Source organism: Bufo gargarizans, chromosome 4 (genome assembly GCF_014858855.1).
Source record: "Bufo gargarizans isolate SCDJY-AF-19 chromosome 4, ASM1485885v1, whole genome shotgun sequence".
Lineage (NCBI taxonomy): Eukaryota > Metazoa > Chordata > Amphibia > Anura > Bufonidae > Bufo > Bufo gargarizans.
In genome coordinates, this window is record NC_058083.1 from 479,440,762 (window position 1) to 479,561,781 (window position 121,020).

Genomic DNA, 121,020 nt, shown 5'->3' on the forward strand with positions numbered 1-121,020 from the left:
GTCCTTCATAATATTCAACATATAGTACAATACATATACCCCATTGATTATCTTATACTAAAAACTAAAGTTCACTATACGTGTATATATCACAGTTTTTCTGCTTCATCAATAGACATTAAACCATAGGGATAATTAGTACCAGATGCATCTAGAGAATATCCTTATCTTAGTCATACATTTATAAGGAGACAAGAATGACTCTTCTCAGACTTGTACATCTATGGAGAAGAAATTATATGAACTGTGTCCTCTCATAAACCTCTTTCAGCCTTCTTTAACCTCTTACGGACACAGGGCATACAGGTACGCCCTAATGTCCCGGGAATTAAGGACACAGGGCGTACCTGTACGCCCTGTGTATTTTTGATCAACGGCGGGCGGTGATCAGAATTTGGTGCCTGCTGAAATCAATCAGCAGACACCCTGGATCAATGCCGAGGGGGGTCGCTGCGGATTAAGGGGTTTGTGTTTGAGGGAGCCCATTGAGTCCCCGCGCTGCTGTGGCGGGGACTCGATGTCTCAGAAGGCAGCCCGATGCCGGGCAGAGGAGATCCAGCCTCAGGCTGGGTCTCCTAGGCAACCTGTTAGTGTATTACTCTGTGTAATACACTAACAGGCAATGCATTACAATACAGATGTATTGTAATGCATTGCAGAGAGGATCAGACCCCCAAAAGTGAACATGAGAAATAAAGTAAAGAAAAAAAAAAGTAAAAAAATTAATGTTTTTATTAAAATTAATAAAGTAATAAAATTAATAAAGTAAAATAAAAAACTGAAAAATAACCAAAACCACACATATTAGATATCGCCGTGTCCGTAATGACCGGCTCTATAATTATATCACATGATCCACCCTGTACGATAAATACCATAAAAAAATAAAATAAAAAAGGTGTAAAAAAAGCCATTTTTTGTCACCTTACATCACAAAAGTGTAATAGCAAGCGATCAAAAAGTCATACACACCCCAAAATAGTGCCAATCAAAGCGTCATCTCATCCTGCAAAAATCATACCCTACCCAAGATAATCGCCCAAAAACTGAAAAAACTATGGCTATCAGACTATGGAGACACTAAAACATGATTTTTATTTTTTTTCAAAAATGAAATCATTTTACCATGCTTGACAGGCTTGTTGTTGCTTCTTACCATGTTAGACCTTTTCCATCCAGGGAAGTACTCCTCAAAGCTGTTGCGAACATATTTAGAATCTGTGATTATAACAAACTCTTTAATACCAGATTCGATAGCCATTTGTACGGCTTTATACACAGCGGTAAGGTTTGCGATCTTTTAGGACAATTTTGTACCCCACGGACACATCTGGGAATATATTATTCCACACGACTACGATACCCGCAACCAATGTACATTCAGTTACTATATTGGTATGGAAAGAACAGCTGTCTACATATACACATAGTAAGGATTTGCAATACTCTTCTTTATAAGACTTGTATGGAGATAAAGATTGTTCTTCCAGGAAATCATTTCCTTGTGATTCACCTTTATGTCCTGCATTGGTACAATCATGAAGTTTAGCTAATCTTTGAGCAACTGAGTTCTTATTATTTTCTTTGTATCTGATTTCCAATGGCCATCCCATTAACCCCTTAGGGACCAGGCTCATTTTCACCTTAAGGACCAGGCCATTTTTTGCAAATCTGACCAGTGTCACTTTATGTGGTGATAACTTTAAAACGCTTTGACTTATCCAGGCCATTCTGAGACAGTTTTTTTGTCACACATTGTACTTCATGACGCTGGTAAAATGGGGTAAGAAAAAAAAATCATTAATTCAAAAATTTTGAAAAATTAGCAAATTTCCTAGTTTCAATTTCTCTACTTCCATAATACATAGTAATACCTCCAAAAATAGTTATTAATTTACATTCCCCATATGTCTACTTCATGTTTGGATCATTTTGGGAATGCCATTTTTGGGGACATTACAAGGCTTAGAAGTTTAGAAGCAAATCTTGAAATTTTTCAGAAATTTTCAAAAACCCACTTTTTAAGGACCAGTTCAGGTCTGAAGTCACTTTGTGAGGCTTACATAATAGAAACCACCCAAAAATTACCCCATTCTAGAAACGACACCCCTCAAGGTATTAAAAACTGATTTTACAAACTTTGTTAACCCTTTAGGTGTTCCACAAGAATTAATGGAAAATAGAAATACAATTTCAAAACTTCACTTTTTTGGCAGATTTTCCATTTTAATAATTTTTTTCCAGTTACAAAGCAAGGGTTAACAGCCAAACAAAATTCAATATTAATGGCTCTGATTCTGTAGTTTACAGAAACACCCCATATGTGGTCGTAAACTGCTGTACGGGCACACGGCAGGGCTCAGAAGGAAAGGAATGCCATACGGTTTTTAGAAGGCAGATTTTGCTGGACTGGTTTTGTGACACCATGTCCCATTTGAAGCCCCCTTGATGCACCCCTAGAGTAGAAACTCTTAAAAAGTGACCCCATTTTAGAAAATACGGGATAGGGTGGCAGTTTTGTTGGTACTAGTTTAGGGTACATATGATTTTTGGTTGCTCTATATTACATTTTTTGTGAGGCAAGGTAACAAGAAATAGCTGTTTTGGCACCGTTTTTATTTTTTATTTACAACATTAATCTGACAGGTTAGATCATATGGTATTTTTATAGACCAGGTTGTCACGGACGCGGCAATACCTAATATGTATACAATTTTTTTATTTATGTAAGTTTTACACAATGATTTCATTTAAAAAATAAAATAAAAATCATGTTTTAGTGTTTCCACAGTCTGAGAGCCATAGTTTTTTCAGTTTTTACGTGACTATCTTGGGTAGGGTGTGATTTTTGCGGGATGAGATGACGGTTTGATTGGCAGTATTTTGGGGTGCATAAGACCTTTTTGATCGCTTGCTATTACACTTTTTGGGATGTAAGGTGACAAAAAATAGCTTTTTTTACTCCGTGTTTTTTTTTTTACGGTATTCACTGTGTAATATGTATAATTTTTTTTATTTACTTAAAGGGAACCTGTCACTGGGATTTTGTGTATAGAGCTGAGGACATGGGTTGCTAGATGGCCGCTAGCACATCCTCAATACCCAGTCCCCATAGCTCTGTGTGCTTTTATTGTGTAAAAAAAACTATTTGATACATATGCAAATTAACCTGAGATGAGTCCTGTCCCTAACTCATCTCACATACAGGACTCATCTCAGGTTAATTTGCATATGTATCAAATCGTTTTTTTTACACAATGGAAGCAAACAGAGCTATGGGGACTGGGTATTGCGGATGTGCTAGTGGCCATCTAGCAACCCATGTCCTCAGCTCTATACCCAAAATACCGGTGACAGGTTCCCTTTAAGTTTTACACAATAACAGCTTTTTTTTTAAACAAAAAATTAATGTTTTAGTGTCTCCATATTCTGAGCCATAGTTTTTTTTATTTTTTGGGCGATTGTCTCAGGTAGGGGCTCATTTTTTGTGAGATGAGGTGATGGTTAGATTGATACTATTTTGGTGGGCATACGCCTTTTTAATCGCTTGCTGTTTTTGTGATGTAAGGTGACAAAAAATGGTTTATTTAGCTCAGTTTTTATTATTTATTTACGGTGTTCATCTGAGGGTTTAGGTCATGTGATATGTTTATAGAGCCGGTCGATACGGACGCGTCGATACCTTTATATGTCTACTTTCCTTTTTCCACAATTTTTTACTAATTTTTTTAAAACTTTATTTGGGGAAAATCACATTTTGGTTTATTTTTACCTGAAACTTTAAAAAACTATTTTTTTGGGGGGGGAAACTTTATTCTTTCAACTTTTTTTTCACAAAATTTTTTGTCTCACTTTGGGACTTCAACTTTTGGGGGTCTAATCCCATTTACAATGCATTCCAATACTTCTGTATTGGAATGCATTGGCTGTATGAGTAATACTGTGTGTATTACTCATACAGCTTCCTGCCTGTGAGATCCAGGGGGCTGGATCTCACAGGCTCGTCACCGGAAGGCAGCGCCGATGCCTAAGGAAGGCATCGAGCTGCCTTCCATGCCATCGGGTCCCCCTTACAGCCTCACGGGGACCCGATGGCACCTCCGACCGCCCGCCGCAACTCCAGTAAAATCTGCAAACCGCAGGTCTGAATTGACCCCCCCACGCATTGTCCCGGGGTGCCTGCTCAATGATTTGAGCAGGCACCTTGTTCCGATCACCGACCGCCGGTGATCGGAACTACACATGACGTACCGGTACGTCATGTGTCCTTAAGTACCAGGACATCATGACGTACCGGTACGTCAAGTGTCCCCAACAGGTTAAGGACATCGTCCAGGCAGTTATCCTGCTGTTTGACAAATTTCCATCCTTGATTCTATCACTTTGCAAATATTGCAGTGGTTGGTGTGTAGTTTCCACAATGATCTTTTCGCCTTGGATAAAACTCCTTAAATATTGCAAAGCCCACACTATTGACAGTAATGCTTTTTCACAGTCATTGAAATTTACCTAAACAGCTGATAAAGACTTGCTGGCATAGGCGATGATCTTATTCGGGTTGTCCTGTTTCTGGAAGAGGACTGCACTCACGCTTTTGTCGGTGAAGCCTGTTTCAATGAAGAAAGGGTTTCCACCTTCTGGGTAAGCAAGGCAGGGGGCTTGGGTGAGTCTGGCTTTGAGCTCATTCACAGCTTGCTTGTGACGTTTACTCCATTCCCATTTCACTCCTTCCTTCAGCAACTGCAAAAGTAATCTTGGCATAGTTGTCTATGAACTTACGTGAATAGTTCATCATACCCAGGAAGGATCTCAACTTCGTATTGATCACTGCTTACACCTTCTTATTCTGCGGGTTCATTCCATCAGCAGTGATTTCGTGACCTAGGAAATTGACTTTTGGTATGACACCACTGAGCCCTCTGCAAAGAAAGTTTCACACCAGCTTTCCTCAGTTGGGTTAGTACATGCCTCAGTTCCGCAATGTGTTCCTCAAAAGTCGTGCTTTTGATCAGAATGTCATCCACATAAGATAAGGTACCTCATTTAGTGGCATCAGGCATCACCTTATGCATGAACACAGCAAACTCATTGCCCGCATTAATGTACCAGAAAGGCAATCGGGTCCAGAAATATTGCTGTTTCCCAAATGTAAAGGCAAATTTGTATTGATCATTCTCGTCCACCTTAATCATCCAATATCCCTGCGCACAGTCAAGAGCTGTGTAAATTTTGCGCCAAACACTGGTCAATATACGGCATGGGCCATCCGGACATACACTCACTTAAAGAATTATTAGGAACACCATACTAATACCGTGTTGGACCGCCTTTTGCCTTCAGTACTGCCTTATTTCTACGTGGCATTGATTCAACATGGTGCTGATAGCATTGTTTAGAAATGTTGGCCCATCCTGATAGGATAGCATCTTGCAATTGATGGAGATTTGAGGGATGCACATCCAGTGCACGAATCTCCCATTCCACCGCATCCCAAAGAAGCTCTATTGGGTTGAGATCTGGTGACTGTGGGGGCCATTTTAGTACAGTGAACTCATTGTCATGTTCAAGAAACCAATTTGAAATGATTTGAGCTTTGTGACATGGTGCATTATCCTGCTGGAAGTAGCCATCAGAGGATGGGTACATGGTGGTCATGAAGGGATGGACATGGTTAGAAACAATGCTCAGGTAGCCCGTGGCATTTACACGATGGCCAATTGGCACTAAGGGGCCTAAAGTGTGCCCAGAAAACATCCCCCACACCATTACACCACCACCACCAGCCTGCACAGTGGTAACAAGGCATGATGGATGACATTTTTCCAGTCTTCAACAGTCCAATTTTGGTGAGCTTGTGCAAATTGTAGCCTCTTTTTCCTATTTGTAGTAGAGATGAGTGGTACCCGGTGGGGTATTCTGCTGTTGTAGCCCACCTTTCTTTCCCATTCTGACATTCAGCTTGGAGTTCAGGAGATTGTCTTGACCAGGACCACAACCCTACATGCATTGAAGCAACTGCCATGTGATTGGTTGACTAGATAATCGCATTAATGAGAAATAGAACAGGTGTTCCTAATAATTCTTTAGGTGAGTGTATATACCCATTTATTTAACTGGCTCAGGTAGGAACATAAGTGAAATTGACCATTTGGTTTGAGAATCCCAAGTATAGTTGAACGAGCTGCGCACCGGACGCATGATTCCCCGCCTCACCAAGTTCTTGATGATTTCCGATAGCGACTCATAAGCTGCCAGCGGAAGTCAGTACTGTTTGACAAATACAGGGGGTGCATTGGGATCTGTCTGGATTCTTGCAACGTGCAGGTCAGTTTCCCCACAGTCATAAGAATCCTTAGAAAACATGTCCTGGAATTCTGCGAAGAGCCCCTTTAGCTGTTGACACTCTGACTCATCGTAGCATACGTCAGCTATAGAGATTTGCTCTTCCACCCGTTCCTGAAATTCTGGAAAGATTTCAGGTTGATTTAACTATAAGCATCTTCAAGCTCACTAGTTAAATCAATTTGAGATTCGCGTACCTTCTCATTTCCCTGTTGGCATGACTCGTACTCCTTCTCATCGATCTCATGGTTGAAAACCAAAGATGATTCTTCAATGTGGCATGTACCTTCTTCAGAGCTGAAAGGATAAACAGATTGTATATTAAATAACCCCTCAGGTGTTGAGGAAAAACGTTGTTCCACTACTTGTTCTTTTGTCAAGTATTCATCCGGAATAAGTCCAATGACGTCATTCTGGAATCCAAAGGTGTAATACTCCGAATCCAAACCTAGACCAATTATGGTGCCCTTTTGTAAGGATATGCTACGTGGAACCATATTATGAATCACCATATGCAATGGATTCTGATAGATGTTTATCATAGGAGTGGGCCTTACCTTTATCCCGAGTTGCTGTATCCGGTTAGACAAACAGATCAAAGCATCTGCATTCTTCAGTTTCTGCCCCTTCTTTACTTGAATGGGAAGAAGAACTGGCTTGCACCCTTCAGGGATTTTAACCTCATCAGCAACCATGATACTTACGGCATAGTGCATCTGTTGTCCCCATCTCAAGGCTTGCTCTTCACCCTGGAACCCCTCCGAGTCTCCATGTAATCTGGACCATAGAGTGTTGTTGACCAGATTAATCTGCACAGCAAATCGGTCTAGCAGGTCATTACCTATGTACATCTGGTACCGTGGTTCATTCAATATGATGAATAAATGTTCCATAGTCTTATCTCCTATGGAAATAGACATCTTGCAATCACATTATGACTCTGAGAATCTACATCCAGATCATGAATCCATTGGTCCTGTGGAGAGGAACCTTTAATCACTTTAGGGTTGGCGACCTGTTTTAAGAGACCTAGGCTTATATAACTGGCTTCAGATTTTAGATCCAACTTGGCATATTTCACCCGGGCTATATTGTTCACCTGTATGGGAATCAATAAGTTATCACTGACCTTCTCAATCCGTACCATGGATTGAGTATGCTTGGTCAGGTCCGCAACTTCGTAATTTCCCCCTTCAAGAGAAATAGTTAATACATCCCCATCCAAGGTTACCTTTTCAATTCTGTCCTTCTGGATGGTTATGGTATGAGCAGTACCATTAACATCTTCCCCAGGCTTACCATTTTTCAGGATCGTGACATCCATCGTTCGGTTGTTCCTAAAATGAACTTTAACAGAGTTAAGCCTTTCTTCAATCACATGACAACTACGTTGGGGTTGTACATTGCAAGAATATTCATAGGCAATAGGTGCCTTTACCGGAGTCCAAATTGCTTCATTGATGAAGTCTACTATGGAACTCAATCTTTTTAGAAGGTTGATTCCTATGATCAGCCGATCATAGGGAAGGTCCACAATAAGTGTGGGATGTCTAATTACTTTCTTGCCTATTTAAAATTTTAACCATGCTGTACCTCTTACCTGAAAAATGTCTCCGCCTATACTTATCAAAGAGCCATCAAACGATTTCAATTTCGGCTTCTTTGCTGTCAAATCCACAACCTGTTGGAAATAACTATATGACAATATAGTGGCTTGTGATCCCGTGTCAAGTAAACCCCTAATTGGCCTGATAAGTTCATCTTGGAGATAAAAATTAACAAAATATCGGCCTTCGACCTGAAACAAATTACATAAGAAATTAGGATGTTCACTCATCTGACGCTTTTTGAGGATTTTATCCTTTTGCAGTGATGCGACTTCTGGAGAAACCTTGACATTCTTACTGCACGCGACAGCAGCCCCCACTTTTGGGGAAAACTGGATTATATCACAGATTACAGACGGCAGCACACAGATTGACGCTGAGATGATGGGATCACTCATTGGAGAAGACACATTAGTGTATGAATCTACATGGTTAGACTGCAAGATAGACACCTCCTCTTTGGTCTCAATTTTAGGGTAAAAAACGCTGCAAGGCAATATAGGATTAGGAATCACATTAGATTCTTCTACAACCAGCTCAGTAGCCTTGCGTTGGCCTGGGCTCTGACCCCGCACTGCTTGCTTTATAGGGCTCAGCTGGGACCTGCAGACGCCCCTAAAAAAGGTTCAGGTTGTTTTTCGATGGACACCTGGGACATCTTATTAACTATTTCAGTTAATTTAGCCACTTGATCTGCCATTTTATCAAACCGATCATTTAATCTGTGCACAGTTTGGTTTTGAAGTGTACCCTTACTAGAGGTGGGTGACCAACTTCTAGGAGAAGTTGAGGGTTTAGGCCTACCTTCCTACTGTTGTTTGGGCATGTTATTCCAGCACCTGTATCCCGGGGGACCCCTATTGTAATATTGGGGATGGTAGTTAGACCTCTTGTCACCATTATTATCCCTCTCTGACCTGTTAGGGCTATGAGGCTTTGTTTGTTTGGGTCCTACCTGTTGTTGCTGGGTTCATTGGAAAGGTCCTGTAGACGGAAGGTACATGCGTGACTATGTTTCAAATCCCAGGTTAGGGTTTATTTTAGCTTCTGCTACATTTTGTTCTGGGGACCTTTGTATCTCCTCTTACCTGTAGCATGGCACTCATTGATGTTATACAGTGAAGTGGTAGCCGTCACCAATCTTTCCAAGGGAGTTTTAAGATCAAGATTTCTAGCTAGGCTAAATTTAAATTGCATAGGCATTGCGTCATAAAACAGTTGTTTGAATTCCCCAGATTCCCAATTCGTGGACCTACACGCTAACCCATAGGCATTTTTAAGGATAGAAAGGAATTACCGGGGACTTTGAGTCTACATGTGAGTTTATAAATATCACGTTTTGCAGCAGTAATAGTCCGATGAGGGCCGAATTCAAATTTCACCTCGTGCAAAACATCCCGGATCCCCTTGTCTCTAAAGGAAATAAAGTAGTGGTGATACTTATTTTCAAATGCCCATGGTAGGAATATGATCCTGTCCGCATCAGAATACAATTTTAAAGAATCCATGGTGGACTAGTACAGTTCTAAGTGATCAGCAATTTCAGGATAACCTCTCTTAGAGAATTTAGGTACAGTGGCATTTAGAAATGTTATGATACTCGAGGAACTCTGATCCCCTTCTGAACACTGAAAATTTTTCTTTCTAGAGACCACCTCAGCATATGACGGTCGCCTGGAACTTTCATTCCCCTTGTTGGCAAACTCATGCCTGCGCGGTAGGGAATAAGCCACACGCTTTTCCACATCGCTGTCATAATCACTCATACTTCGATCACTTCCATCGTACTCACTTGGCACAGATGACTTAACCCTAACAGTCCTCTCTAGTGGAAGGTATGGGGGAAACTTCTATGGCCTTTAGTGTCGCTAGCGCCTAGTAAGGCGGTTACAGATTGAAACACCTAATTTAATTGGGTTAATGCCTCCTGTGTAATTATGCCATCACCCTCGGGTGGCTTAGGGTCTCGGATGGATTCCACTTTAAGAGCACGTGATGTTGACATGTCTGTATTTTGAGGTGTGAGAGCTGGAGGACCCAAAAATCTCTCATTATCATAGAGATAACTTTCAACATTGACTATATAGTATGGCTTGGTCTGTCTGTTTGCTGAAGTCTGCAATAACGGAGGTTCAGCTCATCTGCCTCCCTTTTTAGTTGATAGGCAACATGGCTGAGATCGAGCTCACGCTCTAAGTCCTCGATCAATGCTTTTGCAGATTCTAACTCTGTTTCTTTACATGATATATAGGCCTGCATGTCTGTTATATGCATATTTCTACTCTTTCAGAGGGTACTGACTTCTAATATTGCATACAGGACTGGTGGCAACATCTTTAAGAGGTGTTGATCTTTACTGGCGTTACTTTTAAGCACACCAAAATGATGTCTCCTGACTGTACCAAATGATGTCCATACATCCACACATGTCCATACATCCACACATTCTCTCTTGGCTTCTGCCTGCAGCTCACTTAACCATGCAGTTACATCCTGATCCAAACCCAACCGTGAATTTACATATTCAACAATGTTATAGATTAACTGTTCCGGGCTAGATGGACTACCTCCTGAAGCTTCACCAGAACCCGCTTCACTACTGGCTGCGCTCATTTTACCTACCAATAATTAGTACACAGATAGATGAACAATCTGGTTATCCAAGAAAATTATGGAATGTTTTACTATTTGCACAAATAATTAATAAATTAACACATCTCAGAAGTGCCTCCAATTTATGTCAGTGATATAAAGCAAATGCTTTAAAGAAAAGATAGGATCAAAGTAAAATTTTTAAGGGGAATTGATCCTAAAGGTGGACATATAAAACACCTCAAAAAGAGTTTGTAGTTAATTTAATTATGTTGCACAATCAGTAAAACATGGTGCAACAATAACTAAAAAATACAATCAAAGCTTAATTAATTAATTTGTGTTGCAGGAGATTAACCCTTTAGGGCTCTGGTTATTGACACTTTTGGGGGGCTATTGTTACTGGCTAGTGAGGGCAGGCGGGATTAGCCTTAGGGTGAGGGCAGTGGCGGCCATCTTAACTTAGTAGTGAAATTGCAGTTTTATGCAGACTGGTTGCTAAGGGCTGAATCTTATTAAATATGGGGTAAGTCAGTCTAATAGTAACTGATTCTGGATTATCATGTTATCAGTAACTACATATATGAAAATTGAAATTAGGGTCTAAATGTGACAGTTATCCTTTAAGGTAGATACGAACCTTTGCTCTGCTCAAACTATGACCAATCTCGGATATTGGGTAGTATTGCTACTCAAATTATAAATTATTAGGCCCGATAATGCTATGGAATGTGAATATTCCAGTCAGAGAGTTTCTCCGAAATCAATATCAGATCTTTTATTCAGTAATATGCATCTTTACTGAATAGTGATAATATTGATGTAGTACTTCTAAAATTATACATCCTCACTAAAGTGGGGAGTTACTAAATATCAGGCCAATTAATTAAATCAATACTACACATAATAAAGTTATACATTACCCGAGAATGCAGATGATATGCAAAGTCTAAGGGAAGTCAGCTCTAAAGTACGTCCTGGTCATTGGGATTTTTTCTCCTGGGATCTCTCCTTTTATTTCTTTGTTTCTCTCAGTTTTTTCTCTTTCCATGTGTGTGTGGTTTATGACCACAAACTTATCAGTTAGACACACCTTCCTAACTTGGAGTTTTCCAATCATTGTCAGTTAGGCGTGTACATATGATAATGACTGTGATGTCACAATATCACCCAGAATGCATTTTGGCTGTTAGTGTAATGTTACTCATTCGTATCTAGGTGGCACTATTGCATAAGCTATTAGCATCATACTAGTAAGGGTTAAATATCCAGGTCTGATTTCGTCTTACATTCCATACACATAACATTAGGAATCCTAAATCAGAGCTAAGTCTTTGACACATATACCAATTAAAACACAGACGTTTGGGTACCATTTGAGACATTTCCCAAGCTACTAAACTTATGGTACCGATATGAATATAATGGACCTTGTGCTATCACAGACATGTGTGTCTCCTCTGTTACTCTAGTTGATTGATTGTTAGTGAAAATAACACTATCTTACTAACAAAGTTTACACTTAAAATTCTTCTCATCATGCTTTAGGAGTGCATGCGTTCCTAGTGAGAAATATGTAAGATAATAGATGCATTGACGTCCTTCATAATATTCAACATATAGTACAATACATATACCCTATTAATTATCTTATACTAAAAACTAAAGTTCACTATACGTGTATACATATATCACAGTTTTTTTGCTTCATCAATAGACATTTGAATACGACTGAGCTGTGACCGATTAACATGTCGCTGGCCTAGGAAGAGCACACAGCGCTCCAGTGAACGTACACGAGTATCGTGGTCCCTTCGCATTGCTGATCGGCAGGGATTCCAGCAGTCGGACCTTTGCAAATCTTATATTGATCTCCTATGCTGAGGATGGGCCATCAATATGAAAATTTTGGACAACCCCTTTAAGGGCTCATTTACACGACCGTGTGTGCCCCATGCCCATGCTGTGGACTGCAAATTGCGGTTGGCAATGCACGGGCACTGGCCGTTTGAATCCCATATTGTGGCGCGGACCCATTCAAGTCAAAATACAGGAAAAGATAGGACATGTCCCATCTTTTACAGTGAGAAGGCATGGACAGCCCATGGAAGCGCTTCATAGTGCTTCCGATCCATGCCTCGGTTCCACACCGCAACATATTTTGTGGTACCGGATTCACACAGCCAGTGCCCGTATATTGAAGACCCGTTGTTTGCGGTCCACTATACGGGCACGGGTGGCCTACAGTCGTGTGAATGAGCCTTTAGAAACACTAACCCGATACACAATTTGTGAAAATTCAAGAGTATGTAAATGCAGTTTTTGACCAGCAGGTGGTGCCTATGTGCCTTATATATCGAGTTTCTCTCACTACAAGGCTGACAGGTGAGCTCCTGCTTTAGTTATCTGTGGCCACAAAAGAGTAGAGCATAAAATAAAAAAACCTGATTTAGGCTGTTCCAGCAATAATAACCATTAATGCTCATGAAAAGCAATGACTCTGGAGCTACAGTCAGGTCCATGAATATTGGGACATCGTCACAATGCTAAGATTTTTGGCTCTATACATCACCACAATGGATTTAAAATGAAACGAACAAGATATGCTTTAACTGCAGACTGTCAGCTTTAATTTAAGGGGATTTAAATCCAAATCAGGTGAACGGTGTAGGAATTACAACCGCTTGCATATGTGCCTCCCACTTGTTAAGGGAGCAAAAGTAATGGGACAGAATAATAATCATAAGTCAAACTTTCACTTTTTAATACTTGGTTGCAAATCCTTTGCAGTCAATTACAACCTGAAGTCTGGAACACATAGACATCACCAGACGCTGGGTTTCATCCCTGGTGATACACTGCCAGGCCTCTACTGCAACTGTCTTCAGTTCCTGCTTGTTCTTGGGGCATTTTCCCTTCAGTTTTGTCTTCAGCAAGTGAAATGCATGCTCAATCGGATTCAGGTCAGGTGATTGACTTGGCCATTGCATAACATTCCACTTCTTTCCCTTAAACTCTTTGGTTGCTTTTGCAGTATGCTTTGGGTCATTGTCCATCTGCACTGTGAAGCGCCGTCCAATGAGTTCTGAAGCATTTGGCTGAATATGAGCAGATAATATTGCCCGAAACACTTCAGAATTCATCCTGCTGCTTTTGTCAGCAGTCACATCATCAATAAATACAAGAGAAGCAGTTCCATTGGCAGCCATACATGCCCACGCCATGACACTACCACCACCATGCTTCACTGATGAGGTGGTATGCTTAGGATCATGAGCAGTTCCTTCCCTTCTCCATACTCTTCTCTTCCCATCACTCTGGTACAAGTTGCTCTTGGTCTCATCTGTCCATAGGATGTTGTTCCAGAACTGTGAAGGCTTTTTTAGATGTCGTTTGGCAAACTCTAATCTGGCCTTCCTGTTTTTGAGGCTCACCAATGGTTTACATCTTGTGGTGATCCCTCTGTATTCACTCTGGTGAAGTCTTCTCTTGATTGTTGACTTTGACACACATACACCTACCTCCTGGAGAGTGTTCTTGATCTGGCCAACTGTTGTGAAGGGTGTTTTCTTCACCAGGGAAAGAATTCTTTGGTCACCCACCACAGTTGTTTTCCGTGGTCTTCCGGGTCTTTTGGTGTTGCTGAGCTCACTGGTGCGTTCCTTCTTTTTAAGAATGTTCCAAACAGTTGTTTTGGCCACGCCTACTGTTTTTGCTATCTCTGATGGGTTTGTTGTGCTTTTTCAGCCTAATGATGGCTTACTTAACTGATAGTGACAGCTCTTTGGATTTCATCTTGAGGGTTGACAGCAACAGATTCCAAATGCAAATAGCACACTTGAAATGAACTCTGGACCTTTTATCTGCTCATTGTAATTGGGATAATGAGTGAATAACACACACCTGGCCATGGAACAGCTAAGAAGCCAATTGTCCCATTACTTTTGGTTCCTTAACAAGTGGGAGGCACATATGCAAACTGTTGTAATTCCTACACCGTTCACCTGATTTGGATGTAAATACCCTCAAATTAAAGCTGACAGTCTACAGTTAAAGCCCATCTTGTTTGTTTCATTGAAAATCCATTGTGGTGGTGTATAGAGCCAAAAATCTTATAATTGTGTTGATTTTCCAATACTAATGGACCTGACTGTATATGTATACACGTAAATCTTTTGTTCTTTATTTGACCTACATTGAGCCTCGTTCTACAAGAGTTGATTACAGGATCTGTGATTGCCTAGTAAATGATACATAGGAGGAGATTACTAAAGATGTCATCAACATATGTACGCGGTAACGAGGGAAAATACATTTACAGAACCGTGTGGTAAACATGAAAAAAAGGACCATAATGGTGATTAATCACTGAGGAAGGGGACCTGTGAAGCACATGTTGGGACTCTGAGATCCAGAAATACTTATGATATAAGGGAAAACTGTCACATAGAACATGCTATCTGATCCAGCGGGAGGAACTGAGCAGACTGATATATAGTTTCATGGGGGAAGATTCATTCACAGTCATACAACGAAGGATGTCACTCATGAGTAGGACCACCTACTGGACTCCTATCATAGAAATAAAAGACTTGCACCATACATTGTCGGCGGAAGTCTGGACTTTAAAGGTGGCACCCACTCAGAAGTTGAGTGGGCACCATAGCAGCAGAGTCCATGATCGGTGATAATGCCAATGACGGACATTAAACCCCTCAGATGCTGTAGTCACTTGCGACCACAGCATCTGACCAGTCTTTTCCTGGGAGCGCTGAACTCCCAGAGATTAAATGGCTTCCCCGTGCCGAGATCGAGGGAGTCGTTCAGTTGCTATGGATTTCTGAAGGCCTGCCATAATGAAGATGCTATCAGCTTGATAGGAACGGACTGACTCTCCCATTGACTGCAATGCTAAATCATTGTAGTCTATTGTAAAAGTGATCAGACGATCGCATGTTAAAGTCCCTTAGGGGGACATAAAATAAGTGTACATATATATCAAAAGAAGTTTTTAAACATATGAAAAAAGCGAAGAATATAATAAATAAATAAATTTAAATCAATCCCTTTTCCCCATTTTAAAAATAAACATAAAAAATGAAGTTAATTGGTATAATTGCATCCCAAAACGCTGACACCATCAAAATCTAAAAATATTTATCCCATACCTTTAATGGCATAATGGGAAAAAAATCAAAATGGCGAAATTCACCGCTTAAAGAAAGAATTTTAAGAAAAAGTGATCAAAAAGTCATACACACCCAAAAAAAAAAAAAAAAAGAGCCTTACCTTACCATTTACTCCAGATAGGCTTCTCGTTCACAAAACTTTGGCTCAAATCCCTTTGGTGTAAAGTAGAACTGGCTTATTTGCCCAGAACAACCAATCAGATTCCACCTTTCATTTTCTAAAGGAGTTGACCAAAATGAAAGGAGGAATGGGCAACTAAGCCACTTCTACATTACATCAGTTTGACAAATGACCCCATTAGCGACTAAACAATGTATTCTGAGTAGGGTGAGCGAACCTGAACTGCAAAGTTCGGGTTCCTACTAAACTTTGTGAGTTCGGGTAGCCAGACCCAAACCCGGCTTTTTTTCACTGAAGTTCAGGATCTGTGTTCGGGTGATTTTATTATTATCCGTTATAACATGGTTATAAAGGAAAATAATAGCATTCTTAAGACATAATGCTAAATAAAATGGACATTAAGGGGTTAAAAATAATTTAAAAAAACCTCACTTCATTCACTTGATCGCGCAGCCTTGATCGCGCACGTCTTCTTTCTTCAGGACCTGCCAAAGGACCTGCGATGACGTCACCGCAGGTCCTGCTGAATGAAGATAGAAGGATCTGCGGTGATCTTTTTAAAGTATTAAAACACAAGAAAAACTATAAAAATGTGGTATCGCTGTAATCGTACTGAACTTAAGGTGTTGGTTTTACTGCATAGGATACGCTGTAAAAACAATACCCATAAAACTATGTCATAATTGTGTGTTTTTTTCCCAATTCCGCCTTATCTGGAATTTTTTTTCCAGCTTCCCACTATATTGAATGTAGTATAATATGGTGCTATTCTAAAGTACAACTTGCCCCGGAAAAAATAACTATATAGCTATGTGAACGGAAAAATAAAACAGATTATGGCTCCTGGAAGGCAGGGAGTGAAAAACAAAAATTAGCCTGGGCATTAAAGGGTTAAGTTAATAAAATAAAAGTTATAATAAATATTCTTCCATAAAACTATCACTCTCCTTGACTTTAAAACTTGAAAGCAAACTAGGCTTCAGTTCCGAGGTACTACTTGGTACCTACGCCAAGTTCGTTTTCAAGTTTTCAAGTGGTTTTCCACTTTAAAAATCAACTACCGAAGTTATTCAACGAAGTCAAGCGCGAATAACTTACTTCGGCTCATCTGAGCCCATACATTCTAATACTGTACGGAAACGGATCTCCATACAGTATTATTCCTTAGTTTTGAACGAAGCATCTTTGGATGAAGCATCCAAAGCTCGCTTCGATCAACACTAGATGTCACTGTCATGTGATCAGTGCAGGAGGGGCTGGAGCTCAGCAGTGGAGAGAAGTGGTAAGGACCTGTGATGATATGAATATCATGTGATCAGTGCAAGTGAATTGTCACCTGACGAAGACTTGTACCACCAGTGTGAACAGCAGGAAGTGTTATTCAGAAAAGCAATGTTTAAAGGGTTTCTCTGGGAATTAAGAAAATGAAAATAATTAAATATTACTTTATCATAAATATATTCCCAAATACCTTTCATTAATTATAATGGCTCATTTTGTTTAGGGAGTAATTATTAGGAGAAACAAAATGGCCACCGTCCTATTAGTCCACACATAACCTGTCCTAATCACACAACACTGAGGTAAAGAGCTGCCTCATCCTCCTGTCTGCTTGTCAGGGATTATGATTCCGAATACAGATGATATGATCTTTAGTTAAACCTCTGGAGGAATGGAGTTAATGAGGAGAAATAGAGTACAGAGAGGAGTTGGGGGTGTGGTAATGGAGACTGCATACAAGAGCTGCTGCTTAATAGTCACATCCCTCTCACCTTCCTCTCTGTACTTCATGTCTCCTCATGAACTCCATTCCTACAGAGATTCAGCTGAAGATCATATTAAACTGTATTTAGGATGAGGAAAGAAGATGAGGCAGCTCTTTAGCTTAATGTATTGAAGTAATTTGTCTTGCTGTTTAATTAGGACAGGTCTTCTGTGTACTAATAGGATGGCAGAAAAAGCGAAGAAGGTCACGGCACTCCAAAGGCTATTCAGTGTTTTTTATTTACACCACAAAATCAGCAGCAACGTTTCGACAATAGTCTTTTTCAAGCTAATGGTAGCTTGAAAAAGACTATTGTCGAAACGTTGCTGCTGATTTTGTGGTGTAAATAAAAAACACTGAATAGCCTTTGGAGTGCCGTGACCTTCTTCGCTTTTTCTGGTATTTGTGGGGTCCATGAGGCCGGGACCTGACGTCACGAGCACCGCCGCAAAGCCTCTTGAATGAATTCAAGTAAGTGGTGCTGTCCTACCACTCTTTTTTGTTTGATCCTAATAGGATGGCAGCCATTTCATTTCCCATGAGGATTGCTCCGTAGACAAAACAAACCATTACAACTAATAAAAGGTATCTGGGAATATATTTATAATAAAGTCATATTTAAGTATTTTCATTTTCTTAATTTCTGGAGAACCCCTTTAAATATGGAAGCTATCACAGCATGCTCTGCCTCTATCCCATAAGTCAATATTTGACATTTTAAACAGGCCTCGAAACATGACTTAAAGGGAACCCGTCAACTCCAACAAAAATCCCAAGCCGGCAGCAATACCTTAGAGTAGACATCAGCAAGTTTGTAACAATCATTTTCTTCCTGCAGGCAGAGAAGCAGAAGCTGTAAAAACATTCTTTAATCCCCTGCCCGGCGCGCTTCTCCACACATGCTTGAAGTCAAGGAGGCAGCGGCCACCTTGCTTCAAGTCACGGTAACCACGCCCCCTTCCCTGCCCCTTCGCTGTGATTGGCGCTTATGAACGACAGTTTGGCTGGCTTTGCCAAACTTCCGGCTGTCAGTCACAGCGAAGGAGCAGGGAAGGGGGCGTGGTTACCGTGACTTGAAGCAAGCAGGCCGCTGCCTCCGTGACTACAAGCCTGACTAGAGAAGCGCACCGGGCAGGGGATTAAAGAACGTTTTTACAGCTTCTGCTTAACTGCCTGCAGGAAGAAAAGGAACGTTGGCTTGGGATGTTTGTTGGAGGTGACAGGTTCCCTTAAAGACAGCTGCTTTGAGGTGATTGACCCTCATCAGTGCAGAGCAGAGAGCACTGGCTTAACTGGGTGAGAGTCTTAAGTCAGGATTTAGGGGGTACCATCTCTCCTTGGGAAAGAGCGCCTTAATCGGCGTGAGGAGACTTATAGGCCATACATGCTCCTTTGGAATTTTGGGAAGAAAGGGATGCAAATGAGCTCTAAACAAGCTCTGCCTCTGATGCCACCAGATGGAAAACCACTTTAAAACTTGAAACCAAACTCGGCTTCAGTTCCAACTAGTACCTCGGATCCGAAGCCGAGTTCAGTTCCAAGTTTTAAAGTAGTTTTCCACTTTAAAAATCAACTACCGAAGTTAATCTCCGTACAGTATTATTCCGAAGTTTTGAACAAAGCGCCTTCAGGTGAAGCATCCGAAGCTCGCTTTGCTCGACACTGATAGCAACCAATTACAGCACAGCTTTCATTTTTTAACAGCACTAAGAGAAATAAAAGCTGTGCTGTGATTGGTTGCCATAGGCAACAAAGACGGCCTTTCTTTTAGATCCTTTTCAAGAATCTCCCTAACTCTATAATGCATTATAAATATGATATTGTGTATGTTTTTATTACCTGGCTTTGATTCATGACAACACATTTGTGTATTTTAGGTATTACAGAAAACTCTGCCATCCAAACATGTCATGGTTACGCTCCCGGTACTATTATATGCTATGACAGGAGCATTGTTATCAGCCGCTTCAGGCCTCTTCCTTCCCCGTCTCCTTTATATTCCTCCTCCTCTTCTCACATTGATGCACCTCTGACTCCTTCCTGAGTCTTGGGGAATGTCAGGCTTGATGCAGGGCTATACAGACAAATGGGACTTTTATTGTGACACAGGCGCCTCCTCTCTCGTTTTCTCTATGTCTCTCTCTCTGCTTCTCTAGAACAACTGATCAGGCTGGCGACAAAAATCATAGCAGGGGGAAGCGAGAAAACAAGGAAGCGGAAGGCGGAATGATAGACAAGAAATAACATGGACATACGCTAATGAAGGATGCTTAGCAATGCAATGTGGATGTCCAGTGCGGATGAGACATTCTGTAGGCAGCCGCTATAGGTGCAGCAATATCAGACAATATTTCAGTTTTGAAGCAAAAAATGTAAACACAATCACAGTAACTCAAGGCGATTTTAAGAAATATCACATATGCTACATAAATATTAGGCAATGACCTAAACAGCAGTTCCCTATGTGTACAAAGCATTCGGAAAATCATCAGACCCTTTCATTTTTTTCCCATTTTGTTATTTCGCAGAATTTTACAAATTTTTGCTAATTTATTAAAAAAGGAAAATCTAAAATCTGGCTAATGGACATAAGTATTCAGACCCTTTGCAATGACACATGAAATTTAGCTCTGGGTGGCTTCTCATTTCTCTTGATCATCTTTGAGATGTTTCTACACTTTCTCTGGAGTCCACCTGTGGTAAATTCCGTAGATTGGACATCATTTGGAAAGACACAGCCCTGCCTATATAAGATCTCACAGCTGACAATGCATATCAGAGCAAAAGAACAAGCTATGAGGAGGAAAGAACTGCCTGTAGAGTTCAGAGACAGGATTGTGAGGAGGCACAGATCTGGAGAAGGGTACAAAAACATTCTGCTGCACTTAAAAAGTTCTCTAGAGCACACTGGATTCTTAGAGCTGGCTGCTCCACCAAATAAAGTAATCGGCGGGAGGGGGGTCCTAGGCATTGGTAAGAGAGGTGACCAAGAACATAATGGTTACTCTGGCTGAGCTCCAAAGATCCTGTGTGCAGATGGGATAAACTTTCAGAAGGTCTACCATCACTGCAGCACTCCGCCAATATGGGCTTTATGGCAGAGAGGTCAGAAAGAAGCCTCTCCTCAGTAAATCACACATGAAAGCTACCAGGATTTTGCAGAACAGCATCCAAAGGGCTCTCAGACTGTGAGAAATAAGATTCCCTGATCTGATGAAATCAAGATTGAACTTTTTGACCTCAAGTCTAAGTGTTATGTCTGGAGAATACCAGACACTGCTCATCACCTGTCCAATATCATCCCTACAGTCAGTGGCGTCACCGGGGGGGGGGGGGCCAGAGGGGGCCACGGCCCCCCCTAAATCACACTGTGCCCCCCCATCTAAAATGCCCCCCCAAGTAGTGATGTCCGGTTCATGAACCAATCGTTCTTTTGAATTGATTCAGTTCACTGAACCGGAAGAGTCGATTCCTCTGACTGAGCGGATCCCAGTGAAGCAGCTCAGTCAGATAGCAGAGCAGAGAGACGCTGGCAGCAGGGAGGAGTGTAATCTGATCCTAGAGCCCACCCCGGCCTGCAACCAATCAGAGCTCAGGCAAGCAGCTCTGAGTCACACACTGTACAGGAGGGAGTCTAAGAATCGAATGAGTCACAAGTTAAAAGAATCTAAAGATCCAACTTAGGGCTCATTCAGACGGCCGTATGCTATCCGCAAAAATGCGGATCCGTTTTTTTGCGGATTAGATGCTGACCTATTCACTTCTATGGGGCCCTTTTCTATTCCAAGGTTCCGCAAAATAAATGAAACATGTCCTATACTTGTCCGTGAAAATCAGGACATGGCCCTATTGAAGTCTATGGGTCAGCAAAAATACTGAATGCTATCCGTTTTTTTGCGGATCAGTTTTTTTGCGGATCCGCAAAAAAAACGGATAGCATTCAGTATTTTTGCGGACAGCATACGGCCGTCTGAATGAGCCCTTAGTTAGTGACTCAGTCACTAGAACAGTTTGCTGCAGCCTGGTCATTAGCCTCAGTGTAGTGATAAGGTTAAGGGACAGACAGCAGTCAGCAGAGAGATAAGAGAAGTGACATGACAGAGTTTAGATTACAGGTTGAATTAACCCTTTAGGATTCGATTCAGTAGCTATAACTAAGGCTGGGTTCACACTAGTTATTTTCCTGTGTGGTGGACTGTGGACTATATTATCAGCCAGTGTTACTGTTAACTTAGCACATACAGTTTTCCCTGTGGATTCACTTCACTTGGTTGTACTGTCAGACTGCTGTCACTGTGGGTGACAATGCATTCTGTCCGGAGTCCTGTCCCCTTCCCTTCCTCACTCAGTCAGAGCTCACACCAAGTGCCAAGAGCCGACTCAGCGAGTAAGCAAGTGAATCGAAGCATCCGCGCATGCGCACCACCTAAGCTCTTCGGTCCACTTGCGTCTCAGCTCAGCAGTCAGTAGACTCAGCGAGTGAACCGAAGATTCGATTCATGAATCGGTCTGTGAAGGTTCTCATTTATCCAGGTCATGGTATATCTATAAAGAATAAATCAAGGCAACTGGACGTACTGTAGATTTCTTGAAAACGTTTCACTCGTTCTTCCAACGAGCTTTCTCAATTCTGAGTGATTGTACAAAAATTCTGGGAATAAATATGTAACTGAATCCACATCTGGTAAATATACCCAGCATGGGGTCAAAAGTCATTATACCCAGCATTGGGTCAAAGGTGTTGATTCCATTATCCTAATTGGAGTCAGTAGGTGATAAAGACTTCCCAGAAAAAGGTGTCAAGACAGCATTGTATGTGGCAGACAATAGATGTCTAACCCCCCCCCCCCCACCTCTATTCAAGCTTGGCTTCTCCATTTTTACGTAGATGGACTCCTTCACGCCTCGTTTGTACCAATCGGCCTCCTTATCCAAAACACGTCCTTGACTGTCTTCATGTCACGGCTGAGGATGGGGCGATGTCCAAAGATGTTAACCTCTGCTCGGCAAGGACAGAAAGAATAGGGAGCAGGTCACCTCCTAACTCATCCCTAATCCGTCCCTAACTCCTAGCTGCATGGGTCGACCTTGAAGGTAGGAGGGCCCATGGTCAGGAACCTCGGATCCCTACTCACCCTCCGACCGGTCCCTGAACTAGGAGTGAGGGTAAGACGACCTGTTCCTTCTGGACGCGGAGGAACAGGAGTCTCACTGGCCAAGCTGCAAGGAATGGGGAACAAATACAACATACAGATATGACAGGCGAACTACAGTAGTTCCAAACGTACCTGTCACAGCCACGCTGACTGGAACCCATGCATGACTACTGATGTCCACAAAACATTAAGGGACACAGCACACATATCACACAGAAGGGAATTAACCCTTCCAACACCAGGAAGTGTAGTGAGACCACATAAAGGGAAATACACACAAATACTCACTGCAGCTGTTACCGTTGACAACGACATGTGTGGCAAACGTGTCCTGGGAGCCGGCCAAAAGGCTGAGACACTGCCATCACATGTACATCAAACCAAACGTTGCCACGGGCAGCCACAGATAAAAGGAAAATGTCAGAGTGCACACCAAACATAAAGAGAGTGCACACCAGACATTCAGAGTGCATAACATACACACACACAACTCAGGTGTAACCGCATGCACTTGACAGTAAGCTGCCTAGCACCAACTCCGGCTGCTATACTGCCAAGTACAATCACATGTTGCCAGCGGCAACCACAAGTGAGGCAACAAACTAGCGGCCCTCACCTGTGGCTGAACAACAAGACCCAAACCGCAGGCAACAGCATGCGGACACAGGAGTCACGACCATGACCATGGCCGTGACACTTCAAAGGTGTGACCTGTTCCTTTTAGATGTAAGTACACGGCTGAATCTTGACCAGAGGTTTTGGCTCTTCTATGCTGAGCCATACGCTGATGTAGTTGTTGTTTTGTTTCGCCGATATACAGTTCTGAGCATTCCTCATTGCACTGGACTGCGTACACAATGTTGTCCATCTTGTGTTTAGGCGTTGGGTCTTTGGGGTGAACCAGTTGTTGCCTCAGTGTGTCTAGAGGTCTATCGAAAACCAACACACACAGACCAGTACCTGCTATTTGATTCCCACCATCCTCTAGACCACAAACTGGGAGTCATCCAGACTCTACACCACTGGGCAGAGAAAATCCCCACCAGCACAGAGGCCAAGGCGAAGGAACTCAAACACCTCAGAGGGGCACTTAAAACTTGTGGGTATCCAGTTTGGGCCTTTGTCAAAACAGAAGGAAGGAGAAGAAAGACTACCAGTGAGGGCGAGAAGCATGACAGACGCAAGAATATGGTTATCCCATATGTAGCTGGGGTGTCTGAGAAACTCAAAAGGATTTTTAATAAACATCACATTCCTGTTTGCTTTAAACCCAGCAACACACTGAGGCAACAACTGGTTCACCCCAAAGACCCAACGCCTAAACACAAGATGGACAACATTGTGTACGCAGTCCAGTGCAATGAGGAATGCTCAGAACTGTATATCGGCGAAACAAAACAACAACTACATCAGCGTATGGCTCAGCATAGAAGAGCCAAAACCTCTGGTCAAGATTCAGCCGAGTACTTACATCTAAAAGAAACAGGTCACACCTTTGAAGACAGTCAAGTACGTGTTTTGGATAAGGAGGCCGATTGGTACAAACGAGGCGTGAAGGAGGCCATCTACGTAAAAATGGAGAAGCCAAGCTTGAATAGAGGCGGGGGGGGGGGTTAGACATCTATTGTCTGCCACATACAATGCTGTCTTGACACCTTTTTCTGGGAGGTCATTAACACCTACTGACTCCAATTAGGATAATGGCATCAACACCTTTGACCCCATGCTGGGTATAATGACCTCTGACCCCATGTTGGGTATAATTACCAGATGTGGATTCAGTTACATATTTATTCCCAGAGAATTTTTGTACAATCACTCAGAATTGAGAAAGCTCGTTGGAAGAACGAGTGAAACGTTTTAAAAAAAATCTACAGTAAGTCCAGTTGCCTTGATTTTTTCTTTACAGATATAGATTCATGAATCGGTTCATTTGAATGAACTGATTCAAATGAACCGATTCATGTGAAAGATCCGAACTTTCTATCTCTACCCCCAAGTGAGACGCCGCAGTCGGGCACTTGATGTCATCACGCCGCCTGAGCCATACAGCGCGGGACACAGGCCGGAAGAAGCTGCATCGCATCGCTGACATTGAGGTAAGTATAAGGGCTGTTTCACACTAGTGAGTCCATTGCGAGAATCACGCTCCGTGTGTGAGTGTGATCCTCCGCTCTGGACTTGCAGGAGCGCATTGTCATGATTTATAATGCTATGTGTCTCTGCATGGCCTTTTTTCCACAGAATCGTAGTGACATAAAGCCGTCAGTATGATTCTGTAGAAATAAGGTCAAGCAGAGACACATAGCATTATAAATCATGACAATGCGCTCCTGCAAGTCCAGAGCGGAGGATCACACTCACACACGGAGCGCGATTCCCGCAATGGACTCGCTAGTGTGAAACAGCCCTAAGGGTTTTTATTATTTTTTTACAATAGTTTTACAGGCACATTAGGGGGGCTCTTGTTACTGGCACATTGGGGGGGGGGGCTTATTACTGGCACATGATGGGGGGCTTATTACTGGCATATGATGGGGGCATATATTACTGGCACGTTATTGGGGGCACTTATTACTGGCACGTTATTGGGGGCACTTATTACTGGCACATTATTGGTGGGCACTATAGGGGCATCTACTGAGGCCACAAAGAAGGGGTATTTTATATGGGGGGCTCTGTGCAGTAGCATTTTATACTAGGACACATGGTGGGTACTATGGGGAAGGGGGGAGAGGAGTACTATGGAGTCATCTACGGGGGGCACTAAGAAGGAGTATCTTATACTTGCAAATTATGGGGGACACTGAGGGCATCTACTGGGGCACGATATATGGGGCATTTTATACTGGTACATTATGGGGGGCACTAGGAGGAAGGGGGGAGAGGAGCACTATGGGGGCATTTACTGGGGGCACGATATAGGGGTATTTTATACTGGCACATTATGGGGGACATTAGCTCAACTGGAGGCATTACAAGGGGGTATTTTTTGCATTGTCACATTATAAGGAGAATTATTTCTACTGGGGGGCATTATGGTGGGTTTTATTACTCCCCCATGGTATGACCCCCTAGTAGCAGCACCAGCCTCTCCCTGCTCTGCTATCCCTCTGCCCCTTCTCCAAATGCTTATTATGAAATCTTTCTCATTAGGATAAAACACATCAGCTCCGCCGAGCCTCCCAGCCAAGTGTTGAAGTGGCGTCCGAGATCCCCAAGGGCCAAGCCAAGTAATTGTAAGTGTTCATGTGAAATATGTTTGTTATACACATATAGCCTACACTGTGCCCCACAATATACAGTATACCGGGACACTGTGCCCCACAATATACAGTATACCTCTACACTGTGCCACACAATATACAGTATACCACTACACTGTGCACACAATATACAGTATACCGCTACACTGTGCCCCACAATATACAGTATACCTCTACACCGTGCCACACAATATACAGTATACCTCTACACTGTGCCACACAATATACAGTATACCTCTACACTGTGCCACACAATGTACAGTATACCTCTACACTGTGCCACACAATATACAGTATACCTCTACACTGTGCCACACAATATACAGTATACCTCTACACTGTGCCACACAATATACAGTATACCGCTACACTGTGCACACAATATACAGTATACCGCTACACTGTGCCCCACAATATACAGTATACCGCTACACTGTGCACACAATATACAGTATACCTCTACACTGTGCCACACAATATACAGTATACCTCTACACTGTGCCACACAATATACAGTATACCGCTACACTGTGCCACACAATATACAGTATACCTCTACACTGTGCCACACAATATACAGTATACCTCTACACTGTGCCACACAATATACAGTATACCTCTACACTGTGCCACACAATATACAGTATACCGCTACACTGTGCCACACAATATACAGTATACCGCTACACCGTGCCACACAATATACAGTATACCTCTACACTGTGCCACACAATATACAGTATACCTCTACACTGTGCCACACAATATACAGTATACCTCTACACCGTGCCACACAATATACAGTATACCTCTACACCGTGCCACACAATATACAGTATACCTCTACACTGTGCCACACAATATACAGTATACCTCTACACCGTGCCACACAATATACAGTATACCGCTACACTGTGCCACACAATATACAGTATACCTCTACACTGTGCCCCACAATATACAGTATACCTCTACACTGTGCCCCACAATATACAGTATACCTCTACACTGTGCCCCACAATATACAGTATACCTCTACACTGTGCCACACAATATACAGTATACTGCTACACTGTGCCACACAATATACAGTATACCGTTACACTGTGCCACACAATATACAGTATACCTCTACACTGTGCCACACAATATACTGTATACCTCTACACTGTGCCACACAATATACAGTATACCGCTACACTGTGCCACACAATATACAGTATACTGCTACACTGTGCCACACAATATTCAGTATACCTCTACACTGTGCCACACAATATACAGTATACCTCTACACTGTGCCACACAATATACAGTATACCGCTACACTGTGCCACACAATATACAGTATACTGCTACACTGTGCCACACAATATTCAGTATACCTCTACACTGTGCCACACAATATACAGTATACCTCTACACTGTGCCACACAATATACAGTATACCTCTACACTGTGCCACACAATATACAGTATACCTCTACACTGTGCCACACAATATACAGTATACTGCTACTGTGGCGGCAGACAGAAAATAATCTGGAAGTGCCCCTCCCGAGACCAGGCTCTGGATCCGCCACTGGACCGCTCACAGGAGTGTACATTTCTTCTAAACTGTAATCCGTATCCTCTGACCTGCAGAAATCATTGCTCGCTCGGTAACAACTAACTGGCAGTGCCTGTAGGCTGTAGCCTGGCCCTGTTACCGAAGCTAGCCGAGTGGTGTAAGGTTAAGGTACTAGTAGAGATGAGCAGCCGCTTAATCCTGATTTAAAGTTAAAGTTACTGCAGGATATGGATTACAGTTTAGAAATGTCAAATGTACACTCCTGTGAGAGGCGGGGAGGGAGATCTGTGGATGACACTGTTATGGAGGGGGAAATGGGGATGACACTGTCATGGGGTGGATCTGTGGATGACACATAAGATGCTATATACGGTATGTGTCATCCACAGATCCCCCCCATAGCAGTGTCATCCACAGATCCCCCTCCCTATAAAAGTGTCATCCACAGGCAGCTAGGACATGTTGAAATCTGAGCGATTTTTTTTAAAACCACAGACAGCAGGACTTTTCTTCCCTCTTGCGGTTTTAGGTATTGGTAAAGTATTGCAGCATTTCTAAGCGTACTTGTGTAAATGTATCGTTGTTATAGCTGCCCCCCCCCCCTACTTTTGTCCTGGCCCCCAGTGTGCCCCCCCAAAATTTGAAAGCTAGAGATGCCACTGCCTACAGTGAAGCATGGTGGTGGCAGCATCATGCTGTGGGGGTGTTTTTCGGTGGCTGGGACAGGGAGAGTGGTCAAAGTTGGGGGGAAGCTGAGTGGAGCAAAGTACAGAGATATTCCTAAGGGGGTTCTCCAAGAGTATAAAATTTCCCCAATGTCCCGGGCACCCCACATGGAATATACTTACCCCGGTCCCCACTCCCGGCGCCGCTCCTGGTCCTTGCACAGCTAGGGTGGCCACTGGCTTCACCTCAGAAAGCCGGACCTCATCGGCCACGCCCCCAAACTGATAAACCACGCCCATCTCCGTGAAGCCACACCCCCACCTCAGTGAAGCCACAACCCCACCCCCCCACCACCCCCATCGCTGGCCGGGGGGGGGAAGGACAGGAAATAAGTTTCTGAATTGAAGGCGAGTTGGGGCAGCCGGGGTTCTCTCCCCCTCAGTCATCCACAGGGAGCCATGTCTGCTGCTCTAGTGACTGACTGGGGGTAAGAGAAGCCTCAGTCAGTTGCTGCAGCTCACGCTCAGACAGCGCAGTGCTGCTGTCTGAGCGTGAGCTACTGTAAGGGTGGACATCCCTGTGTTTGTCCAGGCCCTGCGCCTGGACGGAGGACAGGGAGCCAGAAAACTGGACGTCTGGCCAACCTACGGACTGCCGCTGCTGCTTCTCCCTGCACACCGATGAAAACATCCGGTGTCAGGGACGAGCCTCCGTAGAATCACCAGTGTACTCTTGAAGAACCCCTTTAAAGGGCATCTGTCACCACTTACCAGTGTGCAAACTGTCGGCAGCTGTCCATCCTCGCTTGTAGGCAGAGTCCTATGTCACCTTTGGCATCTCCATGTGTCGATTACAAAAAGTAAGGGGAATGCTAAAAACACAGAACAAAAAATCTTTCATTAATGATCAAAATAAAGATAGGTGAATAAAATCCCAGTGTTAGCTCATATTTTGATTCAAGATGGGGATCATTTAGTCACGGCCCAGAGGTGACAGGGATTAATTCCACCTCCAAGCTCCTGTCCCTCAGATTGAAAAAACAAAAAATGTTGCAATAATATTGAAAAAGGACGTGAGATACTTTGGAGGGTGTAATTGCCACCCTAACGTCTAAGAGCAATATTCAACAAAACGAAACAAACCTATTTCAGTGTGGACTGCTGTTGTGATGCTCAGTTTACTCTCATTAACAAAAAGAGCAACAAGCTAATAAGCCACTCGCGCTGCAGTTTCACAGCTGGCAATTAGCTACAGCAGCCATCAATGAAAAGTTGCCCTCACATACTCTAACTCGCTAAACATCTACTATTTCCTATAGCTCGACGCGTTTCTACATCTGACTGTCTCCTCAGGAGCCTAAGATGTCGCCTATTGAATTGAGCACGTTCTGAATATAAATGGGCAATAGTAATGAGCAACCACACTCACATAGATTTTTTGTTTTATGTTTTTAGAATTCCCCTCACTTTTTGTAATCAATAAGGGTACTTTCACATTAGCAGCAGGGGACTCCGGCAGGCTGTTCCGGCGGGTGAACAGAATGTCGGATCCGTCCCCATTGACTATAATGGGAACGGGGGTCGGAGTTCCGGCAACAGCACGGCAGCGCACGGTGAGAGGCAGGCGGACTAAAAGTAGCCTAATTTAAGTAGTAAGGGATTGCAAACCTGTCCTGTTCATAAACTAATCTCCATGTGTCTCCTCAATCCTAGGTAAAAAGACTTTTTATCATATGTAAATTAACCCCTAGTTGCAACGAGGGCAGTGCCATTGCAGCCAGAGTCTTCTATGTACTTCTGTGAGTCCCTAAAGTCATTGAGGGATCATGCTCTGCACATGTGCAGTAAAGGATACCGCTCTGCCCGGCGGTATCCTTCCTTTTTAAAAGCCAGAGGAAGCGCATGTGCGTGCACTCCATGGGCAGTTTGAGGCACTGAAGGCAAAAGACAGACCTCAGCCTGCATGGAGTGGATTGTGCAGCACTGCCCTATTGGCTAGGACCACTGGGAGGAAGCAGCAAGTTTCCAGTGACCCAAGACTGCTAGAGAGGGCAGGTGATCTCTCCAGAGGCCGTACCGACCAGGAGGAGTGGGCAGTGGGGGTACGGACCGTCAGTATGACATGAGACCAATATAAAATGCTAGTATAAGCATAAAATAAGCACTACTAGTACTGTCTAGCACCTCTAGGTCTAATGAAGCCCCTGACCATGAGTTGTCCATCACTAGTCTAATGAAGTGCCTGATGGCTAGCACCTAAGGGTCTAATAGAGGTCTAACGAAGCCCATAATTTCTAGCACCTGTGGGCCTAATGAGGCTCCTGACCATCAGTTGTCTATCATTGGTCTATCTACAGACACATACGATACATAGCTGGAGAAACCCAATCCAACTATGGATGATTAGGACCTTATAATTGTACCTTTTTACCTAATCTTAACAAATCAATCTCCCATGGTCCTTTCACTAATGGTGCATTCACATGACCGTATTTTGATGATCTGCATTTTTTGTGGATTACACACAGACCCATTCGTTTCTATGTGGCAGCAAAAAATGTGGAAAGCTCATCAGTTTTTCTGATGCAGTTTTGGAAGCCAAAATCAGGAGTGAATGATAAAAGTAGAGAAAGTATAAAGGACAGCAGGGGCGTCACTAGGCACCTAGATCTGGGGCCTAGAATTACAAGCATTTGGCCCCAAACCTCCGGGCAGCACTTTCTCTATCGCTCCTCGCTGAGCCACCAGTGTGGAGCTGCTGGGCAGCTCCGTATGAGTTTAGCAAGAGGCACACTTAAAATATAATTAGCAGCTCCATCTAATGCCAGTCTAAAGTGTAGGGAAAGGAGCCAGCAGCCCCGCACTGGTGACTCAGTATGAATCTATGAAGAACGTCCTGTAGTTGTCCCGGGCCCATAATCAGGCCTAGCAGCTGAGCACCGAATCCAAGACAGGACAAGCAGATTACAGAGCTGCTGTGTCCTGTGCTTCTAACCAGCATACCTCCCAACCATCCTGGATCCGGTGGGACAGTCCCAGATTTCAATGGTAGTCCCAGTATGGAGGAGGTATGTCCCGCTTTCTGGCAGCTGTCCCTGCTTCCATAGGAAGCAGAGACAGCTGCCTCTAATGATGAAGCAGAGAGCTATCCATTGGCTCTCTGCTTTTATCATTCCTATCCCCTGCCGGTGCTCCACACTGCAGGTCTGGGTAGGGGCCATGTATCCCGGTGCTGCTGGTGGCGGCCACCTCTCCCTGTCTGGCTCCCGGGCTTTAGTGCTCCGTGTCCCCACAGATTCCCCGCTGCAGTGATGCCGCCCATACACGCTGGATGGATGTGTGTACACGGCTCTCCGGACCGGCAGCAGAGATGTATTCTGTGGTCAGGACTCCGCAGATGACAGAAGATGGGCTCGGGCTGGTTGCAGCAGAGGGGGTGCCGGTACAATGGGGCAGAGTATGGCTCCTGCCCCCTAAAAGTATGTACCACGCTTTAGTGACCCCCTGAAATATTCTGGGGTGTAAGAAATGTATAGAAAGTATACCTGTAAATTATAGTCACTGATTAAATACTACAACTGTTCAAGGACCTGAGTAATCCCCCCGCGCTGCACCCCCATAATCCACCGCACTGCACCCCATAATGCCCCGCATTGCACCCCCATAATGCACTGCACTCCCATGATACACCCGCACTGCACCCCCATAATCTACTGCACTGCACCCCCATAATCCTGCTTGTGAAGGGGGCACTTTACTGGGTATATTACTGTGAGGGGGCATAAAGGGGGAATAATTACTATGTGGGGGCATTTAGGGGACTGGTTGGGAATAGGTATTTAGTAATATTTTGGGTGGAGTTAGAGGCGCAGCCTAGTGTGGACATTTTTTTTCCCACTTTCTTCTTTTCTAAAGTTGGGAGGTATGCACCAGTCATGGTACCAGTAAAAGGGATGTGTGCCCAGCAGCAAACAGTGCCTGTGTGAAAGAGCACAGAGAAGTGCAATGTCACGGAAGGTGTACAGGAAACAAGACAATGCAAAATGGATATATGACTCACTGGATCCAAAACTAAGGAACAAAAGGGAGACCCCTGCATAAGACCTGGCACTCTCCCTGACTGCTCAGCCTATGCGAACACCCCAATGGTGGATGATCGCATATCCTCGTACCTCGACTATATAACACCTGAACACCCTACAATAGTGAGGGGACACGACCACCGGCTCCCTACACTAGACACGGAGGGAGTCAGGGTCACCTGGGATCCAGCAAACAGAAAATCACAAATGAATGTACAACACTTATCTTGTAGATGACTGGGAAATAGGATCAGCATGCACACACACTCCAGGAAGTTGTATAAACCGCACACTAATGCATTATGGGGAGGAATTTAAAGGGATGCAATCAGTCCAAATACAAGACAGCTGAAAGAGGCTAACGAGATGAGGAACTGAAAACCAAAACAAAGAAAGCTCAAGGAGGAGGTTCTGAAAGGCATCTGTCAGAGCTTCTCAGATGTCTGGTTGTGACATGCAAGCAATGCAGGGAAGCTACATGTAAATCCACTTTTATCCATGTCTGTTGGGCCCATCAGTGTGTTACACTGTAAACTGCTTCTAGGAGCTGTGCATATATACTGTATACTGTGGGTGGAGGAGCTGTGCATATATACTGTATACTGTGGGTGGAGGAGCTGTGCATATATACTGTGGGTGGAGGAGCTGTGCATATAGACTGGGTGGAGGAGCTGTGCATATATACTGTATACTGTGGGAGCTGTGCATATAGACTGGGGGAAGGAGCTGTGCATATAGACTGGGTGGAGGAGCTGTGTATATAGACTAGATGGAGGAGCTGTGTATATAGACTAGATGGAGGAGCTGTGCATATAGTCTGGGTGGAGGAGCTGTGCATATAGACTGGGTGGAGGAGCTGTGTATATAGACTGGATGGAGGAGCTGTGCATATAGACTGGATGGAGGAGCTGTGCATATAGACTGGATGGAGGAGCTGTGCATATAGACTGGATGGAGGAGCTGTGCATATAGACTGGGTGGAGGAGCTGTGCATATAGACTGGGTGGAGGAGCTGTGCATATAGACTGGGTGGAGGAGCTGTGTATATAGACTGGGTGGAGGAGCTGTGCATATAGACTGGATGGAGGAGCTGTGCATATAGACTGGGTGGAGGAGCTGTGCATATAGACTGGATGGAGGAGCTGTGCATATAGACTGGGTGGAGGAGCTGTGCATATAGACTGGGTGGAGGAGCTGTGCATATAGACTGGGTGGAGGAGCTGTGCATATAGACTGGGTGGAGGAGCTGTGCATATAGTCTGGGTGGAGGAGCTGTGCATATAGACTGGGTGGAGGAGCTGTGCTTATAGACTGGGTGGAGGAGCTGTGCATATAGACTGGGTGGAGGAGCTGTGCATATAGACTGGGTGGAGGAGCTGTGCATATAGACTGGGTGGAGGAGCTGTGCTTATAGACTGGGTGGAGGAGCTGTGCATATAGACTGGATGGAGGAGCTGTGCATATAGACTGGATGGAGGAGCTGTGCATATAGACTGGGTGGAGGAGCTGTGCATATAGACTGGGTGGAGGAGCTGTGCATATAGACTGGGTGGAGGAGCTGTGCATATAGACTGGGTGGAGGAGCTGTGCATATAGACTGGGTGGAGGAGCTGTGCATATAGACTGGGTGGAGGAGCTGTGCATATAGACTGGGTGGAGGAGCTGTGCATATAGACTGGATGGAGGAGCTGTGCATATAGACTGGATGGAGGAGCTGTGCATATAGACTGGGTGGCGGAGCTGTGCATATAGACTGGGTGGAGGAGCTGTGCATATAGACTGGGTGGAGGAGCTGTGCATATAGTCTGGGTGGAGGAGCTGTGCATATAGTCTGGGTGGAGGAGCTGTGCATATAGACTGGGTGGAGGAGCTGTGCTTATAGACTGGGTGGAGGAGCTGTGCATATAGACTGGGTGGAGGAGCTGTGCATATAGACTGGGTGGAGGAGCTGTGCATATAGACTGGGTGGAGGAGCTGTGCATATAGACTGGGTGGAGGAGCTGTGCATATAGACTGGGTGGAGGAGCTGTGCATATAGACTGGGTGGAGGAGCTGTGCATATAGACTGGATGGAGGAGCTGTGCATATAGACTGTGAGTGGAGGAGCTGTGCATATAGACTGGATGGAGGAGCTGTGCATATAGACTGGATGGAGGAGCTGTACATATAGACTGGATGGAGGAGCTGTGCATATAGACTGGATGGAGGAGCTGTGCATATAGACTGTGAGTGGAGGAGCTTGGTTTTAAGGGGAGGGGGTTTTGGGTAGACATAAGCCTTTGCCTCGTGCCCCTGATGTTTTAGGACCCTAGCAAAACCCCTGAAGCCAGATACGACTTCTCCTCTTTTGCAACTATGATAAATCACCCCTTTTTAACCCTGACAGCAACGAGGGATATGTGTGCAGAAAGCCTATCTCACACCTTATTATACCCACCAAGACAGCTCACCGCTAGTGATTTCCATCATGAGTTACGTGCTGCCGTTGAAAGTAAGAAGTGGTCATAATAATGGAACTCTCCTATGTGCCTATACCTATCCAAGTTCTCAAACAGCCCCCCATGTGCCGGGCCCCTCACAGGTAATATACTTACCCCACTCCCGGTGCCGCTCCTGGTCTCTGCACTGCCGCTGCTGCTTCTCCCTGTACATGGATGAAAACTTCTGGTGTTGGGGGAGGGGGGAAAGCCAATGGCAGACAGGGACGAGCCTCCCTAGCGTCACCCGCTTCATTTGGTGGCTGGATTAATCTTTCCATCACATTATACACTGCTTGTTTCCATGGTTAAAACTAGGGATGAGCGAATCGGCTTCGGATGAAACATCCGAAGTCAATTTGCATAAAACTTAGTTTGAATACTGTCTGGAGCAAGTACTCTGTACAGTATTAGAATGTACTGGCTCAGATGAGCCAAAGGTATTACTTTGCAAAGTCTTGCAAGACTTCGGGTAATAACTTAAAAAAAAAAAATTTACTATTAAAAACCTTTTCCCGAACTCGGGTTTGGTTCCAAATGGTACCTTGGAACCGAACCCGAGTTCATACAGATCCTTATACCTATACCTAATTTCATACTTGCCCAATTTTATATCTGTACCTCACCCAGGAACTCTGAAAATCAGCTGTTATAAGAGGCCAGCACTCTGTGAGCACCACAGCCACATCCTTGGCCATGTGACGTCATTGTCACATAGCCTAGTTGTAGCTCAGCCCCATTCAAGACCCCCGCCAATGTAATAATGATGGCCTATCCTGAGAATAGGTCATCATTATCAATTCTTAGATAACCCCTTTAAGGTGGCCATACAAATTAGACATGAGTAGGTTAATGATTGAACAACTATTGATCGAAAGATCATCTGGTGAATGGTCGTTTTGCTACTGCAGCCATACATGTTTTAGTCCATCTGGTCATTACAGTTAACGGCCATAGATGATCTTCTTTATGGTTGATAACTTGGCATTGTATGTTTTTATCATCTTTAATTAAATGTATTTGAGCACCTTTATTCCTCTCTCCAAATGTGTGACAATGTTTGAGTAAATGGTAGTATACTCCTACTGTGCTTTCTCTAGAATTAAACACTATCGACAATAGAGGGGCAGTTCTGGTAAAATAAAATACAGTAAAACTTAACTTTTAATAAATCGTATCACAGAAGGAGTATACTACCATTTACTCTTACTTTGTTACACATTTGGAGATTGGTTTGATTTGTTGCAGGACATGGCAGGATTCCTCTCTGTGGGACTAGATAAGGATCAATGGTTATCAGAAGTGGAAGAGGTGTTCTCTGAAGGCACATTTGTACAAAAGCTCTATAGCCCCACTTTTGGGGCAGCCTTCAAGGAACTAACCAGAATATATAAGGAACACATATCTTCATGGTGGGAGGTATAGAGTCTGACTAATTACATCAAACAAGGAATAGTACCAAGGGGCTTACGCATAACTCTGGCCCCAGTCAAACGCTGTAGAACCCCCATCTTAATTATTAAATGAGAATAAGAAGCAACCAATAATTTGCAACCAATCAGGTTTAAGCAACTATTATTAGAGGAGGAAAAAAAACACTTTAGAACAACTTGATATTAAATTACAGGAACAGATTGCAATAACTTAAAAATTCAATCAGGAGTCTGACTTTTGCAATAAGGAGGATCAACTACAGAATTCAGTTCCACCTTGAAGAGAGAAAACACCATCAATGTGTGAGAGATTTACAGGATTTCAGGGATAATAAGGGTCCTGAATAGGGATGAGCGAACCCGAACTGTATAGTTCGGGTTCGTACCGAATTTTGGGGTGTCCGTGAAACGGACCCGAACCCGGACATTTTCGTAAAAGTCTGGGTTCGGTGTTCGTCGCTTTCTTGGCGCTTTTTGAAAGGCTGCAAAGCAGCCAATCAACAAGCGTCATACTACTTGCCCCAAGAGGCCATCACAGCCATGCCTACTATTGGCATGGCTGTGATTGGCCAGTGCAGCATGTGACCCAGCCTCTATTTAAGCTGGAGTCACATAGCGCCGCCCGTCACTCTGCTCTGATCAGCATAGGGAGAGGTTGCGGCTGCGACAGTAGGGCGAGATTAGGCAGATTAACTCCTCCAAAGGACTTGATTAATTGATTGATCTGCAGCTGTGGATAATTGAGCTGCTGATACTCAATTGCTCACTGTTTTTAGGCTGCCCAGACCGTTTGTCAGTCACTTTTTTCTGGGGTGATCGGCGGCCATTTTGTGTCTTGTGGTGCGCCAGCACAAGCTGCGACCAAGTGCATTTAACCCTCAATGGTGTGGTTGTTTTTTGGCTAAAGCCTACATCAGGGTGAAGCTGTCACACCAAGTGCATTTAACCAGCAATAGTCTGTTTATTTTTTGGCCATATACTACATCAGGGGCAAGCTGCGCCTGTCACCAAGTGCATTTAACCCTCAATGGTGTGGTTGGTCAAGCTGTCACACCAAGTGCATTTAACCATCAATAGTGTGGTTATTTTTTGGCCATATCCCAGTCTAATTCTGTCAGTAAACGTATACCTGTCACCCAGCGCCTAAATACTAGGCCTCAAGTTTATATCCAGCTAAATCTGTCGTTACTGGTGTGGCTGGTCAAGTTATTTAGTGTCTGTCAAAGCACATTTTTTGTTCTGGGTTGATATACAATTCCCAATTTAGCAATTTCATAATTTAGTGGTTTCTGCTGTATCAGAGCTATTTGAAATCTATCCCTAAAAGGGCATATCATATTCAAGGTGCACATAGGGTCATTCAGAATAACTTCACACACCCGCTACTGTGTATTTTCAAGTCTAATTCTGTCAGTAAACCTATACCTGTCACCCAGCGCCTAAATACTAGGCCTCAAATTTATATCCTGCTAAATCTGTCGTTACCGCTGTACTGTTCTGGCTGGGCAAGTTATTCAGTGTCCGTCAAAGCACAGTTTTTGTTCTGGGTTGAAATACAATTCCCAATTTAGCAATTTCATAATTTAGTGGTTTCTGCTGTATCAGGCCTACTTTAAATACATCCCTAAAAGGGTATATCAGAATCAAGGTGCTGATAGGGTCATTCTGAATAACTTCACACACACGCTACTGTGCATATCCCAGTCTAATTCTGTCAGTAAACCTATACCTGTCACCCAGCGCCTAAATACTAGGCCTCAAGTTTATATCCAGCTAAATCTGTCGTTACTGGTGTGGCTGGTCAAGTTATTTAGTGTCTGTCAAAGCACATTTTTTGTTCTGGGTTGATATACAATTCCCAATTTAGCAATTTCATAATTTAGTGGTTTCTGCTATATCAGAGCTATTTGAAATCTATCCCTAAAAGGGTATATCATATTCAAGGTGCACATAGGGTCATTCTGAATAACTTCACACACACCCGCTACTGTGCGTTTCCAAGTCTAATTCCGTCAGTAAACCTATACCTGTCACCCAGCGCCTAAATACTAGGCCTCAAATTTATATTCAGCTGAATTTGAATTCAATACATTGGGCCAAATAATATTTTTGTTGTTGTGGTGAACGATAACAATGAGGAAAACATCTAGTAAGGGACGCGGACGTGGACATGGTCGTGGTGGTGTTAGTGGACCCTCTGGTGCTGGGAGAGGACGTGGCCAGTTCTGCCACATCCACACGTCCTAGTGTACCAACTACCTCAGGTCCCAGTAGCCGCCAGAATTTACAGCGATATATGGTGGGGCCCAATGCCGTTCTAAGGATGGTAAGGCCTGAGCAGGTACAGGCATTAGTCAATTGGGTGGCCGACAGTGGATCCAGCACGTTCACATTATCTCCCACCCAGTCTTCTGCAGAAAGCGCACAGATGGCGCCTGAAAACCAACCCCATCAGTCTGTCACATCACCCCCATGCATATCAGGGAAACTGTCTGAGCCTCAAGTTATGCAGCAGTCTCTTATGCTGTTTGAAGACTCCGCTGGCAGGGTTTCCCAAGGGCATCCACCTAGCCCTTCCCCAGCGGTGAAAGACATAGAATGCACTGACGCACAACCACTTATGTTTCCTGATGATGAGGACATGGGAATACCACCTCAGCAAGTCTCTGATGATGACGAAACACAGGTGCCAACTGCTGCGTCTTTCTGCAGTGTGCAGACTGAACAGGAGGTCAGGGATCCAGACTGGGTGGAAGACGATGCAGGGGACGATGAGGTCCTAGACCCCACATGGAATGAAGGTCGTGCCACTGACTTTCACAGTTCGGAGGAAGAGGCAGTGGTGAGACCGAGCCAACAGCGTAGCAAAAGAGGGAGCAGTGGGCAAAAGCAGAACACCCGCCGCCAAGAGACTCCGCCTGCTACTGACCGCCGCCATCTGGGACCGAGCACCCCAAAGGCAGCTTCAAGGAGTTCCCTGGCATGGCACTTCTTCAAACAATGTGCTGACGACAAGACCCGAGTGGTTTGCACGCTGTGCCATCAGAGCCTGAAGCGAGGCATTAACGTTCTGAACCTTAGCACAACCTGCATGACCAGGCACCTGCATGCAAAGCATGAACTGCAGTGGAGTAAACACCTTAAAACCAAGGAAGTCACTCAGGCTCCCCCTGCTACCTCTTCTGCTGCTGCCGCCTCGGCCTCTTCTGCTGCTGCCGCCTCGGCCTCTTCCTCCGCCTCTGGAGGAACGTTGGCACCTGCCGCCCAGCAAACAGGGGATGTACCACCAACACCACCACCTCCGTCACCAAGCATCTCAACCATGTCACACGGCAGCGTTCAGCTCTCCATCTCACAAACATTTGAGAGAAAGCGTAAATTCCCACCTAGCCACCCTCGATCCCTGGCCCTGAATGCCAGCATTTCTAAACTACTGGCCTATGAAATGCTGTCATTTAGGCTGGTGGACACAGACAGCTTCAAACAGCTCATGTCGCTTGCTGTCCCACAGTATGTTGTTCCCAGCCGCCACTACTTCTCCAAGAGAGCCGTGCCTTCCCTGCACAACCAAGTATCCGATAAAATCAAGTGTGCACTGCGCAACGCCATCTGTAGCAAGGTCCACCTAACCACAGATACGTGGACCAGTAAGCATGGCCAGGGACGCTATATCTCCCTAACTGCACACTGGGTAAATGTAGTGGCAGCTGGGCCCCAGGCGGAGAGCTGTTTGACGCACGTCCTTCCGCCGCCAAGGATCGCAGGGCAACATTCTTTGCCTCCTGTTGCCACCTCCTCCTTCTCGGCTTCCTCCTCCTATTCTTCCACCTGCTCATCCAGTCAGCCACACACCTTCACCACCAACTTCAGCACAGCCCGGGGTAAACGTCAGCAGGCCATTCTGAAACTCATATGTTTGGGGGACAGGCCCCACACCGCACAGGAGTTGTGGCGTGGTATAGAACAACAGACCGACGAGTGGTTGCTGCCGGTGAGCCTCAAGCCCGGCCTGGTGGTGTGCGATAATGGGCGAAATCTCGTTGCAGCTCTGGGATTAGCCGGTTTGACACACATCCCTTGCCTGGCGCATGTGCTGAATTTGGTGGTGCAGAAGTTCATTCACAACTACCCCGACATGTCAGAGCTGCTGCATAAAGTGCGGGCCGTCTGTTCGCGCTTCCGGCGTTCACATCCTGCCGCTGCTCGCCTGTCTTTGCTACAGCATAACTTCGGCCTTCCCGCTCACCGCCTCATATGCGACGTGCCCACCAGGTGGAACTCCACCTTGCACATGCTGGACAGACTGTGCGAGCAGCAGCAGGCCATAGTGGAGTTTCAGCTGCAGCACGCACGGGTCAGTCGCACTGCGGAACAGCACCACTTCACCACCAATGACTGGGCCTCCATGCGAGACCTGTGTGCCCTGTTGCGCTGTTTCGAGTACTCCACCAACATGGCCAGTGGCGATGACGCCGTTATCAGCGTTACAATACCACTTCTATGTCTCCTTGAGAAAACACTTAGGGCGATGATGGAAGAGGAGGTGGCCCAGGAGGAGGAGGAGGAGGAAGAGGGGTCATTTTTAGCACTTTCAGGCCAGTCTCTTCGAAGTGACTCAGAGGGAGGTTTTTTGCAACAGCAGAGGCCAGGTACAAATGTGGCCAGCCAGGGCCCACTACTGGAGGACGATGAGGAGGAGGTGGAGGAGGATGAAGCATGGTCACAGCGGGGTGGCACCCAACGCAGCTCGGGCCCATCACTGGTGCGTGGCTGGGGGGAAAGGCAGGATGATGACGATACGCCTCCCACAGAGGACAGCTTGTCCTTACCCCTGGGCAGCCTGGCACACATGAGCGACTACATGCTGCAGTGCCTGCACAACGACAGCAGAGTTGCCCACATTTTAACGTGTGCGGACTACTGGGTTGCCACCCTGCTGGATCCACGGTACAAAGACAATGTGCCCACCTTACTTCCTGCACTGGAGCGTGATAGGAAGATGCGCGAGTACAAGCGCACGTTGGTAGACGCGCTACTGAGAGCATTCCCAAATGTCACAGGGGAACAAGTGGAAGCCCAAGGCCAAGGCAGAGGAGGAGCAAGAGGTCGCCAAGGCAGCTGTGTCACGGCCAGCTCCTCTGAGGGCAGGGTTAGCATGGCAGAGATGTGGAAAACTTTTGTCAACACGCCACAGCTAACTGCACCACCACCTGATACGCAACGTGTTAGCAGGAGGCAACATTTCACTAACATGGTGGAACAGTACGTGTGCACACCCCTCCACGTACTGACTGATGGTTCGGCCCCATTCAACTTCTGGGTCTCTAAATTGTCCACGTGGCCAGAGCTAGCCTTTTATGCCTTGGAGGTGCTGGCCTGCCCGGCGGCCAGCGTTTTGTCTGAACGTGTATTCAGCACGGCAGGGGGCGTCATTACAGACAAACGCAGCCGCCTGTCTACAGCCAATGTGGACAAGCTGACGTTCATAAAAATGAACCAGGCATGGATCCCACAGGACCTGTCCATCCCTTGTCCAGATTAGACATTAACTACCTCCCCTTAACTATATACAGGTCCTTCTCAAAAAATTTGCATATTGTGATAAAGTTCATTATTTTCTGTAATGTACTGATAAACATTAGACTTTCATATATTTTAGATTCATTACACACCAACTGAAGTAGTTCAAGCCTTTTATTGTTTTAATATTGATGATTTTGGCATACAGCTCATGAAAACCCAAATTCCTATCTAAAAAAATTAGCATATCATGAAAAGGTTCTCTAAACGAGCTATTAACCTAATCATCTGAATCAACTAATTAACTCTAAACACCTGCAAAAGATTCCTGAGGCTTTTAAAAACTCCCAGCCTGGTTCATTACTCAAAACCGCAATCATGGGTAAGACTGCCGACCTGACTGCTGTCCAGAAGGCCATCATTGACCCACTCAAGCAAGAGGGTAAGAAACAGAAAGAAATTTCTGAAGGAATAGGCTGTTCCCAGAGTGCTGTATCAAGGCACCTCAGTGGGAAGTCTGTGGGAAGGAAAAAGTGTGGCAGAAAACGCTGCACAACGAGAAGAGGTGACCGGACCCTGAGGAAGATTGTGGAGAAGGACCGATTCCAGAGCTTGGGGGACCTGCAGAAGCAGTGGACTGAGTCTGGAGTAGAAACATCCAGAGCCACCGTGTACAGGCGTGTGCAGGAAATGGGCTACAGGTGCCGCATTCCCCAGGTCAAGCCACTTTTGAACCAGAAACAGCGGCAGAAGCGCCTGACCTGGGCTACAGAGAAGCAGCACTGGACTGTTGCATGTCATTCGGAAATCAAGGTGCCAGAGTCTGGAGGAAGACTGGGGAGAGGGAAATGCCAAAATGCCTGAAGTCCAGTGTCAAGTACCCACAGTCAGTGATGGCCTGGGGTGCCATGTCAGCTGCTGGTGTTGGTCCACTGTGTTTTATCAAGGGCAGGGTCAATGCAGCTAGCTATCAGGAGATTTTGGAGCACTTCATGCTTCCATCTGCTGAAAAGCTTTATGGAGATGAAGATTTCATTTTTCAGCACGACCTGGCACCTGCTCACAGTGCTAAAACCACTGGTAAATGGTTTACTGACCATGGTATTACTGGGCTCAATTGGTCTGCCAATTCTCCTGACCTGAACCCCATAGAGAATCTGTGGGATATTGGGAAGAGAAAGTTGAGAGACGCAAGACCCAACACTCTGGATGAGCTTAAGGCCGCTATCGAAGCCTCCTGGGCCTCCATAACACCTCAGCAGTGCCACAGGCTGATTGCCTCCATGCCACGCCGCATTGAAGCAGTCATTTCTGCAAAAGGATTCCTGACCAAGTATTGAGTGCATAACTGAACATAATTATTTGAAGGTTGACTTTTTTTGTATTAAAAACACTTTTCTTTTATTGGTCGGATGAAATATGCTAATTTTTTTAGATAGGAAATTTGGGTTTTCATGAGCTGTATGCCAAAATCATCAATATTAAAACAATAAAAGGCTTGAACTACTTCAGTTGGTGTGTAATGAATCTAAAATATATGAAAGTCTAATGTTTATCAGTACATTACAGAAAATAATGAACTTTATCACAATATGCTAATTTTTTGAGAAGGACCTGTATTATTGTACTCCAGGGCACTTCCTCATTCAATCCTATTTTTATTTTCATTTTACCATTATATTGCGAGGCTACCCAAAGTTGAATGAACCTCTCCTCTGTCTGGGTGCCGGGGCCTAAATATATGCCAATGGACTGTTCCAATGTTGGGTGACGTGAAGCCTGATTCTCTGCTATGACATGCAGACTGATTCTCTGCTGACATGAAGCCAGATCCTCTGTTACGGGACCTCTCTCCTCTGCCTGGGTGCTGGGCCTAAATATCTGACAATGGACTGTTGCAGTGGCGGCTGACGTGAAGCCTGATTCTCTGCTATGACATGCAGACTAATTCTCTGCTGACATGAAGACAGATTCTCTGTTACGGGACCTCTCTCCTCTGCCTGTGTGCTGGGCCTAAATATATGCCAATGGACTGTTGCAGTGGTGGCTGACGTGAAGCCTGATTCTCTGCTATGACATGCAGACTGATTCTCTGCTGACATGAAGCCAGATCCTCTGTTACGAGACCTCTCTCCTCTGCCTGGGTGCTGGGCCTAAATATCTGACAATGGACTTTTGCAGTGGTGGCTGACGTGAAGCCTGATTCTCTGCTATGACATGCAGACTGATTCTCTGCTGACATGAAGCCAGATCCTCTGTTACGGGACCTCTCTCCTCTGCCTGGGTGCTGGGCCTAAATATATGACAATGGACTGTTGCCCTGGTGGCTGACGTGAAGCCTGATTCTCTGCTATGACATGCAGACTAATTCTCTGCTGACATGAAGCCAGATTGTCTGTTACGGGACCTCTCTCCTCTGCCTGGGTGCTGGGCCTAAATATCTGACAATGGACTGTTGCAGTGGTGGCTGACGTGAAGCCAGATTCTCTGCTATGGGACCTCTCTCCAATTGATATTGGTTAATTTTTATTTATTTTATTTTTATTTTTATTCATTTCCTGGGCTGTTTTACAGCCTTTTTAGTGCCGAAAAGTTCGGGTCCCCATTGACTTCAATGGGGTTCGGGACGAAGTTCGGATCGGGTTTGGATCCCGAACCCGAACATTTCCGGGAAGTTCGGCTGAACTTCTCGAACCCGAACATCCAGGTGTCCGCTCAACTCTAGTCCTGAACCAAACCGGGACCACGAACAAGAGAGTTCCTCGACAGAGGCAGAAATATCGGACTCAGAAAGGGATAGACAAAATAATGGTAGAAACAGAGGCCGGGGAGGGAGGTCCAGAGGCAGAGGTGGACGCCAATCAGGAATAGGGAACCCCTACCCTTTACGTAACAGGAACACAACACTTCAGCCGACACAGGGTTAGCAGATTCTGGTACCCAGATAATCAATTTGTCCTCTCGGGCTCTCACCAACTCCAAAATCTCAATCCTAAAATGGGGATTATCATTTGTACCCACAACCAATTTTAATTAATTTAATTGGGTCAAGGATCTTAACTTGTTTGCTAGGAAGCTAAGCTGGTATAAACACTTTCAGATACAAAGTAAAAAAGAGAGCTGTGACCTGGGCATTCCAGTTGAGATCCTAGAGGATGTCAAGTTGTTATATGGACTAGACAGTGAACCAGTTAATCTAAGGGGCAAGGGTCCATTTACCAACTTGAAGAACAAGTGCTATAAAATGCCCCCTCAAGGTGACATTTCGTGCATTGATGTATTCTTAAAAAACATTGTGAGGGACCTTACAGTACTAAATCCCTCTCCCTTATATCACAAAGTCAGCCTTAAAGAAGGATCGGTCCATTACCATCAAGCCCTCTGATAAAGGGGGCAACATTGTGATAATGGACACAAAACAATATGCCAACATGTGTAAAACGATCCTTAAGGATGGGAACGGCTATGAATCTTTTCAAGCTGATCCCACCCCTCAATACTGACGAGAATTAAAAGAGATATTACTGAGAGCAAAACTGAACAAACTAATCAGTGAGGAGGAATTTGATTATCTCTACCCGGTCCATCCTGTAATTCCAACTTTTTACTGCCTCCCCAAGATCTACAAAGGGGCATCTCCCCTGAAAGGTTGCCCTATAGTCTCAGGGTGTTGGTGGTCTGTCGCAGAATTGTGGCCTTCCATATTATATATGGGACACAGGGGATCTCCTCCTACGACTTGAAAGGAAAACCATGGAGAAGAACTGGTGGCTTGCACCTATTGATGTGAAAGCTCTCATACCACACCAGTTTGGACTTAAGGTGGTCGAACATTTTTTAAAGGCTAGAGGACAATACCTGATAGCCCATAATATTTTCTAGTAGAGATACGTGAATTTGTCCTGACTAGGAATTTTTTTCTGTTTGACCGTCATTTTTACCACCAGCTCAGGGGCACCGCGATGAGCAGTTCTTGTGCGCCATCTTATGTAAATCTGCTCCTGGGCTGGTGGGAAGAAACTATGGTCTTTGGAAATGTCCCATTGCAGGCTACAAGTGATATTGTTCTCTGGACCCGCTTCATTGACAACATTTTCGTCATCTGGAGTGGGTCCAGAGAAACAGTTTGTGAGTTTGCTCAACAACTGAATGTAAACTCCATCAATCTAAAATTCACATTTGAAATTGCAAACGATCAGCTCCCTTTCCTGGATATATGTATAAAAAGATCAGATCTAGGCAACCTTACAACTACCATTTATCGGAAACCTACGGCCACAAACTCCCTACTAAGATGGGAGAGCAATCACCCTATTCCATTAAAACGAGGCATACCGACAGGGCAGTATCTTAGACTCCAACGAAACTGTTCGGAAGAACAGGATTTTGTGGGCCAAGCTAAGTGCCCAAGCTAAGTGCCGGGAGTCACATAGCATTATATTGATTTACGATGCTATGTAACCCTTACAGTTCTGGAATGTATTGGATAACACTGGCATAATGCTGCCAGCGTTATCCAATACATTCCAGAACTGTAAGGGTTACATAGCATGATAAATCAATATAATGCTATGTGAATCCCCCGTCAGCGCTGGGAGGTCAGGCCGGGAGCTGCGATGCGGACTCGCTGCGGGAGGAATGCTCGTCTTCAAGGGGCCTTAGAGGTAGTAGGGCATTCACTGGCCCTCCCTCAGTGTTACAGTGACACGGGACTGCAACTGTGGTGGTCACTGATTGTTTTCTTTACTTTTTCATTTTTTGCCCCATTCATCTGTCCCCTGATGAGTCTGGGGGAATCAAACTAGATGAAACGAGTTGAGACTTTTTTTGAAGAACATCTTTGACACTTTTTTATTTTGTCAAGTTTGAGGTTTAGAATAGGTAGAACATTGATGGGTAATCCTTCCATTCCCCTCCTCTAAACAGGGTTTTTCCAGGGACCTATAACAGGGTAAGGTTCCGGGCGGGGCCGCTCTTGTCAGGCCGATGACTCCGTATTAGGAGGTCATTAGGGCGAAATAGACCTGAAAGGGCAAGTTAGGGATAGGATACGTGCACTGTATCATCCCAAATCCCCCTTCTCCCCGTCAGCGGCATCCACCCAACAAGCCCGGTATCCATGCGCGAATTAAGTCATCAGCATACCGGTAAGATTGTTCAATTTTTTGTGTTTATTGTTACCTTTTTTTTAGAAACGATTTATTAAAAGTTACGTTTTATTTTATTTTTACTAGAACTGCCCCTCTGTTGTGGATAGTGTCACCTTTATTCCTATACCTAATCTTGCTGAACATGATGATCGTGAAGAACAAGTTTTTGTGGGCCGAGAACACTGAGAATACCTGAGTCTGTTTATCTTCTCTCTTGTCTTCATATTTAAAAGCCGTCAGAGTTGCAAACAAGGTGGAATAGTCAGTCAGTAAGAAGACCTCTATTGTACATTGTTCCTCAGCATGGTACTTGCACCAGGACAACATTTGAGCATTTCGAATTAATTAATTAAACACTTATCTTCAAAAAGAAGCAGTGGCTTGCAAAGTGCTAGCCTAAAGGAGTTTTCAGGCATTTAATACTGATGACCTATCCTCAGGATAGGTCATCAATATCAGATTGGCAGAGGTCCGATCTGTCTCTCTTCCTGCTCGTTGTCGACATAGCACAGCGCGTGCCTTCTCTTCATACAGCTGATTGGCGGAGAGCCAGGAAACCCCCTTTGACCTTAGTCCCCAATGGAACAGCAAAAAAAAATAAAAAATTGTAAAAGTTACTGTAAAGCCTGCTGTAAAGTAGGTTATATGCGTTCAGGTTTCCTGATGTAGTTTTGGAGACCAAAGCTAGGAGTGGATTCACAAAAGAGGACAAGTCGTATCTGTCCTTTATACTTTCTCTTCTTTTATGATCCTCTCCTGATATAGGCTTCCAAAACCGCATCAGGAAACCTGACTGTGTGGCATGGGAGATTGATGTGCTAAGATGCAGTTAAAAAGTACTATATACAGTCCTAATTGGACAACTGATGAGCCTCAGGTGCTAGACATCAGGGGCATCATTAGGGTATGACCTCACCGTCAGGTTTCCTGATGCAGTTTTGAAAGCTAAAACCAGGAGTAAATAAAAAAAGAGACGTCATATCTGTTCTTAATACTTTCTCTTCTTTTATGAGCCACTCCTGATTTTGGCTTCCAAAACGACATCAGGAAACCTGACCGTGTGGTCGTACCTTTAGTGTTGAAAGGACCATGGGAGATTGATTAGATCTTAATTGGACCCTCAGATCCTAGACATCAGGGCCTTCTTTAGGGTACGGCCACAGAGTCCGGTTTCCTGATGCAGTTTTGGAAGCCAAAACCAGGGGTGAATTCAAAAAAGAGAAGTCATATCTGTCCTTTATACTTTTCTCTCCTTTCATGATCCAATTCCTTTTATGATCCACTTTTGGCTTCCAAAACTGCATGCAGAAACCTAACCATGTGGCTGTACCCTTAGGGTACTGGCACAAAACACAGTTTTTGAATGTAGCCAGCTTGCAATAAATTATATCATTTAGATTAGGGATCGACCGATATTGATTTGTTAGAGCCGATATCGATACCGATAACCTGTGAACTTTCAGGCCAATAGCCGATAACTTATACCGATATTCTGTGCATTTTCATTTTTGAAAAAAAAAAATTAAATTTCTGTTACGGCGTTCACCACATAGGAGATTTTTTTTAGATTTTAATAGTTTAGACTTTTCGGACTTGGAAATATGTGATATGTTTATGTTTATATATTTTATATGTAAAATTGGGAAAGGGGGTGATTTATGCTTAATATTTTGGTGGGTTTTTTTACTTTTTATTTAATAACCTTAGGGTCCATTCACACGTCCGCAATTTCGTTCTGCATCTTGCCGCTGTCCGTGTGAATGGACCCTTAGGGGCTAGAACCTGGATATTTTAATCCCTTGTCCTATTCACCCTAATAGAGCTCTATCAGGGTGAATAGGACTTCACACTGTCCCTGCTGCCCTGAGCATAGTACACACAGCAGCAGGGAGATTACCATGGCAGCCAGGGCTTCAGTAGCATCCTGTCTGCCATGGTAACCGATCGGACCCCAGGATTACACTGCTGGGGCTCCGATCAGAAGCTGCCACTGCCACCAATAAAGAGGAGGGGAACCTGTGGCCACTGCCACCAATGATTTTAATACTGGGGGGGGCACACTGCGCCACCAATGATTTTAATACTGGGGGGGGGGGGGGCACACTGCACCACCAATGATTTTAATACTGGGGGGTGGGGGGTTGGGTGCACTGCGCCACCAATTACTTTAATACTTGGGGGGGTGAGGGAGCACAGGAGGCGGGTGTGTTGGCGGCAGAATCACACAGCCGGCACCCTGCCTCTGACAGGGAGCTGCGATCAGCGGCAGCAGTTAACCCTCAGGTGCGGCACCTGATGGGTTAACTGCCGCTGATCGCAGCTTCCTGTCATATAGGCTGGGCACCGACTCCTGTATTTGTATTAGACATTAACTTTCATTGGTGGCGCAGTGCGCCCGCCCCTCCTCCTCCCGTCTCTCCTCATTGGCAGCGCGGCACAGGGGGGGAAGGAGAGAGTGACTCCTTCTCCCCTATGCTGCTGAGGGAACATGGCGTGCTGACAGCAGTGCGCTCATGTTCTGTGATAGCGCACTGGACGCATTATCGGCAAGGTTAGATGCTGACACCGATAACTTAGAAAATCATGACTATCGGCCGATAACATCGGTAAATCCGATAATCGGTCGATCCCTTATTTAGATCATTCCTCCTAAGCAGAACATCAGTGTCTAATTAGGTGCTAAACTGGCTAAATTCTAGAACTGTATTTTAAAGGCATGTTTATTGATGCAGTAACTGCAACCTACCTGCGCTGTGTGTCAGCACCCTTGGACCTCCATTAGGTGCCAGGCAGTACTAGTAGTGCTTATTTTATGCTCATGCTAGCATTTTATATTGGGGCTAATGTTGTAATGGCGATCTGTACCTCCACACCCATTCCTCCTGGTGGCTACAGCTGCCAATGAGTTCACCTGGGGACTTGCTGCTTCCAAACAGTGGTCCTACTCGCTGGGGCAGCACTGCACTATCCAGTCCATGCAAGCTGAGGTCTGTTTTTGACCTGCGGTGCCTCGCACTGCCCATAGGGTGAACACACGTGTGCTTCCTTTGGCTCTCAAAGGGGAAGCACACTTGCACCTTAATCTTCCCCAACCCATGGCTGGTCACTTCAGGGTATTTAAGGCGCTTTCCCAGGTTCTAGTTTTCTACAAAGGTGTGCTACGTTCTCCCATGTGCCGACTTCTGCCTGTCCCTGGATTTGATGCTTTGCTGCCTGACCAGACCTATGCCTGATATCTGTACTGACCCGGGGCTTCCTGCCCTGACCTCCAGACTGACTTTGATTTGCACAAACTCTACTTGCCCTGACCTTGGCTTGTCCCTGACTACAGTTTTGCGACCCATTAGTGCCATGGTACCACGTCCCGATGTTTCTTTACCCCCATGGGTTAGCAGTGAACTGAACAGAGGCTACTCCAAGAGGTAGAGGCCTGGTGGTTCCCCTGCCGAGAAGCACATCCCTGTACAGGGTTTAAAGGATAAAGACCAGGAAAGCCTACTAAGATAATGCTGTTCGGAGTAGTCTCAAGTCAAATATGTAGACACAGTGGATCCTCAACAGCTAAAATTAGAAATTTGCCAACCAATCCCAATTATCTACCAAGCAGAATGAACTGCCCTGTACATGGATGGAAGAGTGGAGCCAGAGGCCACAGGGTGAGCACAAGACTCCATGCACATTTCATCTGATCATAAAAAACTATTATTTTACAGTTCTTTGTGAATGCTGCTTCTGCAGTCTGAGCTGTAGGTGCAGTAACCATAATCTTTTATCATTGCCGTTTTCCAATTTGCATGTGAGAAATAAAAGTGATCGGTCCATGATTTTTGGATAAGTTGTTTAGAAAAAAAAAAGAGGTTGGCATCCTGACCACTACCCAACCCCCACAGGTCGCTTGTTTTGTCCCCATGGTATGCGAGGCATTCATTCAGCACTGTTTCTGTCACATACACATCGGGAGAATGCGGCCAAACAAACTGGTACGGTGACATTCCGCGCAGTGCTGACAGTCTTGCAGTAGGGGTTAGAAAAATGTTGAGCAGACACTTTACAAATGTGAAACTGCACCCACATTCATGTGCAAATTGATGAAGCTTCGAGAAAGAGGAAGGCGCTGCACCTGTACCCAAGCGCACTGCATATGGAATCCAACAAGCCTTCTCGATCTGTTTCATGCATAGCAAATTGGTCATAAGGCCAGTTTCAGCCTCTGAGAGGAATACGCTCCATGTGGGAGCGCGATTTACTGTCCTGGACTCTGCTCTTTTAGGCCTCATGCACAGCGAGTCCGCAATATGTGGGCACTGGCCCAGTGGTCACCGCTGGCCGTGTGGTCACTTGAATGGGTCCGCAGTCCGGAAGCTGCGGCGCAGAACGGAGACACGAAACCCTACGGAGTGCTTCCGTGGGGTTTCTCTCTGTGCCTCCACACTGCAAAAAAATAGAACTTTGTTCTATTTTCTTTGAGGTGCGGACGGATCACGGACCCATTCAAGCTGAACGGGTCTGGATCCGTGGCAGCAGCTGCATGGATAGTGCATTGGGGACCGCAAATTGCCAGCGGCCGCCGTGTGTAAGAGACCTTAATGGGACCTACATCTGTAATGAAGTGTACTGACATAATGCCGTCATTACAATACATTACAACTGATGTTGGGCAGGAATACACAGCATTATAAATCATTATAATGCCATAAGGTCCCGTTACAAGAGCAGAGTCCAGGACGGGAAATCACGCTCCCTCGCGGAGCGTGCTTCCCGCATACAACTCACTCATCTGAAACTGGTCTATGGACACATGGCAGTGTAGCTTGTATAGAATTTATTTTCTTGCGTATTTTCACATGGATTTTACTGTTTTCTTTTTCTTTTTTACACCAAATTCGCACCAAAATCTGCATGTGTTACTTGCAGATTTTGTAGCGGATTTGCCCCAGAGTCTGCACTGAAAATCCGCACAAACAACTGACATGGTGCGGATTTCCAAGTCCGCACGGCAGGTCAGTTTCCATATTGTGTACTTGAGATTTGAAAGCGAATCTACTTAGGTGATACAGTATTTTCCGATGTTACTAATATCTGCACGCAATACCTACCATGTGCACGTCTTATATGTGGATGCGGATTTAGGACTAGAGTCCCCATCAAAATCCATATGTAAGGCAATGATATTTTGTGGCATATTTGTCTGTTCTTGAAAATTGCGTTACGTGTGAACATAGCCTTACAATCGCCAAGTGGTGGGGGTCACCCAGTAGCCCCACCGATCAGCTGTTCGGGTGCCGATCCGTCAACCTTGTGGTGAACAGTGCTCGTCACTGCTGTGTTGCTGACTAAGACAGTGGCACAGATCGTGCCATATTTTTTAAGTTGGCACACTATACCGCTCATGGCAGGCAAGACTCCCCTCTTACTGATGTCGCACCACATGAAGATCGCGATGTTGCACTTCATCACACGATTGTTAATGGGGTCACGGTGCAACATTCTAAAAAAATACAACGCTGACTTTGTCTTCATAGACCACAAGTGACCTCTGACGGGTCTGTGACTTTTCTCAGATTTGGCTATGTTTTTACAGCCAAATCACAGCTCTAAAATACAAAACAAAACAGCAAAATTTGAAGACCAGTCACACAAAGATTTTTAGGTGCGCAACTTTTCTTTTGACTTGCTATCGGACCCAGCTCTATCATAATTTACGGCAGAAAACTGGCAAAAATGTATACCTGCAATCTACACCAGCTGCTAAAAATGTCAGTTCTGGTGCATTGATTTCCCAGTACAATCACACAGTGGGGAGCACTATTGCTGTGGGGGGTACCCTGGCACAGTATCAGCTTAGAACAATTATTTTTGGGGGATATTAGGTTTACACTATTAGTGTCAGGGGCACTATTTGCTGGGAACAGTTATTTTTAGGGAACTGTGTGACAATAATTATTGAAGGGGCACTATCTGTGCGGTATTAGTATTTTCAGGGGGACTGTTTCTGTAGTATAGTATTGGGGAGCACAGTGGACACAATATTGGGGTGTTTAGAAGGTGGAAGGATGATGGAAAAGTAGGAAACTAAGATGTCTGTTTGTCAAACTCTGCAGAGACGAGACATGGCTGAAAGAAATCATCATGGCGGTCTGGTCTGAAAGGAGAAGACGAGGAAAGAGAACATCTACATCAGAGGAGACGTCACTGAAAGTAAGAGGTATGTGGCGCTGTATTAGGGCTCGTGCACACAACCGTATGTATTTTACATTCCGCAAAGAAACGGATCCGCATTACGTATTTTGTGGAACGGAACAGCTGGCCCCTATTTTTCTGCGGAACGGACATACGGAAACGGAATGCACACGGAATAACTTCCGCTTTTTTAGTGGACCCATTGAAACGAATGGTTCGGCATATGGTCCACAAAAAAAGAAAAAAAACGGAACGGACACGGAAAGAAAATATGGTAAACCCTGTATGTTTTGTAGCGCTGCATGTGATGTTAGGAGGGAAGAGGTTAGGTTGAGAATTTTGCATGGGGATGGGGGCATCATTAGAATTTTCTCCTCAGGCAGCAAATTGCGGTCCCCAATGCATGGAATGTCCGATCAACGGCCGTGTGCATGAGGCCTAAGGGTGAGATCTGGGGCAAGTACGTGACAAAATTCTCAAGGGAGAGTTCACATCACTGTAATTTTTCCATTCTTCTGATCCACCACATGAACTGAAAAATAAAGAAAAAAAAAACAAAAACAAAAAACAGATCCAGTGCCTCAGTTCTGTACATTTGGCATCCGCTCAAACTGATGCCAAATGTGCCGAAATTAGGCACTGGATCCGTTTTTTTTACAGGATCTGCTTTTTTCTTTATTTTTCTGTTCTTCTGATGGATCAGAAGAGCGTAAAAATAACGGTGATAAGAAGGCCTCATGCACACGGCCATGCCGTGCATTGGGGACTGCAATGCACGGCGAACGTCTGTGCGGCGGCTGGGACGGCGCGAGACCCATTCAACTTGTATGAGTCGGTGATCCGTCTGGACCGTAGTGCTTCTGTGGGGTTCCGTGCCTCCGTTCAAGTGAATGGGTCTGAATCCGTGATACGGAAAGCACACGGCCGGTGCCTGTATATTGCGGACCGCAATACAGCCACGGCCGTGTGCATGAGGCCTAACAAATACGGATGTTGGTGCTGAAATGCTGTGTGTGCATGTACCTTGAAGGCAACAGTTTGATGATGCAGAAAATTATGCGGGAGAATCGACATCCGTTATCTTGGCCCTTCACATAAGGGTACGTCACGCGACAGCAAGTCGCAGAAAAAAAACCTGCAACATGACTATTTTAGAACTAATTCGGCTGAGAAAACACAGCCAAGTTACACATGAGTCGCTCGCAACTTACATTACAGTCAATGGAGTAAAAGTCAAGCGTGTTGCATTGCGACAACGTTACATATATGTATGTAGCCATACCCGAATAATGAGGGTGTGCAGGGACAGCCATGGTTGGCAGATATGGGGGAAAAGGGTATGCTGTCTGAGGTGGGGGCGTGTTCAGGGTGGTGAATTTCCAGCATGTCCACATTCTTTCCCACCAGCTGCTCTCTGATTGGTTGGTCCGGGGCAGGTGAAACTCACTTGTAAGACGGGTATCTAGGTTTTAGGCATTATAGCTACGACCTGGGAACAAGTGCAGATACTCCAGGAGGCACCATGCAACTGCTGATATTCCCTGCTCTGCTTCTTCTCATTTCCACCTCGAATGGATGTAAGTCTGAAGTCTTTTCATGCAGCACCGATGCCACGTTGACGGTTTCAGGCATATTTGAGCTGTTTTTATGGATTTTGAAATGTAATATTTGGAATTCTTTTTTACATTTTCTCCCTGAATCCAAATTTGAATATAACGTAGGATGCACCTCAATGACTGCATAGTCTCAGGGCAGGGGTCAGCAATCTCCGGCACTCCAGGCTGTTGTGAAACTACAACTCCCAACCTGCTTCATTCCCTTCTATAGAAGTTCTGAGAACAGCCAAGCAAAGTGTGCATGCTGGGAGTCGTAGTTTAACTATTGCTGCTGTGCTGGAGTTTGCAGATCCCCCGTCTTAGGGCTCATACGTGTTTTGCGGTCCATAAATCGCGGGTACTGGCTAAGTGCATGCCGTAATTTTTAATTTTATTCTAGAATGTTCTATTCTTATCTAAAAAAAAGGATAAGAATAGGACATATACTACTTTTTTGCGGGAGGTGCGTTGTCCGCATCTTTTGTGGCCCCAGTTGAGATGAATGGGTACGCATCTGATACGCAAAAAATGCAGACTAAGACTACGGCCGTGGGCATAAGCCCTTAGGACTCTTGCACACGGCTGTGGATGCTTTTGCAGTCCGCAAATGGCGAATCCGCAATACATGCAAACCAGCATTTTGTGATACGGAACGTTTGTCCCATAATAGAACTGCCCTATCCTTTTCCGTATACAATTTTTTTTTGTGGATGCGGACAGCAATGTGGATCGTATATGGACTAAAATAATGGTCGTGTGCATGAGCCCTTAGGGTGTAGTCTTGGTTTTTCACTGTCAAGATGGGAATGACCATCAGGCTGGCATGGCGCAGTTACGGAAGCAACGTAGTTAGCTCTGCTATGCTGTGCGTGTAGCTTTCATTTATTCCTATGGGGGTTATGGAACAGCAGAGCACAGCGGGCTCCGAGGTTTCCAAAACGCTGCTTACCCCCGGTCAGTGCTTACTGTGGTCATTCCCATCTCAGCGTTGAAATCACTTTATGAAATTGTATTTGTTATTGTGTTTGCAGGACATACATAGCAAAGATTTTAAGGCTGGTGTCACACGCAGCTTTTTGTGTCAGTTTTTAATGCAGTTTTTTTAAGCCAGAACCAGAAATGGGTTGGAAGGGAATGAGAAATGTAAAGGACGGACGTATACAGTCATGTGAAAAAATTAGGACACCCTTTGAAAGCATGTGGTTTTTTGTAACATTTTTAATAAAAGGTTATTTCATCTCCGTTTCAACAATACAGAGAGATTAAAGTAATCCGACTAAACAAAGAAAACTGAAGAAAAGTCTTTTCAAGATCTTCTGTAAATGTCATTCTACAAAAATGCCTATTCTAACTGAGGAAAAAGATAGGACACCCTCACATGTATTCCCTCTTAAATTGGCTCAGATCTCACACAGGTATATCACACCAGGTGCACATAATTAGTAGATCGTTACTCTGCATGTTGAATGAGGCTTGCCCTATTTAAACCTCAGACATTTAGTTTGGTGTGCTCCTGACTGTTGAAGTGAGCGTGAGCACCATGGTGAGAGCAAAAGAGCTGTCAGAGGACTTCAGAAAAAAGATTGTAGCAGCCTATGAGTCTGGGAAGGGATTTAAAAAGATCTCAAAAGATTTTGAAATCAGCCATTCCACTGTCCGGAAGATAGTCTACAAGTGGAGGGCTTTCAAAACAACTGCCAACATGCCCAGGACTGGTCGCCCCAGCAAGTTCACCCCAAGAGCAGACCGCAAGATGCTAAAAGAGGTCTCCAAAAACCCTAAAGTGTCATCTCGAGAACTACAGCAGGCTCTGGCTACTGTTGATGTAGAAGTACATGCCTCTACAATCAGAAAGAGACTGTACAAGTTTAACTTGCATGGGAGGTGTGCAAGGAGGAAACCTTTGCTTTCCTTGAGAAACATCGAGGCCAGACTGACATTTGCCAGAGATAAAGTTGACAAAGACCAGGACTTCTGGAATAATGTTCTTTGGACAGATGAGTCCAAAATTGAATTATTTGGACACAACAGCAGAGGACATGTTTGGCGTAAACCAAACACAGCATTCCAAGAAAAGAACCTCATACCAACTGTGAAGCATGGAGGTGGAAGTGTCATGGTTTGGGGCTGCTTTGCTGCAGCAGGACCTGGTCAGCTCACCATCATAGAATCCACGATGAATTCTACTGTGTATCAGAAGGTGCTTGAAGAACATGTGAGACCATCAGTTAGAAAATTAAAGCTGAAGCGGAACTGGACCATGCAACATGACAATGACCCAAAACATACTAGTAAATCAACCAAAGATTGGCTGAAAAAGAAGAAATGGAGAGTCCTGGAATGGCCAAGTCAAAGTCCAGATTTGAATCCCATTGAGATGCTGTGGGGTGACTTGAAAAGGGCTGTACGTGCAAGAAACCCCTCAAACATCTCACAGCTGAAAAAGTTCTGCATTGAGGAGTGGGGTAAAATTTCCTCAGACCGATGTCGAAGACTGGTAGATGGCTACAAGAACCGTCTCACTGCAGTTATTTCAGCCAAAGGAGGTAACACTCGCTATTAGGGGCAAGGGTGTCCTATCTTTTTCCTCAGTTAGAATAGGCATTTTTGTAGAATGACATTTACAGAAGATCTTGAAAAGACTTTTCTTCAGTTTTCTTTGTTTAGTCGGATTACTTTAATCTCTCTGTATTGTTGAAACGGAGATGAAATAACCTTTTATTAAAAATTTTACAAAAAACCACATGCTTTCAAAGGGTGTCCTAATTTTTTCACATGACTGTACGTCTCCTTCCTGTTGGTTCCACTTCTGGCTTTTCCTGAAAAAGCTGTATCAAAGCTGCAGATTTTTTTATGCGGGTTTCTTTGTTTCTGCACATGCAGATTTTGATGCGCTTTTCCCAGATCTCACCCGTTGCATTGCAGAAACAATTGACATGTTTCAGATTTCTAGGAAACAATTTGCAAAGTTATCATGAGATTTCTCAAATTTCATACGCTTTGCTGGTACTGTAGATTACCCTGTTGTTTTTACACACGAAAAACTAAGTGGTAAAAAAAGCACGTAATCCGCAACGTGTGCAGGTAGCCTAAGGGGTACTTGCAAGAGGAGGGTGGTTTCAAAACAGAAATTCCGTGCGGATCTTCATGCAGATTTCTTGAAGTTTCCAACACCAAATCTGGGGAAAACCGCATGAAAAATCCGCACAAACAATTCGCATGCTGAGGATTTCTAAATCACACGGCAAGTCAATTCCTAAACAGAAGAAAAAAGCAAAGTCTACATAGGATTTGTTTAATCTCATGCACTTTGCTGGTACTGTATTACCCTGCGGTATTTCCGCATGAAAATCTACGCAGAAAAACAGCGTGTAATCCGCATCACGTGCAGATAGTCTAATAACAAATGCTCAGCAATGTTTGTAGAAATGTAGGCATAAGGTGACCATGCACATGTCGTGCAACATTTATTGTAAAGATGGCAGTGATGGCTAATCTCCGGCACTCCAGCTGTGGTAAAACTACAACTCCCAGCATGCTCCATTCATTTCTGTGGGGTTCTGAGAACAGCCAAGGAAGTGTACAGTCGTGGCCAAAAGTTTTGAGAATGACACAAATATTAGTTTTCACAAAGTTTGCTGCTAAACTGCTTTTAGATCTTTGTTTCAGTTGTTTCTGTGATGTAGTGAAATATAATTACACGCACTTCATACGTTTCAAAGGCTTTTATCGACAATTACATGACATTTATGCAAAGAGTCAGTATTTGCAGTGTTGGCCCTTCTTTTTCAGGACCTCTGCAATTCGACTGGGCATGCTCTCAATCAACTTCTGGGCCAATTCCTGACTGATGGCAACCCATTCTTTCATAATCACTTCTTGGAGTTTGTCAGAATAAGGCTCCATTCACACGTCCGCAATGTGTTTTGCGGATACACGGAGCCACGGATCCGCAAAACACGAAAAGCGGCAATGTGCGTTCCGCATTTTGCGGACCGCACATTGCCGGCACTAATACAATATGCCTGTTCTTGTCCGCAATTGCGGACAAGAATAGGACATGTTCTATTTTTTTGCGGAAACGGAAGCACGGATGCAGAAGTGCGGATCCGCAAATGTGGATGCGGACAGCACATTCCGGCCCTATTGAAAATGAATGGGTCTGCACCCGTTCCGCAAAATTGCGGAACGGATGCGGATCCATTTTGCGGACGTGTGAATGGACCCTTAGTGGGTTTTTGTTTGTCCACCCGCCTCTTGAGGATTGACCACAAGTTCTCAATGGGATTAAGATCTGGGGAGTTTCCAGGCCATGGACCCAAAATGTCAACGTTTTGGTCCCCGAGCCACTTAGTTATCACTTTTGCCTTATGGCACGGTGCTCCATCGTGCTGGAAAATGCATTGTTCTTCACCAAACTGTTGTTGGATTGTTGGAAGAAGTTGCTGTTGGAGGGTGTTTTGGTACCATTCTTTATTCATGGCTGTGTTTTGGGGCAAAATTGTGAGTGAGCCCACTCCCTTGGATGAGAAGCAACCCCACACATGAATGGTCTCAGGATGCTTTACTGTTGGCATGACACAGGACTGATGGTAGCACTCACCTTTTCTTCTCCGGACAAGCCTTTTTCCTGATGCCCCAAACAATCGGAAAGAGGCTTCATCGGAGAATATGACTTTGCCCCAGTCCTCAGCAGTCCATTCACCATATTTTCTGCAGAAGATCAATCTGTCCCTGATGTTTTTTTTGGAGAGAAGTGGCTTCTTTGCTGCCCTTCTTGACACCAGGCCATCTTCCAAAAGTCTTCGCCTCACTGTGCGTGCAGATGCGCTCACACCTGCCTGCTGCCATTCCTGAGCAAGCTCTGCACTGGTGGCACTCTGATCCTGCAGCTGAATCCTCTTTAGGAGACGATCCTGGCGCTTGCTGGACTTTCTTGGACGCCCTGAAGCCTTCTTAACAAGAATTGAACCTCTTTCCTTGAAGTTCTTGATGATCCTATAAATTGTTGATTTGAGGTGCAATCTTAGTAGCCACAATATCCTTGCCTGTGAAGCCATTTTTATGCAACGCAATGATGGCTGCACGCGTTTCTTTGCAGGTCACCATGGTTAACAATGGAAGAACAATGATTTCAAGCATCACCCTCCTTTTAACAGGTCAAGTCTGCCATTTTAACCCAATCAGCCTGACATAATGATCTCCAGCCTTGTGCTCGTCAACATTCTCACCTGAGTTAACAAGACGATTACTGAAATGATCTCAGCAGGTCCTTTAATAACAGCAATGAAATTTTTGGGGGGATTAAGTAAATTTTCATGGCAAATAAGGACTATGCAATTCATCTGATCACTCTTCATAACATTCTGCAGTATATGCAAATTGCTATTATAAAAACTTAAGCAGCAACTTTTCCAATTTCCAATATTTATGTAATTCTCAAAACTTTTGGCCACGACTGTACATCTACAAAAATCCAACTTGGATGGATTTTTTGCTACTGTCGTGTCACAGCCGCAGCATGTCACATGTTGCAGTGTGACACCATAGACTATTATTACAATAAATGTTGTGCGACACGTCGCCATGTAGCCTTAAAGGGCATCTGTCAGCAGATTTGTACCTATGACACCGGCTGACCTGTTACATGTGCGCTTGGCAGCTGAAGGCATCTGTGTTGGTCCCATGTTCATATGTGTCAGCATTCCTGGCAAAATATAATTTTTTATATATGCAAATGAGCCTCTAGGAGCAACAGGGGCATTCCCATTACACCTAGAGGCTCTGCTCTCTCTGCAACTGCCGCAAACTCTGCACTTTGATTGACAGGGCTCGGCAGTGAAAATGTCGTCAGACCTGGCCCTGTCAATCAAAGAGATGCAGAGAGAGCAGAGCCTCTAGGTGTAATGGGAACGTCCCCGTTGCTCCTAGAGGCTCATTTGCATATAATAAAACATCATTTTTCTCAGCAATGCAGGCACATATGAACATGGGAGCAACACAGATGTCTTCAGCTGCCAAGTGCACATGTAACAGGCTCTGTCCAGCCAAGCATGCATGTGTTTCTATCTGGGAGAAGGAAGTAAGATGCTGCCGGTTAAATACTCTAGCGGTGGCTTATCACCTGTGAAAACAAAGATGACTATCTTAGGTATACGGGGGACTGTTCTCCGACGATCATGTCGAAAGAAGTACCGGGCATGTTGAATTCCAGTACGCCCGATTCTTCTTTTGACACGATCTGTTGGAGAACAGTCAGCACACCTCCATATACATAAGGCAGTCATACCATCAACATCTTCAGGTTTGGCTAACTTTGCCCTTACATGGCCACCTTTATACTCCCCCTGATAGAGATCATTCATCCTGAACACGTATGTAATAAGACTGCGGGACATGCATTTACTGCAGTGCATTAGGCCTTGTTCACATCTGTGTCCAGCGTTCCATCATAGGAACAGACAAATGTAATGCAAGCCAAGGGCAGATCCATCCCATGAAAGTCACTACCGGTACCTGAAAGACTCCATTGACTGTAATGGGGGTCCTTTGGGTTTGCATCCTGATGTCTGTCATTTATTCACACAAATTAGCGCAGTCTGCTGAACCATATTTTTACGAAATTCCTAAGGGCGCCTCCAAAGCAGATGTGAACGAAGCCTTATAGGGATTTTCCGGGTTGCATCAAAACATTTTAAAAATAATGATTTCTGAAAATCGCTGTAATTTTGTAATGTATTCCTTTTACTTTTTTTGCTCCTGTCTCCCGTTCTGGGCTGTGGTCACATGACCGTGTCCGTGCTGCTCTTTCTTATTTCCTGTGATGTTATGTCCACGGGCGGGGCAGTGATGGGGGAGTGTCTATGTAACTAACTAGTGGGAGGAGCTATAAACTAGATGATCATTGTTAGGGGCAGTGATAGTGCAACGTGCCAGGTCCGCAGGGGAAAACACGTGAGGCACACAGTGGGCCGATGGGGGTAGTAGTTCATGCACTCACGGTTATCAGAGCCTCCCTGGGCCAGCAGTGCAGTGGATGGGAAGACAGCACTAAATCCTCCGGGGCACTCTCTGTTGCAGGGAACACCAGCCAGATGGAAGTTGAGGTGCCCTTGATGGTGGTGGTATTTAGGGTGCTTGTGGCGGCTGGGCCCCTGGTTCGTGACGCCAGCACTGTAAGGTGCAAACGTTGAGTGTAGTAGTGGAAATGATGAGGAGTTGTTATAAAACAATTTCAACGTTTACGTGAATCAATAGTCTCAAGGGAGATGTTACAGTCCATCAATGAAGTGCATTTGTAAGGCATACGACTCAGAAAAATAGTATTCCACTTCTCAGTTTTAGGTAATTGTCAATTGAGGAGTTGTCTCTTTAAAGTAGACACTTCACAGGCAAGACCTCTTGTGATAGTCCTAAATTCAATCTATAGCACCCTAGTATTAAATATGCTGATATCTGTTCACTTTGAGCTATCCTATAAGGGCAATTTCCCTCGCAGCAGGCAAACACTTCTGCTTTATTATTTGCAGGATTCTCCGCTAAAAAAGGTTTAGGTTTTTCCACTATGTCCCGGAAGGCTTGTGTAGTGGCTAAGGACAATTCTGTGCACTAATTATCCATACGTGTCCTGGCACTTGGAAAGTTACTCTCAGGCAAATGTGCTGATGAGGTCCATAAGCTAGCTAGGCTTGCTATATATTTATACATAGACTCACTGTCTGGTGCTTGGTTGCTGTGGTTATCTTCTCCAGGCCTGATCAGGGCCCAGAGGAAAGGAAAACAGCTACATGTTGAGTTTAGCCTGTTTCTCTCCTCCATGAACTTGCTTCTTCACTTCCTCCACTAACTCCCCTTCAACTAACCTTATTAAAGGGAATCTGTCACCTGGTTTGAGCATATTAAAGTGTTACTACTGCCATGTACAATAAAATACAGTAGTTCTTGCTGTAGTCTTTATTTTGTTTCATGGTTTCTGTTATGCAAATGAGTGTCCAAGGTGCCCAGAGGGGTGTTATTATCCTAATCTGGAGCCCAGTAACTCCCCCAAAGCTATATATAGTGTGGTGCCAGCACCACCTAGGGGCGAATGGATGAAATGACAATGCCATACATTCAGTACATTAGATAAAAAATACATAAATAAACAGATGTTTTAAGTGTCCCTTTTCACACAAATGTGGGACGCTGCAATAGGTGAGTGTCTATGTAACTAGCTGGGTGCGAGGAGCTATAAACTAGCTGGGCGTTGTCAGGGAGAGTGATAGGGGAGTGTCTATGTAACTAGCTGGGTGCGAGGAGCTATAAACTAGCTGGGCGTTGTCAGGGAGAGTGATAGGGGAGTGTCTATGTAACTAGCTGGGTGGGAGGAGCTATAAACTAGCTAGGCGTTGTCAGGGAGAGTGATAGGGGAGTGTCTATGTAACTAGCTGGGTGCGAGGAGCTATAAACTAGCTGGGCGTTGTCAGGGAGAGTGATAGGGGAGTGTCTATGTAACTAGCTGGGTGGGAGGAGCTATAAACTAGCTGGGCGTTGTCAGGGGCAGTGATAGGGGAATGTCTATGTAACTAGCTGGGTGGGAGGAGCTATAAACCAGCTGGGTGTTGTCAGGGAGAGTGATAGGGGAGTGTCTATGTAACTAGCTGGGTGCGAGGAGCTATAAACTAGCTGGGCGTTGTTAGGAGGTGCAGCATGGGTTTGGTTGGATACAGGAACAGGAAGTGCTACATATAGGATGGAAACAATCCAGAGGGATTGGTTTACATGGTGAAAATGGGTCAAGAGAATCCAAATTGAAAAAAAAATAATGGAAGATGTACATGAGGTAAGCAACTATATGAGCATTTCCATTAAAAACCACAATCCTAAACCTAAAATCCTACATTTTTATTTTGATGGCCTATGATCAGGATAAGCCATCAATATGTGATTGTCAGGAGTCCGACACCCCTACACCTGCTGATCGGCTGTTACCGAGTAGCTCCGGCGCTGGAACTACACATTTCCGTCCACAATGTAGTGAAGAGAGCTGGTTACTGAAGCACTGTTCCCACCAGGTCCGTCCAGTACACTATGGTTGGGGCTGTGTAGTTCCAGCACCGGAGCTACTCGGTTACAGCCGATCGGAAGGACTGAGAGGTGTCGGACCCCCAGATGATCAGATATTGATGGCCTACCCTGAGAATACGGGATCCATATAAAACCCTGGACAACCACTTCAAAGGATGTTTTGATTTGCATTTTTCCTTTTCTTTCATTACAGATAATACATCGATCACCAATGGCACTTTTAACCCCCTTGTTTATTCTGCGATAATAGATCTACCTCCATGTAACTTCTCCAACCAGATCGCAACGGTTAAGATACAGAATGATAGCATCGACATCACCAGTAAGAACAATTCCTTCTAATGAACATACATTTTCCGACCTGGTGGTATTGTTTGAATGTTTATCTTGCCACCTCTGCTTGCTTTTCATTGGTTTCCTATGTTATTGCATGTTGTACACCGTCACACGCTGGGCTGTCCACAAATCTATTATGAATGTGTCCTGCTAGGCCTAGCTCACAAGGACAGGCCACGCTGGAATATTCTTTGGCTGTTTCTGCCTTTTTTTTTTTCTTGGGTGAGCAGCATTGGAGGTGTCCAGCAGTAGCTCACCGATTTCCTAAAGGGGTGTTCTGGTGATATTAGCAATTAGATAGGTGGAGATCAAAGCGCTGGGACTCGCCATGATCCGGAGAACAGGGGTACCTCGTAGAGCCCTACGAAATGCACAAAGCAGGACATGAGGCGCAAGTGTAGCCGCCATTCATTTCTACTGAGTGGCTATTTCTGGAAATGAATGGAGTGGCTGAGAGCATGCCCAACTGGCTGCTCTGTTCACTTCGGGGGGCTCCACCGGGTACAGCACCCCTATTAAAAGAGGTTATAAAGGATTTTGATACTGATAGCCTGAGTATAGGCCATTAATATTAGATGGGCAGAGGTCCAACACCCAATCAGCTGCTTTGCAGTAGCTCCAGCTCCGAAAATCAGCTTTGGAATTACAGGTGAATGGTACCCAGCTCCATCCACTACACAATGGAGAGCGCTGTGCAGTTCTGGCACTGGAGCTACTGCAAAACAACTGATCTGATCAGCGAGGATGTCCTGACTCCTGAGGATAGGCCATCGGTATAAAAATCCTGGACAACCCTGAACGCACAGAAATACTAATACTAAATATGTGCTGATGAATTTATGCCATAATGGACATCCATAGTGAAAGGGAAGGCTGCTAGTTTTGTGGTGTGTGTGTGTCATGTGCGGCATAATACAGCCATCATTTTCACACATCACATTTGTTGGAAAGTTGTATATAGCACTCAAGGTGAAAAGGTATCAAAAAATATTGAATCCTTTAGTAACCACCAAAAGGCCTTTTTATGGCGGTCACTAAGGGGCCTTAGGATGGGCCGCCGCCTTTTTACAGTGTGCCAGTCTAAGCGCTGCGCGCGTCTCATCCACATATTTGGCATCAACAACGACCCACACAATGCAATTATCATGTAATTTATCCTGTACAGTGAACACCGTAAAAAAAAATATATGGCAGAACTGCTGTTTTTTGCTTATTTGCCACCATAAAAAAATTAATAAAAAAAAGAATAAGGTTTCATGCACGCGGCCATTGTTTGGCCGTTCCATGTGTTGGGGCTGCCGCGATGAATGCATACCCATTCAACTTAAATGGGTCTGTGACTCGTCCACACTGCAAAAAACACAGCTTCAGATTGCAGACCCATTCAAGTGAACGGGTCCGTATCCGTGATGCGGGCAGCAATACGGGCCACGGCTGTGTGCAAGAGGCCTAAATGTGATCAAAAAGTGTTATATACCCCAAAAAAGGTACAAACAAAAACTACAAGGTGGCCCGCAAAAATTAAGCCCTCACAAAGCTCCGTACAAAGAAAATAAAAATAAAAAGTTCTGGGTTTGGGAATGCGGAGATGCAAAAACATTTCCTTTTTGGAAAAAAAAAAAGGGTTTTTATTGTGCAAAGGCAGTAAAATGTAAAAGAAAAAAAAAACAATATATATTTGGTATTTCTGTAATCGTACTGACCAAGAGAAAACAGTTATGTCATTTATGCTGAAAAATGAACGCCGCAAAATGTATGTAAAAAAGTGGTAGTAATGCAGTTTTTTTCCCATCCCCATCACAGAAAGAATTAATAAAACATAAATGTACCCCGAAATGGCACCATTAAAAACTACAACTTGTCACGCAAAAACAAACAAACCCTCATATGACTACATAGACGGAAAAATAAAAAAGTTATAGCTCTTGGAAGGTGACGATGAAAATAATAATAAAATCATGATAAATAATTCATTTATTATTAACAAATATGTTGATACCTTTTCACCGTCAGTGCTAACCATATTATTTTATGTGGGCTCTGGAGTAGTGGGGGCTTTAGTTTAGCACCCGGTGTTCGGGTAGGTCCTAGTGAAGAGACAGTGAGCCGCCTTACATATATTATTTTATTTGTGGGAAAGTTGTATTTTTACAGTGTCGATGCCATGCAGAGTGATTGGCAACTGCAGGACTGAGGTCTAAAAAGATTTCTATCTTCAGAGCGGAGCTGCAAATCATCCAGCTCCTGTACACCATACAGCTCCATCCAGCCTCCAGTGAGCTGCTTGGCACTGTAAATATTAGGAGAAACACAGAATATAACGACTGAACATCACTATGGTCCACAGCTATCGACCTATCTGCGCCAACTGTGGCAAAAACTGTTACAATTCATTGCATGAGACAGAAAAAAAAACCGCAAAATGGGTGGAGTCAATATGCACTTGCGCTCATTTTTGCACAAATTTATTATGTTGATAGACAGAAAATGTCGCATTTTATGGCAAATATCTATGCCTAGATTCAGTGTTGGACTGGGGTGCCTAGGGCATACCTCCTAACTTTTTGGACGGTCTAAGGCCCCTTTCAGACGGGTGAGATTTCTGCGTGGGTGCAATGCGTGAGGTGAACGCATTGCACCAGCACTGAATCCGGACCCATTCATTTCTATGGGGCTGTGCACATGAGCGGTAATTTTCACGCATCATTTGTGCGTTGCGTGAAAATTGCAGCATGCTCCTCTTTGTGCGTTTTTCATGTAACGCAGGCCCCATAGAAATGAATGGGGTTGCGTGAAAATTGCAAGCAAGTGCGGATGCGGTGCAATTTTCGCACACGGTTGCTAGGAGACGGTCGGGATGGGGACCCGACCTTTATTATTTTCCCTTATAACATGGTTAAAAGGGAAAATAATAGCATTCTGAATACAAAATGCTAAGTAAAATAGGGCTGGAGGGGTTAAAAAATAATAAAAAATAATTTAACTCACCTTAATCCACTTGTTCGCGCAGCCGGCATCATGGTGATGGATCATGTGATGGACCATGTGAGTGCAGTGACGTCATCACAGGTCCTTTTCCTCACAGATGAAGACAGAAGGAGATGCCGGCTGCGCAATCAAGTGGATTAAGGTGAGTTAAATTATTATTTTTTTAACCCCTCCAGCGCTATTGTACTATGCATTCTGTATTCAGAATGCTATTATTTTCCCTTATAACCATGTTATAAGGGAAAATAATTACATCTACACAACCTTGAACCCAAACCTGAACTTCTGTGAAGAAGTTCGGGTCTGGGTACCACAGTCAGTTTTTTATCACGCGGGTGCAATGCAATAAAAACTGAACAACGGAACGCAATCGCAGTCAAAACTGACTGCAATCACGTACCTACTCGCACGGGTTTGCCGCAATGCACCCGGGACACATCCAGACCCAAAACGTGACGCCCGTCTGAAAGAGGCCTAAGAGGGACACTTATGGTTCTTTGTATGAAAGATCAGTTTTTCCTGCATATCTATACACTTCAATAGTTTTCTCTTATGAAATAGCGTAAAAATAATCTGAATATAGAAATGTCATCTAATTCTAAAATCCCAACTGCATGAAATAATATACAAGGCGGGCTCTAATACACAGAGAGAAACCAGACAAAGACTCTCTGGGTCACTATTGTGAATGTAATAATGAATAATAAAATCTATCCCTCAGATGAAAAAGAGGAGCAAAGAGAGTCTTGGGTCATAAAGAGGGACACTTGGGAGGTCTGGCCTAGGGCCCACCAGTAAAATTTATTTTGGGGGCCCACTGTACAGATATATTAAAATATAATAAATAATCTAACAAGTTTTTTACATGAACATCGTCTGGTGGAGGAGCTGTACATGGAATATATGTATGTAGTGCAGTAAGTCTACTGTGTTCTGTGCCACTTGTGCAGGTGGTGGGAGACTAGGGGCCCACCTTGCTCAGGGGCCCACCGGGGGGATTCAGCTGTACCCCTGTGGGCCAGTCTGAGCTTGTCTAGATTGTATTTTCTGACTCGGCGACAGCCCAAATTTTGCCACATTTATTCAGAGATGCTCACCGCTTAATAAGTTTGGTGCAAACCACCCCATTAATGAAGATGGGTGTATGAAACGCCGCCTGCATCCCTACCGTATATGATGTACATGACATCCCTACCGTATATGATGTACATGACATCCCTACCGTATATGATGTACATGGCATCTCTACTGTTCTAGCAGCTTTCTAACACCGGCCACATTTGTATCTGCAGAGAACTTCACTGTGCCACAATGTCGTATAAAGCGGGACCTTATCGTAGTTAGTGATTCTACAAACGGCAACGTTGCCACCGTAAATGTGGGTTACCAAATCATAAACTTGAGTAAGGACACCGACTATACGTGAGTACCTCTGACACCAGCTTCATTCTTCTGCATTTGGTTTTCAAAAAAATTCATGTTACTCAGGTACAAGTGGAACGTGATTCATTTTATTTTACAGTGTTTGGTATGAAATTGGAGGAGAGCCTTTCAGTAACGTTACTTTCAAAACTCAACCTTGTAAGTACAAAAAACTGAAAATCTGTTTTACATATTTATTTTCTTTAGAACGATCTCCTTTATATTCATCTTGATTTCTCTATCTTCTTTCTATCTTTTATCTATCTACTTTTTATCCCGTCATCTATCTTTCTATTCGGGGGCCTAGCTATAGTGGAATCAGGGGCCTGAACTCAAAAGGGGCCCGCTCATGAGGAAGACTAAAATATTTTATTGTCAGGGCCCCCTCAACAGTATTATGCAGTGACGGTATATAGGGGCCCGAGAGAGCGATCTTCACTACTGCAGTGTGAAGAACTTGCTGGGGGAGTTAAAAAAAATTTGCTGTGGGGCTCAGTCATTTCTAGTTAAAAGGGTTGAAGATCTATCCTCTGTACAGGTCATCAGTATCTGATCGGTGGGGGTTCGACACCTGGGCAGCGCAGCCTTCTCTCTGCTCACCAAGCACAGTGCCGTACATAGTATAGTGGCTGTGCTTGGTATTGCAGCTCGGCCCAATTCCCTTCTATGGGTCTCAGCTGCTCTTAGGTGATCAATAAACTTGTCATAACTGGGCCTAGGAAAAGTAGAGAGAAGGCCGTAGCGCTCACAGGAACGCCGGTGCCTTCTCAAACAGCTGATTGGCAGGGGTCACGGGTGTAGAACCCCCACCGATCAGATACTGATGACCTATCCAGAGTAATAAATGACCCCCAATATCTTCAAATATTCCATCATGACTTTGGTTTACAAATTGAATCTCCTCCAAAGGGGGGAGACAACTACCTGATACCAGAGATTCCTCGAAAAGGAAGAGTCGCCTAAGGCTAGGTCTACACGACGACATTTGTCGCGCGACAGATAGGGCGCAACATTTTGTTGCGCCAATATCGCGCGACAATTTTTATAATGGCAGTCTATGGTGTCGCACTGCAACATGTGACATGCTGCGACTGCGACGCAACAGTCGCAGAAAAATCCATATCGAATGGATTTTCTGCGTCTGTTGCGTCGCAGTCGCAACATGTTGCATGTTGCAGTGCGACACCATAGACTGCCATTATAAAAATTGTTGCGCGACAAATGTCGTCGTGTAGACCTAGCCTAAATGTCGACTGTCGACACACATTCCTTTCGGAGGACTCTCTGACTTGGTTGGTATCAGGTAGCTTTCATCCTTTTGGAGAAGAACAGAGTTGTCAGAACAGCTCTCTGGAGCATAGCTACATCGGTGTACAGGATCACAGACTAGCTGCTGTCGCACAGAAACAGCGCCACGCCTGTGCACAGGTTGTGTTTGGTATTGCAATTATCCCCACTGAAATGAATGGGGCTTAGCCGCAACAGCACACGCAACCCGTGGACAGGTGTGGCAGCCATGTTTTCCTTGTCATTCCCTGGTGGTGGTCAGTCAGGGTCACTGGCACTACACATAGCCCATGGACACGTCACAGATTACATGACGTGCACACACATGAAATGAACTGACAGATTATTATTTTTTCCCTTACAGTGTATGACATTCCAGACGTATTTCGTCGTAGCGGTGGAATGGTGGTGATTACCGTCTTATTATCCATCGCCATGTTCCTGCTCGTTGGTGGACTGATCGCTGTGGTGGTGTTGGGTGGCCGAGGCTCAAAATAAGCTCTCAAAGATGTTCCCTGCCGATTTTATCATGGAGAACAAGGAGCCTCCCTCCTTCACGGAGGCTCGCCACTTCTGGAACTGTGGTGGCGTGTGAAATAAAGACGACTCCATAGGGCAATGTATTCCTACTGTAAATAGTATTTGATAGGAATGATCCCACAACGTATAGCTCTCTGGGATAGGGAATCTTACTATTTTGTATAAATGAGTGGATGAAGAGCTTTGTTGCTCAGACCTTTAAAGGGCTTGTCCCCCTCGAAAAACATTCTACATTTTTCAAACCAGCAACTGGATCTGAATACTTTTGTAATTGCATGTAATTTTGTATAGCCACTGAGAATAAAATGTATCTGTATAGCGCCACCTGCTGTTTGGTCTTTTTCTAATTTCTCTGTGCTCCTCACTAAGATGAAAGCATGTGTTCAGTTCCATCCTTCAACTGCCCCCTGAGCTGCAGCGGGCAGGGCACGCTCCCCTGAGCTGTAGCAGGCAGGGCACGCTCCCCTGAGCTGTAGCAGGCAGGGCACGCCCCCCTGAGCTGTAGCGGGCAGGGCACTCCCCCCTGAGCTGCAGCGGGCAGGGCACGCTTCCCTGAGCTGCAGCGGGCACGCCCCCCTGAGCTGCAGCCGGCAGGGCACGCCCCCTGAGCTGCAGCCGGCAGGGCACACTCCTGAGCTGCAGCCGGCAGGGCACACTCCCTGAGCTGTCAGCTTCAGGGGCGTAGCTATAGGGGGTGCAGAGGTAGCAGTCGCTACCGGGCCCAGGAGCCTGAGGGGGCCCAAAGACTCTTGCGCCCCATAAGAAGACACCAGTATCATAGAAAGTGCATGCAGGTCAAGTTATAGCTCTGGCTGGAGGGAACGGCCTGGGTCAAGAATTTGGCATGGGGGGGGGGGGGGATTGGTCTACTGTTTACATTTTTGCCGCAGGCAACATAAAGGCTATGTGCTTTCCTAGCCACAAAACACTGAGGGAAAGGGGGTCCCCAAGCTGAACCTTTAGACCAGGGCCCATGAGCCTTTAGCTACGCCCCTGGTCAGCTTGATATAAATCTAGCAGAGCAACGAATGTGGAGATCTCTGGATCCATGTGAGCTACAGGGCTGGTTCTAGCTTTGTTAGAAAGAGACATTTTTACATTAATCATGGGATAGCCCCTTTTAACTTGATTTTTTCAATTTTGTTAAAAAGTGCCATGTTCTTGTTTTAATAAAAATTAGAAAACGAGACCCAAATGTTGCCTATATATGATGATACATTAACAGAAAGATTCGTAATGTCTGGTCTGAAAAGTGAGCAAAATCGTAGAGTCCAAACCAGGTCAACGCGGATGCCACCCATGTGCGTTCCGCAATTTTCGGAACGAAATGGGACGCCCATAATAGAAAGTACTATCCTTGTTCGCAAAACGGACAACAATAGACATATTCTATTTTTTTTTTTTACTTTTATTTTTTGCGGCCCCACGGAACGGAGCAATGGATACGGACAGCACACAGAGTGATGTCCACATCTTTTGTGGTCCCATTAAAGTGAATGGGTCCGCACCCAAGCCGCAAAAAATGCAGCTCGGATGCGGAACCAAACAACGTTTGCGTGCATGAGGCCCTTTAAAGGGGTATTCCCATCTGGGACACTGATGACACCGCTAGGATATGCCATCCATGTCAGATAAGAGCGGATCCCATGTCTGAGGCCTGCTCCAATATCTAGAACAGAGCGTTGAAGTGAAGGGAGAGCAAGCTGTGCACGCACGATTACCCTACATTCACCGCCATGGAGCTTCCGAAAATAGCTGAGCATTGGCGTAAATGTTAGTAAATTTGCCACTCCCAGCAATCCCTCAGCATGCTCAAATGTTAAATGTTGTCTAAGACCTCTTTCACACGGCCCTATGGCTTTTTCAGTATTTTGTGGTCCGCAAAAAATACGGATGACGTCTGTGTGCAGAACGGAACAGCTGGCCCCCTGATAGAACAGTCCTATACTTGTCCATAATGCAGACAATAATAGGACATGTTCTATCTTTGAATGGAAAAACAGAAATATGGGAACGGAAGGCATATGGAGTACCTTCCGTTTTTTTTGCCAATCTATTGAAATGAATGGTTCCCTATACGGTACGTATACAGAACGCAAAAAACTAAACGGAAAAAACGTTCGTGTGCAAGAGGCCTAAGGGTACTTTCACACTTGCGGCAGAGGATTCCGGCAGGCAGTTCCGTCGCCGGAACTGCCTGCCGAATCAGTCAAAACGTATGCAAACTGATGGCATTTGTCAGACGGATCAGGATCCTGATCCGTATGACAAATGCATTAAAATCCAGGATCCTTCTCTCCGGTGTCATCGGGAAAAACGGATGCGACATTAATGCATTTCAATGGGAAAAAATGCAGTCATTCCGGCAAGTTTTCCCAGAATTTTGGACGGAGATAAAACCGTAGCATGCTGCGGTATCGTCTCCGTCCTGAAAAGTCAAAAAGACTGAACTGAAGACATCCTGAATGGATTACTCTCCATTCAGAATGCATGGGGATATGCCTGATCAGTTCTTTTCCGGTATTGAGCCCCTAGAACGGAACTCAATGCTGGAAAAGGGGATTTGCAACTTTTTTTAAGTGTAAAAGAGGTGTAGCATGCTACGTGAATGACCCCCTATGGTTATGGATGCCGGACAAAAGAAATGATCACTCGATGAACTAGTATTTGCTCATTCACCAGGTGACCGCTGGCACTCTTCACACAGCGTTTCTACAAATGCTCATCCCCGATAACTGGCACGGTGCCCATCCATAATAAGGCCTCTTGCACACAAACGTGCCGTGCTTTACGGATGCAACCCGTGTGCCTTCCGCAATTTGCGGAACGGATCAGACGCCCCATTATAGAAATGCCTATTCTTGTCCGCAAAACGGACAAGAATAGGACATGATCTATAATTTTTGCGGGGCCACGGAATGGAGCAATGGATGCACACAGCACATGGAGTGAATGGGTCCACACCCGAGCTGCAAAAAATGCGTCTCGGATGCGGAACCAAACCACGTTCGTGTGCAAGAGGCCTAAGGCTGTCTGCACATGTTCCGGAACATATGCGGTTTTTCTGCACAGATTCTCATGCGGAAAATCTGCAGCACATTACAGTACCAGCAAAGTACTCTAAAATCTCATGGACACTTTGCAGATTTTTCCCGGCAGAAATTGACCTGCATTGCGGATTTCAAAATAAATAGCCTGTCAGTTATGTTTGCGGTTTTAGTTGCGGATTTCACCCTTTTCAATGGAAGGATGAGATCTACGGCAAAATCCACAATTAGACATTGCAGATTTTGGTGCGGTTATGCTGCAGAAACGCACATAAATATGAACGCAAATCTTATGTGCGTTCGCCGTGTGCAGGTGGCCTAAAGGGACCTTTAGCGTACATTTACTGAGTTTTTTTGTATGCAGAAATAAAACTTCTGAATTCCTTTTTGGTGTCGTTTTTGACACGGTTTTAGATTTCGTCCTTTTCAATGGGGAAGATTAGATTTGGAGTCGACACAGAACCTGCATGAAGAATGGTCGCGTCTCTTATTTTCCCACACTGGCTTTTTTTTTTTTAGGTTTTTATTAATGGGGTTATCTGAGGCTAAAAATGCCGCCATATGCCCAGGCCCCTCACATTGATTCCATTACCTCGCTCCCTGCACTGTATGGCTGAAAACATGCGATGTCGGGAGAAAGGGGGGCAGCCAATGGCAGGCGGTGACGGAGATGAGCTTCCCTACTGTCACCCGCGATACTAGGGAGGCTTGTCCCCATAACACCGCCTGCCATTGGCTGCCCCTTCCCCCCAACACCAGATGTTTTCATCCGCGCATGGGAAGAAGCAGCAGCGGCCGTGCGGGGACCAGGGGTGACGCGGGGAGCCAGGTAAGTAGAATCAGTGTGAGGGGCCCGGGCATATGTTGGGGCAATTCGATTTCTATGGTTCTACACATGATAGAACATGTCCTTTTCTTGCCCGTTTTGCAGACTAGAGGCATTTCTACAGCCGGGCGTGAAAAAATTGCGTAATACACATATGTCCGATATGCGGACCGCAAACTGGAAACAGTGGTGTGCATGAGAGCAAGCAGTTTTCCTATTGAAATCAATGGAGATGACCTGCAAGAGCTTTTGGTGCAGAGTCCGCATGTTCATACTCTCACACTGCAGCAAATGCAAATCCACGCTATTTGGGGCGGATTTTGGCACGATATGTTCAGTGGCGTCGCCAGGGGGGGGCCAGAGGGGGCCACGCCCCCCCCCCCCCCTACATCATGCTGTGCCCCCCCAACTAAAATGCCCCCCCAAGTGAGCCGCCGCCGGGCACAGGGAGATGAGCGCTTCCATTGCGCTCATCTCCTTAGTACTCTGCCTGTGCCAGCGGCGGTGCAGGGGAGGGAGAGGCGTGTCCCTTCCCCTTGCTCTGATAGGCTGCAGGCACTAGGGGGACTTACTTAATAATGGCACATAATGGGGGGGACTTACTTAATAATGGCACATGATGGGGGGGGACTTACTTAATAATGGCACATGATGGTGGGGACTTAATAATGGCACATGATGGGGGGGGACTTAATAATGGCACATGATGGGGGGGACTTACTTAATAATGTCACATAATGGGGGGGACTTACTTAATAATGGCACATGATGGCGGGGGACTTACTTAATAATGGCACATGATGGTGGGGACTTAATAATGGCACATGATGGGGGGGGACTTAATAATGGCACATGATGGGGGGGACTTACTTAATAATGGCACATGATGGCGGGGGACTTACTTAATAATGGCACATGATGGTGGGGACTTAATAATGGCACATGATGGGGGGGGACTTAATAATGGCACATGATGGGGGGGACTTACTTAATAATGGCACATAATGGGGGGGACTTACTTAATAATGGCACATGATGGCGGGGGACTTACTTAATAATGGCACATGATGGTGGGGACTTAATAATGGCACATGATGGGGGGGGACTTAATCATGGCACATGATGGGGGGGACTTACTTAATAATGGCACATAATGGGGGGGACTTACTTAATAATGGCACATGATGGCGGGGGACTTACTTAATAATGGCACATGATGGTGGGGACTTAATAATGGCACATGATGGGGGGGGACTTAATCATGGCACATGATGGGGGGGACTTACTTAATAATGGCACATAATGGGGGGGACTTACTTAATAATGGCACATGATGGGGGGGGGGACTTACTTAATAATGGCACATGATGGGGGGGACTTACTTAATAATGGCACATAATGGGGGGGACTTACTTAATAATGGCACATGATGGGGGGGACTTACTTAATAATGGCACATGATGGGGGGGACTTACTTAATAATGGCACATGATGGGGGCCCCTTAATACTGGCACATGATGGGGGGGCCTTAATACTGGCACATGATGGGGGGGCCTTAATACTGGCACATGATGGGGGGGCCTTAATACTGGCACATGATGGGGGGGCCTTAATACTGGCACATGATGGGGGGGCCTTAATACTGGCACATGATGCGGGGCCTTAATACTGGCACATAATGGGGGGCCTTAATACTGGCACATGATGATGGGGCCTTAATACTGGCACATGATGATGGGGCCTTAATACTGGCACATGATGATGGGGCCTTAATACTGGCACATGATGGGGGGCCTTAATACTGGCACATGATGGGGGGCCTTAATACTGGCACATGATGGGGGGGCCTTAATACTGGCACATGATGGGGGGGGGATCTAATACTGGCACATGATGGGGGGGATCTAATACTGGCACATGATGGGGGGGACCTAATACTGGCACATGATGGGGGGACCTAATACTGGCACATGATGGGGGAGCTTAATACTGGCACATGATGGGGGGCTTAATACTGGCACATGATGGGGGGCTTATTACTGGCACGTAATGGGGGGCTTATTACTGGCACGTAATGGGGGGTCTTATTACTGGCACGTAATGGGGGGCTTATTACTGGCACGTAATGGGGGGCTTATTACTGGCACATTATTGGTGGGCACTAGAGGGGCATCTACTGAGGCAACACAAAGAAGGGGTGTTTTATATGGGGGGCTCTGTACAGTAGCATTTTATACTGGGACACATTATGGTGGGTACTATGGGGAAGGGGGGAGAGGAGTACTATGGCATCATCTACGGGGGCACTAAGAAGGGGTAATTTATACTTGCAAAATTATGGGGGACACTGAGGGCATCTACTGGGGCATTTTATACTGGTACATTATGGGGGGCATTAAGGGGGAGAGGAGCACTATGGGGGCATTTACTGGGGGCACTATATAGGGGTATTTTATACTGGCACATTATGGGGGACATTAGCTCAACTGGGGGCATAAGGGGGTATTTTTTGCATTGTCACATTATAAGGAGAATTATTTCTACTGGGGGGCATAATGGTGGGTTTTATTACTCCCCCATGGTATGACCCCCTAGTAGCAGCACCAGCCTCTCCCTGCTCTGCTATCCCTCTGCCCCTTCTCCAAATCCTTATTATGAAATCTTTCTCATTAGGATAAAACACAACATCAGCTCCGCCGAGCCCCCGGCCAAAGTGTGGAAGTGGCGTCTGAGATCCCCAAGGGCCAAGTAACTGTAAGTGTACATGTGAAATATATTTATGTTATAGACATATAGCCTACACTGTGCCGCACAATATACAGTATACCGCTACACTGTGCCACACAATATAAAGTATACCTCTACACTGTGCCACACAATATACAGTATACCGCTACACTGTGCCACACAGTATACAGTATACCTCTACACTGTGCCACACAATATACAGTATACCTCTACACTGTGCCACACAATATACAGTACACAGCTACACTGTGCCACACAATATACAGTATACCTCTACACTGTGCCACACAATATACAGTATACCGCTACACTGTGCCACACAGTATACAGTATACCTCTACACTGTGCCACACAATATACAGTATACCTCTACACTGTGCACCACAATATACAGTATACCTCTACACTGTGCCACACAATATACAGTATACCTCTACACTGTGCCCCACAATATACAGTATACCTCTACACTGTGCCACACAATATACAGTATACCTCTACACTGTGCCACACAATATACAGTATACCTCTACACTGTGCCACACAATATACAGTATACCTCTACACTGTGCCACACAATATACAGTATACCGCTACACTGTGCCACACAATATACAGTATGCCTCTACACTGTGCCCCACAATATACAGTATACCTCTACACTGTGCCACACAGTATACAGTATACCTCTACACTGTGCCACACAGTATACAGTATACCTCTACATTGTGCCACACAATATACAGTATACCTCTACATTGTGCCACACAATATACAGTATACCTCTACACTGTGCCACACAATATACAGTATACCTCTACACTGTGCCACACATATACAGTATACCTCTACACTGTGCCACACAATATACAGTATACCTCTACACTGTGCCACACAATATACAGTATACCTCTACACTGTGCCCCACAGTATACAGTATACCTCTACACTGTGCCACACAATATACAGTATACCTCTACACTGTGCCCCACAATATACAGTATACCTCTACACTGTGCCCCACAGTATACAGTATACCTCTACACTGTGCCACACAATATACAGTATACCTCTACACTGTGCCACACAATATACAGTATACCTCTACACTGTGCCACACAATATACAGTATACCTCTACACTGTGCCACACAATATACAGTATACCTCTACACTGTGCCCCACAGTATACAGTATACCTCTACACTGTGCCACACAATATACAGTATACCTCTACACTGTGCCCCACGATACACAGTATACCTCTACACTGTGCCCCACAGTATACAGTATACCTCTACACTGTGCCACACAATATACAGTATACCTCTACACTGTGCCACACAATATACAGTATACCTCTACACTGTGCCACACAGTATACAGTATACCTCTACACTGTGCCACACAATATACAGTATACCTCTACACTGTGCCACACAATATACAGTATACCTCTACACTGTGCCCCACAGTATACAGTATACCTCTACACTGTGCCACACAATATACAGTATACCTCTACACTGTGCCACACAATATACAGTATACCTCTACACTGTGCCACACAATATACAGTATACCTCTACACTGTGCCACACAATATACAGTATACCTCTACACTGTGCCACACAATATACAGTATACCTCTACACTGTGCCACACAATATACAGTATACCTCTACACTGTGCCACACAATATACAGTATACCTCTACACTGTGCCACACAATATACAGTATACCTCTACACTGTGCCACACAATATACAGTATACCTCTACACTGTGCCACACAATATACAGTATACCTCTACACTGTGCCACACAATATACAGTATACCTCTACACTGTGCCACACAATATACAGTATACCTCTACACTGTGCCACACAATATACAGTATACCTCTACACTGTGCCACACAATATACAGTATACCTCTACACTGTGCACACAATATACAGTATACCTCTACACTGTGCCACACAATATACAGTATACCTCTACACTGTGCCCCACAGTATACAGTATACCTCTACACTGTGCCCCACAATATACAGTATACCTCTACACTGTGCCCCACGATACACAGTATACCTCTACACTGTGCCACACAATATACAGTATACCTCTACACTGTGCCACACAATATACAGTATACCTCTACACTGTGCCCCACAGTATACAGTATACCTCTACACTGTGCCCCACAATATACAGTATACCTCTACACTGTGCCCCCCGATACACAGTATACCTCTACACTGTGCCACACGATAAACAGTATACCGCTACACTGTGCCACACAATATACAGTATACCTCTACACTGTGCCACACAATATACAGTATACCTCTACACTGTGCCACACAATATACAGTATACCTCTACACTGTGCCACACAATATACAGTATACCGCTACACTGTGCCCCACAATATACAGTATACCTCTACACTGTGCCACACAATATACAGTATACCTCTACACTGTGCCACACAATATACAGTATACCTCTACACTGTGCCACACAATATACAGTATACCTCTACACTGTGCCACACAATATACAGTATACCGCTACACTGTGCCCCACAATATACAGTATACCTCTACACTGTGCCCCACAATATACAGTATACCTCTACACTGTGCACCACAATATACAGTATACCGCTACACTGTGCCACACAATATACAGTATACCTCTACACTGTGTAGTCTGTTCTATAAACACCCTTGTGCTGTGGCGGCAGACAGAAAATAATCTGGAAGTGCCCCTCCCGAGACCAGGCTCTGGATCCGCCACTGGACCGCTCACAGGAGTGTACATTTCTTCTAAACTGTAATCCGTATCCTCTGACCTGCAGAAATCAGCGCTCGCTCGGTAACAACTAACAGGCAGTACCTGTAGGCTGTAGCCTGGCCCTGTTACCGAAGCTAGCCGAGTGGTGTAAGGTTAAGGTACTAGTAGAGATGAGCGGCCGCTGAATCCTGATTTAAAGTTAAAGTTACTGTAGGATATGGATTACAGTTTAGAAATGTCAAATGTACACTCCTGTGAGAGGCGGGGAGGGAGATCTGTGAATGACACTGTTATGGAGGGGGAAATGGGGATGACACTGTCATGGGGTGGATCTGTGGATGACACATATAGCATAAGATGCTATACACGGTATGTGTCATCCACAGATCCCCCTCTCTATAAAAGTGTCATCCACAGACAGCTGGACTTTTCTTCCCTGTTGCGGTTTTAGGTATTGGGTAAAGTATCACAGCATTTCTAAGCGTACTTGTGTAAATGTATCGTTGTTATAGCTGCCCCCCCCCCCTACTTTTGTCCTGGCCCCCAGTGTGCCCCCCCCCCCCCCAAATTTGAAAGCTAGAGACGCCACTGGATATGTGACCGTATCCGTATAGCAACTCCAGATACAGGAAATTCCACATCACCTGCAGGTTTTGCCATGATTTGCGTTGCATAATCTGCAACCTGCTCATATTCCCCTGTGCGCTACGTGCGGATATGGTTTTCTAAACTCCATATTATACATCTTAACCCGACCTGACACTACGTTCGGATGAGTTGTAGGGACACACACTATCCTGTTATACACAGGGCGGGCGCAGCAGCCAGCCACACCAACTACACTGCCAGCTCCGCAGCTGCTGCCTGGTTATAAAGCAACACGCGCTTTGCAATTGGCTGCTGTGTGATCACATGGTATTGCGTGGGCGTGGCAATAGAGAACAGGAACTGAGGTGTTTGGATTCTACACTGAGGGGAAGGGGAGCTGCTGAATATTGGGAAGATGGTGGTGTACGAGTGCGTAGTGTGTCGCAGGACTGTGTTCTCCAGCAGGCGGAAACATGTCTACGAGAAGGGACACCGGCAGCGGCTGACGAGTATCCTCCGTGCCTTCAGTGATAAGGTGATATATATAATGATGGCTGCGGTTACAACCCTCTGTACTGAATGGCACAGGCCGAGTGCTGCAATTAGCATAATGGGATTGTAGCAGCCAATCACGTTACAGCTTTAAATCTCCAACCGCCAGGTATAAATAAGAACTGAAATCCTATTGGCTGTCATAGGTAACCGCTCCAATTTTACTGTTTCTCTAGTTACTACAGTTGAGAAGATTATAGCAACCAATCACAGCTCTGCTTTTGTTTCTTCAGGTGCGCTTGGCAAATGAAAGCAGCCTTGTGATTGGCTGCTATGGGCAACAAACCAGTTTTATATTTTAGACAGTTTGTAGGAGAATTTTTATGTTTTGTGACCAATATCAAATTATGCTATAGAGAGGCGGCTCCCTCTGTAGCCCAAAATAAGTTGGACCTTGGGTAGTGTTGAGCGAACTTGTGTTTTTAAGTTCTGCGTCCAAAGTTCGGGTTCGGGTTATCTAAGAATCCCGTTATGGATTCCGCTACCACGGACCATAACTGGATTCTTCGATAACCCGAACTTTAGACGCCGAACTTAAAAAAAACAAGTTCGCTCAACACTAACCTTGGGTTGACCAGATTGCCACCTCAGAGGAAGGGGCAGCCATGTAACTGATGCCCTTAAAGGGGTTTTCCAGGTTAAGGATTTTGATGGCCTATCCACAAGATAGGCCAATATCAGCATGGTGGGGGTTTTACTCCCCGCACCCCCATCTGTCTGCCGTTCCCTGCAGCCTCTGATGCTACAACTAATGCTTTAACGCCATGGCGACACTAGTCGCAAGACAGCCATTGCAGCCAAGTATGCTGAGTAATGGTGATCCCATAGAAATTAATAGCATCGCCGTGCCAGTCGCAAGAAATTCAGCTGTGTTGGGATCACTGCTACTCTGAGAACCTTGCTGTCTTACGACCAGTGTAGCCGTAGCGTAAATGGAGCAGGACTCAAATCTAGTGGTTGTACCAGGTTACTGCAGCTCAGCTCCCATTCACTGGAACCCAGCATGGCTGCCACATATGAACAGAGGCTCCATTTAAAGTGTCCGTTCTGGACTGCCTCCTCTCATTCCATTTTCCCATCCCTGCGCCATATACATCCGGCTTGCGCCTGGGAATCGTCTCGTGCACCAATCCAGCTAAGGCTACTTTCACACTTGCATTGTTTTCCGGTATTGAGATCCGACAAAGGATTTCAATACTGGATAAAAACGTTTGTCCCCATGCATTCTGAATGGAAAGAAATCCATTCCGGATGCATCAGGATCTCTTCCGTTTTGTGACCGGACACCCAACCGCTGCAAGCTGCGGTTTTGTATCCGGTTATAAAAATGGGGGGAAAAAACGGATCCGGCACTGAAAACAATTTAAGTTAATGGTGATAGATCAATTTTTTTTGTTTTTGATTTCTCACAACCGCATCCTAACGGAACGGATGCATTTAATCTGTTTAATTCCGGTATTGAGATCCCCTGCCAATGCAGTATAAATCTTCTGTTTCAGACGCCATGCTGAGGACACTTGTTAAAACAATCACTCTTAGGCCTCTTGCATATGACCGTATGCCCTCCGTGATGCCGTGCACGTCGAGCCACCCGCGGGGCTATTATCCTGCACTCATATGATCTTATCAGTGAGGGACAAAAGCCCCACTGGCGGCCCAAAGTGCACAGCATCATTGTAATCGCTCCGGGACAGATGGCCCGCTCACGGACTGTCTGTCTCGGAGGGCATACCGTCGTGTGCAAGAGGCCTTACAGGAAAGCCCCTTTAAGAATGACTAGAGCAGCACTTGATATACAGTAAGTTAACATTTACCTTCCATATGCTGCTTCCGTCTAGGTGGCAGCTGCGCGTAAAATGATCAAGGCTGCCACAGTCGTAAAGTATGACCCCCCGGAGCATGAGCAGAAGTTCTGGTGTCACTGCTGTGAGGAAGAAGTGAGAAAACACACGAGTGATGGCGACCTGACCGTCCTGTACGGAGGAATGCTGGAGCACATGAGGAGGTACAGTAATGTACAGTACTGGCTGGGGTCCTATAGATACCAGAAAATAAGGGGAAACTGAATGGGTGCCTATGCATATCTCTGGTTCGTGTGGCAAAACTGCACTTGGATTGACCCCCGAAAAGTTTGTTTTTTTGGGCCGGTAAGCACCGCGGCCTTCTTTCAGCTCACCAAGCACAGCGCCGTACATTGTATAGCGGCTGTTTTTAGTATCGCGCTCAGCCCCATTCACTTCTATGGGGCTGAGCTGCTCCCAGGCCACGTGACTGATGAACATGACATCACTGGCCTAGGAAAAGCTGTGAGAAGGCCTCAGTGCTACTGCAAGCGCCGGTGCCTTCTCAAACAGCTGATCGCAGGGGTCCTGGGTGTGAGACCACCACGATCACATACTGAGGACCTATCCAGAGGAGAGGTCATCAGTATAGAAGTCTTAGAAAACCCCTTTAAACTACTTTTTACAATTTTTAAAATACTGAATCATATAAAACTACATATTCCTCAAATGGGTGTTGCGATTTCAGAAGGAAACCAGAAAACCCTCAGGTAGTGGCTTAACCGCCTCCGGACCGCCTAACGCAGATGTGCACAACCGCCTCCGGACCGCCTAACGCAGATGTGCACAACGACGCATATACGCGTCATCTCGCGAGGGTCGGGATTTCCTGTGAACGCGCGCACACAGGCGCGCGCGCTCACAGGAACGGAAGTTAAGCGAGTGGATCTCCAGCCTGCCAGCGGCGATGGCTCGCTGGCAGGCTGGAGATCTGATTTTTTTTTAACCCCTAACAGGTATATTAGATGCTGTTTTGATAACAGCGTCTAATATACCTGCTACCTGGTCCTCTGGTGGTCCCTTTTGTTAGGATCGACCACCAGAGGACACAGGTAGGTCAGTAAAGTCGCACCAAACACCACACTACACTACACCCCCCCCCCCCCCCGTCACTTATTAACCCATGATCACCCCATATAAACTCCCTGATCACCCCCCTGTCATTGATCACCCCCCTGTCAGGCTCCGTTCAGACGTCCGTATGATTTTTACGGATCCACGGATACATGGATCGGATCCGCAAAACACATGCGGACGTCTGAATGGAGCCTTACAGGGGGGTGATCAATGACAGGCGGGTGATCACCCATATACACTCCCTGATCACCCCCCTGTCATTGATCACCCCCCTGTAAGGCTCCATTCAGACGTCCGCATGTGTTTTGCGGATCCGATCCATGGATCCGTAAAAATCATACGGACGTCTGAATGGAGCCTTACAGGGGGGTGATCAATGACAGGGGGGTGATCACCCATATACACTCCCTGATCACCCCCTGTCATTGATAACCCCCCTGTAAGGCTCCATTCAGACGTCCGCATGTGTTTTACGGATCCGATCCATGTATCCATGGATCCGTAAAAATCATACGGACGTCTGAATGGAGCCTTACCAGGGGGGTGATCAGGGAGTCTATATGGGTGATCACCCCCCTGTCATTGATCACCCCCCCCCCCCCCCCCTGTAAGGCTCCATTCAGACATTTTTTGGGCCCAAGTTAGCGGAAATATATATATTTTTTTGTTTGTTTTTTCTTACAAAGTCTCATATTCCACTAACTTGTGTCAAAAAATAAAATCTCCCATGAACTCGCCATACCCCTCACGGAATCCAAATGCGTAAACATTTTTAGACATTTATATTCCAGACTTCTTCTCACGCTTTAGGGCCCCTAAAAAGCCAGGGCAGTATAAATACCCCACATGTGACCCCATTTCGGAAAGAAGACACCCCAAGGTATTCCGTGAGGGGCATATTGAGTCCATGAAAGATTGAAATTTTTGTCCTAAGTTAGCGGAAAGTGAGACTTTGTGAGAAAAAAACAAAAAAAAATCAATTTCCGCTAACTTATGCAAAAAAAAATAAATTTCTATGAACTCGCCATGCCCCTCATTGAATACCTTGGGGTGTCTTCTTTCCAAAGTGGGGTCACATGTGGGGTATTTATACTGCCCTGGCTTTTTAGGGGCCCGAAAGTGTGAGAAGTCTGGGATCCAAATGTCTAAAAATGCCCTCCTAAAAGGAATTTGGGCACCTTTTGCGCATCTAGGCTGCAAAAAAGTGTCACACATGTGGTATCGCCGTACTCAGGAGAAGTTGGGGAATGTGTTTTGGGGTGTCATTTTACATATACCCATGCTGGGTGAGAAAAATATCTTGGTCAAATGCCAACTTTGTATAAAAAAATTGGAAAAGTTGTCTTTTGCCAAGATATGTCTCTCACCCAGCATGGTTATATGTAAAATGACACCCCAAAACACATCTCTCACCCGGCGGCATCGGACTGTATTTAAGACACAGAGCGGTGAGTGTACTCTGCCGACAGCCCGCCCCTGGATTGATCGTCCCTGAGGCCCATTGTTATTGCATAGTTGGCACCCATTGGTGCATCTATTTAGAATAACACGTCCATTATGGTCCTGCCTTGTGTGTCTTAGCCGGACTGGCCTCACACTCTCTTAGGCTTCTGACCTATTTTCTAAAAAATACCTTCTTTGTCTCTTTGGTCGCACAGGCCCAATCCATAGTCCTGTGTGTACCATCTACCTCCCCTGATGATATTCTGTGAACGAACTGGAACGTGACACGTAGGGAGCATCTATTAGGGACTACTAGGGTTTCTGTCCCCACAGGGACAGGCATCCGGACGGGGACGCTCCTTGCGGGGTAAGTCCCCGTATAGATAGGTAGGGCATAATAGTCCCTGCCCCCCCTCTTAGGGTTGCCTAGGGCTAACCACCTTGCCTCCAACCATCCTGAAGGGGCTCATCTATTTTTCGCGTGTGAACGAGAAGCATCCAAGGACCGTTCTTCACCCCCAGTCCTCTCTACGAGACATCCTGAACAACAAACCGGGTGAGAGCGTTCCTGCTTCTTTTTAAATCTTTGGTCACACTGCTTTTGTATGTATTAGTTTGCCTGCTGGGCTGTGTTGTTATATTTGTTTTGTCTAGAGGCTCCTCCTCTGTTGTCTTTAATTTTAGTTCGACCTAAAATAAATGTTAAGTTTTATCCCTCTGTCCTATGGGATCAGTACATTTTGCTAATTTTTGGGATTTAGTGGGCCTGTTTGACATATCTGGCCCTTCAGTTGACCTTTTCCCAAAACACATTCCCCAACTTCTCCTGAGTACGGCGATACCAGATGTGTGACACTTTTTTGCAGCCTAGGTGGGCAAAGGGGCACATATTCCAAAGTGCACCTTTCGGATTTCGCAGGCCATTTTTTACAGATTTTGATTGCAAGGTACTTCTTACACATTTGGGCCCCTAAATTGCCAGGGCAGTATAACTACGCCACAAGTGACCCCATTTTGGAAAGAAGACACCCCAAGGTATTCCGTGAGGGGCATGGCGAGTTCCTATAATTTTTTATTTTTTGTCGCAAGTTAGTGGAATATGAGACTTTGTAAGAAAAAAAATAATTAAAATAAAATCATCATTTTCCGCTAACTTGTGATAAAAAGTTCTATGAACTCACTATGCCCATCAGCGAATACCTTAGGGTGTCTACTTTCCGAAATGGGGTCATTTGTGGGGTTTTTCTACTGTCTGGGCATTGTAGAACCTCAGGAAACATGACAGGTGCTCAGAAAGTCAGAGCCGTTTCAAAAAGCGGAAATTTACATTTTTGTACCATAGTTTGTAAACGCTATAACTTTTACCCAAACCATTTTTTTTTTTTTTTTATCAAAGATATGTAGAACAATAAATTTAGCGAAAAATTTATATATGGATGTCGTTTTTTTTTGCAAAATTTTACAGCTGAAAGTGAAAAATGTCTTTTTTTTTTTTTTTTGCAAAAAAATCGTTAAATTTCGATTAATAACAAAAAAAAGTAAAAATGTCAGCAGCAATGAAATACCACCAAATGAAAGCTCTATTAGTGAGAAGAAAAGGAGGTAAAATTCATTTGGGTGGTAAGTTGCATGACCGAGCGATAAACGGTGAAAGTAGTGTAGTGCAGAAGTGTAAAAAGTGGCCTGGTCATGAAGGGGGTTTTAGCTAGCAGGGCTGAAGTGGTTAAATAAAAAAAACTGACCGTTACCTACCTAGCCGCTCCCGCTCCATTTCTCCCGGCTTGGTTCTGCTGACCTGGATGCAGCAGTGACATCACATCGACAATGTGTGACCACTGCAGCCTGCCTGAGGCCAGTGATTGGCTGCAGCGGTCACTCGTTGATGTGATGCGTCACCCTGCTGCTGGGAGAACCGGAGCAGCAATGTGTGTTTTTTTTTTTTTTTTTTTTTTTTTTTTTTTTTTTTTTTTTATTTCAGACACACCCAAGGAGTTGTCTGATTTCTTCCAGAAAATGGAAAACCCCTTTAACTCGTCACCACCCCCTCCTATCCTGTGCTGCCCTTGCAACACGGAGGATTGCCTGATAGGAGCTAAAGTATCCTGTTAGAAATATGCCTGTAGACAGCTTTCAGCAGAATTTCTGAGTCCTACCCTAGATCAGGGGTCAACCACCTCTTGCATTTCAACTGTTGTGAAACTACAATTCCCAGCGTGCTCCATTCACTTCTTACAGGAGTTCCAAGAACAGCCAAGCAAGTGTGCATACTGGACAGTGGCGTACATAGAGAAGTAAGGACCCCATAGCAAGGTTCAAACCGGGTCCCCCACACAGGAAACCCTTTTCAATGATCCTTGGGCCATTTTTCCTCTGCCTCATTTGCTAAAAGTTGTTCCTTCAGAGGTTATAGTCCTGACCCAAGTTTTCACCTCCTGTACAAGAGGAGATAGCCCCAACTTAGACTGGGCCCCCTCTTGCCCTGGGCCCCATAGCAGTCGCATGGTCTGCCGCTATGGTAGTTACGCCCCAGATGCTGGGAGTTGTAATTTCAGGTGTAGTGCTGGAGGTTGCTGACCCGCCGCCCTAGACTGTAGTGCAGGCTCTAACTCCAGATCTGCTTCTGGTGTACATTACATAGGACAAGAAATAGTAAAATTATCTTTAAAAGTTAACCATTTTCTTCACAGACCAGAACACCTCAAAGCAGTAAACCGATACTGGTGGACGCATCAAGGGGAGGTAAAGATGAAGGCACAGTTTATTCTCACTGAGGATGAATATGAACGGTGAGTGCTTCCCAAAGGATTAAATCAAGTACACAGCATAATTTGAGCACTGGGAGTGAAACATATAGGCTCAGGTACCCATACACCCTCAGTAGTTCTCAGCAGAACGCTATTTTGGCTGAGAGCTCTATCTCCCCCATTGACATACATGCTTAGCCAAACCTGTATGTGATGTCATTGGGGGGAGAGGAGTAAGTTGCGATGACCTGCTTATGTCCTGAGAGAACAAAAGGATTAAGCATTAAATGGAGTCTGTCAGCAGTTTTGACCATATGAAGCAGCTGACAGCACTAGGCAAGCTGTCTCTCAGAACAGAAGGGGGCCTGTGAAGCTGCTCAATGCAGAGAGCACAATCAAAACTGCGGACGACTCCCTTCAAGATTTAGTGCACTCGGTTCTCTTCCCAGTCATCTGCTAGGCGTCTTTCACACGGGCGTTGTGTGTGAGGGCCGGATAGGATGCAGTTGCGTCGTGGGAAAATGCATGATTTTTGGGTTAGGTGTTGTGTAAATTTTATTATTTTCCCTTATAACATGGTTATAAGGGAAAATAATAGCATTCTTAAAGGGGTTGTCCGAGTTATTTATTTATTTTTTGTTCTTTCTGTCGGAAACAATAGCTGTCAGATGAACAAGCATTTGGCCAGTAGCAAACAAAAGCGTATGGCCTGCCTTATTTTGTTAGCTGCATAGGTGGGCTGCTACACTGCGGTTTTGTTTGACAATTGTTTCCCTCTTCATAAATCTAAGGGAAATTGCCTAAAAAAAAAAAACACACATTCTGCGATTAATAAAAAAGAAAAAGAAAAAAAACATCATGGGATAAGAAGACACCAGGAAGTTATCTTAAAACACCACTAATTATAAAAAAACAAACAGAATTTGTAGAGCATGTTTGACTTTTCTATTGGGCCTCTTTCACACTAGCGTGACAGGTTGGCTCCCGATGCGTTGAGTGAAACTCGCACCATTTTGCAAGCAAGTTCAGTCAGTTTTGTCTGCGATTGCGTTCAGTTTTTTACACGCGGGTGCAATGTGTTTTGATGCGTTTTCACGCACGTGATAAAAAAAAAACTGAAGGTTTACAAACATCTCTTAGCAACCATCAGTGAAAAACGCATTGCATCCGCACCTGCTTCCAGATGCTATGCGTTTTTCACTGAAGCCCCATTCACTTCTATGGGGCCAGGGCTGCGTGAAGAACGCTGAATATAGAACATGCTGCGTTTTTCAGGCAACGCAGAACTGATGGGTGAAAAAAAAAAAACGCTCCTGTACACAGACCCATTGAAATGAATGGGTCAGGAATCGGTGCGGGTGCTATACGATCAAGTCACGCATTGCACTCGCGCGGAAAACTCGCTTGTGTGAAAGGGGCCTTAGAGTGAAAGCACTGCTTTGAAGTCAATTAAAGGGGTTATCTGATTGTGTAAACGCCCCCTGAAGTGCCCGGGTCCCTCATACAAAACATACCTACATGGTCCCCTATGGCTGCTGCTGAATCTCCCCGTCATGCAGATCAGAGCATCGAGGGATGAGGGGGTGCAGGCCGCGAAGGTGACCTGCCCCCTTGCATCACGACTGATGTCATCCATGACACTAGGGGAGCAAGTCACCGTCGTGGCCTGCTATTGGCTGCAGCCACCTGTCGCCCGATGTTGTGATGTGTACGACAGGGAGATGCAGCAGTGGCCGTGCAGGTGTCGGGGACCAGGTAAGTATGTTCTTTATGAGGGACCAGGGCATTTCAGGGGGCTTTTTACAGGATCGTTTAAAGGGACTCTGTCACCACTTTCTAACCCCCACTTTTAAAACTATAGTTCTGTCCATGGAGCCCCTGTGATTTCAATGGTGTTGTTATATGCGAAATCCGCAGGCTCGTTTTGATAAAAAAAGCTTTTATCTAACCTGTCAGTCATGAGTTTAAGGTGCCCAGGGCGTTTCTCCCGGTCTGAACATGCCGCCGCCGTTGGTGCCCAGCTCCTCCTCTGCCTTGAATTTGCGCCGCCTGAATGTGAAGAAATACACCTCCGGCTCTCCCTCAGTCCCCCCTCCTTTTCCAAAATTTCGCGCGTGCGCACAGGCCTGTGCCTGATGCGCCCGTGCAGACTTTACGATTCAGCCTCATTGAGCGAAGTGCGCATGCGCATGCGCACTTCGCTCAACCTCCCGATAACGCGAACACTGCCGCACGCGCGGGATCTTAGAAAAGAAGGAGGGGGGACTGAGGGAGAGCCGGAGGCGTATTTCTTGACATTCAGGCGGCACAAATTCAAGGCAGAGGAGGAGCTGGGCACCAACGGCGGCGGCATGTTCAGACCGGGAGAAACGCCCTGGGCACCTTAAACTCATGACTGACAGGTTAGATAAAAGCTTTTTTTATCAAAACGAGCCTGCGGATTTCGCATATAACAACACCATTGAAATCACAGGGGCTCCATGGACAGAACTATAGTTTTAAAAGTGGGGGTTAGAAAGTGGTGACAGAGTCCCTTTAACCCCTTTTAATGAAATTCCTCCTATATTTCATCTACAAAACGGGTACATTAATTTGTACGTGACAACCTGTCATGTTTCTTGAACTAGGAGAACAGGCGTCAAATAAAAAAAAAAAAATGTATGGGTGTGTAATATTGTCCCCATACTTTGGGATTTTATTATACTCGTGTCTTTAATTTTAGAGGCACGTGAAGTGTGGTGTGTGTGTTTCTTTTTCGTATTCGCCATTCATGCAGAGGACTTTGGGAGCCCTTTTCTCACCAGCAATCATAATTGTTGATAAATGACTGGTAATAAATGTCAGGCAAACTCCTTTAAGTTTATTTGCTTTATATTTAGTTTATGATGGTTTGGCGATTCAGCCTGTGCAATGCTTTTCTGTCAATAGGTTCAAGTCATCGGTCACCAAAGCCTTGGAAAGCTACGAGGAGACGGAAGACGTTCTCATTAAGCAGGTAACCAAGGAGTGGAGAGAATCCCTCCTGTCTGACTTGACCACTGGAACATGAATTAGGCTAGTTCTCGGTAAAGTAGTAAACTTTTTCTCTTAGGTAGAAAAACAAGGAAGTAAATGATATCCTTCAGGGCTGGAGGGAAATCCACGTTATTGAGAAGTATACCAACTTCTGCCGCTGCTGTTTAGGCTTCTTGTTACAGGGTTTCATTTCTTTGGACAATCTTTATGATCCACTGCTGGGGCCCCCAGCGTTCAGCTCTAATCTGTGGGGAAATCTTGAAATGTTTGATTTCCCTGCAGCGCCACCATAGGGGAAAAATAAACATTACACAGTGCCCATTCATATTAATGGGATATCTGCGTAATGAATGGACAGGTCCTCCAGAGAGAGAGAGAGAGACGCTCTTTGTAAGTGCGCTCCGTTATAGCCATTGGATCAGGATTCTAAACAGAGCACCCCTTCCATTAAAATTCTCTGGGTTTTTGAAGTTAGACAGCCCATTTAAAGGGAAGCTCCAGCCGCTTACTTGTCCCTTCAGCAAGTGGCATATATCGTGTAGAGAAAGTTTAAAGGGGTATTATCATCTTAATGATCACTGTTAAATCTGTTAATGATTTAACAGTGATCATTTTTCTAAATATATTTCATTAACAAATCCCCACCCATTAGAAAAAAATAAACCTATACTTACCTGACTGTTGTCTTCCTTCTCCCCTGGTTACGGCCACCGCTCTTCTCAGGGATCGCGGTGGCTGCGCATGCGCCGACGACTTCTATTCTTCTCCCAGCCGGCCGCGCGCTGTACTGAACGCGCACGCTGAGTCCGTGCATGCACCCTGGTGACTTCTTCCTGGCAAGTATACTATACTGGCCAGGAAGAAGTCACCAGGGCGCATGCGCGGACTCGGCGTGTGCGTTCAGTACAGCGCGCGGCCCGGCCAGGAGAAGACATCAATGAAGATGGAGCCCGCCCCCTGCCGAAACCAGGAAGTGGACGGCGCGCCGGGAGCAGGTAAGTATAAAACTGCGTCTTGAGAAAACCCCTTTAATGCTAGGTACTTACTAATGTATTGTGATTGTCCATATTGCTTCCTTTGCTGGCTTGATCATTTTTTCCATCACATTATACACTGCTTGTTTCCATGGTTACGACAACCCTGCAATCCATCAGCGGTGGTCGTGCTTACACACTATAGGAAAAAGTGCCGGCCTCTTTAGTGGCCAGGACCGTGGAAGCGCTCATAGGCTGGTGCTTTTTCTATAGTGTGCAAGCACAACCATCGGGTGGTTGTAACCATGGAAACTAGCAATGTATAATGTGATAGAAAAATGAATCCAGGCAGCAATGGAAGCAATATGGACCATCACAATACATTATTAAGTGCCTTGTATTAGCATTTATCATGTAGAGAATGTTATTTGCTGAAGTGACACAACCCCTTTAAGTCTGTAGGGATCAGTGTTCCTCATACAGGCACTGGAACTTTGTCTTTGGAGACTGAGGACTGTTGAGTGTCCGCTGCTCCATTCAACTGTATGAAGCTGCAGGAGATAGCCGAGCACTTGTACTCCATCTCCTCCAGCCCCCTTAAGTTGAATGGAGTGGTGGTCATGCTTGCGTCATGGGACTGATAGTGTAGCGGAGAGGAAGGGGGGGCAGGATGACACCTATTTGAGGTGGTCTCTTATCAGTAGCCGATGGGAGGCTGAACCACAGAGGAGTGAGTGCAGTATGCATATAGAATCAGATGTCTATATTCTGCTTTATTATTACAAAATGTTTTAAAAATAGGGAATTTTAACCAATTTTTTTTTTTTTTTCTTTTTCTTTTTTTTTTCTTCTTAGATTGCTAGTCAGATTCGGGAAGCGGAACAGTCCAGGATGGAAATGTTGAAGACTGTCCTAGAGGTTTGTTTCAAGAAAGCCACAGAAAAGTATCCACATCAAAGCAGACTTGGTTGTGTAGCATCTGGCATTACGTCCGTGTACATTGCACACTGTTATCTACAGTCCATTTCAGTTTTGATTTTAGAAACTGGCTTTCAGCACAAGGTCCAATAGCTCATTAGCCGTGTGGTACAGATCATGTAGATAATTTTTAATTATGTAGAGGGTGACAGGACTCTGCCCGCAAGGGCTTACAGTCTAGTGAACCCAGTAGGTGAGGGTGAAAGCTGCCCATCTAGGGCCGTGTGATGGCAACATGCTTATTGTAGGTGTCTCGCTTTCCTGAAGAGGTGGGTTTTCAGGTTACTTTTGAAGGTTTGGATGTTGGGGGAGAGCCTGATGTGTTTGGGTAGCGAGTTCCAGAGTAGGGGAGAGATACGTGAGAAATCTTGTAGACGATCGTTTGAAGAACAGATGACAGGAGAACAATGAAGGAGGTCCTTTGAGGATTGGAGATTGCGTGTGGGAATCTGGAAAGCGGGTCAGAGATGTACATTGGGGACAGGTTGTGGGTGGCCTTATATGTAGTTCTTGGTGTTTTAAACTGAAACTGAATTTGGTGTTGGTGTTTTAACCTGAAACTGAATTTGGGCAATAGGATGTCAGTGAAGAGATTGGCAGAGGGGAAACAAGGAGAGAGGTAGACTAACCGGGCAGCAGAGTTGAGGATAGATTGGAGGGGAGCAAGAATGGTAGATGGGAGGCTACATTGCCTGGATAGACTGGATACTTCTGTTCTCATTCCCTGATGGCAAACAAATGTGATAAAACCAGAAGAAAAAACTGTTAGCATGGTCAACCCCCAGTAAATCGGGCATATACTGACTGGTAGGGCTGATGTTGAGTCCAAATCTCACGCATGCACCGGTGAGGGTTCAGTAGATTTATTCGCAGAAACTGGCATTCTGCTGTCCCCACTCCTGAGATCCGAACTGCGCTAATTGAACTCGGATCGGCATGTGCATGAGATTTCAGGACCAGGCATCGGGACTGTGATTATCCAGGGGGAGAGACTAAAGCTGAAAGGCAGAAGTGAAGAGGCCTAGAATTGGATGATAGAAGAATACAGAAGGACAACTTGAGTCCTCTATTTTGGTCTACAAGATTTTCTGCCGTTCTATAAACAGTCTTGTAGAAACCGTGCATCATACTTTTCATGTGGCAGATGACTTAAAGAGCACCTGTCTCCACGAAATTCAGTGCAATCTGCAGGCATCCGGTTATATAGAACAGGAGAAGCTGAGCAGATTATATAGTTTTGTGTGAAAAGATTCAGCTAAATTTCTAATATAAATTGACATCTATTGTCTTTCTGAGCTCAGTTGTACACAGGGGCCAACTTATCAGTGATTGAGAGCATTATCTGTGTAAAGCCGGTATTACACCTTCCGATCTGGTGTTGTAATACTGCCACCTATTGCCAGGTGAATAATAATTATATTTATTTATATAGCGCCACCATATTCCGCAGCGCTTTACAAACTCAGAGGTTTATGTACAAAACAGAAAACGTCACAACGTAACTGGTTAATATACAGCTGAAACACTAGGAGTGAGGGCCCATCTGTGAGGAAATGAGCAAACGATCGATCATCTGGCAATCCAAATCTTTTGACATGTTAAAGAATTATCGTTTGCAGGCGGCAGATCTTGGTGTCTAATCACGGTCTGCTGCCGGCAAACCACTATATAGCATTGGGAGAAGTGATGGCTATGCCATCACTCCGCTCCCTGCTGCGGAGGAGATCGCTGCATATAATAGCAGATGTATCCTCCGCTAGTGAGCAGGGGATTGCTGGGAGGGAACTCTTCTCTCCTGACAATCGTCTCCCACAACGGGCTGTGTAGCACAACCTTAAGTGTGTATACAAAGAGAGCTTGTCAGTCACTGATAGCTGTACACAGGGGGGCGGTACCAGTGATTGATGGCGTTCTCTGTGTTAGTGTGTATACAGAGATAGCTGCCAGTCACTGATAACTGAACACAGGGGGGAGGCAGCAGTGATTGCTAGTATTCTCGGTCAGTGTGTTTACAGAGATAGCTGTCAGTCACTGATAACTGTACACGGGGGAGGTGTCGTGATTGATGGTTTTCTCTGCTAAGGCCTATATTACACCAACAGATTATCTGACCAATCATTGGTCAGATGGCCAATTACACACAGATCTTGTTATATACTGTACACCAACTAATGGTCAGATAATCTGCTGGTCAATCGCTGATAGATGTACACAGGGGAGGTGTACATATAAGACATCCTCGCAATGCAATAACGTCTTCTACTAAGTATATTTTTAGGATTTGAGAAATATTTTTAAAAAATAATTAAGAAAATGTTAATAATTCCTGAATAACACCTAGCCTGAAACCCAGCTTACTGGAGAGGAGGATGAAGCCTGGAGCAACAATGATGTCCTGGGCAGGTAAGGAGAATCAGTTGTGTTATAATTGTGGAAGCCATTAGGCGTGGACAGTACACTGATGGCTAGTATCACAAATGGCTTTTCTCCTCTCACCAGTTTAGTCTTCCAAGACCAGATCTATGGGATAATGCTTTGTTTGTGGTATGGCTGTGTCTGTGAAAGGAACGTTCACCAGATGATGTTCAACCATCAACCAACTTCTGTTTAATGTATATGGCAACATTTAGGCTAGCCATACACATTAAATAGCTGTTTGTCTGTTCGATCGGCTGGCAGCTATCCCTCCCAACCTCCAACACACAGGCAACACTGCTATATTCGGAATTCCCCTAGTGGTGAAAAGAGGGAGGCCATGCATGCATGGCTGCTCTCTGTCCACTTTGGTGGTCCCGTTCTGGAGATAGGAGTGGGACCCAGTCCTGTCTGACATTGATGGCATATCATTACTAGAAATATGAGCTGTCAGAACAGCGCCTGAATGCATCAACTGAAAAGGGCCAGTCTGCAGGTGCAGTAAAAGTGAAGGCTGTAGAGGGAAAAAATGTGGACATTATTTTTTTGGGGTTGGTCTTTATAAAAAAAATTTTTTAAAATAATTTTAGCCCCAAATAATTAGAACTTAATAATAATTAGAAATGCACCCCAAAGTGTCCATAGCCTTTAAAGGGGTTATCCTGGAAAATATAATGATGACTTATCCTCAGGATAGGTCACCATTATCACATCAGCGGGGGTCCAAGTCCTGGCACCCCCCACCAATCAGCTGTTTCAGGGATCCGCTGGACTTGCTGTAGCTCTGGAGAGCGATGCGGGCTTCTGGCATCTTTCCATGCACAGCGCTGCACATCGTATAGTGGCAGTACTTGGTATTGCAGCTTAGCCCTATTGATGTGAATGGGGCTGAGCTGCAACAAGGCCACGTGACTCATGTACAGTGAGTGTTACTGACCTAGGAAGAGGCTTTGGCGCTCAAGGCCTCTTTTAACAGCTGATTGTCGGGGGTCTCCTCCCCCCCCCCCCCCCCGAAGATCTGATACTGATGACCTATCCTGAGGATAGCTCTATTGTTTGTATATATAATGGTGTGCAGCCATTTTGTTTTTTGTAGCTATCCTGAGGATTAGTCATAAATATCTTTTCCTGAATAACCCCTTTAACCATAAGCTCTCGAAAAACTCCTTACTACATCTTATGCCTGTTTTCTCTGAATTATTTTAAGGCTGATGATGGAGGTCAGCCATGATGTTTACTTAGGGATGTTGGGAGTCATAGTTCCAGGTGGGAGAAGCAATCCCTCATGAAGCTTGAACTCCATTGAAAGCCCCTTAATGGATTGCTTGAGGAAGTTGGCAGCACCAGGAAACCTAACCTTCATGGATTAGTGAACCCGCATCTGTAAAGCTATTATCTATAGGCTGTCTATTCACACTGTCTGTTTCTAGCAGAACGTCCCTTGAAGACTTTGAACCACCTGGGCCCAGCAACCAGCAATCTCTTCTACACGAAGCCCCAGGCATGGCAGGAGCTCCATCTCTCACATATATCGGTCAGCAGGTAATATTTCTTCTACAAATTCCTGTATATGGTGGAGCTGTGTGTGTGGCTCTGTGATACTGGTCAGAGAAAATAACGTTGGTAGCTAGTGGAGTGAAAATGGGGTTATTCCCACAAACAGCATTTATCACTTTCCAACAGGGCTTGGGGACCCTCTGTCCAACGATCCCGAACACATGTCTCCCCTGTCTGAATGGAGTGGTAGTGCACGTCAGTCCTCCATTCTATTCACTTCTGTGGGACTGACGTACCTCCTCTGGCAGGACTTAACAGGAATGCTAAGATGAAAGGCCTGGGGTTCTTCACTAGGCCTCCAGCTGGCTTGACAGCCACTCTGATCACCACGATCACCTTTCTCCCGGCTTGTAGCACTGGGGTCCTAGGTTCGGATCCGACTAAGGACAACCATCTGCATGGCGTTTGTATGTTCTCCCTGTGTTTTGTGGGGGTTTCCTCCAGGTTTTCTGGTTTTTTCACACTCTAAAGACATACTGATAGGGGACTTAGATTGTGAGCCCATTGGGGATGATGATGATAATGTCTGTAAATTGCTGCAGAATAGGTCAACGCTATATATGTACATAGAAACATAGAATGTGTTGGCAGATAAGAACCATTTGGCCCATCTAGTCTGCCTAATATACTAAGTACTATGGATAGCCCCTGGCCCTATCTTATTTGAAGGATGGCCTTATGCCTATCCCATGCATGCTTAAACTCTTCACTGTACGTTAAAGGGATTCTGTCACCTCCCCTCAGCCAAAAAACGATTTAAAAGCAGCCATGCAGCACAGCTTACCTGGATTAGGCTGTGCTCTTTTATCTTGAAATCCGTCCAGCAGTTACTGCAAAAAACGACTTTGATCGATATGTAAATGTGTCCTGAAGGTGCCCAGAGGGGCGTTTTTTTCTTCTTAGTGAGCCCAGTACCGCCCCTCTTTCAGTGCCCAGCCCGCCTTCCTTGTACTGTCTAACCGCCGCCCCCAGCCCTGCGCTTTCTCCAGTCTGCCTGCCACAGTGAAGACGGCCAGCGATTTCTTTCCCCACCCTCCCTTCAGGAAAGAAATAAGTATTTGTTTTTGCTCAGTGAAAATGTATAAATTCAGTAAAGCTTTACTTAATATAATAAGACCTAATTCGCCCCAACAAATACTTATTTCTTTCCTGAAGGGAGGGTGGGGAAAGAAATCGCTGGCCGTCTTCACTGTGGCAGGCAGACTGGAGAAAGCGCAGGGCTGGGGGCGGCGGTTAGACAGTACAAGGAAGGCGGGCTGGGCACTGAAAGAGGGGCGGTACTGGGCTCACTAAGAAGAAAAAAACGCCCCTCTGGGCACCTTCAGGACACATTTACATATCGATCAAAGTCGTTTTTTGCAGTAACTGCTGGACGGATTTCAAGATAAAAGAGCACAGCCTAATCCAGGTAAGCTGTGCTGCATGGCTGCTTTTAAATCGTTTTTTGGCTGAGGGGAGGTGACAGAATCCCTTTAAATAAATAATTAAAATGTATAATTTTTTTTCCATGACTTAATGGCTTTTTTGTCTCTTTAGGTAATCTCCGACAAGGGCAATGTTCATTCAGGTAAGAAATAATATTTCTACACCCTTGGACCAAGGGACAGCATGGGTACATGCATCTGTACGCACAGTTTAAAAGGTTCACTATACAAGTGTTGGAAGGTTCTGCTTCTGATTTTCCAGGATACAATGTGTGTAGATTTTTCTTCTATATTATTAGTATTTTTTTTTATTATTTTATTTTTTGTAACATTGTTTTTAAATTTTGTGAAATTTCAAACACATTACAAACAAAATCATATATTTCCAGAAAAAAGAAATATAATGGCAAACATATATTCAGTTGTAATTTCAATAGTCCACTGGCGCTGATACTCCCTATATTTTATGCTACAGTACCGCAATACCTACTGCTAGAAATGCCTCATTGTAAAACAACTCTATTCAGGATACCACACACTACTTACCCCGCTATCCTCCCTTGTTCCTCTGCTTGAAAAGGACCACAGGTGCGTGCCAATATGTAAACCAAGATTACCTTGCTATTGAATCTTCCTCTATTGCAGGCTAAGGCCTCTTTCACATGAATGTAAGGGCTCCGTGCCCATGCTGCGGACTGCATACGGCGGTTCCGCAATTCATGGGTCACCAGCCGTGTGTATTCCGCATCACGGATGTTGACCCATTCACTTGAATGGGTCCGCAAATCCGGAGATGCTGAACAGAAGAACGGAACTCTACTGAAGTACTATGGAGTGCTTCTGTGGTGTTCCGTTACGTGCTTCCGTTACACTAGAAGATAGAACTTGTTCTATATTTTTGCGGAACGGACAGATCGCGGACCCCATTCAAGTTAAATGGGTCTGCGATCTGCATGCGGCTGCCCCATGGTTGGAGCCCGTGCATTGGAACCCTTATGTTTGTGTGAAAGAGGCCTTATCTTCAGGGTGTGGTATCTTTCTATTCGAGCACGCTCCAGCCAGTAGCTTTGCTCCGTACTAGTGAATTGAAAGCTCACGTGGAGCGACCTAGTGACGTCACTATACGAGCTACGGATCGTTAAGAGTGCCAAAACACCCAACGCGTTTCGGACAATGCAGTGTCCGTCAGGGAATCAATCTGGCACTTGTAGATACCACCCTTATATACCTGCTCAGTTTTCATGTCTTAACCCTTAATTTACCATATCTTGCTTTTCATCTCAGCAACGCTATTCTTCTCACTCTAATTTCTAATTTCCCCCCATTAATTAAAAGCAAACAATTCTATCGGTACCAGTGTGTTCATAAATCCACCTTGTTTCTGTTCTTGACATGCTTTTAATATAATCACCTCCCAGTTCATCAATCTTAACTATATCCAACCCATAAAAAATGACCCTTCAAACTTTCCTTCATGTTTTTCTATATAGTGCCTTGATAATGGATGCCCCTCAAATCTTCTTTGGATGTTCTATACATGTTCTCCCATTTCTCTTCTTTAGTTGTCTTTGTGCGGCCAATACAAACCTTATCACAGGGACATGTAATTGTGTATATTACCCTCCGACTATTACATGTTACCAGATTTTTATATTTATATGAACCATCTCTATTCTCTATCTGAATTTGTTTATTACATGGGTAAAAGCTTTTTGGTAAGCCTATATTTTCCACCTTTCTATTGCCGCACATTCTCTTGTGGATGCCGCCATATTCCCTACATTTCTTGCTTTTCGATAGACAACTACGAAGAGACAACTAAAGAGGAGAATGGGAGAACATGTATAGAACATCCAAAGAAGATTTAAGGGGTATCCATTATCGAGGCGCTATATAGAAAAACATGAAGGAAAGTTTGAAGAGTCAATTTTTTTTTTTTTTTTTTTTTTTTTTTTTTTTATGGGTTGGAAATGGTTAAGATGGATGAACTGGGAGGTGATCATATTAAAAGCATGTCAAGAATCGAAACAAGGCGGATTTTTAATATGAACACACTGGTACCGATGGGTTTAAATCCTGAAATAGAATTGTTTGCTTTTGATTAATGGGGGAAAATAGAATGAGAAGAATAGCATTGCTGAGATGAATGGGAGATGCGGTACATTAAGGGTTAAGGCATGAAAACCGAGCGGGTATATAAGGGTGGTATCTACAAGTGCCAGATTGATTCCCTGATGGACACTGCATTGTCTGAAGCGCGTTGGTGGTTTGGCACTCGTAACGATCCGTAGCCCATGTAGTAATGTCACTAGGTCGCTTCACGTGAGCGCGAGCTTTCAATTCACTAGTACGGAGCAATGCCACCGGCCGGGGCGTGCTTGAGTAGAAAGATCCCAAACCCACTAAACCCTGAAGATAAGCCTGCAATAGAGGAAAAGCAGAGACCATGGAGGAAGATTCAATAGCAAGGTAATCTTGGTTTACATATTGGCACGCACCTGTGTTCCTTTTCAAGCAGAGGAACCAGGGAGGATAGCGGGGAAGGTAGTGCATGGTATCCGAAATAGAGCAAACCTATATTGCCTAGTAAAATGACAGTAATATTAACTGTACTATTTCTTGTCCCCCCAAATCTCGGAATCCCCTGATTCAAACAACGAACCTTAATTAACCGCGATCACTCAAAATAGCAACCATCGATTTCAACGAAACTTGGTATACACATCCCTTGCTACCTGGAAATAAATCTTGTGGGGGTCATACGCCCCTACACAGCAGCTGCATGGAGTTTGCATGCTCCAACTGTTTTTGCTACACACATATTGCTCTGTAATTCCCAAAACTCGTAGATCAATTTCTACTACACTTGGTACACATCACTTACTATCTGGGAAAGCATACTGTGGAGGTAACATGCCAGAACACAATGAGTTTCTGTCTGTCCCGACATCCTGTCTGTCTGTTCTTTATGCGCACCCAAACGACTGGACAGAGCTTCACCAAATTTGGCACACAGGTACATCAGGTGTCCGGGAAAGTTTAAGACCGGGTCTCGGCTCTCTAGGACGTACCGTTCCTGAGATATTCCCAAAAAGTGCATTAGCCAATACAAGCCTGCAAGTCTTTCTCTTCATGTCCCGTCTGCCATACACAGTCACATGTCTCTTATCAGCCAATAGAAGCTGGCAGGCCCTTAGTCTCCACATACACAGTTTTACTCCAGGTTTCCATAACAACCCAACCATTTTCCGTCCCTGCTGTAGGTCAGCTTTAGGGTCCATTCACACATCCGTGTGTGTTTTGCGGATCCACAAAACACGGACATCGGCAATGTGCATTCCGCAATTTGCAGACCGCACATCGCCGGCACTTTATTGAAAATGCCTATTCTTGTCCGCAATTGCGGACAAGAATAGGACATGTTCTATTTATTTTTTGGGGTATCTGAATTGCGGACCCGGAAGTAGATAAAATATACCCATGCAAAGCCGGGTCCTTCTGCTAGTAAGAAAATAAAAAGGCATAATAATTAGGAGATCAGGCCTTGTATGTACTCCATAAATAGCCTCCATGTCTCCCATCTCTCTGCAGTCATTGCAGCCTTACCGAGTTGGTTAGCAATGATCTCTTCCATTGTGTAGTTTATTAATTACCTCTGCTAAAGTTGGTAGTTTTCCATCATTGTGCAATTAATGTCCTAGTTACTGTAAGGACGTGAGATGTGATGGTGATATCTTCAATGGACAAATTCTCAAATCCTAAAGAAAGTAAAGCCACTTCTGGGCCCCATGGGAGTCTAGTTCCAATTACTTGTCTAAACAAAGAGCTATATTATTCCAGAGCAGTGCCACCAGATATGCAACCGTGTTCCAACCTCTTTATTGCAACGCCAACAAATTGAGGAGGTCTGAGGAAAGATCCTAGATAAGCGATATGGTGTGTAGTACCACCTGTATAGTGGCTTTCTCGATGCCTCCACATGATTGACACATTTGGAAGTGGTGACACTAAGCGTGAATACATGATGCCACTGCTCTGTGGTGGAGTATCCCAGATCGGATTCCCATTTGGTTTGGAATGGACTTTGACGCATGGAGAGATAATATCGCCTGATAGCTTTTGGACAAACCTCTCTTACCTATAGATGTAGTGGGTGGAGTAGAAGAATGTTGTATTGTGTGCATCAAATGTCTTAACTGGAGATACTTCTAGAAATATCTCATCAATTCCAAAGTTTTCCATAATCTGTGAGAAAGGAAGAAATAACTGGTCTTTAAGAATCTTCCCTAGTGTGTCTATCCCTTTTGTTTATCCATCCCAATAAGTCAAGGTCTGGGATTACTGTTTGTAGGACCTTTTAATAGAGTAGCAGGACGTCGTAGGGGAACTAATGTCCTAATAAAGGAACACTTGGACCACAGATTGATTCCCGTTTGGAAAGGAAGTGAGGGGGATAGATAAGGCTTTCCGCTCATAGTGGTGCTCCACAGAAAAAACTTCATGTTGGTTGTCTCGACTGGTGGTTCTCCATATTCACCCATTGTTTACTAGTATCCTTTTTATCCGTAGTTGTTTCAGCTGGTCTAAGATGGTTGCTCTATAGAACATCAGAATAGATGGGCATCCCAGACCTCCATGTTTTATAGGGAAAAATAGAGTAGAGGCAGGTACTCACGGTCTACCATTCGCCCAAATGAAATTAAAGGGGTTGTCCGGGTTCAGAGCTGAACCCGGACATACCCTTATTTTCACCCCGGCAGCCCCCCCGAGCCTAGCATCGGAGCATCTCATGCTCCGATGCGCTCCCGTGCCCTGCGCTAGATCGCGCAGGGCACAGGCTCTTGTGTTTACAATAACACACTGCCGGGCGGTAACTTCCGCCCAGCAGTGTGTTCGGTGACGTCACCGGCTCTGAGGGGCGGGCTTTAGCTCTGCCCTAGCCGTTTTACTGGCTAGGGCAGAGCCAAATCCCGCCCATCAGTGCCGGTGACGTCACCGGGGTTCCTGTCAGCCCCATAGAGAGCCCGGTACGTCACCGGAACTCAGAAAAATGCCTTTGCCCTGCGCGATTTAGCGCAGGGCAAAGGAGAGCATCGGAGCATGAACTGCTCCGATGCTCATGTCAGGGGGGCTGCCGGGGTGAAAATGGAGGGATGTCCAGGTTCAGCTCTGAACCTGGACAACCCCTTTAAGTAATATGCTTTGCATTCGTTTAATGACTTGGCAGGGGACAAAAATAGGTAAACGGGAATAATATAATATCTTAAGGAGTAGAAACATCTTGACAGAAACAATACGACCCAACCAAGAGATGGGATACGTCGAAAGATTTGTTGTCAGTAAGGAATTTAGTCAAGGTCTGGTAATTGCTGATCTGAAGCTTAGTGGGAGGGAATGTTAAAGTTATCCCAAAATATGGAACTCCCTCAGTAGTTCATTGAAAGGGGTATTGCTGCTGTAAGAGTAACTGTAGCTCCTCATCTATCCCGAGGGCTAAGTATTTGGTAGTATTGCACTTACAGTAGCTAACTTTGGTAAATTGTTAAAGTATATCCATCACAGGTGGTAATGTTTCTGGCTTACTAAGGCAACTTTCACAAGAGTGAGTTTTCCGCTCATCAGTTCTGCATTGCGTGAAAAATGCAGCATGTTCTATATTCTGCGTTTTTCACGCAGCCCTGGCCCCATAGAAGTGAATGGGGCTTCAGTGAAAAACGCATTGCATCCGGAAGCAAGTGCAGATGCAATGTGTTTTTCACCGATGGTTGCTAGGAGATGTTGTTTTGTAAACCTTCAGGTTTTTTTTTTTTTTTTTATCACTCGCGTGAAAAACGCATTGCACTCGCGCGGAAAAAACTGAACTCAATCGCAGACAAAACTGAGCTTGCTTTCAAAATGGTGCGAGTTTCACTGAACGCATCTGGACCTAATCCGTCACACTCTTGTGAAAGAGGCCTAAGGCCTCATGCACACGACCGTTTTTTTTAAGGTCCGCAAAAACGGCGTCCGTAGGTCCGTGATCCGTGACCGTTTTTTCGTCCGTGGGTCTTCCTTGTTTTTTGGAGGATCCACGGACATGAAAAATGAAAAAAAAAATCTAAGTCAAGTTTGCAATTGAAATGATAGGAAAAAACGGACACGGATCACGGACACGGATGACAATCTTGTGTGCATCCGTGATTTTTCACGGACCCATTGACTTGAATGGGTCCGTGAACCGTTGGCCGTGAAAAAAATAGGACAGGTCATATTTTTTTCACGGCCAGGAAACGCGGATCACGGATGCGGCTGCCAAACGGTGCATTTTCCGATTTTTCCACGGACCCATTGAAAGTCAATGGGTCTGTGAAAAAAAACGGCACAACGGCCACGGATGCACACAACGGTCGTGTGCATGAGGCCTAAGGCAGATAAGAACATCGTCTGCAAAGAGACCAATTTTTGTGTCTTCTGGACCTATTCTAATACCCACAATATCCAGAGATGACCTAATGTGTTAAGCTAACGATTCCAAAACCATGTCAAAAATGATAGGGGACAGTGAGCATCCTTGTCTAACTCCATTGGAGATGGTGAATGGGTCTGAGATGGCACCGGAAGTAAACTCTTAGCAGTTGGGTCGGTGTACAATGCCATAATCGGGGCAAGTGGAGGGAAATCCAAATTTCTTAAGTATCTCCTCAATATAGCTCCAATGGATTCTATCGAACGCCTTCTCTGCGTCCAAAGAGAGAACCCGAGAAGGCATCCGACGTTTAGCCACCACCGACAAGATGTTTAGAAATCTACGGGTCCCATCTAATGCCTAGCGCCCTTTTACAAAGCCCACTTGATCATTACATATTAATGTGGGGAGGATGTCATTTAGTCATTTTGTGCCCAGATGTTGGCATATAATTTTAAGTTAACGTTCAGAAGTAAAATAGGCCTAAAGTTATCCTGTGATTTCCCCGGTTTAGGTAGGGTGACAATCAGTGCTTCTAACATCTCTGATGGTAATTTGCCTGTTCTGAACACATCATTATACACCTTCGTTAAATAGGGAGCAATAAGGAGTTTGAGTCTTATAAAATTCACCAGTCATTCCATCTGGACCCGGGGATTTATATAAAGGCAATGAATCAATAAGCTTCATTACCTCCTGTTCAGTGATTTCCGCAGATAATTGCTGTGCATGTGTTGTGGACATTCTAGGTAAGGAGACTTGGTTTAGAAAGGACACGATTCCAGTGTGTTGGTTGGCATTATCGTCTTTCAAGTTGTATAAGGTATTATAGTAGCAAGCAAAGGAATTAGCAATTCCCCTGGGATCCATAATTTTGGTTCCATTCAGGGCCGGTGCCCTGAATCAGTAGAAGTATATGTATATATATATATATATATATATATATATATATATATATATATATATATATAATGTAATGTAAATTCGCGTCTTGACAAAAATCCTTGACTTCGGGCGCACAATCCCGCGAGACCAGTGACCTCCAGAGGTGGGTCTCGCGGGATCAAGCGCCGAAGACACATGATCTTGGCAAGAGCCAAGGCAATGTGGACCTGGAGCACAGCGAGGAGCAGAACCTGGTGAGCACCCCTGGCAACTGCACTCTGACAACCTGCACTAGGGTGTCAGAGGCTGCAGGACAGTGACTGGCAGCAGGGTGGCACACATTTGTGTACAGGGGTCAGGGCACACTTGCTGCTTGACTAGGGGCCATAGATTCTGACTGGCACAGGGTGCCCAGCAGTGGCACATGGAGCCTAATAGGTGGCACAGACTGTCTAAATGGCTATGAATGGTACAGGGTGCAGGACAGTGCCAGACTGGCAGAGGGCACAAGGTAGCATACTGTTTTGTTGCCCTGGTGGCACAGGATTTCAGACAGTGGCTGAATGGCGCCTGGCAGTAAATAGGTGGCACTGCTCATGTTTGGTGTGCCAACCTGCTGAACAGCGCAGAGTGATTGGCATCACTGGGATGGTACTAGGTGGCAGACAATGGCTGGATATTATATATACATGACCATAGTCAGACTGGCACAGGGTACACAACCATAGTTAAATGTTATATGCAATAGGTGGCTGAAAAAGGGGCGGGTAAAGGGGTGTGGTCAATGGGTGGAGTCAAGGGGGCGGCAAAATTAGCTTTTGCCTAGGGTGGCAAAAATCCTTGCACCAGCCCAGGTTCCATTTGGGCCGTGTAAGTATGGGATTCTTGATTTAAGTCAGCAAGCTAATAGGGCTCCTGATTTTATTATCGTACCAATAGTGTTTTAATCAAAGGTGTCGTAAAGCTAGATCATACTGATATGAATGTAAGTTATGTAGTTCGCCTTGCACTATGGATATCTTATGGGCCAGTTCCGCTGAATAAGCCTATTTATTCTGTCTATACAGTTCTGCCAATTTAAATTGTAGTTGTAGCTGCTTGGATTGTCTACACTTCTTATCAAATGAGGATTGTTGGATAAGGGTCCATTCACATGTCCGTAGTGTATTGTGGATCCGCAAATTAGGGATCGGCCGATAGTCAGGATTTTGTACATTATCGGTATTGGCATCTAACCTTGCCGATAATGCGAATACTAGTGAGCGCTTCCATTATGGAAGCGCTCACTAGTATGAATCGGGTTCTGGGAGCGCTTCCGATACTCATCCTCTCTGGTCTTCTTTGATGGGGGCCCGCGCTGCACTGTCCTGACCCCGTACAGCGTCAGGACATAGTGCGCGCACTATGACCTGACGCTGCACGCTGTCAGGAGAACACAGGGGAGCGAGAAGCCAGACCCAGAGATGAAGAAGAGCTGCGGCGCAGGAGAGGTGAGGATTTTTATTTTATTTTATTCATCTGAGGTCTGATAGGGGTTAATAATGGTCTGATGGGGGTTAATAAAGTCAGTGAGGAGGGGGGTGGATGGTGTGGAAATTGGCATTTGGCACTAGTATATTACAAAAGTAAATTATATATTGACTGCCAACTACTGGCTTTATTAACTTATAATATATACTAGTGCCAAATGCAAATTTCCACCACCTCAGTGACTACCAACTAATATAATATTATATATTATGAGATATAAAATATCGGTATAAATTATCGGCTATCGGCCTGAAAGTTCAGATTATCGGTATCTGCTCTAAAAAAATCTATATCGGTCGATCCCCACCACAAATACACCCGGCCGTTACCCCCCCCCCCCCCCCCCATAGAACTGCCGATTCTTGTCCCCTATTGCGGACAAGAATACGACATGTTCTATTTATTTCCGGAGCCGCGGACTGGAAGTTCTGAGCCGCGCTCCAAAAATGTGGATGCAGACAGCACACTGTGTGCTGTCCACATCCATTCCTGCCCCATAGAGAACGAATGGGTCCGCACCCATTCCGGATAATTCCGGAACGGGTGCAGACACGTTCTATGGACTTCAGAATGGAGCCTAATGTGTCCCCTTACTGTGGCTTTCATGGCACACCAAAGTGTACTATTTGTAGTCATACCATTAAAGGCAAAATAATCTTAAATAAAACGGCGCATCTGCAGCATATAGGTATTGAGTGAGAATGTAGTTATTTAGTCTCCATGGCAAAAGGGACTCGAGCGTAACCCCTTAAGTCTTTAAACATGGCACGGGCGCCATAGCTGTGGGGTTTCTGCTATTTTAAAGGCTGATTGCGTACATTTTACCCTTCAGATGCCGTGGTCAACCGATTCATCGATGTAATCGAGGCAAAAAAATCCTCAGTGCAGTTTCCCTGCATCGAGGATTTGTTTAAAGGGAATCTGTCACCTCCTTTTACCATTTTAAGCTGGCACCATCGCTATGTTGACTAAAGTACCTTATTTCCAGGACTCTTCTTTTTACTTTATTTCGTTTAGTAGTTTTGATGTAAAAGCGATTTTTATGTTATGCTAATTAGGGTCCAAGGTGCCCAGAGGGGCATTTTTTTCACTTTCCGGTGCCCAGTGACGCCCCCCTGCAGTGCCCAAGAACGTCTCCTGATCATCAAATAACCTCCCACAGCCCGGCAAACGGTTCCGCCCCCTCCCCACGTCATAGTCTACCTTTATAGAAATGCCCCGTCCTTCTTCCTGTCTGCGGCCAGAAAACTTGCGCAGGCGCAGTACCGCCTGCGGCCTGCCCTGCGATATCATTAACCTCCTGAGGGCAACAGCCTCAAAAGTCTCACTGGGCATGCGCCGAGCCCAGTGATGTACCCTGAGCGCTGTTGCCCTCAGGACGTTGATGATCGCGCAGGCGGTACTGCGCCTGCACGAGTTTTCTGGTCCTCCACCGGAACAGACTGCAAGAGTTCACAACATAACCTTAGATACACATTCTGGCAGAAGAACAGCCTGCTGGAGTATACCGTATTGGGTATAGCCGGATACAACCAGCTATATGCTCTCATTTACAATAATGTGGGTCAACGCCATCTGGCAATGTTTCGGCATACATGCTGGGTATCGTCCAAAGCGTTTTATTTTTGTTTTGGGTTTTTTTCTGCCAAAACCCAGCTGAATGCTGTAACAAGGCCGGACCCCATCACAGTCAATCGGCAGAATCCAGATATACCCGATACGGTATATTCCAGCTGTTCTTCTGACAGAATGTATATTGCAGCTGTGAAAGGAGCCTTGTGTGTGCAATTATTTGCTATACCACTGTAATAACTAAAAAATAGTTTTTATAAAGGAATACGTTATTTTAAGAAGGTTTTTCTTATTAGAATACTCCTATTACTAAAATAATCGTTTACTGCAGCCCTAGAATCTACCCTTGGGCCCATTCACACGGTGTCTTTTGACATAGGAATTTTGGGCCCAGATTCTGCACCAAACAGCTGGCGGAATCAGACTCCCATTGTTTTCAGTGGGAGGCTATGTTGCCGTTCGTGCGTCTGGTAGTTTAAAGCAGCGCCTGTGCCAAGAAAGGGCATGACCTTTCTTGGCGAAGTGTCCAGGTGGATGCCACTGGAAGTGAGGTGTCTGCTCAGGGTTTAGCCCCATTCAATGCGCTAAACTGCGAGTGGGTCTGTGGCATTCAAACTGAAAAACCACAGCAGAAACACTTGCAAAATCTGCAGTGTGAAAGGGGACCTTACTCTTTTTAAAGGGGTTTTCAAAGTGCTAGATATTAATGACCTATCGACATCCATAGACGGTGTGGATCCAACACCCAGCGCCCCCCCACCCCATCGATGCTCTGTTCTTGGCAGCCATCTGACTCTGATTAAAGTGAATGATAGCAGTATTTAGAACCTGGAAAAGCCCTTTGACACTATGATGACTAAATATATGCACTTTTTTCATTTATTTTTTATTTTTATGCATTTATTTAGTATGATCAGTATAACACATGTAAAGAACAATTGTATCATCTGTGATCTAATATTTCAGGTGCTCTTCCCCCCTGGATGTTACCTGATGAAGACGCTGGAAATCCTCAGGATATTGGTCCATCAGTTGAGGACTTCTTGAAATACAGTAAGCACACAGATTTTTTTTAAAGGTTCGCTAACTTTTCACAAAACTTTTAATAGGTCATAGAGGCATATCAAAAACGTAAATCTGTAGGGGCCTTAGTGCTGAGACCTACACCAATCCCTAGAAAGAGGGGAGATCGAGACTCCCAAAGTGGTAATCCTTAGCACTGGGCAGAGAATCTGTGCACTCCTCTGTGCTCGGCTCATGGTTGGAGTGATGGATGACTGTCCCTCTACCTTGTTCTTTAACAGAGGAGAAGATGACTTTGAAGAAACTTCCACCAAACAGAGTGGGGGCTAATTTTGATCACAACGCTCCCACTGATGAGAGCTGGCTTCCATCCTTTGGCAGAGTGTGGAACAGTGGAAGGAGATGGCAGTCACGGTGAGTAGGTACTGACGTCTACGGCAATCGCCTAGTGATGGAAAGTTACCTGGTGTTTAAGGTTTTATTTTAAAGGGATTGTCTGAGATAATTTAAAATCTTAAACAAGCCCTACATTAGCCCAATAGCTGTGCTGGTTCAGTCCTCCTGACGCTTGTTTTATACAAACTGCAGCAGGGGGGTTTGCCAGCGTACGGCGTGTGACCGCTGCAGCCAATCGCTGTCTTCGGAGGTCTAATACTAAGGACAGTGACTGCAGCGGTTAGGTTGTGAGCTGTACCACTGCATGTTACTGACACTATGACATGCAGGTGTACATGCATGCATGGATACTGCAGCGTATACCTTGCTTATGAGCTCTTTCACACGAGCGTGTCCCTTGCGGGAATTGCGCTCTGTGTGATAGAGGGATCGTGCGGTCTGGACTAAAATTGCACAGCATTATCATTATTGATAATGCTGTGGGTCTCTGCCTGACCTTTCTGTAATGGAATCATACGGACATAAAGCTGTCAGTATGATTCTGGTACAGAAAGATCAGACAGAGGCACACAGCATTATAAAAGTCCAGAACTCATGGTCCCTCTCTCACACGGAGCACTATTCCCACAAGGACACGCTCGTGTGAAAGAGCCCTAAAGGGGTTGTACCATTAAGACGACTTATCCCCTATCCACAGGGGCTCCTGTCGATCACGAGAATGTGGGGCCTCGTTCTGCCGTTTGTGCCCCCGTTCTTGTCATTGATGAGGAGCCGTGCCAGACAATTATTGCCTATCCTGTGGATACCGGATACATTGTCTTAATGGAGCAGCCCCTTTAGTCTTAATCATTTCTTGATTTTTTTTTATTTATTTTTTTTGCAGGCACCAGTACAGAAAAGAAGCCAAAGACAAAATTGCAAAAAGAAAAAGGACGGAAGAGAAATAAATGTCTGTGTGCAGTCTGTAAAGTTAATTTGGTTTATGTTAATACTATATTTATGCTGTAAATATCTAATCATTACCATAATTTGACTTTTTGGACAGTCTCCATGAAATGCTAACAAGCTACAAGTCTGACATTTGTCCCTGCGAGACCTGCAGAGACTTATTCTGAAATTCATTAAATTAAAAGTTCAGCTCTAATTGGTGCCTTTGTTTTACTTTACAGTAGAGCATGTGGGGTAGTAAGAGATCACTGAAGATAATGTCCCGTCTCCATTTCTGCCTTAGCTGTGGTTGCACAAGACAATCATGCAGCAATCACAGACCCGCACATACAGGGCCAGCTTTCTATGCAGTGTGTATGTGTGTATATATATTTATTATATACAGTACAGACAAAGTTTGGACACACCTTCTCATTCAAAGAGTTTTCTTTATTTTCAGGACTATGAAAATTGTAGATTCACACTGAAGGCATCAAAACTATGAATTAACACATGTAGAATTTTATATACATAACAAAAAAGTGTGAAACAACTGAAAATGTCATATTCTAGGTTCTTCAAAGTAGCCACCTTTTGCTTTGATTACTGCTTTGCACACTCTTGGCATTCTCTTGATGAGCTTCAAGAGGTAGTCACCTGAAATGGTCTTCCAACAGTCTTGAAGGAGTTCCCAGAGATGCTTAGCACTTGTTGGCCCTTTTGCCTTCTCTCTGCGGTCCAGCTCACCCCAAACCATCTCGATTGGGTTCAGGTCCGGTGACTGTGGAGGCTAGGTCATCTGGCACAGCACCCCATCACTCTCCTTCATGGTCAAATAGCCCTTACACAGCCTGGAGGTGTGTTTGGGGTCATTGTCCTGTTAAAAAATAAATGATGGTCCAACTAAACGCAAACCGGATAGAATAGCATGCCGCTGCATGATGCTGTGGTAGCCATGCTGGTTCAGTATGCCTTCAATTTTGAATAAATCCCCAACAGTGTCACCAGCAAAGCACCATCACACTTCCTCCTCCATGCTTCACGGTGGGAACCAGGCATGTAGAGTCCATCCGTTCACCTTTTCTGCGTCGCACACAGACACGGTGGTTGGAACCAAAGATCTCAAACTTGGACTCATCAGACCAAAGCACAGATTTCCACTGGTCTAATGTCCATTCCTTGTGTTCTTTAGCCCAAACAAGTCTCTTCTGCTTGTTGCCTGTCCTTAGCAGTGGTTTCCTAACAGATATTCTACCATGAAGGCCTGATTCACACAGTCTCCTCTTAACAGTTGTTCTAGAGATGTGTCTGCTGCTAGAACTCTGTGTGGCATTGACCTGGTCTCTAATCTGAGCTGCTGTTAACCTGCGATTTCTGAGGCTGGTGACTCGGATGAACTTATCCTCCGCAGCAGAGTTGACTCTTGGTCTTCCTTTCCTGGGGCGGTCCGCATGTGAGCCAGTTTCTTTGTAGCGCTTGATGGTTTTTGTGACTGCACTTGGCGCCACTTTCAAAGTTTTCCCAATTTTTCGGACTGACTGACCTTGATGGCCACTCGTTTTTCTTTACTTAGCTGCTTTTTTCTTGCCATAATACAAATTCTAAAAGTCTATTCAGTAGGACTATCAGCTGTGTATCCACCTGACTTCTCCTCAACGCAACTGATGGTCCCAACCCCATTTATAAGGCAAGAAATCCCACTTAATAAACCTGACAGGGCACACCTGTGAAGTGAAAACCATTTCAGGTGACTACCTCTTGAAGCTCATCAAGAGAATGCCAAGAGTGTGCAAAGCAGTAATTAAAGCAAAAGGTGGCTACTTTGAAGAACCTTGAATATGACATATTTTCAGTTGTTTCACACTTTTTTGTTATGTATATAATTCCACATGTGTTAATTCATAGTTTTGATGCCTTCAGTGTGAATCTACAATTTTCATAGTCATGAAAATAAAGAAACCTCTTCGAATGAGAAGGTGTGTCCAAACTTTTGGTCTGTACTGTGTGTGTGTGTGTATATGTATGTGTATATATATGTATATATGTATATATATAAAAAAAAATATTTTTTTTTTTTTTTATTGAGCCAGCTGCAGGGATAATGAATCATGAATAAGATTTATTCTCCAATCTAGTGCCGCCAGTAGCGATGAGTGAATCTACTTTGGGTAATAACTTAAAAAATTAATTTCTACAGTTAAAAAAAAGGTTTCCTGAACTCTGATTTGGTTCCAAGGTACTATTTGGTACCGAACCAGAGTTCAGGATTTTTATTTTTTTTACAGTAGAAACCAATTTATGACCTTATTACGCTAAGTCTAGCGAGACTTTCCAAAGTAATAACCGGCTCTTCCGAGCCAATACATTCTAATGCTCCGTACAGTATTGAAACGAAGATTTATGGGAATCAACTTCAGATGTTTCATCTGAAGTCAATTCACTCATCCCTAGCCACCAGTTTGTCCCCTCCGGCCAAGCTGCAGCGGTGACCTCCTGTATACCACTAAAGCCAATCGCTGTCTTCACTGCTGTATACCATGAGACCACCGAGGCAAGTAATTGGCAGCAGGGGTCACTTGTGGCATATGTGACTTCACTGCTGGAGTCCATCCCAGTCTTGACTGACTAGGCCAGGTGCGATGACTATGCAGGAACCTGGTCCTGTTGGTGATGGAGAGGGGCTGACAGAGAAAGCAGGAAGAATTGGGGTGCACTGGTTGGCCTGGGTCTGCCCTCAGTGCACTTATTGGTTTATTTGCATATGGGTCAAAAGTCATTTTTCTACGGAATGAAGCAATGGAAGCTACGTGAAAAGTATCACTACATTATGCTAAGCTACAAAGCATTGTGCCTGGCTTATCAGTAGAGTTCCCGAGGACACGCTCCCTATAATCCCTTCCCAACCAAAGTTTTTAATAGAATCTCTGTTGCCTGCCCTCTCTGCAGATCATACTCAGAAAATCCATATGCCTGTGAATCTTGTAGACGACACCACCTTGAATTACTCGAATGGGAGCAGAGCTGCAGTAACCTGACGGCCACAGATGACGACTTCTGCTCTGTAAGGGCTTGTTCACACGAATGTGTGAAGCCCGTGCTGTGGACGGCAAATTGTGGTCCGCAACGCATGGGCACCGTCTGTGGGGCAGCCGCATGGGGATTGCAGACCCATTCACTTGGATGGGTCCGTGACCCCTCCATTCCGCAAAAAGATGGAATCTTTTTGCGGTGCGGAGGCACGGAACGGAACCCCAGGATGCACTCTGTAGTGTTCTGTATCGCATCACCGGATTTGTGGACCCATTGAAGTGAATGGGTCCGCATCCGTGATGTGGAATGCACACCGAACAGTGCCCGTATATTGCGGATCCGCAATACAGAAACGGGCAGCACACGTTTGTGTGAACGAGCACTAACCCTGTATAGTTTCTGGCAATGGAAGCTAAATGGGTGGCGAGCCGGGTGTTTGGTCAGGGATTTCCATCAGTGATTGTGAGCAGGGCTCAACTGGGAATTGAAAGTGGCGCTGGAAAAAACAAAACAAAAAAAACCTCTAAAAGTGGCCCCATGTTGTAGACGGGCCAGCGATACTATAGAAGGGCTGTATACAAGTATTGTACTACACTGTGGTATATGGTTCTAAAGCAAAACCTAATAGCAAAATACAACACAGTAGTATTTTATGCTGCTGCCTAGGGAGTACCGTATATTGAGCTGCAATGTGGTAATTGGTTCTGCTAGGGCAGTATATTGTGCTGCAGAACCAACTGCCCCCGCAGAACCAAATATAGTACCACAGTGCAGCACATAATACTGCCCCCGCAGAACCAAATACAATACCACAGTGCAGCACAAAATAGACTGCCCCAGCAGAACCAAATACAGTACCACAGTGCAGCACAATGTATTGCCTCAGCAGAACCAAATACAGTACCACAGTGCAGTACAATGTACTGCCCCCGCATAACCAAATACAGTACCACAGTGCAGCACAATGTACTGCCCCCGCAGAACCAAATACAGTACCACAGTGCAGCACAATGTACTGCCCCAGCAGAACCAAATACAATACCACAGTGCAGCACAATGTACTGCCCCAGCAGAACCAAATACAGTACCACAGTGCAGCACAAAATAGACTGCCCCAGCAGAACCAAATACAGTGCAGTACAATGTATTGCCTCAGCAGAACCAAATACAGTACCACAGTGCAGCACAATGTACTGCCCCAGCAGAACCAAATACAGTACCACAGTGCAGCACAATCTACTGCCCCTGCAGAACCAAATACAGTACCACAGTGCAACACAATGTACTGCCCCCGCATAACCAAATACAGTACCACAGTGCAGCACAAAATAGACTGCCCCAGCAGAACCAAATACAATACCACAGTGCAGCACAAAATAGACTGCCCCAGCAGAACCAAATACAGTGCAGTACAATGTATTGCCTCAGCAGAACCAAATACAGTACCACAGTGCAGTACAATGTACCGGTACTGCCCCAGCAGAACCAAATACAGTACAGCACAATGTACTGCCCCAGCAGAACCAAATACAATACCACAGTGCAGCACAATCTACTGCCCCAGCAGAACCAAATACAGTACCACAGTGCAGCACAATGTACTGCCCCAGCAGAACCAAATACAGTACCACAGTGCAGCACAATGTACTGCCCCAGCAGAACCAAATACAGTACCACAGTGCAGCACAATGTACTGCCCCAGCAGAACCAAATACAGTACCACAGTGCAGCACAAAATAGACTGACCCAGCAGAACCAAATACAGTACCACAGTGCAGTAAAATGTACTGCCCCAGCAGAACCAAATACAGTACCACAGTGCAGCACAATGTACCTCTGTGGTGGCCAGTGCCAGCTGTCACGTTCTGTCCTCTTCATTCCCCACTTGTTTCTAATTATGATATAGAGGAGGTGCGGGCGCACGGAGCCAGCCTTACCGTCTGCATCATGCCTGGTGCTACCACACATAAAGGGGAACTCTGCACTACATACCGCCTATATCCAGTGATGTCTCCTCCTCTGATGTAGATGTCAATTAGAACCAGACCAACAAGACTACTTCTTTCAGCCATGTCTCATGATCCTCTCTGAAGAGTTTGCCACACAGATATCTTAGATCCCTCACTTTTCCATAATCCTTCTCACCCTAGTGCCCCAACAGCATTATTCTACTGCCACCCCCAATACTGTGGCCACTGTGCCCCCCCCCCCTCCCCCAATATATACTGCAGAAAAAAGTGCCTCCAATCATAATAATGCCCTGGTAGTGATGCCAGTTTTAATGCCCCCTACAGTGCCTCTAGAAAAAAATACTGCTTCCTACAGTGCACCCAGAAATAATGCCCCTGTAGTGAATGCACCCTATTCTGCCCCCAGTAAGAATGTCCATATAGTGCACCCAGTAATAGTCCCTATAATTCCCCCAGAAATAATAATGCCCCAATACCCACACAACTATCCCTGTGCTTCGAGTCCCTGTGAGAAAAGAAATATTACAAATTGTATAATGCCTCCAGTTATAATACTGCCTAAAGTGCCCCCAGTAATAATACCGCCCACAGTGCCACCAGTAATAACAATTGGTGGCAATGTCCACATAGTGCCACCAATAATGTCCATCTTCTAGCCTACTACCTGTGTCCCAGTGCAGATGGAGGGTCCTGAATCTCGCTTCATCTTGGCGTAGGTGGTCACGATGACATCATCATGATACTTGGGATCTGGCAGAGGTGATCGCAGTAACACTGCTCTATGAATGCATGCGCTAATTTGCTGTCTCACAGGCCTATGGGCTCCGCAGTATTCAACTTCATCATTGCCCTGAGGACAGCAATACAGTTGAATCCAGGAGCGGGACCTGCAGCCGCCAACCTGGTTCATAAGTACCTGGCGCTCGCAGCGTTAATGCTGGGGGCCATGAGAAGGGGTGGGGTGGCCCCCTGGGTAACTTACCAAGGAGGTCTGTGACCAGTCCGCCCCGACTGAGAGCCGAAACAAGGAGTTGATCCTACAACGTGATACGGTATCATGGAAATATTTGCACCTGATTTAGGCCTCATTCACATTTCCACGTCCGTGTTTCCTCCGTGAAGGGTCTGTGTGTCTGTTTTTTGGCCTTCGTGTGTCATCCATATTCCACGGACTCTGCTCAGCTGAAAAATAATTTCCAAAGCATCTCCTATTAGAGGTCAGTAAAAAACGGACTAAACACAGACGCGACACAGATGCCATCTATGTTGTGCCAGTGTTTTTTTTCCAGGCCAAGAAACACTTCAATGGACGTGTCTCCATGATCTTTCCACTAACCCATGGTCAGTAAACAACTACTGCTGTGTGAGAAAACACATTAAGTTCAATTAGGAAAAAACACAAAAATCTCTGTATAGGAAATTAGTCCCCTCAAGCGCTGCACATCCTAGGACAGTGGTCGGCAACCCTCGGCTCGCGAGCCACATGCGGCTCTTTTGATCCTTAGATGCGGCTCTTTGGTTCGGGCTGGCGGGTGGGCGGCCTTTCTTGCAAAATGTCAAGCTTTCAAAAGGTCCGTCATGCGCCTCCTGCCCCGTCTGTCTGCTCCTTCCACTTTATGAATGAAGCAGGCAGGCGGGGCAGGAGGCGCATGACGGAGGGTGAGATGTCACGCTGCGCACAGCAGCAGAAGGGCGGGCAGCGGCGGACTTTCAGCACAACACCGGCCATGTGAGGAGTGGTGAAAAGGCCGCCGCTCAGGTCCAGGAGGAGCGAAATGTCCTGCAGAAGAAAGGTAGGAGCTGCCCCCGGTGTGTGCACCGGCCCCACCGCAAGTGTCCCTGCCTCCTCCCTTCCCCCCCACTAATACATTACTTTACTTACTGGAGGGCACTTATGGGGGATATCTGTGGAGGGCACTTATGGGGGATATCTGTGGAGGGCACTTATGGGGGATATCTGTGGAGGGCACTTATGGGGGATATCTGTGGAGGGCACTTATGGGGGATATCTGTGGAAGGCACTTATGGGGGATATCTGTGGAGGGCACTTATGGGGGATATCTGTGGAGGGCACTTATGGGGGATATCTGTGGAGGGCACTTATATAGCATCTTATGCTATATATGTGTCATCCACAGATATCCCCCATAGGTGCCCTCCACAGATATCTCCCATAAGTGCGTCATCCACAGATATCCCCCATAAGTGCGTCATCCACAGATATCCCCCATAAGTGCGTCATCCACAGATATCCCCCATAAGTGCGTCATCCACAGATATCCCCCATAAGTGCGTCATCCACAGATATCCCCCATAAGTGCGTCATCCACAGATATCCCCCATAAGTGCGTCATCCACAGATATCCCCCATAAGTGCGTCATCCACAGATATCCCCCATAAGTGCGTCATCCACAGATATCCCCCATAAGTGCGTCATCCACAGATATCCCCCATAAGTGCGTCATCCACAGATATCCCCCATAAGTGCGTCATCCACATTACATCCACATCTGCAGACAAGTTTAATAAACGTAAAAAATGATAAAGATAAAATGAAATAATAATCAAGATCCAAATAAAAGAAAGTACATATAAAAGTATGTAAAAACACACTCTGGGCTCATGCCCACGAATGTAAGGGCGCCGTGCCTGTGCTGCGGACCGCAAATAGCGGTCCGCAATGCACGGACACAGACCATGGGGCAGCTGTATGAGGATCGCGGACCCATTCACTTAAATGGGGTTCGCGATCCGCATCCGACTGCCCGCACCGCAAAAAAAGTAGCGCATGCTGAAGTGAATGGGTCCAGGATCCGGGATATGAGTGCTACAGTGTGCTTCTGGCTGTGCCTCCGCACCGCAAAAAAGTAGTGCATGCGCTACTTTTTTGCGGGGCGTAGGCACAGCCAGAAGCACCACGGAAGCACACTGTAGCACTGATATCCCGGATCCTGGACCCATTGAAGTGAATGGGTCCTTGATGCGGGCTGCACACGGCCAGTGCCCGTGTATTGCGGACCCGCCGTATGCGGCCTGCAATATGGCAACGGCGGGCACACAGTCGTGTGCATGAGCCCTAATAGTCCTCACTGGTACTGTTGACGCAATATTTTAGGTTTTAAAAATGTGGCTCTCGAAATATGCAGCCCGCATCATGGACCCATTCACTTCAATGGGTCCAGGATCCGGGATATGAGTGCTACAGTGTGCTTCTGGCTGTGCCTCCGCACCGCAAAAAAGTAGTGCATGCGCTACTTTTTTGCGGGGCGTAGGCACAGCCAGAAGCACCACGGAAGCACACTGTAGCACTCATATCCCGGATCCTGGACCCATTGAAGTGAATGGGTCCTTGATGCGGGCTGCACACGGCCAGTGCCCGTGTATTGCGGACCCGCCGTATGCGGCCTGCAATATGGCAACGGCGGGCACACAGTCGTGTGCATGAGCCCTAATAGTCCTCACTGGTACTGTTGACGCAATATTTTAGGTTTTAAAAATGTGGCTCTCGAAATAAATTTTAATCGTGGTTTTGGCGATATTTGGCTCAGTTGAAAAAAAAAGGTTGCCCACCACTGTCCTAGGACAATGTGGGAAAAAGTCAGTTGAAGGAGGTAATAAGAAAAAAGGATTGCGCTGCAAGAGAAGATTCTTTAGATGTTCCTTTTCTCTTTTTTCTTTTCTTACAATCGGAAAAATCTTCAGTTAGATGGACCACAATCAATAATAAATTCTCAACGGTTGCATGGAAACCTAAAAGTCGCAACAACAAAAACGCACTATGGTGTAGTATGTACTGAACACCTATCGCATCAGGTGCATGCGATATACTCACAAAACTCGCTCGTGATGCGCATAGAAAAAGACCGGTGCGTCTTCAACAAGGAGCTCTAGTTGTAAAGCAGGCAGGGAACAGGAGCCGTCGATTCAGGAGATCTTTGTCAGAACCACGATCCCACCAGCAGAGCGTCGTTTCGTGGTATCACCCGTCTCACACTTCCATAGGGCTCAAAGGGGAAGGAAGGCGCAGAAATGGTGAAGTACGTACGAGTGGTTGTAGATAAAAATGGTTTATTGTACTTACAAAAATACAAAGGTAAAATCGTATTTAAGAACAGTCTTAGTTGCCCGACCCGGGTTTCGCCATAATGCTTCGTCTGGGGCGTTGATTGCTAATTGGGAACTGCTGGATTTAAAAATCACAAGGATACCTCCCTTCTAGTCTACGTCACAGTGACCTATGAACCTTTTTTGCACATTTCATAGTACTCCATAAGACAAGAAGGGGAAAAAAGGAACCATAAAGTTCCAGCCACACATGTAATTAACTAAATCGGACATTCTCATAAAAGCTTTCTAGCAGAGATATACAGTGTGTCAGTTACAGGGCCTCTCACTCCTCCTATTTAGGGCTCATGCACACGACAGTATTTTGCGTTCAGTATACTGGACGTTTTTTGAGCTCAGTATACGGAACATATACTGAACCATTCATTTCAATGGTTCAGCAAAAAATACTGAAGTGTCTCAGTGTGCATTCCGTTTCAGTATTTCAGTATTTCCGTGCCGTGAAAAGATAGAACATGTCCTATACTTGTCCGCAAATCACGGTGCTTGGCTCCATTCAAGTCAATGGGTCCGCAAAAAAAACGGAACACATACGGAAATGCATCCGTATGTCTTCCGTTTCCGTTCCGTTTTTTCCTGAACCATCTATTGAAAATGTTATGCCCAGCCCAATTTTTTCTATGTAATTACTGTATACTGTATATGGCATACGGAAAAACGGACCGGAAAAACGGAAAGGAAACGGAAACAAAAAACGGAACAACGGATCCGTAAAAAACGGACCGCAAAACACTGA

General features: G+C 45.1%; 2 protein-coding genes across 3 annotated transcripts; both read left to right on the plus strand.

Moving 5' to 3' along the window:
- Positions 1-54,605: 54,605 nt before the first annotated feature.
- Positions 54,606-70,628, plus strand: UPK2 (uroplakin 2). The gene is made up of 6 exons (XM_044291274.1): positions 54,606-54,692; positions 63,970-64,098; positions 68,393-68,522; positions 68,623-68,681; positions 69,826-69,960; positions 70,174-70,628. Exons 1-6 carry the CDS (start codon positions 54,638-54,640, stop codon positions 70,305-70,307), a joined length of 642 nt encoding a protein of 213 aa, XP_044147209.1. The 5' UTR covers positions 54,606-54,637; the 3' UTR covers positions 70,308-70,628.
- A 10,096-nt stretch (positions 70,629-80,724) lies between these two features.
- CENATAC (centrosomal AT-AC splicing factor) lies at positions 80,725-111,368 on the plus strand. Of its 2 annotated transcripts, none has more exons than XM_044292086.1 (11): positions 80,725-80,895; positions 82,751-82,917; positions 87,961-88,059; positions 90,946-91,012; positions 92,862-92,924; positions 95,326-95,387; positions 96,830-96,941; positions 98,493-98,523; positions 109,779-109,865; positions 110,117-110,249; positions 111,115-111,368. In XM_044292086.1, the coding sequence occupies exons 1-11, from the start codon at positions 80,776-80,778 to the stop codon at positions 111,176-111,178; spliced, it is 1,005 nt and encodes a 334-aa protein (XP_044148021.1). In that variant the 5' UTR covers positions 80,725-80,775; the 3' UTR covers positions 111,179-111,368. The 2 variants fall into 2 exon arrangements, with proteins under 2 accessions (XP_044148021.1, XP_044148023.1); XM_044292088.1 differs by having other exon boundaries at positions 96,833-96,941.
- Positions 111,369-121,020: the final 9,652 nt, after the last annotated feature.

Bases quoted from the DNA above. Each gene is read 5' to 3' on its own strand.
- UPK2 (XM_044291274.1), top strand. From the start codon at position 54,638: ATGCAACTGCTGATATTCCCTGCTCTGCTTCTTCTCATTTCCACCTCG. The intron at 68,523-68,622 runs GTGAGTACCTCT...TTTATTTTACAG, and splicing joins AGTAAGGACACCGACTATAC to TGTTTGGTATGAAATTGGAG. The intron at 69,961-70,173 runs GTATTGCAATTA...TTTCCCTTACAG, and splicing joins CTGTGCACAGGTTGTGTTTG to TGTATGACATTCCAGACGTA.
- CENATAC (XM_044292086.1), top strand. From the start codon at position 80,776: ATGGTGGTGTACGAGTGCGTAGTGTGTCGCAGGACTGTGTTCTCCAGC. The intron at 88,060-90,945 runs GTGAGTGCTTCC...TTCTGTCAATAG, and splicing joins ACTGAGGATGAATATGAACG to GTTCAAGTCATCGGTCACCA. The intron at 96,942-98,492 runs GTAATATTTCTT...TTGTCTCTTTAG, and splicing joins TCACATATATCGGTCAGCAG to GTAATCTCCGACAAGGGCAA.